Genomic DNA, 144,179 nt, shown 5'->3' on the forward strand with positions numbered 1-144,179 from the left:
TTTTCCTTGGCTCTGGTTTTATTTTGAAACAGGGTCTTGCAGGGAGCCCAGGCTGGCTTTGTGCTCATGACACTCCTGTTTCTCAGCTTGAAGAGTGTTTGGGTAACAGGTGCCACCATTGCCAGCAAGACCTGTAGTGGGTAGCCATTCCAGCTTTGACCTGGAAGTTCCAACCCCCATTGAGGCTTCGGTAATGGTCACACCTACAAGGCGGGGCTGAGAGAGGACACTGAAGACCTGAGATCCAGATGCGCAGGCTCTCTTGGTTCCTGGACTCTAGATGCTGTGGGTCGACCGAGCAGAGTTCTCCAGAGAACACCGCCGGACTGTGCCACACCTTTCCCAGACCCTGTTACCTTTCCCTTCATTTGTGAGTTACCCCACAAAATAAACCTCCCCCTTTAACTATGTGGAGTGGCCTTAAAATTTTCACCAATTAAGACCCACATCTTAAGTTTCCTAGACTCATAAAATCCCCAAGCACAAAGGAAGTATTTTGATGCCTGGGATATGGATTCAGCAACTGTATTATAATATTGCTTCCCTATGCCACCCTCCTAAGATGTTCCATGGAATAGAAAACAGCCTCATAATGAGTTTGCTGGAGAGGCATGGGGGGGCAGCTAGGGATCTGAGAAGAGATTAAAAAGAGCAAAAAGCAAAAGAGAAAGGAGGAAGTTTTGTTAAAGAAAGGCTAGATGGTTATAAAAGAACAGAACTGCATTCTCTTGAGGCTTACAATGGTGGATGAGACAACTTTCAAATGCTTTGCAAATTATTATATCACAACCTATAACATATTGATTAAGGAAGACTTAGCCTATGGTTTTACTGGATGCTGAAGGTATTACCAAGGAGATGAATTCCAGGAATCTTGTCCAGGATCCAGAAACTGTAAAACAAATGGCAGAAAGTTAACGGAGTGAAAGGCAAAAGGAATACCTGGTTCCTCCCTTTTTTTTCATGACATAAAGCACTCAACAAAATAAAAATTGATGCAAATTATGCCCATATCATAAAGAACATAAAGGTCCACAGCCAACATGATACTCAACGAGAAAATACTGAAACATCTTCTTCTATGTGAGGGAAGACAACCCAGTGGTTGACCAGACCCCACACCAAAGCAAATCAAAGAGATGTCTTGTCCAATCCACCATAGATCTTCCATCACTCACCTATTCAGCAGGCTCTTTCTCTGTGCTGGACACTATTGTAGGGACCTCACCTAAGGGACTTGGTACAAATTCAGCCCTGAGAAACTGACATCTCCCAGACACTCAAGTGTGTTTTGTTCCTCACATGCTTTTGGTGAGTGCATACATCCCAGCTTGTGAGCCTCAATACCCTTGTTTTTCTGTTAGGAGTTAGTAAACTGCTTGGTATTTGGCCTTTCTTTCATGGGAATAAAAATATAGTTTGCATATTTGTGAACAAGAAGACCAAACTTAAAATAATTGTGGATGCCATGGAGTTCATCCAGCACTTGGTCAGCCATGTCTAATTCCTCACACACCAAGAAGCAGAAAGAACATAAGGGCAAATGCAAGTGTAGACCGTGGCAAGACAGGAGAAAACTAAGAGCTCAAAATATAGAAGAAAAAGCAATAGAAAACATCATATGCCCTGAGGTTCACAGGAACCCAGAGAAACAATTAGACTAGGAAAGAGCCCTCACCCTTGAGAAAGGACAAAGAGTTTCATGTCCACCTTTAGTCTACTAGTCACCAAAGGACTCATACAAGGAGGATCATGAGAGAACAGGGATCATGTGGTCTTTAGGGGACTGGGACGTGGATGCAACCTCAGCTGGTGTTAAGAGCTCCCAGAGCCTTACACTATCATAAACACACACCTGTAGACACATTAACAAGCACAAATGTATACATGCGTGCACACACACACACACACACACACACACACACACGCATGCGCACGTGCTCTATAGCACTGAGCATGATAACTTCAAGTCTATTCCTATAATTGTAATATTTTCAGTTAGCAAAAAGAAGCAAGCTTCTATTACTATTTAATTACTTAAAATATCATTACATCATTTCCATCATGAATGCTTCTCCCTGTAACCTTCCCCACTGACACCCCCCACCAGCTCTCTCTCAAATTTTTATAATTGTCATTATTACATATATGTGAATAAATGTATAAATGAAATCTGAGTTCATCTAACTCCTATGTATATGTTTTAAGGGCTATTTGGTATTGGATAACCATTTAGGGTTCTCATCCCTGGAGAACAATAGTTCTTCTTTTCTCAGCAGTTGTTAATTGCCATAGTTCTTCATCTAGGGGTGGGGGTGGGGCTCATGAGATTTCCACCATCCTTACTGGCATGTCAAATGGTGCTGTCATTGTTCAGGTCTTGTTTAAGCAGCCACATTGTTGAGGTCTCATAGTGTAGCTTCTAGAAAATACAATCTGAAGCAAGCATTCTTTATGTTTCTTTTTTAATTAATAATATATTCTTTTCTCATACAATATAGTCTGAATACAGTTTCCCCTCCATCTATTCCTCCCAGTTCCTCCCCATCCCTCCAGATCCACTCCCTCTTTCTGTTTCTCATCAGAAACGAACAGGCTTCTAAGAGATAACTACAAAACATGACAAAATAAAATATAATAAGATAAAGCAAAATTGTCATATCGAAGTTGGACACAGCAACCCAACCAAAGGAAAAGAGTCCCAAGAACAGGTACAAGAATCAGAGACCCAGTCATTCTCATAGTTACGAGTCCCATAAAAAATATTAAGCCAGTGGCTATAATATGTGCACAGAGGACCTGGTGCAGACCCATGAAGGCCCAGTGCTTGAAGCAAGCATTCTTAAAGGTGTGCAATGTCCATCATTTTCACCAAGCTGCAAACTAGGTGCATTGATTTGTACCTTAACAGACACAAGATATCTTTAGCATTTTTTTTTCAGAATGTGTAAGTGTATGTGTTATGTATGTGTGTACATATGTCTGTTTGTGTGTGTATGTGTATGTGTGTATGTGTGTGTGTGTGTGTACGCATACATGTAAAGGTCCAGAGTTGAAGTTGATTATGTTCCTAGACTTCTCTTTACCTTATTTTTATGAGTCAGGATCGCTCAATGAAGCCCGTGCTTGCCAATTCTGTCTAATCTAGCAATCTAGTTTCCATGTCGGGGGAGGGGTGCAGGGGGTCCCTGGCTCTGTCTCCCAAAGGCTGGAATTACAGAGAGCCACCACACCTGCCCTGATATTAAGTGGTTTCTGGAGATCCAAATTCCAGTCCTCATACTTCTGTGGCAAGTGTATTACCCACTGAGCCATCCTCCCAGATCAAAAAGTGTCCCTAAATAGAAGAGGAAGACAAGCATAATAGCAAGCCTGGTGAAGAGCAAGGAGGGATTTACAGTAGACATCTGTGTGCACATCTCAACCTCATTTGCAGGGTCTTTCTAGAGATCCACCACCTGGATACCTCACCATTTATCTGATGAGACTTACTGATGAGCATTGAGACAGCGTCCCGATTTCCAAGGCAGCAAAGAATATCTTTAATCTAGATTCTAGAGGTCAAATGTCCAAGATGTAGATGTGGGGTCAAAACACATGTACGTTTCAGAATATGACCTGCAATTAGATTTCTCTTCAAAACCACTGAATTCAACATCTGCAGGAAGTCTTCCCTCTACATATTCACCCCTGAGGACTCTAAGTGTTTATCATTCCTGTGAGTGAAGTGAACAACAAAGCGGATCTGATGTTTAAACTCAGGTGACCTTTACATGGATAATCTGTAATGTTTGCACCCACCAGAATATGTCTGTGGACACTGTCATTGACAATGTAGTCCACAGTTTGTGCATTAACCTGTGATCTCTGTTGAACTGTTTAGATTCATATCTATTTGTAAGAATTAGTTTTACTGTTGAAGACATTAACTTCCCGGGTTTTATTCAATCTTTTTAGCACTGTAGATAGAATTTTTCCACATGGAAGTTTTATATTTGAGACCATTTTATTGAATGTTAGGGTCTTTCAGTGTCTATTGCTGCTACCAAACACCATGAGCAAAAAGCAAGTTGGGGAGGAAAGGGTTTATTTGGCTTATACTTCCACGTTGCTGTTCACCACCAAAGGAAGTCATGACAAGAACTCAAGCAGGGAAACAACTTGAAGGCAGGAGATGATACAGGGGCCATGGAGGACTGCTGCTTACTGGCTTGCTCTCCATGACTTGCTCAACCTGCTTCCCTTCCCCCCGCCCCCCGAAACAGGGTTTCTCTGTGTAGCTTTGTGCCTTTCCTGGAATTGGCTTTGTAGACCAGGCTGGCCTCAAACTCACAGAGATCTACCTGCCTCTGCCTTCCGAGTGCTGGGATTAAAGGCGTGCACCACCACCACCCAGCTAACCTGCTTTCTTATAGACCCCAGGATCACCAGCCCAGGGATGGCACCATCTACAATGGGCTGGGCTCCTACCCCATTGATCACTAATTAAGAAAATGCCTTTTAGCTGGATCTTATGGAGGCATTTTTCTCAAAGCTCCTTCCTCTCTGATGACTCTAACTTGTGTCAAGTTGGCATTAAAAAAAAAAAAAAAAACAGCCACACCAGTCAGCCACCAATTAAATTTTTGCTTTATGTTCTCTGATTCCCATCAAGCTTAAAGAATCTATTGAAAGATTTTTCTACATAATATTTTACACTGGCGTGTTCCCAGCTTCCTTTGCACATCGTTACATGCTTCTGGAATTTACTTTCAATGTGGGGAGCAGATCCAGCTTCATTTCTTCTGTGTGTCTGGTGTCAAGGTTCCACTGAGAATTCCTTTCTTCAAGTCCCTGGCTGCATTTCCGTCCCTTTTCCATCTGTCCGCTCGTCTCTGTGGCCTGTCTGCAGCTACACCAGCACCACTCACTTCTCCCACTGCTCCTCCGTGGCATGCTGTGCCACCCCACCAGACAAGTGGAGTGGCACTCAAGCTTTTCAAAGGTTGTGTAACCTTTCTTTTCTATGTCTTAGCCCAGGCGAACCTGAAAATCAGATCATGACTTTAAAAATCAAGTCTACTGAGACTGGAATTTTTTTTTAATTAAGAAATTTTTTATTCATTTTACATACCAATTGCAGGACCAATTTTTTATTCAATTTACATACCTCCTCCCGCCCCTCCAGCCTTCCTCCTAACCCCCCCCATTCCCTCCTAAAAGAAGATAAGGACTCACGTGGGGAGTCAGCAGAGCCTGGTACATTCAGTAAAGGCAGGTCCAAGCCCTTCCCCCACCTCAAGGCTGTGCAAGGTGTCCCACCATACGTAGTGGGCTGCTTAAGGGGCCCCCTGGCAGTAGGATCAGGAGACTGGAATTTCTATGTGCAGTATCTTCAGTAACATTCCACGTAAGTGGTTTCAATGACAAGAATTAACAAATACTTTCTGCAAGAGACCAGACAATGAATATTTTGACATTTTGCAAGCTCTATATTCTGTCTGTATCACACCCCCGAAAGTCTGCCAGTAACGTGCATTAATCGCCTAATGGAGTGTAAAATAATGAGTATGGTCATATTCAAGAAAACCTTATTTATGAAAACAAGGACAAATGCAATGGGATGTTACTTTGACATAACAAGAAACAAACCACTGAGACACATGTGAAAATATTATATGATGTGGGAAAAGCTAGATACTGAAGGTCACACAAAATATATGAACCACAATGTTTGAAATATCCAGAGGTCAATCCAATAAACATAAATCAGATTAATGGTGGCCAACATATGGAAAGAGGAGGAAGTAACTATTTTAGAAATAAAGTCCTTTTCTGGAATAATTTAAAAACACAGGGTCTAACAAAATGCATACTGCTTTGAGTGTATTAAACACTGATGAATCCCATGCTCTAAATTGTTAATTATATGTTCACTGAAAATCACCTTAGCACTGAAGAGCTGGCTCGGCAGTTAAGAGCACTGGCTGCTCTTCCAGAGGACTCAGGTTTGATTCCCAGGACCCACATGGAAGCCCAAAACTATCTCTAACTCCAGTTCCAAGGGATCCAGCACCATCTTCTGACCTCAGTAGACCCTGATGCACATGGTACACGGACACACATGCAGGCAAATTACCCATACATGCAGTAAAATTAAAATATTTTAATAGAATTAAAATTACCTTAAGTAAAAAAAAAAAAAAAAAAAAAAAATAGCCAAGGGCTAGATTTGGCCTGTAGACCACACTTTGCCAGTCCTGACTTATAGGATAAATGAGATAGAATAAAAATAATTTCTTGCATTTGATGATATGGCCATGTTCTTCTTACTTTTGTCTTATGGGAAAATGTAACCTGCTCAGGATAAAAAAAAAAAAATAAAGATTCAAGAAGCCACTTCACAGAGGAGTGGAGACTGATATGGCTACGTGCAAAAGAGGCTGAGGACTGGCTAAGGGTTGCCACACAAGCCCGCCATTCCTGCCTGGTTCTCCATTGTTGTGACAGAACACGACCAAAAGTATCTTAGGGAGTAAAGGATTTACTTCATCTTAGAGGTCCCAGCCCATCACTGAGGCATGGAACTCTATCAGGAGTCAGGGTAGGGACTCCAGGTGGGAGCTTAAAGCAGAAACCACGGAGGAATTTGCTGCTTAGTGGCTTGCTCCAGCCTGGTTTTCAGCTACCAGCCCGGGGATGGCCCTGCCCACAAGAGGGTGGGCCCTCCTGTATCAGCTAGCAATCAAGAAAAATGCCCCACAGAACAGTTGACTGAGGTAGTTCTTTACTTGAGGCTCCCTCTCCCTAGGTATATAAAATTGACAACATAACTAATCAGAACACCTAACATGTTGTATTACTCGAGGTTCTCTAGAGTCTAGAATGTATGGAATATATATCACATATATATGGGATTTATTGGAATGACTTACAGGCTGCATTCCAACTAATCTAACAATGTCTAGCTGTGAATGGGAAGTCCAAGAATCTAGTAGTTGCTTAGTCCCAAGAGGCTAGGTGTCTCAGCGGGTCTTCTGTATATGCTGGAATTCCAAAAAAAAAAAAAAAAAAGTAGGTTCCAATGCCAGTGCAGGAAAGGATGTGGTAACAAAGGCAAGGGCAAGCAGAAGAATGAAAGCACCCTGCCTTCTTCCATTGTCCTTAGATAAGCTTCCAGCAGAAAGTGTGGCCCAGATTAAATGTGCGCCTTCGCCAGGTGGTGGTGGTGCACCCCTTTAATCCCAGCACTTGGGAGGCAGGGACAGGCGGATCCCTGGGAGTTCCAGGCAAATTCCAGGACAGGCTCCAAAGCTACACAGAGAAACCCTGTCTCAAAAAAAAAAAAAAAAAAGTACACCTTCCCGCTTTAAGGATTAAAGGCCTGGAGAGATGGCTCAGCGATTAAGAGCGTGAGTTGCTCTTCCAGAGGTCCTGAGTTCAATTCCCAGCAACCACATGGTGGCTCACAACCATCTATACTGGGATCTGATGCCCTCTTCTGGAGTGCAGGTGTACGTGCAGATAGAGCACTCATATACATAAAATAAATAAAGGCATGTGTCTTCCAACCTCAAGATCTAGATCACAAGTGTGCCCTCCATTTCTGGATTATAGTTCATTCCTGATATAGTCAAGTTGACAACCAAGAACAGCCCTCACACATGTGGCCTCTGTTTTACAAGCATAACAAAAATTAAACAAATAAGCAAGTAAATACCAGGTTGCATCAGTTAGGGTAGGCTAGGCTGAGTAACAAACCCCCCAGGTTTTGAGGGATCTGCACACAAGGAATTTAGTTCTCATTCATCTAACAGTACTGCACAAGCATTCAACTTGGAGAAGCAGCTCTTCACATAGCTGTTCAGGAACCCAAATCTTCCCACTGGGGAACTAACTCCAACAACATCTTTGGCTAGCCTATTTCAAATTTTAAGATGAGTATTGTTTAAAAAGCAGAGAATTATTCAGAAGGTCTGCACGGGACCTGAGATTGTACGTCTTTGAGAGTACCGATGGCTGTGGTCTGAGGACAATAGTCCTTTGAATGACCAGCTGGCTAGATTGTTGCCAGGTACAGAAGAACGCAAGGAGAAGACACATCTGCTGCTCTTTGAAGCACAGCCTTGTGATACTGGCATTTCCTTCCACATTCCCTCTGCCCATCTTCATGGTCTCACTTCAGAGAAAAATAGCTGAGCAGCTCCACTATGGGAAGGAAGAACCGATTGAGGTACACAGTTAGAAGTCTTTAGTATACATATTTCACATGCAGCTGCCTCTCAGCATTCAAGAAGAGGTTGATGTCAGGACCACTACACCTCCCCCTACAGATACAAAAACCCAAACATGATCGGGCACCTTACATGAAAAGTCATGGTATAGAGCCTCCATACATGCTCCTGAATACTCGAATTATTTCTAGATGACTTACGATGCTCAGTACAAACAAACGTTGTCCAAATGCTGGATGTGATGATATGTTACCTAAGGGAAGGTGATGTGGGAAAGACTACATGTGCTTTGCACTGACACAGCTTTTCTCAAATACTGTTCATGCCTGGCTATTGAAGGGAAGGTTACAGAGTCTGTGAATACAGAAGGCTGGCCACACATTGAAAGATAACAGTGAGACAACCAGGTTATATCCTATCAAAATATGACCTTTTCACAGTTACAAGATCCTAAAGAAGTGCAAATTAGACCTTTTGCTATATAAAAATATAAATAAAAATAGAAATTACATGATGAAAATACATATTATAGTAAATGAAGGGCTTTAGAGTATTTTTTGTTTTGTTTGACTTGTTTATAAAGAGAACTTAGTTTAATTAAGGCAAGGCAAGTTGATACATAGATAAAGGTTTTTTTTAAAGCAGAGTTTCATATAAAGGCCCAAAGATAAGTAATAGCAACTGAGTACCAGGTAAGAAACTGAATAGAAATGGATCCAAGATGTCTGTGGGTTGGATCCAAGGGAATCTAGAGGCTAGTGTTCCATGGGAGGGTAAAAATGTTCCCTCAAGAACAAAGAAAATGAATTTTTTTTAATATATTTGAATTTTATTACTATTGTCTAGAACAATAAAATGAATTTTTGATTCAAACAAGTAGAGAACATGATCAGCAAAGGCGTCAAGACCACACAATGGGAGTAAAGATGGCATCATTCAAAGATGGTGCTGTGGAAAGTGGACATCCACATGCAACCATGCACAAGACTTTTGCCTCATTTCCCACATAAAAACTGATACAAAATGTATGCAAGACCTAAATACAGTACTCAGAACTTTGAAAACACCTAGAATAAAACACAAGAGGAAAAGTCGGGGCATTAAATTGAGCAATGATTTCTTGGTTATGACCCCACCCAAAAGCACAGACAATAAGAGCAAAAATGGGAAAGTAGGACTGTATCATACAAAAATTTCTACACAAAACAGAAAGTGGTCAACAGAACAAAATGACAATATTTAGACTGGTTGAAAACAAAGGAAAAAGAAGAAAAAGAACATCAAGTCATATATTTAATAATGAGTTATTATCAAGGACATAAAAACTACCACTAAATAACAATAATAAGCTAGGAGTGCAGCTCAGATGGTAGAGTGTTTCTCTGGAATTTCTGAAGTCCTGGGTTCAATCCCAAACACTACATACATTCAAGCATGGTGGCACATGCTACTTGGGAGGTAGAGGTGGGAGGATCCTAAGTTCAAGGTCATCCTCAACTACATAATAAATTTGAGGCCAGCCTAGGCTATGTGATACCATATCTAAGAAAATAATATTAACAATCTGATTGAGAAACAAGGAAAGTTCTTGAACTGAGTTCTCTCTATACAGATGACCAATGAACACAGGAAAAGATACCCTTTTAATAGTCAATAATCATCACAGACATGCAAATCAAAATAGCAGATGCATTCCCACAATGACCCTGTAGAGGAAAAAGAAAGCAGGAACTAGCCAGCATTGATAAGAATGTGAAGAAACTGGGGGGGGGGGTCTGTGGACATTTACAGTACAACTGTAAAATAGTGTGACACCTCTGAAAAACAGGACAGTGTCTCCTCAAAAGATTCAAAAATAAACTATCATAAGATCTGACTTCCAGGTACACATACAAGGACTAGAAGAGTGACCTAAAAGAGACAGTTTCACTCTCATGGTCACTGATCACATTATTTTCAAGAGCCCAGAGATGAAGCACCCACTATCAGTTAAAAGATGAATGAGTAAGCAAGAGTGGCAGATATCTGCGATAGAACATGGCATAGGTTTTAAACAGAAGATCTTAGAGCATGGTGCAGTGTGTACTAACCTTGAGGATGTTATGCTATGTGAAATAAACCAGTCAACATACTAACTAGCTCGACTCACACTGAAAATAATAAAAACCCAGAGACAGAAGTCAAAAGGGGGTTTGCCAGTGGCTGGGAGAAGACAAAGTAGAAAGCTGGAGAGAGTGGAATTATTTTATCGCCAGTGAAACTAAGCACCATGGCAGGCCCCCTCATTCACGGGATCCTCCCATCCCGCCATGCTGCCAGTCGCCAGGACGTCCCAGAGGACAGTGTTAGCAGGATGCATCTCTGTACAGGAGTGTTTGGTCAGCTGTCCAGTAAGATCTCAGCAAAAAGAGCCCTGTAATTCCAAGGTGTCAAGTCTCATAAATTTTCTTTCTTATCCCATTCTGTGTGTGCTGTTTGGGATCCTTACAACTGCCGTGTAAGCAACTGTGGCTCACCCTTCAGTCGTTGCTCGCCATGATGAAGAAGCTATTACTCTGTAGATGTCCCTGGGCACTAAGAATAGTTCTCCTAAGCCAGCACTCGGGAGGCAGGGGCAGGCGAATCTCTGAGTTTGAGGCCAACCTGGTCTACAGAGTGAGTCCCAGAGCAGCCAGGGCTACACAGAGAAACCCTGTCTCAAATAAATAAATAAATAAATAAATAAATAAATAAATAAATAAATAAATAAATAATGTGCTTTCCTTCTAGATTCCTGTCAACAGGAGAGGAAGAGAAATGTGGGGTCTATGGAATGGTCTGTGGTGTTAAAGGCACTCATCAGGGTCAGTCCTTGAGAAGACTTCTGTGGAGCCTAGAAAGGAAAAGATCTCTCTCTCTCTCTCTCTCTCTCTCTCTCTCTCTCTCTCACACACACACACACACACACACACACACACACACACACACACACACACACAAAGAAAAAAAGAAAAAGAAAAGAAAACCAAGGGTGAAAAGCAGTATATCTTGAGTGGTAAGAAGGAGAGAGAGAGAAGGAGGAGGAGGAGGAGGAGGAGGAGGAGGAGAAAGAGGAGGAGAAAGAGGAGGAGGAGAAAGAGGAGGAGAAAGAGGAGGAGAAAGAGGAGGAGGAGGAGAAGAGAAAAGAAAGAGAGAGAGTGAAGGAGGGAGGGAGGGAGGGAGGGAGGGAGGGAGGGAGGGAGGGAGGGAGGGAGGGAGGGAGGGAGGACTCTGCTGCTCATCATCAAAACCCCAATAGAAGTCGAGAGCAGACCCCTTGGCCTCTGTCCTAGTCATTCCCCTGGTGCTGTAACAAAATGTTTCATCCAGCCATGGCTATCTAAGTCTTGACAAAGGTGTTGAAATAATACACTGGAAAAGAAAAACAAAAACGCTAGCCTAGCCACCAAATGGTGCTGGCAAAACTGGACATCTACTTGTGCAAGAATGAAAACAGAGCCCCATCTCTCACCCTGCATAAAAACCAGTCTAAGGCGGATCAAAGACCTTAATTTAAAACCTGAACTCCTGGAATTTCTAAAGGAAAGCGTGTAGAATACACTTCAAGAATAGGCATGGCAAGAACTTTCTGGCAAGACCCTGACAGCCCAGGAAAAAGCCTGAAGAATTAACAAATGGGTTGACATGAAATGAAAAGCTTTCTAAACATCAGAGGACGCTCTCAGCAGTGCAAACAGACAGCCCACAAAATGTGAGGAAACCTTTGCCAGCAATACTTCAGACAGACAGCTAATATCCAGAATATATAAAATTCCAACAAAACTAAGCACAAAAAAATACAACGGATTATTGATACATTGAAATAAATAAAGAGTTCTCAAAATGAGAAACATGGGCTGGGCAGCACATGCATTTAATCTCAGGAAGCAAAAGCAGGTGGATATTTGTGAATTTAAGACCAGCCTGATCTACAAAGTGATTTCTGAACTAGCCAGGGCTATGTAATGAGACAATGTTGAGAGAGAGAGAGAGAGAGAGAGAGAGAGAGAGAGAGAGAGAGAGAGAGAGAGAGAGAGAGAGAGAGATTGAAGAGCCAGTATGCATTTTTACAAGTCCAACATGCTTAACCATCAAGGAAACACAAATTAAAAAGACTTTGACATTCTGTGTCTTGCTAGTCAGAAAGGCTGTCATCAAGAGAATTGAGGAGAACAAACACATTCAAGAATGTGGGGAAAGAGGGTCCCACTCTCACTGTTTGTGGGAGCGTAAACTGATACAGCCATTGTGGAAATCAGACTGAAGGTTTCTCATAAAATTAAAAATAGCAATAACTATACGGCATAGCTACACCACCTCTGGGCAAATACCAAAGGACTCTGTACTCTACCACAGAGACACCTGTATACCCATGTTCATTGTTGTTCTGTTCATAATAATTAAGAATTGGAGCCAGAATAGACACCCATCTGCAGATGAATGAATAATATGGTTCATGTATACAATGGAATTTTATTCAACTATAAAGAAAAAAATGAATGGGTAGACTCTGAAAGTATTATATTAAGTGAGGTGACTCAATCTTGGAGAGGAAGGGATTGACATGCTCTCTTTGATAGGCAAAACCTAGCTTACAGTATTTATATTTATGGGCCTGTGCATGTAGGTATAGACTATGAAACTAGGAGGGAAAAAAAGACCATGAGTGTAGAAGTAAGATGTTAATGAAGGGGCTGGAGGGAGCAAAAGGATCTTGTGACATGAAAGTAAATAAGAGACTGGGGAAATATATAAGAGGGGACAGGGGTGGGGAAGGTGAGTAGGGAAAGATGTCAAAGGGACTTTGTTTGAACATTCCAGAATGAAACCTAGTACTTTGTATGCTAATTAAACTATTAAAAAATAAAAATAGGCCGGGCAGTATTGGTGGTGCATGCTTTTGATCCCAGCACTTGGGAGACAGAGGCAGGAAGATCTATATGAGTTTGAGGCCAGCCTGGGCTACACAGTGAGTTCCAGGATAGCCAAGGCTACACAGAGAAACCCTAACTCAAAAAACGAAACAAAACAAAATAAGTAAAATAAAAGTATGTTTCCTGAGCTCACAGTTTGTAAGGACAAGAGACCAAGCAACACTGTGTCAGTCCTAGAGAAGGCCTTTCCTGCTGGTCACCTCATGGGGGACAATGGAGGGTAAAAAGCCTATTCAAGAAGAAAGCACCAAGACAAGCTAGCGGGTGGGGAGGGCCACATGTACTTTAATAACTACCCCTTTATAAGAGACAACAAGGTCCCCACTAAAATTATTCTCCCTGAAGATCTGAAATCTCTGTCTTAGAGTTTCTATGGCTGTGATAAAAACACTATGACCAAAATCAACTTGGGGAGAAAAGGGTTTATTCCATCTGGCAGCTCATAGTCCATCATCTGAGAGAGTATGGGTAGGAACTCAACGTAGGTACTTGGGGCCAGGAAGAGATGCGGAGGCCATAGAGGGGTGCTGCTTACTGAATTGCTTACCTCATGGCTTGCTCAGCTGCTTTCTTCTACAGCACAGGACCACCTGCTCAAGAGTGGTGTTGCCCACAATGGGCCGCACCCTCCTGCATTAACCATCAATCAAAAAAATGCACCACATGCTTTCTCGCAGGCTAAGCTGATGGGAGAGTTTTCTCAATTGAGGTTTCCTCTTCTGAAGCTGACATAAAACTAGCCAACACAAACCTCTATTAGGCCACAACCTTAAGGACTCCACCACCTCCCAACTTTGCCACAGTAAGGACACTAACTCTGAGAAGACCCATGAGAACTGGCCAAAGCCACCGCAATCTGCCTCCCAAGTGCTGCTGCATAGTGGGTTTACTTGAAATGCTTTTTGAGAAGTCCAGTGCCAGCCTCCCTCTTCTAGATATTCTGAATTCAGTGATATGTTTAGTCTGTGCTATGGTACTGTAATAAATTACCAGAAGTGACCCAACTGAATGTAATTGGCCTCCATAATCTCATAGGGAGTGTCACTACTAGGAGGTGTGGCTTTGTTGGAGTGGGTGTGGCCTTACTGGAGGGAGTGTGTCACTATGGAAGTGGGCTTTGAGGTCTTCTATATGCTCAAGCCACGCCAAGTGTCACAGTTCACTTCCTGTTGCCTGCAAGATATAGAACTCTCAGCTACCTCACCAGTACCATGTCTGCCTGCATGTTTCCTTGCTTCCTGCTGTAATGACAATGGACTCAAGCTCCAGACTATAAGCCACCACAATTAAATGTTTTCTTTATAAGAATTGCTGTGGTCATGGTGTCTCCTCACAGCAGTAGAAACCCTAATTAAGACACCAATCTTAAGAAATAAAAATTTGGGGGGGGGGGAGGTCTCATAGTTTAGGAAGCTTCAATCAGTGATTTGAGGCTTGTGGCAAGGCGTCATACCACAGAGACAATGAGAGGAAATCATTCAACTTGTGGTTGAGTGTGAAGAAAGAAAGGGAAGGATTGTGATCCCAAAGTTCACTTTAGGGACATGGCCCCAAAGACCAAGAGACCATTCACAAGGCTCTGCCATCTCTCAGTAGTATTTCACTGGGTACCAGTTGTGACACATGGGTCCCAAGGGGAAACTTTGCCAAACTACAGCAATCAATGTAAAGTTAACGCTACCATGCAGCCAAGGGAGGGAGTCACTAGCTAGAGACATCTTCCTTGAGTAACAGAGTCTACTGGGAAGCATCTAGAATCTAACCCTGTCTGCACACAGGGGTCCTAAAGTATATTCAATAGGCGCTATTGTGGCTGGCCCATGCCTAGCTGCATCCTGAACACGGGGACTTTGGAAAACTTCCTGGGTGACCCTAAGAGCTTCCAAGCCAAGCACCCCAAACTAAGCGCTGTATCCCCAAGCATCCCTGAAATCAGCATTGTCTGGAGCCTTTTATAGGAGAGAAAGTGAAAGAGAGAAAGAGAAGGGGTTGAGGAAATTGGTTCAGGATCTAGCCCTGCTGGCTCAGCTAAAGGGACCCGGGCTCCACACTGTGAAGCTGTGGCTCCAAACATAACAGCTTCGTGTGGGGCACTGGGAGCTGACAGGGGCCTTCGCTATTCTTATGAGTAAGGACTAGGGAGCCCCTACATTAAAAATATTTAGCAGAGAAAACAAGCATTTCTGAGAGGGAGGAGGGGAAGTGGGGCAGAGAGAACAAGAAGGACTCTGTTCATACAGCAAGAGCGGGTATTAGAAAAGATGCCTAAGGCACAGCCTCTGGGCTCCAAAGTACAGCAAGGTCAAGCCTCAAGGTCATACTGCATAGAGCATCTTCCAAAAAAACCACCCCCCTGTGACAGGCTGGGAGGATAGTTCGTTTCCTCTTTTAAAAAAAAAAAATATATTTTTATTAGTTCTCTGAAATTTTGCATTTCCTGATATTCACCCACAAAGCATTTGATTGTATTCACCCACTCCCCTAACTCTTCCCCAATTTCCCTCTCCTTCCCTACCTACCCAACTTTGTGTCTTCTTGTTTGTTTGTTTGTTTTTAACCCTTCAAGATCAATTTGTACTGCCCAAATATTCTTGGATGTGAGGCCTTCCGCTGGAGAGTGGTTGATTTGCCATGGGTATACTGTTAAATTAAAATGCCTCTCCCTCTCCCAGTGGCTAACATTCCTAGCTGCCAAGTTCAGAGCATTTGCCTGGCTGCCATCCACTCCCCGAGACCATGCCAGGTAAGGGCCATGCCCTGAGCTCTTCCACCAAGCTTCCAGGTCTGCAGCCACAGTCACAAGGTAAAGACTCAAACCGGCATTTGTCCGAACAAAATATTTTGTTCGTTGAAATGGCCATCAATGAGAGGCTTGGAGTGGGGGGTAGGTATAGTGGAGATCAGCCTGGACAGCCTGTGCTCCTGGGAGAGAGCAGGAGCTACCACTCGGAACCAGAGGAAGCAGGACAAACTACCCACCCTGTGGCTTCCTGTCTCTGATTTAATATCCCTTCATTACCCAGAGCCCCATGACACAGTACAGGGGCCAGATGCTTCCAGAAGTTCCCCATTTGTGTGTCCACATGAGAGAGGAGAAGAGTAAGAGCTGACCATGGAATACGTGGTGATTTCTGCTCTTTCTTCTCTGAGAGTTGCCTTGACCCCTTCAAACACAGTGGAACTGTACTGTCTGAATCAGGCTAGGCTCCATCCTCAGTGAGCAAGAGACCAACCTGGAATCTCACTTTACTCACAGTTCAATGCTTTCTCATCTTCTTGTAAGCCTGGCTCCATCACCTGAGATCTGGGACCCTGCCCAGAGATAGGGAACCAGAATATGCATGGTGACAGTTTCCAGGGCTGGTCAGACACATGGGATTCAGATGGTCATTTTGTGGGTGAGTATCAGCAAGAACAACACAGATGGAGTGGGGGGGCCACTGCCTGCCTCTCCTTCTCAAGGATAGTTGATGAGAGATAACGTTGGCTATTAGATCTGCCGGGCATCTTGGAAGCACTCTGTTCATCTCTCTCATTCTTCCTGCGATGAACTGGAAGCCAGGAGAGATAGTATGATGTTAAAGATCAGAGCCATTACCATCCAGCTGAATGTGCTTGCTTCATGCAAATATTTCTGCAGACCTCAAAAGGCTCCAGAAGGCTAAGGAAGGCTGGGTAGCAGCATCTGCAAGAGAAAAATGACTAGAAGGGAGTGACTGTACACACCATACCTCTGCAGACTCAAATGATAAGAGCTAGCCATTTCTAAAACCCATTCAAAGTTGAACCAGCGTGTGTGTGTGTGTGTGTGTGTGTGTGTGTGTGTCCCCGTCCTTTAATTTCCCATCTTAAACGTGTGCATTCTTAACCAAATAGGTTTTACACACCTGAATCAGTGCCAGGAATGTCAGGATTCAAAGGTCAGCCTGGGCTATCTCAGACTCAAAATCAGAAGCTGATTTAGGATGTCATTCTGCTTGCCTTCCTCCACACAGGTGCCATAACTGAACCCCTAAAGATAAAAACACCTTATGGTAAGGTTGGCCCCTGGCTAGATCACTAATGTTAAGCAGTGTGCTCCCTGTGGTGTGTGTATGAGTGACATCATGGATAGTGGAGACAGGCCACCCAAAGGATCCCACCCACCAACAAACTGTAAGTCTCAGTCATTGAACAAAGATTGTCAAGGAATCTGACAGTTCCTCTTCCTCCAGTTCTCTCATTTTAAGAAATCTGCTTTGGTCTGCTTTAAAATTCAAACTCAGATCAACTTGAAAGAGTCCTTCCCCAAACAGCACATTTGATCACAAACCAGAGATTCAAACAATTCTTATTCTACGTACCCGCTATACCTCGAGTATCATCAGAATACAGTTTCCTGGGCCCGGCCTGGCAGATCTGGGCCAGGAATGTACAATGGGCCAGTTATTCCCTTTTCTTCCCACCTCAGTAAGAAATAATCAGTTTGAGAGAGGTCGATAGAAAGAATAAAAAACAAGCGTGACACAGGCATGAGGAGTTTTCTGAGGCTTCCTAAAAATTATGCCTTGATTGCTGGTTGTTTTTTTTTTCCCCAAATCATGTTAAAAGTGGCAGAGAATGCCATCACACTCAGGTGTGTGATTAGAAGGGTCACACACTATCAGAACTGCTCCCCCTTCAAAAAAAAAAAAAAAAATCACAGGAGAGAAAAAAAAAAAAACGACCTGACAAGTTAACAAAATTTTTATATTGTTTCCAGTTGAGAGGGAGAGAATAGCCCAAGGCAGAAACATTTTGTTTCTGGTTAAATTCTCATAAAAGGACCCTGTGAAATTTCTGCCATGAAAACAAAGCATCTTTTCCTTTTTTTTTTTTTTTTTTTTTTTTTTTTTTAACCTTTCCTCAAATGTTGAAATTTCGGAATGACACTGCACTCCATGCTTCGCGGCCATGGTGACTTAAGGAGAAGTGTCTCTCGGCTCCGTGAGCTAGTGTTTCAGCTGAAGCGAAGGGGTGAAGGATTTGTTAGCTGCCGTAATGGCAATGACTTTCCAATAGACATGCCCGGAATCATTGATCACTGTGTCCTCTTCTTGTTTGCATTGGAACACTGTTCAATTTACACCAATTAAAGAATGCTTGGCTTGGATATTGAAGAATAATTAAGGCATGCAAATTCCCCAAAGGCTTCTAAAAATGACATCTGACTAGAATGTTGATCATGGCATGAAGGCAGCATTAGTATTTAAATAGTCTGACTGATATACAAAATCATTACAACATCTCTCCAGGAAGAGTGACATTGGGTCAATGTAGGTACTTGCCTGACTGCCCTAAACAAATTTGACAAGTCTAATTTTAAGTAATTGCTCAGAGTTTAGTGGCAGGCTCTGTCCCCATAAGGGCAGCTGTCTAGACCACATCTTGTAATTGAGATGCGTCTTTAAACTATATGAGTCAGCCCGGTGCGCCTGTGCACTCTCAGAAAAGGTCAAGGGCTGGTGACACGATGTGTCCTCTTCAAATTTCAACGGGAGGACTTCACTGTCTCTGCTGGACAGCCTTGTTCCATCTCATCTGCTCTAGGAAGAATTGAGTCATCTAGCCAGCTGGGGCTCTAGAGTTCCCAGAGAAACCAGCTCACAGTATGCTTCTGAACCATCAGCAGTGAGGGAGACTGGTTAGATATGCAGTGTCTTGGACCCTGCAGTGAGGCTGAGCAAATGCTTGCCACCACTCTGAGACCTTTCCATGTTTAGCAGTCACTGTGGTAAGCCTGCTGAGCCTCCTTCTCTGTGATGAAATTGGGGACCCAGCATAGCAGGCCATTTGCCTAATTGGGGACACTGAGCTCAAATGAGAGCCAACAGTAAGGTTGATGGTTCTTTTTTCTTTTTTTTTCTTAAAGAAGATGCAACTTTAATCTGAGGTGTGTGAGTTTGCCTTGTGTGTATGTTGCAAACATGTAAGTGTGCCAGTGTGTGTGCCAATACACACACACACACACACACACACACACACACACACACACACACACACACGGAGAGGCCAAAGCAAGATGTCTGGTATCACCTCTGTGGCTCCCCACCTTATTGCCTTCAGTCAGAGTCTGTCTCTGATCCAGAAGCTTGCCATGCCTGACTTTTTAAGTGGGTGCTAGGCATTCGAACTCAGGTACTCACGCTTGCCAAGCAAGTGCTCTTTTCCCCTGAGCCATCTCCCAGGTCCCTGCAACTTAAAACCTTAAATGTTAATCTTAGATTCACACTTTGGTGCAAATTCAGCCAACTGTGCGAACTGGTAACGTTCTTCAGCTGGAGTTTTGAGACCATGTTGTTCCCCTGTGTGTCATTCTGCCTACTGCTTAGCCGTGATAATCGGATAGGGCACAGGATCTGGGGGGGTGGTGGTGCCTGCTTTTTTGTCCTCTCCAGGACACCAGAGCTGAACATCCTAGACCCTAGGGAAGTGGGAAGCCACTGGACCAGTTGTAAGGACACTAAATGGCTAGTGGGAAAGCCCTCAGAGGCCTCAAGTCCGTCCACTCCATTGTCTGTAGTTCCTGCATGATAGGATGGCAAAAGGTAGATGTCATTAAACCACTGGGGGATGTTTGTGACCGCTCTGTCACCCAGTATATCCCGGGATCTTTCAAGACCCCTGGATAGTCCCTTCCCGCTTGATTAAAAGTGCATGGCTCGAAACACAGGTGGAAGAGAAGCAATTTTTAGGGTAAAAAAATCAGATAGGATGAGGTTTCCAAGGCGATGGGAGGGTGCGTACACAATCTGAGTTACTAACCAAATGACAGGTTTGAGACTTAATTTTTCTTCGTAATCTTTTCCCTTTACAATAATTATTGTATCTTTTACAGTTTGTTCCAGCCTGCCAATCCTTGAGCTTACTCATAGGCTGTACATGCCTATGAGTGGGTGGATCAAGCCAAAACTGAACGATAAAGAAAGGGCACTATCCCAGGAGGGCCAGGCCAGGATGCCCCGCCCCATCAGAGTCCTAAAAAAATAGCTCAAGCCCTCCTCCCTGCCACCACCCAACGCTCTCATTTTCACCCTGACTCTCCTCATAGGCTGCTGGTCCTCTTTGTCCTGCTGAGCACCCTCCCTCCCGACCCCCTCCCTCCCCACTCCCCCACCCCGCACAGCCAGGTGAGCCCCCTACAGCGTGCATCCCCAAGCGGTCCTCAGTCCTCTCCTTCTCTCTTTCTTCCCGGGGTCCCCAGCTCTCCGAAGCAATGCAGGGATGCTAGGCCTCGTTCACCCCTGCTCTGTGTGGGACACGGGGACTGAAATGTGCCTCTGAATAGAGAGGAGTAGACAGGGTGAATTAATGGCAGAAGCAGAAGAGTGATACAGCCCGGGCAGAACAAAACGAGGGTGACCCGCACGAAACAAAGCGCCACAATAGATCATTTCTGAAAAGTCATCCGGCAGCTTTGAAAACCAGGGGCTGTGTGCTCCCGGGCAGTGTCGCATCCACGGCTTTCAGGAGGCATGAATGGACGGGAACAGTAACTCTTTTTCATGCCTCTTTCAGGGGACTTGTCGGCGGAGAAGGATTTACCATTCAATTCCCATACTTTTATGTGGGAAATTAGGAATTTGCCCCTTTAAAAGAAATTGCCTTTTAAACTCTCATAAATTGTGACGATTTTATAGATTCACCAAAACTTCTTCCTTCTACTTATATATCATTTTTAAAAAATACTCATAAATACACACACACACACACACACACACACACACACACACACACGCAGATCCATCTTCTACTCTTTGCTCAAAAGTCTCTATTCAAGACATGTCCAGCAACAGAGACATTTCATCTTTCTATTCCATGCCCTGTTGGATTTTTCCCCCATAAATACGTTATTTTACCATTTTTCATCAAACACTCAAATTCTTTCCTGAATAAAAAAGACCTAGAAAATACCACGGAGAAGCTGCGCAGGTGGCGGGTGCCAGGCAGAGCCCGTGGGATGCAAACTGACCAGGGCGTTCAGTTCATTTTCGGCAACAACATAGAGGTCTGTATGACTCCCTCCACGGGCCCTGGGCACAGCACTTTCTGAATTGCGCAGGAAAAACAATCAAGCTTTCCTAGGAGCTGGCTCCATTCAGTGTTCCCAGCTACCACGGACTGACCCTTGGTCTAACACTGGGCCTCACTACCTGGCTCTTTGCTTCCCAGAAGTCCACAGCGTTTGGCCATATTAATCTCATTAACCTTCCCTATCAGTTTCAACAGCGGTGAAGACTTGAGAACGTGGAGTTCCTGGCAAAGAAGTCAAGCTTTGGCTCCCTGCCAGTACATTTGAACATTTGATCTGGCTCCCAGGCCCCTTCCAGGGGCTTTTTTTTTTTTTTTCCATAGGAAGAAAGTACAAACAAGGGAGCCTTGCCATACGAAATGCAGCCATGTGTGACTCCAGGCTACCTCCCCTCCCTCCTCTTGCCAGAGTGTTTCCCGGTCCCCCAGTCCTTAGAGCAGAGGGAGCAGGCAGCTGAGCTGATGATGCCTGCCTTTCTCTGGGGTCAGTCAACCGTGCCGAACCTTGGGCAGAGTCCCCCCAGAAGGCTTTAGGCAAAGAGAGAGGACTGGGAGAACAGAAGGTCTTGCTCCTCACCAGGTCTATAAGGCCAGACTGGGGGCTTCAGCAGGTCTATAAGGCCAGACTGGGGGCTTCAGCAGGTCTATAAGGCCAGACTGGGGGCTTCTAAACACTTCCTTCTGTGCAGACACTGACATTAGACCTCTTTTCTTATAGATTTCTTAGACGGGTGGGGGGGGTGGCGGGGGGTGAGGGGGAGATATCTAACACCATAGAAGTCTCTAATTCAGTGCTTCTCAACCTGTGGGTCACAACCCTTTTGGGGGTCAAAGGACCCTTTCACAGGGGTTTCCTAAGATCATCAGAAAACATAGATATTTATCTTACCGTTCGTAACAGTAGCAAAAATACAGTTATGAAATACAATTATGAAGTAGCAATGAAAATAATGTTATGGGGGGGGCGGTCACCACAACATGAGGAACTGTATATTAAAAGGTCACAGCATTAGGAAGGTTGAGAACCACTGCTCTAAATAGACTTAACTTGGATGGATTCAGACCCTGACATCACTTCTTTAGTTTTTTTTTTTTTTTAAATCAATTTTCTATTTCTGAAGGCGTTAACAACCTGAGAAAGAAAGCCCTGATACTGACTTCATCAAACTATGAACCTGAAAACTGAGTCCTTTCCTTTCTGGTCCATTATCATGTCAAAAGAGATACACTGTTGCTTTTTTCATTTAATTTGGTTTATATGTGTGATTATATGTGTCTGGGTGAGTGTATGTACACATGTGTGTGAAGGTGCCCACAAACGCCAGAAGAGGACACTGGATCCCTCAGGGCTGTGATTACACACATTTGTAAGCTACTTGACATGGGTGCAGAGAGCCGAATTCTGGTCCTCATGATGGAGCAGCAAATGTTCTTAACTTCTGAGCCATATTTCCAACACCAATGTTGCCCTTTTAAAAGGCAAATTTTGCCTTAAAATTAATACTTGGGGGTTGAAGATACAGCTCAATGGTAAAGTTATTGACTACTATGAGTGAGACCCTGCCTTCCATCCACAGCATTGAAAGAAAACTTCAACTAATATTTGAAGAAAATGGTAGCTCTTAAATGCAGGTATCAGCTGCTTGTAAAAATAGGTAGCTTTAATGATCTGGGAAGGTTTAATTTGTAATTTAAAGTATTTGTTTTGATTATATTTAATTTAAATATATGTTATCATTAAGCACATGTTGCAATATACTTAACTATTTAATTTTAAATTACAGTATTTCCACTCCTTTACTGTCTCTAAGCCAGTAGAACTTCCGAAGTCCAGCCCTTTAGAAGCTTTCTAATCCCCATGGCAACAACTCTCACATCCTTCAGAAACAGCAGCACTCAGCACCTCTGGGGAAATCTTTTCATCAGCCTCACCCACACCACTGAAGTAGGCACACTGACAAGTTGACATCACCACTGAGCTGCCGAGCAGCAACTCCAGCCGTTTGGAATCGGGACAGCATGCTGCTTAAGAAATCCTTCTTCCAATTTAACCCTTAAGAAAACCAACAACTGGGGCTGGAGAGTTGGCTCAGTGGGTAAGAGTGCTGACTTCTCTTCCAGAGGACCCAGGTTCAATTCCCAGCACCCACGTGGCAGCTAACAACTGTCTCTAACTCCAAGATCTGACACCCTTACACAGACATGCATGCAGGCGAAATACCAATGCAAATAAAAAAAATAAATTAATTTTAAAAAAAGAAAAAGAAAACCAACAACTGGTTTCTGCCGATGTTTAATGAAACTCCATACAAGTTTAACTATATGGTTAGGAAGTTCTTCCATGATTTTGCTTACAACCTTTTCAACCTGCAGTGCTATGTTAGTTCCGTGTCTGTTGCTGTGACAACATTCCCTGATGAATGTGACTTAAGAGAGAAAGGGTGTATTGTGGCTTACAGTTCCAGAGGAGACACTAGTCCATCATGGCAGGGAAGGCACAGCCACAGGGAGCTCAAGGCCGTTGCCTCACATTGCATCATCAGTTCAGCAACAGAGAGCAAAGAAGAAATGGGGAGCAGCTTTCAGCTCTCCAAGCCTACCTCTCGTGATATATTCCCTCCAGCAAGGCTCCACTTCCTAGAGGGTCTAACCTTCCCAAACAGCACCACCCGATGAAGACCCAATAGTTCAAACGCAGCGTCTGTGGGATACATTTCATGTTCAAACCACAGGGACCAATGCGCCATAATCAGTGGCAACTGCAGAAACGTACCTTGCCGTGATCCTTTTTCCACAAAGCAGCAAATGTTATCTTAGGACATTTGTTAAGTGACTTACCCTTCTTTCACCCCACGTCTGGCTTAAAACTTTTCAGTAGCTTCATATCTGTTGAAGAACAAATCCTGTGTCCTGTATAGCATCCCTCTGCCTTCTTTCTCTTGTTTTCCATTCCTTATGCCCAAGAATTTTTCCTTGCCCCCGGGATTCTGCATGTATTGCTCTGGACTTGGAATGACATGCCACCCCTTTTGCATACTTGGTTTCTTCTCTTTACTTTGGGCTAAGCTAAAACATGAACTCCTCACAGTAACTTTATCTGACCATGCCATTAGAGGGTAAGGCCATGTTTCTCTTGTTGGCATCACATGCAACCCGTAACACGCAGCATCCAACAGTCACAGAATCTATAATCTGTGTCTGTGGAATGATGGAAAGAAGGAAATAATTGAAGAAAACAAAATATTAACTTGAAGCCAGTAGTAATTGAGTAGCATTCATACTACATATATTCAATACAAGTAATTGAAGACAATATTAACTTGTCAGTCTAGGAGTAGCCTGGATTCTTCCGGGTCAAATCTAAGGCCATATAGTAACCAGGCCTTGAAATTCATCAACTCATAGGATGAAATCAATTCTCCTTTTACACAGCACTCTGGTGTTATTGGACGGTGCAGGCTAGCAAGATGTTCTGTTCCTAGTGGTTAATGAAAAGATCCAAGCTCTAGGGCAGCTCTTGAAGGCACAGGACATTACTTGCTCCAGTGGGGATGCCAGCATAATGAGGTGCCAGCACATCGGAGGGAGAAAGCAATGGTCTAGGAAAGAGTGATGTCCATCCAAGTCATACAGGGCTGTTCATACCCCTTGGGCTCATGCTTTATAGTTGGGAAGTTGGTCTCACATAATTTGTGGGAGGTTAGTAAAGATCATCTCCAGCTGAATGACTGCATGCCCAAGAATAAAGGAAAGACAGATTGGACAGCTAATCTGCCACCTATTCCTTCCACTGGAAGAGAAAGACTTCAAACTCAGCCCCACCACCACCCTATAAATCTTGTGGCTATTGGGGAGGCAACACAATGTAAGAAAGTCCAAATAATCTCTACTGCCCTGTGTAAAGACTCCAGTATAGCCAATCCTTCTCTCCCTCTCTTGGCTCTGAAGCTAAGAATCCAGCCAGATGTAGTATTATTTCAACAGTTACATTCTCCCACTCGGATTTACACTGCCTGTTTAAGAAGAACATGAGAAAGGCAATTGAGTGCAGTGAGGGAGACAGACAGGAATCTTCTCCCATGTTCCCAAGAAAGGCCCAGCTTAGAGACTTCTTTCCATGAGTTCTTGGCCAACGTACTTAACATTCCTAAGACTCAAGCAGAAGCTACCATACCTGTCTTAGTTAGGGTTTCTACTGCTATGAAGAAACACCATGACCATGGCAACACTCATAAAGGAAAACATTTAATTGGGGTGGCTCACTTACAGTCTCAGAGGTTCAGTCCATTATCATCATGGTGGGGAGTATGGCAGCTTGCAAGCAGGCATGGTGTTGGCTGCCTCTTGATCAGAAGGCAACAAGAAGTCAACTCAGACACTGGGTGGTATCTTGAGCATAGGAAACCTCACAGCCCGCCCCCACAGGACACACTTCTACCAAAAAGGCCATACCTACTACAACAAAACCACATCTCCAAATAGCTACTCTCTATGAGCTTATGAAGACCAATAATTCAAACTACCACAATATTTAGCTATATTATATTTATTAAAATTAAATTCACAACTTCACGTGAAGTTCTAAGTTTGGGGGTTTTGTTTGTTTGTTTGCTTGTTTCTTTTTTAATATTTATTATGTATACAGTGTTCTGCCTACATGCCAGAAGAGGGCACCAGGTCTCATTACAAATGGTTGTGAGCCACCATGTGGTTGCTGGGAATTGAATTCAGGACCTCTGGAAGAGCAACCAGTGCTCTTAACCTCTGAGCCATCTCTCCAGCCCTTTTGTTTGTTTTTAAAGAAGAAACACTTAACAAAATTATTTAAATTATTTTTGTTTCAGTCGACACCCTTTTTGTGCCGAGTAAGCCACATATTTCCTCATCCTGAGGAGTTAGAGTTCTCTGGGCTATCTTAAATTCCACTGTTACCTGCAGTTTTTGTCCAACTAAATAATCTCACTCCTATCCTACCTTTGTTAGTCCTTGTTTATGATGCTGTGTGGTTGTCCCCCATTTTGTGAGCATTTTTCTTTCTGATTAGACTATGACCTCCTCCCTTAGCCGATAGTTCTGGCAGTTGCTAACATCTCATACAATGGGACTTCACTATATCCTCTCAACAAACACTCTTGGGTTTATTGAAACAGATTAGAGTCAGCTCTATATGACCTTAGAAACACAAATTAATTCCAAAGACTAGTTCCAAACATTGGTGGATTCCACATTTTTTATTAGTAAAATGTTCTGCTTATATGTTTGTCCTTCATGGCTAACTTACTCCTTTCTGTAGAAAAAAACTGAAATGTGGCTAAAATTATATAACACCTTGGAACTTCTGGTAACTCAGGATATTCCCTTCTGGGTGGTGTTTATTCTATGCCACAAACACCTGAATTACTGAAAATGGAGTCAGTCCAGGTTCCCTAGTTGGGTTCTAGTACCTTGTGGACTGGCAAATATGTCCAACAAAAAAAAAATGTGGGGAATGCTTGGCCTTTCGTTCATCTGAGAATTACGCCTTTTCCAAGAAAAGCTAAATAGCTCATTCATGCTTTCGTCTCTCTTCCTCTAGGCTGGTTTCCTGAGGATATTTCTTCTCCAGGCTGGCATGTTTTCTTTCTCTCTTTCTTTTTAAATAGGCTGCAGTAAGATGAGAATTTTAGACTCAAACTTAAATTGAATGAATCTTGCTTTTGAGTCTGTTATGAAATGAGGACTATTAGCATCAATTCATCTACTACAGAGAAAAATAGCATACATGTGAATGACGTCCACTCTGGCTTCTGCTGACCAGTGGGACTCGGATACACATGGAATCTCTCAGCACCATCTCTGTGCAGAGCTCACTAATAAGCACCGTTAGGTAACTGAGCTGTTATTTTTTTTCTTTCTTTCTGCATCACTTTTATCATCAAGAGAAGTGGAGACTTTCACATCTCAAGGGCTCTTTGCACAGGAAACTCTAGTATGGCCTTGAATTCTCCAGGGGGGAAGTCAGGGAGTGACCTGGAAAACTTGAGCAGAGGAACAAAGCTCCTTGGCCGGATGGCATCCATCTGGGGCTTCCAGAGGGAAACTGGTAAGTATATACACCGCCCGCAAACCTGGGGCGCGCTCCAGACCACCTCAGTCTTTGAAACCTATTTTCAAAATAAAAGATGTCATGAACTGCAAACTTCTCGTCTTAAGACCTCCTCCCCTGAACCATGTAGTAAAGTTAAATGCAGAGAAGGAAAATGCTTTGTTTGGCTCACCTGGAAGACTCAGGCCAGAGAGAACTGGGCAGGCAAAAGAGTTCTGTGAGGTCTCTTAGAAAACAAAGGCACTAGTCAGCAATGGTGACCTTGCCATACAAGTAAATGTACCCTTTCCAAAGCAAAAGGAGAGTTCCCGTTTCTCAGAGTGATGAACCAGGCAAGGTTGAGGATAGAATATTTTGACACAAAGGAGTAAGTTAATGATGGATGAGGGACATTCACATGGAAGCAATGCTGGATATGGAAGGCTTCCGGAGCACCCTAATGCTGAAGTAACAGTCTGTGGGCTAGAAGGAGCTTGTTGACCTGGGCTGTGGACAGGGAGGTCCATTGTTCTCTGGATGCTACGCTGCTGCTGAGGATTAGCCAAGCTGAACAAACCATAGGTGACCCTTTAACAGAGTGTGTGGCAAAGGTTCCATTACCTTAGAGTATACAGTGATGATTTCATCAATGAGTCATTAGTTGGTCCTAGTATGTGGTGCATACCTATAATCCCTGCTAGAGAAGCTGAGACAAGAAGATCATGAGTTCAAGGAAGCCTAAGATACATAATGAGAATCTGTCTCCTAAAACAAACAAAACAAGTCATTGGAGAGCACTGTGGCTTGATGGCACATGAAAGTTAACCCAAAGGTGTACAGGGAACAAGAATGATCGCAATCATCATCCAGTGGGTTGCAGGGTGATTCCTTGCTTAGCATGCATTTCCTTCTAACCAACAGCTGTAGCCAGGCTCCCAGGAGGACACTGAGAGCACCCCCCTCCCCGAAAAGATAACTAGGGAGAAGCCATGGATCTGTCTATGGAAATAAAGTCAGCATTAGGAAAGTCAAAACCGTGTTATCAGCTGTCAATCCACCCCCAAGACTGAGGCAGTGCTAGAGAGTTCTGAACCCTTTGCTGGAAATGGTTGATTTCCTCCAACTGATTCTCATCCCTAATGATGGCTACCTTTTCCCCTTAAAGGGCTAATTCCCACCATTGAAAAGAAATGACTCTCACCACTGAGAGGGCTGACCCCCCACCATTAGAAGAGCTGACTCCTAGAGTTTGGGAATTTAGCTCAGTGGTAGAGCGCTTGCCTAGCAAGTACAAGGCCCTGGGTTGGGTCCTCAGCTCCGACAAAAAAAAAAAACTGACTCCCACCATTGAGACCACTAATATTCACCACCAGAAGACTGACTCCCACCATGGGGAGGACTCCCTCCACTACAGACAATGGACTCCTCCTTTGAGAGAGCCTACCTCTGAACCTACCTCACGAAAGAAAGAGAGAGAGAGAGAGAGAGAGAGAGAGAGAGAGAGAGAGAGAGAAAGAAAGAAAGAAAGAAAGAAAGAAAGAAAGAAAGAAAGAAAGAAAGAAAGAAAGAAAGAAAGAAAGAAAGAAAGAAGAGAGAGAGAAAGAAAGTTAGTTCACAAAAACAATTGTGTAACATTCTGGCCATCAGGAAAGAGGGTACTGGCCAACAGTACCCTGAGCTCACTCTATTGCTCCCTATTCTCCTAACCTAGCTGGAGCTTGAAAACAAAAAAACCATTGATGCCACAGGGTTCTCCATGAAGCAGGAAAGTGGGAAAGGGGTAGGGAAGACAAATGGAAAGGGTCTAGATCACAGACTGCACACTTCCATCCAAGCATCCATTTCATTACCTAAACATAAGTTCCTGGAAGGTCCCAGTTAACCCAGGCTTCGCAGTGTCCCCAAAAAAAAAATCTCAAATCCCAGTACACTGTTTTCAAAAATAGATTTTATTAAAAGACTGAACATGTTCATAGGAACAATGAAGGAATTGCTTGTCCCGTGTTCAACAGTGACTATGGAATAAGAGACAGGCAACATTTTTACAACGTAAAACTATTCCTTAACAGGGTGTTTCCCTATGGTAGACTTATTCTTAATTTGCCCATTCTGCCTAAAGCAATATAGCCAAGATACATACAAAGAAAATAGAGTAGGCTAAAAAAAAGCATGCAGTGAGAATCTATGTATGCTCTGGTTGGAGGGAAGAAAAATTGGGAGGGGGAGGCTACAGAATTTTAAAGTGCCTTGAATGCAAGAATACAGTAATTGTGGCATTCTCTAAACTTCCCAGACACCAGAACTAAGAGTAAGGTAACGGTTGCCAGGATTGTTCACCAAGCTGTGCTCAACCGTGGAAAGATGTCAACAGTGGATAGATGTGGGCCTTTTTTACCACGGGAGCTTTTTTGAGACGAGTGTTGTCTGGATTTGATGACAGGTAATGACATTAACTAATTAGAAAACTAATCACATTTTGGAGCAGTGGAAGCTGAGATCATGATAAGCATAATCAAATCCCTGACTTCAGGGCTTTGGGAATTGGAGGATAAGTTTCCTCCACACACAAAGCTTGACCAGATGCCCTTCGGGGTCCTTCGTCTGGATTTTTGGAAGCGCTAGAGGAGCGTTAGAACCTGCTGTGAACAGCAGCACCCAGTGTCTGGATGTGTGCTCAGCAAGTCAGCTGTGCTACAGGGGCCTTCATAATGAGTCCCAACTGGCTGAAGATGTACCTTGCCTTCCTGCCCTCCGCAGCCCCTTCAAGGTAAGCTTGTGACTTTACAACCCCGATTTCTTCCTCTCAGCCCCCGAAGACCTGTAACCTCCACCTCCACCTCTGGCCCAGCTGCACTGGATCATCTACAACCCACTGGAGCCTTGCTTAATTGCTGTATGATTCTTGCAGAGGTGAACACGTCTATCCCACTTGCCTGGGCACTTTGATGGGAGAATCCACTGAAGTGGTGTTTTATTGGTGTTGTTAACAGTTACCAGTATAAAGCATATTGCTAGTATGAAGCCAAATTAAAAGTCCAAGTGTCTACCATATGAATGTCACAGTCGCTAGAAGGGAATCAGGCACGTTATTAAAACAAGAAGCTGGGTCCTTTCCGGTGGCCAGTGCCCCCTCTGCCCATTCTGCCTTTCTTCTAAACCCTCTGGCCTCCTGGGAGGAAGGGGCCAGACCTACTGCTTTCTCAGTCTTTAAGGAGAAAATAGAGCAGGGAGCTGTGCTGTGGCTGTGGGTCCCCATTGGTCATTCTTCTCATTTGCTGATGTTCCCAAAGCCCCAATGTAGGACTTAAAAGGAAATGCAATCCTAATGTAAACACTGTCCCTGTCCCCTGGAAAATGATCTACCTCCACTTTCTCACCAATCCACACATGCTCCAATTCAAGCTGTTCTGTGAGTTCAGCCTCACTGTTCAGAAATCAAGTCATCACTTAAGAGAAAGAGAAGCATTCAGAGACCCAGGTTTCAATTAACTTTGCCATTGATTTTTGTGTAATTCTGGGGAGGCATTATCCTTTTGGCAAAATGGGGCCAAAGAACTCAACAATTAATGGAGGTTCTGACGATAGCAGCCAGCCAGGACTGAGATGTTTGCAATCCTGTTCCCCTGACTCTGCAAAAAAAAAAAAAAAAAAAAAAAAAAAAAAGACAAAACCGGGAGGCAACATGATTGGAGGTGAGGCCTGTTGAACTGCCTCCAGCATGAAAGTCTGTCTTCAGACAGAATGACTTTGACAAGTAAAGTATGTCCTTGATTTTTGTTTGTTTGTTTGTTTGTTTGTTTCGGTTATTTTATTTTGGTTTAGTCTTTTTGCCTTTTTAGAGAATCTTTTTTAAATTTTATTTAAATAACATTTTTTCATTTATTTTTACATACCAACAGCAGTTTCCCTTCCTTCTCTCCTCCTGTTCCCCCTCCACCCTCCACCCCTTGTCCTATCTACCCTCCTCCCCATCCACTCAGGGGCAGGCCTCCCTTGGGCTTGAACAAAAAAGCATGGCACATCAAGTTGAGGCAGGACCAAGCTCTTCCCCCTGTATCAAGGCCAGGCCAGGTAATTCAACATGGGGAATAGGCTCCCAAAAGTCAGCTAAGTGCCAGGGATAGGTCCTGATCTCACTGCTAGCAGCCTTACAAGGAGACCAAGCTATACAACTGCTTTTGAGACCATCTCACAGCGTAGGCAATGCTAGACTCAAGCTCAAGACCCTCCTGTCTTCATATCCCTAGTGCTTAGATCACTGCTATGCACAGCCTTTCATAGCCACACTTTCATTTCGGGCAGTTTGAACTTTTGGTTTTTTTACGTAACTGTGTAGACAAATTTCTAAATGGTCTTATTAAATAAAAAACATGGAGCCAAATATAGGGGTGACAGCCTTAGAGAGATGAGGGAAATAGGAATAGCCACCAGCCAACCTTACCTCACCAGCTCTGCAGCTTCCAAAATGCAATGACTTCCCATTTACCCAGGCTTTTATTGCCTTGCTGTTCTGCCCTCTCATTGGCTATATTAGCCAGCTACCTCACTTCCTCTTCCTATACAGCTCTGTCACTTTCTGCCTGTCTGTACAGACCTCCAGGTCTCTATGGTTGGTACTGGGATTAAAGGCGTATGTCATCACGCTTGGCTCTGTTCCCTAGTGTGGCCTTGAGCAAACAGAGCCCCCTGCCTGCTATGTGATAGGATTAAGGGCATGTGCTACCACTGCCTGACTTTTGTGTTTACTTAAAATGGCTTTGATATTTCCTCTGCTCTCCAGGTAAACTTTATTTATTAACAAACAAATAAAATATCACCACATTTCAGCAAAAATAAAATATCACCATATTGTAGCTAGAATTTTCCTGCCTTGCCCACAGTCAGGACAAATCTTTGTCACCTGCCAGTCCCACAGCCGCTCAGACCCAACCAAGTAAACACAGAGACTTATATTGCTTACAAACTGTATGGCCATGGCAGGCTTCTTGCTAACTGTTCTTATAGCTTAAATTAATCCATTTCTATACATCTATACCTTGCCATGTGGCTTGTGGCTTACTGGCATCTTCACATGCTGTTTGTCATGGCGGTGGCTGGCAGTGTCTCCCTTTACCTTCCTGTTCCCTTAATTCTCCTCTCTGTTAGTCCCGCCTATACTTCCTGCCTAGCCACTGGCCAATCAGTGTTTTATTTATTGACCAATCAGAGTAACTTGACATACAGACCATCCCACAGCACCATATAACTGGGTCCTTTTAGAAAAGAGACAAATAAGATATATGCCCAACCTTGCTTTTCTAAACACTACAATTGTTTTATAATTGTGGAATGTCTATCAGTCACATGGGGTGGCACACACACACACACACACACATGCACGTGCGCACACACCCCACTCAGAAGCACAGCAGAGGAAGTCTCTGGTATAGATATAATGTTTAATGTATTATGTCATGAGATGTCTACCAGAGGAAGAAGTCTCCATGAAATGATTTAAAATAACAGTTCAATCAGATAAGCACACAGCATTTGTCTCTGCCCTCAGCAATATGATTGTGGGATAATGAATAAAGGGAGGGAGTTCTTTGCAATACGACTCTGACTGAGTGAAGCCAATTGTCATCAGAGGCCTTTCCCTGGGGAGTGTCTTAGGACTTCTGCTGCTGTGATAAAACACTATGACCAAGGTCAAGTTGTGGGGGAAAGGCTTTATTTCATCTTACAGCTTGTAGTCCATCATCCAGGGAAATCAGGGCAGAAAGTCAAGGCAGGAACTGGGAGGAAGGAGCTGATACAGAGGCCAGTAAGGCTGACTCGCTATGCCTTGCTTTGCCTGCTTTCTTCTAGAAGTAGGACCACCCATCCAGAGGTGGTACTACCCGCAGTAGGATGGACCCTCCCACATCAATCATCTATCAAAAAATGTAACACAGGCTTGTTCCCTTGGTGAGGGCATTTTCTTCAAATGAACTTCCTTCTTTTAAAAATGACCCTAGCTTGTGTCTAGTTTACATAAAACTAGGCAGGTTGGGACAGGAGGGTGGAGCAGGACCCACCTCAGGCTCCATCTTCATACACAGATAAACCTTTAGAGACAGGGAAAGAATCAAAGGGGGAAGTTTGGATTTTTGTCTTGAAAGATCTATTCCAAGTTTACTCAACTTTCCAATGAGGAATTCAGCCCTGCTACACACTCACCAAATTTTGGAAGACCTGATGGTACAGCAGGGGTTCCCTTCTCTAGGACAGGTAGAAAGAGGGTGATAAATGATCTTTCAATGAAGTATAAGGAGAGAAAATTAGAACCAAACCCTCCTCAAACACAAATGCAAAAAGTCAATCCACCCAGTTTCAAGTTTGCATAAGCAATACACACAAGACAACCTATTCCTGACTGGATGCCTTGAAATCATTCCTGGTGATGTAGCTCTGTCATAGGGATACTGAGCACCTATTGTCTCACAGGAAACAATGGCATTACTGGGGGGACTTCCTGAAAGTCCCAGTACCCACAACAGTACTTAAGAAGCTGATGTTTATACCTTTGATTACTCATAGGCCAGTCCTGATTCAAGGGCTTTGCCCCTCACACACCGTGTGGCCTGGGTCCTGTTTCTCCAACCCTCTCATAGATGTGTGGGAAGACATGAAGCAGCTTTCCTAAGATCTCATGGTGCCTCGGTTGTGGTGAGTTGAATGTTATGAACTGCCGTTTTTACTGGGTATGCCAAGTTTTCTGTTCTTATGGAAACATAAAGGTTTAAACATGGAAAACAAAGACATCTAGTATTTTCCTACTCTCATTCTTCAGCATGAGTCAAATGGTTAGAGTTTAATTAAAATCACTGAGTGTGCAGGTATAACGACAGAATTTGCAACCATTTCTGAACTGACCCTAAAGGTACTTCTTTCATTTTGTGCCATGTATTTGTATTCTGCAGCGTTCTTGGCATCAACAATCACGAAGTAAAAATATCAATCAATGTCAAGAAACAGAGACTGCTCTACTGTCCTGCAGAAGCAAATATTCAACTGAGATGTGATTCCTTATAAAATTTAATTTTTCTAACTTACTTAGAATGTGAATTTGTTTTCATGCTTAATAAAGGGTAAAATTATGTTTCTTTATGATTTATAATCAGTAAGTGTTTAGTTTCTATATAGTATATAGACACATAGAAAAATAGATAGACAGACAGACAGATAGATAGATGATAGATAGATAGATAGATAGATAGATAGATAGATAGATAGATAGATAGATGGAAGAAAGATGAATAGAATTACCAATAGAGTTACATGTAACTGGGGACATATAAAAATGTATTGGTAAAAAGTAATCACAAGTAGAAAAAGTTCAAGAAGCTGCATGCTTTTCTACATCCCTAGAGAATATGCTTTGACTCCATACTCCATTTCCCTATCTGTAAATGAAGACAGTGCTACATACCTCACAGGCTTGCTAAGAAGCAAGACAGTTGCCAGGCAGTGCCTGCCCACACTGGGCCTCTTTGGTGTCATGATAGTGCTTCTCATGAAAAAATACTGAGGCTTCCTGAGCCAGGAATCAAATCCAAATCCATGCTGCCTGCAAGAGACACAAAGAGAAACCCTTCCACCTGGGCAGACCTCCTCCACATTGGCTTTGAAGATGAAAGGTAAAGAAGCAGGCTCAGGGCACCCCTGGCACAGCTGACTGGTCACAGTCTGCGGGAACTGACCACAGATCTCAATGCTGCATAGCACTGGGTATTCAGGTGTGCTGAAGGCATGGCATCACTTCTCACCTCCAGTGACACCAGCTGCAAACAGACTCTCTCTGGTGGCTCCTTTTGGTGACTTGAGTGAGGACCGTGTGCCATTTACATTTGAGTGTGAGGGAACATTTTGACCAACAGTCAGCATAATGCAAATAAAAAAACTACCTGCTGAGCAAAGAACAAACCAAAGCCAGTTGCATTAGAGAAATGACAGTCATTCCTGCTTAAACAGACCATCCCTGAATTCCTGGTGCATTCTGTGATCCTGGATGAACAACGACAACTACAGCTTTTTCAGAGAAGTGGGGCTGGTATGGCTACTGTCCACAAAATCACCTCCACAAAGCTAAATATAAAAAGTATCAATAAGGGGGCTGGGGAGATGGCTCAGAGGTTAAGAGCGCTGGCTGCCCTTCCAAAGGACCTGAGTTGAATTCCCAGCAACCACATGATGGTTCACAACCATCTGTAATGAGATCTGGTGCCCTCCTCTGGCGTGCAGGCATACATTCAGGCAGAACATTGCATACATAATAAATAAATAAATCTTTTTTAAAGTATTAATAAAATAATAATAATAATAATCTTCAACTATATGTAGCAGCTTCCATGGGTAAGAATGGGCTTTGTTTACTATGCATCAAGAACTGAAATTACTACTCAGAGAGAGGCACACCTAAATCTGGCCAAAAAAATGGCATAGCACATATGCCAGCACCATTGTGATGAAGACCAAAGTCGCTATCGAGAGTTAAGTCTATCATATGCACGGCCTGCCCAGTGCCCCATTCACCACAATGCTTAGAATGATTGATGACTTTCTGCCCTGCAATGGGTTTCACAGAACACACACAACAGAGCCTCTCTTTGGGCCCTATGGCTGGTCCCTCTCCTCCTACTCTGGTTCCTTCCTGCCACCAGAATATGCCACCACCATCACAGTCTATGTCCCGTTCCACCCAATCTGCAGGAAGACGAGGAAATCCTGTTCCACGACATGAGGAAAACTATTAGAACTGACAGATGTGTCCCCCTGACCCCTGACTCCATCAATCCAGCTTGAGTCAATTTATGCTCTGCAAGAGTGGGTCTCCTAAAACTGCTATTCCAACTAGTCAGTGTGATTGATGAATACCTGTGATCCAAACACTGAAGAGGCTGAGTCAGAAGGCTTTTCAGGAGTTTGAGGCTAGCCTGGAGCACGTAGTTACATATCGAGTTCCAGGCCACCCACGTCTATGGACTGAGACCTGTCTAAAATGAAAATGAAAAATAAAACACAAGTGAAATGTGTCCTCTTGCAGTTCTGGGGGTCTGGGGTCTGAAATCCATGTCTCTCCTCTTGAAGCAGGGTATCCACAATGTCCCCCCACAAGCTCCTAGGGAATCCCAGCTGCTGATGACTGCATCAGATACTGGCCCAGGGTCACATCACTCTACCTGTTTCCTTGGCCATCCTGTCTTCCCCTGTGTGTCCCACAAGCCCCCTCCCATGAGGACACTGGGGTTGGTATTTAGCACCCATCGAGGAAACCCAGCACAGTCTCAGACTCCCTCCATTTTCTATTCAGAGTCTGTGCCCTGTGATGTCAGCTCCTCTGGTTCCAGGGGTCAGTGCCAAATGATCCAGCAGCCAGTTATGGCAGAGGCTAAAGCTTAATGGCCACCAAAGTCCTATGTATTATAAGCTTGACTTTTAGGGTAGCACTATGGGAAATTTAGGAGAAGGGGCCTAGTGAAGGATCTGTATGTCACTGTGGATGTGTCCTTGATATGAGTTGTGAGGCTCCAGTACCCCCACTTTCCTCCCCTTTGCATCATGGCTATGAAGCAAGGGCTCTGCTCTGCCGCACACTCCCACCATGTTATACTGCCCCTCCAGACCCAAATGGATCAGGTCTATAGGATCCTGGAATAAAATCATAACCCAAAATTAACATTTTTCCCTTTTTAAGTTGATTGTCACACATGTTTATTACAGTAACAGAAAGCTAAGACAAGTATGCCCCATGCCAGGTCATGGCCACATGGATCACACACCCTTGTGTTCGTTCCTTCTCTTTCAGTCACAGTCCCTATGCCCCAACACTTCCTACACTGGGACCAGCTTCTCCATCTGAACGGCAGCACATAAGGTGTTTTTCAAGCTCTACTTTTCTGGTAAACCCAAAGTAACATTTGTAAACCAGGAAGACCAGTGCACATCCTTAATAATGGGAGTTGTGATAGAAGCCTAGAGTTTTCAAAGAGGTTTTGCTCTCTTCTGGGGTATTGCTCAATTGTGAAAAGAGAAGCAGACACACCAAGAAAACATGTATCTTTTAGAAAACAGGCATCTTTGGCAGTGGGGTTTACAATGTGTCAAAGAGTTTATTTCCACCCTGAAACACATTTCCAGCAGAGTGAGTTTGGATGGAAGGAGAATATCTGCTAAGTGGATACAATTAGGAAATAAACAGAAGGTATGGTAGTTTGAAGGAGAATGGTCCCTAGTTATTGGAACTGTCTAGAAGAATTAGGAGTCGTGGCCTCATTGGAGGTGTGTCATTGGAGATAAGCTTTGAGTTTCAAATGCCCATGCCATTCCCAGTTAGCCCTCACTGCCTCATGTTTGTGGATCAGATGTGAGCTCTCAGCTACTGCTCCAGCACCATGCCTATCTGCCTGCTACCATGCTCCCTACCACAATGGTCATAGACCCCACTACCCTCTGGAACTACGAATCCCAAATTAAATGCTTTCTAAGTTGCCTTGGTCATGATTTCTTACAACAGCAGTAAGAAAGTAACCAAGACTGAAGGAAATTTCACTCTGCTAAGAGAAACTTACACAGGCTGATGAACATGTCCAAGTTCACTGTAGAGGATGAATGTTGTCTGCAACAGCACTAGGTGTGACTTTCAATATGCTTTTGATGTGCAAAGCAACCTGCATTTATTTCTCCAATGGGCAATGACTTGGGTCCTGGACATGTCTGGGAAGCAACATCACCCATCAACAAATCTCAGAATGTGCAGTCTGTGAAGCTGTGCTTACCTATATAGGTAGGAAGAAAGGTAAATGGGGAAAGAGGATAGAGCTTTCTACTATAAACCTCAGAGGCAACATTTGTGCAGTTTTTCCGATCAGGCAATTTTGTTGGTTCCTTTGTCTCAGAGACTTGTATAACTTCTAGGTTCTGGACAGAACAGGCAGCCAATCACACTGAACATAAGGGAAACCAAAGGACAAATACCAAAAACAGAAGCTATCAATCACATGCCTGCCTTCTATCAACACAGGGAAAGAACAAAGTCCATATTTTAGCAGAGACATCTTCTGAGTACCCTACCGCCATCTCCAAGATGGTAAGATCGAAGGAGTGTAACCAAACCTGTTTTGCCTCAGAGCCAGGAGCACCTACCTCTGACACAGCCATGTTTAACAGGTGTTTATTGAGCTGCACAGCTGGGTCGTTTCTCTGGAAGAGTTTCCCTTGGGCAGTGTGTTTTCAACCTCCCAAGCCTATGCTGTTTCCATCCATTTGTAGCTGCAGTGGTCCACTCCCCACATTCCAGTGTTCTTTCTCTTTCCTCCTCCAGCTTGAACATGCATGAAGAGGTGAAGATGGACACACAATATGAACAAAGTGTCAGGGCAACGTTTTGTATAATGGCAACTATTAGACCAGCATTTTGCTACTGCAGCGAAACATCTGAGGTAATCAACTTTAAAAGAGCAAAGGTTTGTGGTTTGGGAGTTTCCAGTCTAGGACTTGGCAGCCCTGCTACGCTGGGCCTTGTTGTGAGGCTGCACATTCTGGTGAGGATCACGGGACAAGCAGAATTCTTTGTCTCACAGCCGGAGTGATAGAAGGAGGGAGCCTGTGGTCCCAAATCCTCCCTTGAGGGTATCCCCACTAAACTTTGGGAGCACAGGTCAAGTTCTAGCAGTTAGAACAGCTCCTTTCACATCTCCGTACTCTCCCCTCCTCCATGGCACAGAAAAGAGCCAACTTCAGCCAGGGAAAATCCACAGGAGAACCTCTGTGCTTCTAGAGGACTCTAGACATGAGCACAAGATCAAATGATTTGTGGAGTCTTCCAACTCTCCTTTACATAGTGTCAGCAAGCCTGAGAACATCCGTGTTTTCCAGCTCGTAATCAGCTCTTAAATAATGATAAACAATGAAGGAATACATGAACAAGCAAACTAAAGAACTGAAAGAATTGTTGTGGTTTTTGTTTCCCCCAGTGCTAGGAATCAAGCCAAGGAGTTCACACTTGCTATAGAAGAGCTCTACCACTGAGCACCCCAGCTCAGGACAGGACACTTCTAAAACACACTTGACGTAAATGAACATACAGTATACTGGAAAGAACAGCAACAGAAAGCCTGAGACTTCTAGCTCTCACACTGGCCTGCCAACTGATTTTGGGACATGGTACCTTAATCCTCACATGCCCAGCAGACATGATAGCATGCTTCTATCTTTATAGATAACATCAACCACCAATACAATAGGTTATAATTTAGAAAATATATAGATCCATTGTTAGGATTCATTTGGTCCTCCATTCAACAAGCTGGGGGCAGAGTGTCCATATTTTAAGATAGCCTCACACCAGGTAGCTTAAGCTAGCCAAAAACTCGATATCCTTACCAAGCATCCAGAGTGCTGGGATTTCAGATGTGAACCACCACACTCAGCAAGGATATCCATTTTTGGTCTGCAAGCATAACTGCACAATATCAACCTGAAAGCACTGATGTCATTAATAAAGATGCCATCCATCCACAAGTTCCTGCTCTCCTGAATGCTTAAGGGAAGTTCCTTGTCTGTGTATCCTGAATAATGGGCATTAACAGCTTAGATGCAAGATTGTAAAACATCAGTAGCAAACTTCTGCCCTCCGGGGTCCTCCCATTGTGCTGTAAGCCTGTATTTAAGACCTCCTACCCCCTTCAAGAAATGACATTCGACATTTAAAATTATATATATATATATATATATATTTGAATGAATACTGTGAGTGTAATCTATGAATACCACAAATGTGATTGATATCATGAGTGTAATTTAAAAATTAAATAAATAAATAAATTTTTAAAAAAAAGAACTAGATAGCTAGAGGCCTGAGCCATTAGGCCAAACAGTTTAAACAAAAAAAAAAAGAAAGGAAGGAAGGAAGGAAGGAAGAGAGAGAGAGAGAGAGAGAGAGAGAGAGAGAGAGAGAGAGAGAGAAAGAAAGAAAGAAAGAAAGAAAGAAAGAAAGAAAGAAAGAAAGAAAGAAAGAAAGAAAGAAAGAAAGAAAGATGTGAATGAAAAGCAGGTAGTGTAGAGATAAAACATTGTTTAGCATGTGCTCAGCCCAGGATACCATCTCCAGAAAACAAACAAACAAAAAAGCAAACAAAAATCCCGACATATCCATCTCTTCGGTTATGTTTAATAGATACCGAACTCGATGACAGACATCCGGAGCTAAAACTTTTCCTGTGAAGAGCCACTGGGCTTCCTAGGCCATACAGTCTCTGCCACAGCCACTTGGTGCTGTGTACACCAGCACCATAAACCATACAGAAAACAATGGGCAGGTCCATATCCGATAGAACTTTATTTGTAGGAATCAGCAACAGGGAAGAGGCATCCCAGGGACCCTGTTTGCCACCCCTGGACAGCTCCAGCTTTGAGGAAAGGCCTATCCAGAGCGTCATTTCTTCTTCCGAGCACTCTCCTTTGGGGTAGGGTCTTCAGAACACTTGATGAAGGCTCACATCTAGGCACTCTGTCCCTCTCCCTCCGTGTCCTTTGATAAGTGCCAATTGGCAAGGGGACCATCCTTCCATGGCAGTTATTCTGAAAGACAAAGCAGGGGGGTAGAGATTAAAGCCAGACCCAGGTCTTTGTGCCGTGCTCAGCCTATCAAGTGGTCCTCTTCAGATCGGACTGTGTTGGCTGTACACCTTCAGAGAGAGACAGGACCATTCTTTCCCTCAATAGTCTTCGGAGTGGGTGTGGGAGGACAGGTTTACGAAAGGCCCTTCTGAAATGCCGGCTGAAAGAAAATCATTCTCCCTGGCACCACGGGCTCTTTCTCGTGTGAAGCTGCGTGCTCACTTTTCCATTTCATTCCTCAAGCACCCCATGGCACCCATCCATGTATTAGGCTAATAACTGCATGAAGCTAGTTAAAAGGAACCGAGCAATTATTTTAATTAGAAGAGAACAAAAATAACACTCCTGGCTTCTGTTTTAAGGGGCAAGAAGGAAGTAGTCAGGGTTCAAAAAGATCCCACAAAATATTTTTGTGAAAGGAAAAAATAATTAAGGCCAAATTTAGAATGTACTTGCAATAAATGGGCCAAATAAATGAATGGCCCCACTGTGCAGCCAGGACCCATTCACAGAGAAGAGTCCCAGAAAGCTCATTTTTATGTGATACCATCTTGAGGACACAGCCAATTTTACACAGTGAAAGTGAATGTCTAGTAGACTCTAATGATCCTTGTGAATCCCTCATGCATCCTCTTAAAGAGTTTCTGTGTAAACTCTTTTATTAATAAGAGAGAGGGGCAGGATCTTGTTCAATTTGCCTTTTAAGCCAGATTTTTTTGTTGTTGTTGTTTGAATTTTTAAATTGCTCTGGAGAAATCTACCTTCACAGAAGATCCCTGTTGCTAATCTATTCAATCAAAGGTGGCATCCATCACAAGAGGACTTTAATAGCTGGCCTGTGCTCCTTTACACAGGGAGAGCATTGAGCTACAGATTTCCCCCAGCCTTGGCCTCAAACCTCCATGGAGACTGTGCCTCTATGACCTCTTCCATCTACCCCAGTCTTCTAAAAAGAAACAAAATGAAACTCAGAGCTGTCAGCTGGTTGCTATTGTTCGTTCTGTGTGGATCTATAAATGTTAGTTGAGCACCTACCCCCGCCACCCCCCCCCACACACACACACATAAAGTTCCAGATTCCCACAGATCGCTGGGGCCTGCGCTCTGCCGAAAAACAGATCCACATCCATCTACTCGCACAGACAAAACCACGGGCAGAAACAAGAGGCAGCCGCTTCAGCTGGGTGAGGTCAAGGTTGTCTAGCCTCAACTTATTATTAAAGAGTGGATTATCCAAGAGAAATACATAGATGGATTGTTTCAGGTAGAAAGATCAGCGGGAACAGAAGCTGAGACACTCGGGACCCTGGTGGGCAGACAGAGCTGGCCACGGTAGAGTGAGAGAGTGATCAACCAAAAATTAGAGTAGCTGGGAAAGCAAGCTGCAAAGACAATCCACAGCCAGGTGCTGTAGTCCAAATATCGGTGTCTTCTCTCAGGTTCCTACTTCATACTAGTACACAGTCAGGGTGCTGTTACGTATAGCCTGGGCTGTGAGTGGGATGTCTGAATGCTAAGCTATCCTTTCTCAGGCATTCAACTGCTCGCTCTGAAAGGGAAATCTGTCCTGTTTATCTCTTGCTGAAAATCATGAGGTGGTTGTTGACGTTTGGTTTCTTTTGTTGTAATACATGCCAAGGCCAAAAGCAACTAAGGAGAGGAAAGGGTTTATTTCACCTTACACATACATGTCATAGTCCATCACTGAGAAGAGCCAGGGCAGGAACTATCGAGGAATGCTGCTTACTGGGTTCACTCTTAGACTCATGTTCCGCTGGCTTTTTTATATACCCAAGGCCCACCTGCCCAGGGATGGGGCAGGCCACAGTGGGCTGGACCCTCCCACAGCAATCAATTGAAATAATCTCTCACAGATATGGCCACGGGCCAATATGATTGCAGCAATGCTTCAATTATCGTTCCCTCTTCCCGGGTTACTCTAGGCTGTGTGAAGTTGGCAAGGGAAATTAATTAGGATAGTGGTTTTGCCAATAGCCAGTGTGATGTTGTTAAGAGGTGTGGACTTTGGGTAGTGATGAAATCATGGGCCCTCCACCTTCATGAATGACAACAGTGCCCTCATTTTTAGAATAAGGCACAACCTGGCTCTCTGCATCTTCCACCATGCAAGAATGCAGCAACAAGACACCATTTCTATGGTCCTAACAGGACACCATAACTGTTGGCACCTTAATCTTGGGCTTCCCCCTCTCCTCAAACTATGAGCAATACATGTCTTTTATTTATAAATTATCCATCCCAAGGGCCAAGAGCATAGCTTAGAGGCAGAGCACTTGCCCGGCGGGCAGCACAGAACACCAAATCATCTAGTCTAAGATCTGTGGGGAAGCAGCCCCCACAGACTGAAATAACAGGTCACAGGTGGACCTGTGCCAAGCCCTCATCCACACTGCAAAGCAATACAAAGCCACCTCCCAGTTTTCAGCAAGGGGATAAGACGGTCAGCTATCCCGTTCAGAGTCCAGGCTGCTTGTGATGACAGGCTGGCCCTGCACTAAAAAGACAGCAAGTCAGAAAGGATAGCTGCGTACCATAGGACTGGAGTCAGTTTTAAAACTAAGAAATATTTCTCAGGAGCAAGGCCTGAAGGGTCAAAAGTCAGAGGTAAAACCGGCTTTGAAGATTCGTGGTGAGGACCATGTGAGTGTCATCACTTGCCCCAAGAGGCTTCTCCTGTCACGGGTTTTTCTTTTAAACCCACATGGCCATCGATCGTGGTTTCCAAAATCAAAATGGAGTAACTAATTCGAGCCTTGGACCCATGAATATCCTGTTAAGGGCTGTTCAGAACCTCAGCAAACAGTCCAGTTCTGTTTACTTTCCTATGCAACCCTTATGCAGAGCCAGCCGTGGTGAGTGCTCAGGCCACTCTGCACACATGTGTAATTGCTCTGTCAAATTATTAGCCTTCCCAGTGTGTTCACATTGAATGAAGTCTGAAGACAATGCATCTCTCGGTTTACAAGCTGAAGTGGATGACACCATGGAAGAGGACATTACGGGCAACTGTAGTCACGCTTAATTCACAAGCATCGTTACAAAAGTACATGTTACAGAAATGAAGAAAACATATGCAACGGTATGTAAAATAAAATGCCACAGCCAAGTTGGGTTTAATCCCAAATACAAGATTGGTTAACATTCAAAAACCTACTGGGGGGTGGGGGAAGAAAGATATGAAAGTAAGCAGAGGCTGTGCTGAATACAAGATAAGTTCTAGCAGGAAAGGGACTGGGGTGGGGCATAAAAAATGACTAAAAGTCATTGTAACGAGTATGAAATTGTCAAGGAACTTAAAAATGTGAGGGAAACCCACTGAATAATCTGTCACACTGGTGGGATGAAGAGAAAAGGGCATGTCGTCACTGCGCACAGAAGAAGTGTTTCACTTAGGGTAAAGATGTCAACACAAAGCATGGAAAGAAGGAGGCCTTTCCAATGAGTGGGGCAGAAGCGGATACTCATAACAGAAGGGCCAACTTGATCAGTGCTGTGGGCAAGGAATACAACCCTGTGGTGCAGAACATTCTGGCAGTCACAAAAATTCCTGGGTTCAATCTTGGTCACAAGACAGAAAGACAGGGAAGAAAAAAAAAGAGAATGAAGAGGTAGGAAAGAATGGAGGTGGGGGGGGCGGGAATGGAGGCCATGTAGACTGTAGATTTAAATATAAAACATAAAAACAGCAAACTTACTAGAAAATATCATTAGGATATTTCCATGGCCTTGGGATAAGAAAAACTCTCTCGAGATAACCAAAGTGTCAACTACAAAGAAATTAGCCATCCACAGAAACCATAAAGAAAGTGATGTGTCAAGTTCCCAACACTTGAACACATAAAAGATTTATACATAAAATGTATACGTGAAAATTCAATATAAAATAAGCAGTCTGGGCTGGAGCAATGGTTCAGTGGCTAAGAGTGCATGTCCCACAAGCATGAAAACCTGAATTTGAATTTGAATCCCCACTGCCTTCTGTGCCTCCGTATAGTAGGAGCAAAGTCAGGTGGATTTCTGGAGACACTGAGCAGACAATCTAGCCAAAACAGTGAGCTTGAGATGACACCCTGTCTCAAGGAACGAGGCAAATGTGGTTGATATATTGTGCACCCCAATAAACTTATCTGGTGGTGAGAGAACAGAACAGCCACTATATTAAACATAGAGGTTAGGCAGTGGTAGCACACACTTTTAATCCTAGCATTCCGGAGGCACAGATCCACTGGGATCTCTGTGAGTTCAAGGCTACACTGGAAACTGCCAGGCATGGTGACACACACCTTTAATCCCAGGAAGTGATGGCAGGAAGCAGAAAGGTATATAAGACATGAAAACCAGGAACTAGAGGCTTTTAAGCTTCTAAGATTTTAGACTTTCAGCAGCAGTTCAGCTGAGATCCATTCAGATGACGACTCAGAGGCTTCCAGTTTGAGGAAACAGGATAGGCTGAGAAGTTAGCAAAGTGAGGTAGCTGTGGCTTGTTCTGCTTCTCTGATCTTTCAGCATTCACCCCCAGTACCCGGCTCCAGGGGTTTGTTTTTATTAATAAGACCTTTTAAGATTCATGTTACAGGCAGATAAGAAGAGAAATGGACTCCCAATGTTCTAGTTACCACATGCATGTGCATGGGTACATGCATGCATGCATGCAAGCATGCATGCAAGCATGCGCGCGCGCGCGCGCACACACACACACACACACACACACACCAAGCAGGCAACTTGAGAATAGTGTTCATAAAAGGGAACACTCAAATGCCCAGTAGACCTGAAAAAGATGCCCAATTTTTTTAAGAATCCAGGAAATTGCTGATCCGGTGGTGGTGCACACCTTTAATCCCAAAACTCAGGAGGCAGACACAAGGAGATCTCTGAGTTAGAAGCCAGCCTGATCTACAGAGCAAGTTCCAGTACAGCCAGGGCTACACAGAGAAACCCTGTCTGAAAAAAAATAGAACCAGGAAATTGAACTAAGCTCACAATGCCAGTCTACTGCGTGCCACCAGAATGACTAGTAAGCATGAGCTGGGCTGGGGAGCAGCAACATTCACTGCTCGAGACTGACACAGTCCCTTTGGAAAGGTACTCATACTCAGCATTATATATTACCATCAAACAGTTCTGCCCTACAATTTAGCAATTTCCCATTCAGCGTAAATACAGACTAAACATAATGCATGTGCACACTCAGCAAGATGAACTCAGGAAAACTTACAGCAGAGCTCTGTGAAATCATTTAGAACTCAAAACAACCAAAACATTCATAAAGGGTAAGATAGATAAACTGTGCAGTATGTGAAATTTTATGAAGAAAATACACTACAATTATAGCCAACGTAATGCTGAGAGAAGAAAGCCAAACACAGATGAATACCTGTCCCACATTAAAAATCTGTACCATGGCAAAATAACTTTAAAAAGTAAGTAAGTATCTCCTGTGTGGTTCCACTTATATGAAGTTCAAGAAAAATAAATAAATAAAGCAAAACAAATCCCTGGGATCAAAAATCAGGATGTGGGTACCTTTGGGAAAGAAGATGGGATTGCATCATAGGAGCAATTGGGAGTATCAGTCATGTGATCTTTCTTGGCCTGCCATGGGTAGGCGTGGTTATGGAATGTGTTAACTCCAGATCAATGCACCGAGTCCCACATTCATGCTCTTCACATCTTCCATATGTGGAGCTCCAATGAAGCTCTAATTTAAACATTCCAAATGTTCTTTTTGCTTCATGATGTCACTCAACATGTGTGTGAAATAGATAGGAAACAGGGAGAATGGATTCATGCCAGACTCAGAGGGAGGGAATGCCTTGCAATGAGCTAAGAAGTAATACATTAAGGGGAAGTGGGGAAGGGAGGAGGGGGAGAGAGAGAGAGATCCAATGTAACAACAACAACAACAATAATAATGACTAAAGAGCAGCCGTGGACACAGAAACTCACAATTGGTCAAAGTCAGTGGAGTGGTCACCCATAAATGGAACATCTGTACCACGCCCCTCCATGAAGATTGAGAGGCCATCTTGCAAAGGGGGAGAGGAAGATTTATTTTTTATTTTTTATTTTTTGGTTTTTTGAGACAGGGTTTCTCTGTGTAGCTTTGCGCCTTTCCTGGAACTCACTCGGCAGCCCAGGCTGGCCTGGAACTCACAGAGATCTGCTTGCCTCTGCCTCCTGAGTGCTAGGATTAAAGGCGTGCACCACCACCGCCCGGTGAGAGGAAGATTTTAAGAGCTAGAGGTCAGAAAGGACAAGAGCAAAACAATGCTTGTGGACATGACGGGACCAGGGTCACTGTGCACACACACTCACAGCACCTGTCGTTGCCGGCACATGTCCCAGCTAGTTCACATTCTCACGGGGAGCTATTGACTGTTGGCAGCTGCTAGGGGAAGGAAGAGTCAATGTCCTTTAAGGGGGTGACCCCAGGGAGGTCTACCATGCTCCGGTGGATGGCACCACACCGGTGAGTAAGCAAATAGCACAAATTGGAATCAGCTGGTTATTTAAAAATAAATAAATACAAAGGGGACTTGGGAGAACAGAGGTGGGCAGAGGTGGGCAGAGTTAGGGGGAAGAGCATGGGACTAATAGCAAAATAAAAAATTGTATGTATTTATGAAATTCTCAAAGAATTAATAAAAAATGTTAGACTTAAAAACTAAGAATATATATATGTATATATATAAAACAAAATGTTAGACTTAAACAAAAATACAGAGTTAGAGGCTCCTTCCTGTGCTTCTAGTGTCAGCATGGAAAGTGGGATTAAAAACTAATACATATATAGACTACATTCGAAACATTGTCCTATTTAGTGTGTATAATGTATACGTCAACAAGTCACAGTGTGGGGAACAATACAGTCACAGTATGATCCAGCTCCTCCCCCGAAAAGCTGGCTCCAGTATCCAGGGCTGCATCTGCAGTTACACAGAGCCAGCATCGCATTGCAAAGCCTCCTGGGCACCCAGGTAAAAGCCCACCCCAGGTGGGGGTCAAGGGGAAATGTTCCCCTTGGTATAGTGTTTCACGGTCCTGCTACCTAATACTGAACAGCTCTCCAGTCTGCATGGTGTTTGCGCCTCCACTCCAGGCACCTGTCTGGATGCAGGATGCTACAGTGCAGCAGGCTATTGCCTTTAACCTTGGGAGGCAGCACCTGTAGGCCTGTATTTAAGCTGCACCATGTGTTTCCAAAAGGTAAATGCAGGGAATATAATCAAAATTGTTTCTAACACTACTGTTTTTACATCAACAATCTATAAATATGTGGAAGAACGCAATATACGTGTGAAATAAACAGAAGGTATGACTCCACCGAGCTAACAAAAAAAAAAAAAAAAAAAAAAAAAAAAAAGCAGCTCTGGAGTTTAGAAAGCGTAGCTTTCAATTGCTGTGTTTTTAGATATGAAACATTATGAAAAACACAGACATTATTCATCAGAGTGATTGTCCTGTGCACCTGTATACCTTATATAAATTTTTTTCCAGGGCTTTTTACTTCAAGGAAATAACTAGCTAATGACATTTCAGACTTTGGAAATTTTTCCCAATAGCACACCGGAGTTCCCTCGGGGAGAGAACTGTGAGTATATGGATTTTTTTTTTTTCAAGATCATTAACAGATATTACAAACCAATTCAAACTGAGCATTTTCTTTGCAAATTACCTTTAACTTTTAAAGCCATTGAAGGAAGGGGGGAAAAAGACAGTGAGTGATTTAATTTACTTAACTTGTCTACAAATTGCAGCTTTGTGCTTCATCGGTGACTGCATTTCCAACAAAAAAAAATATGTATCTCTAACTATCTCTAATAGATATATTTTTCTAAATTACCACGTTGGATGAGTGATATATCCAAAGAGTAACACTGTCTTTTTTTTTTTTTTTTTTTTTTTTTTTTTATCATTTAGCAAGTTGCCCTGGAATTGGGGATGTTTATTCTATTGGTATGTTTAAGGTTAAAAAAAAAAAAAAAAAAAAAAAAAAAAAAAAAAAAAAAAACGGAGCCCCACACTGTCTATCTAAGGCCTAATTAGGTCTCTTCAGTAATTAGCTGGCTTATCCTCTCCTGGGTGCATGCACGGTGATGCTTTGGTTGTTGGTGTACTGTGCCTTTCTGAGGGGAAGGAAGAATTCTTTTATCTCATGATCAAAACCTAGTTTCCGGGCTAAAAAGCTAATATTTGGGTGAGCAGTCCCTCATTCCAAGATTACATCAGGCCTGATTCTGATTTGCATGTTTTCCATTCAAAGAACCCCTGTGGACTTCAAGGGGAGACTCCTACAAGGGCCAGCTACGTGGGAGTCCTGACAGGTTCCAGAGCAAAAACTATACCAGCCACTGCTCATGTTGGAGCCCAAAATCATGACACAAAACGAAAGGGTCTTCCCTGTCTATGCCATCCTGTGGCGCACATGGGAAATGTCCCCCGGCCCGCCAACCGTTTGCTGACTTCTCTGGCTGTTACATGTAAATATTTGATGAATGATGCTTCATTTATAAGAACATACTTTAACAAGAATACTCTTTGCATTTGGTGCCCAACGAAGACTTTTTGAAAGCTCATCGTTTAAGGTGCTGGAAGTTCTTTGTCTCCATTTGATAGTAAGAAGTCCTCATCCCCCTATCGCTGACTGCAGCACTTGGAAGAGCAGGTAGGTCCCACACCTCACCTGGGCAGTACAGAAGAGCTGGCCCTCATGGCATTGGCACAGGAGAGCCAGTGCCAAGGGTGTGAGAATGGGAGATCCGGCCACACCCCTTATGGGCTTTGGCACTCAGGTGAGCCGGAACCATCCCTTGCCAGGGCAGTGCTGGAGAGCTGGCCCTGGTGGTGTGGGTACAGGAGAGCTGGGCCTGCCCCTCACCTGGGCAAATCAAGAGAGCTGGCCCTGGTGGCAGGGGCATAGGTGAGCAGGTAGGCTGACCAACTCAGCTTCCACCCAGGCCCCGGATCCAGTGCTTTGAGTCAACGCCCGCCCCTCCCCCCCGCCCCCAACATCTACCCCATCTAAGAACTGCTGGAGCATGTGAAGGGGCCAGTCCTGCAGAACCAAGGCTGCAGGATCTCCACGACACAGGGCAACAACAAGAAATCTGAGAAGGGCCCCGGTAGGGATCCGGTATTGATAGTGTAGCAGAAGCCAGAGGCCTCGAAGCAGACCAAAGATTCATTACAACAAACATTTTCAAGTAAAACTGTCTGGGCAAAAGGGTGGACAGGGTGACACACCATGACACACTGCAGTTTCCACAGCAAGATGGGTTGTTGTTGTTGTTGCTGCTGCTGCTGCTGCTGCTGCCATTGTTGCTTTTTGTTATTGTTGTTTCATTTTCATTTTTTTTTAATTTTCTTTAACATTTTTATTTTTTGCTGTTGTGGTTTTCTTTTAGGGGGAGATTGCAAGGGCTGAGGGCAGATATAGAGGGACAGGGAGATGAGTGGGATTGGGGTGCGTGATAAGAAATTCACAAAGAATCAATAAAAAGTTTTTAAAAAATAAAGAAAAAAGTCAATTTCGCACAAATCAGACAGGAACGTCATCATAAGCCTCTGCATGTCCTGCTAACAGCAAGTGGGTGGGACACTAGCTGAAGAATGTTCATCCTGTCATCAAGAGTAAAGGAGCCAGGCAGTGGTGGCGCACGCCCTTAATCCCAGCACTTGGGAGGCAGAGGAAGGAGGATCTCTGTGAGTTCAAGGCCAGCCTGGTCTACAAAGCAAATTCTAGGACAGCCAGGGCTGTTACACAGAGAAATTCTGTCTCAACACCACCACCACCACCCCCAAAAAAGAGTAAAGGAGCCTTGTTAATCCTCCACTATATTACAGGGCAGATGATACCACCGCCATGTGAAAGACGGTGATGGGAGCTTTAAAGAACTCTACTCCAAAGTCCTAGGGCAGGAGTGTAGAAAGAGACTGAGGAATCCAGATCTGCCCAGTGCCATACCCAACATTCATCTGCCTCAAACTCACAGGTGATTTCAAATGCCAAGTTCATAGCCTAACATCTGATAGAGAAGCAGACCCTCCGACTGTGGTCCTCCAATTTGAACTCGGACAAAGGGTACTTTACTACATTCTACACTTGGACAATTAAACTGCAAGGAGTTGGTTGCCCCATGGGTTTCCCAGTGTGACCCTGTCAGAAAAGGCAGATAAGGTTGGATATCTAAACTAACTGGTCTGTATGGCACGTGTGTGTCACAAAATGCTGACACACTTCAGAACTTCAGAAAATGAGGCTCGATCCTCTAGGCCACAGCAGTTGCTCATACAAAAGGCACAAAGGGAGGTTGATGGTCCCAAGATGATGCATATCTGTGGACAGATAGCTCAATCCAAAATCATCACAACATCTAACTTGTGTTGGAATCAGGGTGGGTGAAACTCCCCTTGATCCACTTGGCCTGGGCCCCAGCATCGGAACTTTGGAGCCCTAATCAAGTCTACTGGGAATGTTCAGGCCATGGAGGAAGTTTAGAAGGTGATTTCCTGTCTGCCTGGTGAGCATACACCACCCCAAGATGGCTGCCTCCAGGCGATAATGGGAGAGGTCTTAGTTATTTACAAATGCCTTCCTGTTCACTAGACTTTCACAGCCAGGTCCTCTGAAGCCAACAGAAGGATTCCAAACAATTTACAATTTCCAGTGTGGCCACTGGGACCCTTTCCCTGGGGACTCAACTCTGAGAAAGTTTGCCCGAACGGAGACATGTGGTCCAGGAGTGTCTTTCATACTTTAAAGAACATCCTGAAGCAATGTGAATACCTACCTAGTCTAGACTGCTGGGTGGTAAGGAGGGCATGGGTCAGGTCCCATTTGTCAAAATACTTCATTAAGGGCCATGTAGGGAGGCCCTCCACCTTCAGCTACAAGGCTAAACACCACACTGCTCTCACCACTGGACCTGGGTCTTCCCATGAAAATGAATCAAAATGCAATGATCTGTCCATTAACAGATGTCCAACTTGAAGGTTAAAACTAAAGTGAGATGCAAGTGGATTTCTAAGCACACCTTTGCTCCCTGGATAAAAATCAAACTCCTGAGCAGAAACCACGTTGAATGTCACTTGTCCCCTCACCTGAGAACCTTGCCCGCCATGTGGCATCCAGATCCAATGCCCACTCCACCCCTTTCCTGGATACCCATGTGTCCTGCTGGCCCCTTCCTTTCCCATTGTGACTCAGAAAGACCTGCTGTGATTTCTAGGTGTGGATTTTCCCAAGCATGACCCAAGGGATTTCCTCCAGGCCTGCCGTGGCCATGAATGAAGATGCTCTCTCTGTTGGTCCCTTGTGAGCCATCCGTCTCCTTGATTCAGGAGAAGGGCAGTCATCTCGGCATCGCTCCTTATTGGTCTCTGGGCCCCTGCACCATGTGAATGACTCAGGAAATGAGTTGTGCCTTACCTGAGTAATGAACAGTATTGCCCCAGCTGTTGCAGATGCTGAGGAAAAAAGGACTGCCAGTCCCCAGGCCGGCCTGGGTCACACAGCAAGACCCTGTCTCTAATGAAAGAAAATTTAAAAAAAAAAAAAAAAAAAAAAGAGCATTGCCTTTAAAGCTCATATCTGAGACAAAACAACACAAACCCTAGTCACTTGGTTTCATGTGCTACCCTTGGCCACCTTTGAACCCGATCAGAAGATCAGAAGATAGTTCTTGCTCTGGATATTGCTCTGTATAAATAAAACACTGATTGGCCAGTAGCCAGACAGGAAGTATAGGCAGGACTAACAGAGAGGAGAATTGAGGGAACAGGAAGGCAGAGAGGGAGAGACTGCCTGCAGCTGCCGCCAGGACAAGGAAGATGTAACGTACCAGTAAGCCACGAGCCACGTGGCAAAGTACAGATTAATAGAAATGGGCTGAATATAAGAGTAAGAGCTAGACAATGATAGGCCTGAGCTAATGGCCAAGCAGTTTAAATAATATAAGCATCTGTATGTTTATTTTATAAGTGGGATAAGGGATTGCCAGGGCTTGGTGGGACCCAGAGAGAAAACTCTCCAGCAACAAGTTCTCCCCTGTTCCTCTCCTCTAAGTTCAAGTTCCTTCCCTGTGGTTAACCTCCTTCATGCCCACCCATACCTGGTCTAAAGAGCTGTTGCTCTCTTCTCATAGAAATAGCTGACATGTTGGTGCAACCTGCCTGCTAAGGATATACAACTTCCCAGGTCATCTCATGTTCTCATGCCATCTAATGTGTAAAACAGCTGAGTCCAGTATTCTGTGGGGCCAGGTATGACTCTCAGGTTGTTCCATGGGACTCCATCGCCAGCTGGCAGGGGTTTTATGGCAGCTTAGAACTCAGCTGCATTACCTAAAGAGTCTCCACTTGAGAGTAGAGGATGAGAAACAATTTAGATCTTTTTTTATTCTCTAATTTTTTTCCTTTATTTTCAAATTAGAAAAGCACTACATATTGTAATACTTTAAATGGTGAATAAAAGCAAAGGTGAGCATGACTCCCTGTCCTACCACATTACCATGCTCTTGAGACCACCAGTACATGCACAGCACATACTACATTCAAGGATAGCACATCAATATACAGCACATAGATTACCCATGCTGTAACACCTTGTATACCACTTCATGTGAATAACGTTATGACGATGGGAGAATCTGAGTACACAACTGTATCTTTAATTACCCATCTATTTTCCATACCTTTCTAGGGTATGTTGCTTTAAGCACTTTCTGGAAAACACAGATTTGCTTTGGCCAGGGGACCATGCCTGTCTTCGGTGGCCTCCATTTCCTGTTATGACTTTTGCTGCTTCTGCTGCTGCTCTTGCTATTGCTGTTATTGTGGGGTTTGATAAGATGTTTGTATGCTGGGATGAAACCCAGGACCTCATTCCTGCTAAGCTCTTTATTATTGGGCTCTACCCCAACCCTAACTTTTTGCCCATGAACATTCCTATTGCCCTGGACATGCTGGGATTGAGTAGATCTTGAGAGAAGCACTGGGTTGGTTTTTTTTTTTTCCTTCTTACTTGGTTCTGAAAGATGCCCTGCCTTGCACACCTCCCAGCCTGTTGGCTTCTTGTCTTCCTTCCCTTTCTGATGGAGCTACTGGCCAGTTGCCAGCCCCAATGTTGCCTCTAACCTCATCTCTTTCCCTTGATGCTCCAAAAGCCATCAATCTTTCCACTGTGGACCCATTTCCCTTTCCCCACTCGTGTCTTTCTCCATCCATTGTCTGGCAAGGAGTACCCTAGTGCTCAGTTGGTACCCTCTATTTGTCCTTCTGATTCTCACCCTACCAGGTCACACATTTGAGCCACATTCTTGCACTTGACTTTGTAGGTTCCAAGTAGAACTAATCCTTACCATAACCTATAAAACGGAGGCTAAATGTACCTACTGTACACAATACACTCTGCTAGGTGAGAGGGACACCATTGCTAAAAAATTTTTAATTGTTTTTTTAGGCCAGATATTGTGTTGTACATTTAGGGTATGAGCTTAAGGAGGCAGAGGCTGAGATGAGAGAATCTATTGAGTACAACACTAGGAGGAATTCAAGGACGCACTCAGCAGCACAGGGTGTCCTCATCTCAAAACAAAGACAGACTTAGGGAAGACCATTCATTGAAAAGCCACTGGGAATTATTAGTGAGGGAAGGAAGTCTCTTGAAGTCCAGCAAACGGCCTCAGAGGATAGCAATGCATCCAGTCACAACTGAATGAGAGTTATCCATGGAACAGAACCTAAAAGATGATACCTGAAGTGGAGTTGGAAGTGAAACATGGAAAGAATCTGTAAATGAGAGCCTCTTCCTCCTGCAGGCTAGACATAAATGGCAAGGGAAGCCTGGCTGGAAGAGAGACCATCCCATGGGCTGCACGAGTGCCTATATTAAATGGAAGACCTAGTGATCCATCTTTTGCGTAAGTGACCAGTGACAACTCAACCTGTTCTAGAGATCCTTCTGAGTATGCAGCTTAAATAAAGCCCCCAACCTCCAGCCCTTAGATGGCTCTCCCCTCCAACACACATCAATCAATTACCCCAGCACAAAACAGACACCCAGGAAATGAGACACCTGGCACCGTCTGCAAGAAATCTTGGCAGCCACTAGGGTACCATTTTGTTACCCTAAAGGATAGCTGAAATACTCCAAATTAATTTAATGTATCTGCTTTGAGCTATTTTTCCCATGAAAGACAAACACCCGCCCCCCACACACACACATACACACAAACACATTGTGCTGATTCTTCCCTCAAAAACCCACTTGTCCACTCTTGTCCACTTGGAGACCAGGCTGGAGGTTCAGAAGGGGGACCAGAGTGAGGTGAATTTGTCTCCTGGGGACTGAACCTGCGACCTCATTAGCGCAGGGTTCTAATCAACCGAGCCACCAGGCACATTCCTTGCTGAAGGCACCATGGCAGTAATTTGCTACATGTTAATTCTAAGATTAACTACAGATGAGGAGCATTCCTAGGGGGCAAAATGGGAGATTTGCTAATTCTTGGGGAAAGATTTAGGTCATCGGTTTTTGAACCCTTCCGTTTTAAAATACAATTCTGTAATCTTGAAATGGTGCCCACCACCGTCTACCGCTGTCTACATCAGGACAAAGCAAAAAGAGCGGTGTCGCTCTTGCAAACTACTACCCAAGTGCCTGTTCATGGCGTTCTCCACATTTTCTGTTTCAAGCACAGCACAGAGAGAACGGGTTCCATGCTGAGTCGACGATGGTTTTCCAAAATCTAGAGGGCTGCACCCCATCACTGCCACAGCTACCCCCTTCCCAAAATGCTAAGTCCTGAAAAGACAATCCTTCCTCCCCCAAGAAAAAGGGAAGGCAGTGTTAGAGACCTGTCTGAAGACAGAGGAAGTCTAATCCACTCCTCTCTCTTCCTTTTCCTTTAACCAGCCTTGAAAAGCTAATGTTTAAAAACAGTAAATATGTATGGAATACTGTTTTGACACTGCCTTGGTATCCTGTACTCGAATTTCTATGAATATTCTGTCTGCTTCCAAACTCTGAGAACAATTTCCGTTCCGAGGCTACATTAAACATTCAGGCCATTTCAACGTTAGCTGCTCCCACCCTCACTGTGACTTTGAACTTGATATGGCTTAGGAAGAAATCAAAGCAACTATTTAAAAATATTAATAAAGATGGGATCTATCCCAGACTTTGTAATTTTGGGGAGGGACCTCTGTGAGGCATCCTGGGAACAGTGTTGGGAATGTGCCCATACTAGCTTTTCTGTGGGAAGCTGACTGGAACCCCCACTGTTTTCTGGAAGGATTTTCACCATGGAGAAACTCAAGCCTCACACTTGCACATTGAACCTTCTGTCCTAGAAGCTTAAAGCAATGATTTAATATCTTGGACTGGCTGAGGATGTAGTTCAGTGGTAGAGCAAGCGCTGGGTTTGAGCATCTACAAACAAACACCTTGACATGCATACATATATATACATCTAGGCTACTGTCAATTGTAAGAGACAATTCCCACCTTTTTTGTTAACTCCCAGCCTGGCATCATGGGAGCATCCTGGGTCTTGACTTGACCATTAGAGGTTCTTGGGAAAGTTAAGTCTCTTGTGTCAACTGTTGATTTTTTCATCTGTAAAATGATGGCAATTATAATTACTACAAAATAGGTCTGCAGCTGTGCACCAGAAAAGCACATAAAATTATTCAACTCCAGGTTGAAACACAGTACTGAGGGACTCATTCAAATGTAAGAGTTAGGGCCGTGGGTGTAACTAGGGTAGAGCACTCATTTGGTTTGTATGAGACCCTGTGTTTGATCTCTAGCACCACAAAAGCAAATAACTAGACTGCAATAACCTAGCTACTGTGGGCCTCTCTTAAGCAAAGCATCCCCCATCTGGGTGTAATATGTTGCATTTCAAATACCCATCGCTTTATAAAGCCACAGCAAAAGTTAAATATGTACTACAGTTCTACATCCACAAGGAAAACACTAACGATTAAACTGAACACAACATGCTTAAATAGCATGCTCTGATTCACATAGCTCAGAGGCAGAAGCCTCAAATGAAAATAGCTAGCCCTGATTTCCAAATTAATGCCTATAAAAATGTTTTCTTATGAAATTCATTCTAAAACAGTGCAGTGGAACTTTCCAAATTAGCATGACCAAAATAGATGATCTTTCTCTCTACGATATATCCGATTCTTAACCAACCTAAAGGTTTGAAGGAATTTCAAAAAGGGTATAAAAATATTATCTGCCTATTCAAATAATCAGGCTAAGAACATTCTTATCTGAAAATACAATCTGAGACAGCCTCATTTTATAGTCAAGAAACTCTCTTAACATATTCAGGGAGCTACAGTTTTAAACAACTCAAATCGAAGCTGACAGTCAGAAACTAAATAAACAAAAACTAACTAACCTGCTGGGTAGTATCCGTCTTACAGTCCTGGGCACAGTTGTGGAAATCTGCAGGGGGATGGGTGGTTCAGTAAAATAAATAGTTTTCATTTCCTCTCTATATTTCCTCAAACCACACCAATGCACTTGTCTGTGGTTCACTTTAAGGGTTTGGTAAGCACTCTCCGCACCTTGCTTAGAAGACTATGTTTTATTGTTATTTTTGTAATAAAATGGAAGAAAGAATGTGGGTGTCCATTGTTTTAATCCATTGAGTCCTAATTACTTCCCATTCTCATTCATCAGCAAGGTAGTGTTCTTAAGAGACTTAGGGGGCTTTTTAGCCATTAAATATTGCCTTTTCATTTTGTGATGTTTGTTTCTTTCCATAAAATGATGCTGTATAGTCCCTCTCATGGTGATGGATGAAAGATAGAGAGAATTCTGTTAGTGATATTGGACCATGAAGAAGTAAACTTCAGAGATCAAATCCCCAACAGAAATAAAATGTATTATGTGAGGTGGAAACATGGGATTCCTTAAAAATATTCAACACGACTGCTAATTTAGTAACAACGTTGTTTTATTAATATTTGAAGGGGGAAGGATATAGCTCTTAGGCTTTAGCCTTTGGCCAGACTCTCTCTACTTGCCACCATTCCCTAAGTGAGCCAGGATGTTTACAGACCCCAAAGCCTGTGAGCCTTGCAATGGGCTGTTAAAACCACAAGGGTCACAGGCAAGAGTTGAAGATGATGTCATTGCACTTACCTCAGCCAAGGTTACAGCTGGATCTTGGTCTCTGTGACTCAGTAGGAGATGGGAATCATCTGTGACTCAGTAGGAGATGGGAATCACCTGCTTTCAACAGTACAGGATACTTACAGCATCACTGAAATCTGAACAAGAAAGACATACAAAAGTGCTACAGTGAAGCCAGATGTGGTAGTGTAGGCCTATAATCCTAAGTACTTGGGAGTCTGATGCAAGAGAATCACATGAGCCTACGAATTCAAGGCCAGCCTGTGTAGCATAGTGTTGCAAGGATATCCAGCCCCTTTCTAGACATTTGGGTAATCAAGTATCTTTTTGAGCCTTGACTTCTTTCTCCAATGTAAAAGATATGGTGGTGGTGGTGGTGGTGGTGGTGGTGGTGGTGGTGGTGGTGGTGGTGATATGCATTGGCAGAAGTAGTAGCAGTGGTCGTGGTAGTCATGGTGATGCTGTTGATGGTGATAATAACGATACTGAAGGTTATGGTAGTGGTGGTAGTTATGAAGGTGGTGGTAATGATGATGATCATGGCATTGGAATTAATGGACGTGGTGATGGTGGTGCTGGCAGTGAAGGTAATGGTGAGGGTGAAATGGTGGTGGTATTGGAGGTGTTAGTGTTGGAGTTGACGGTGGTGGTGGTAACAGTATTGGAGTCAGTGGCAATGGTGGTGGGTGGCGGCAAAGGTAGTAGTGATGGTGGTGGTGATAATAATAACTTTATTGGTGGTGTTGGTGGTAATGGTGCTGGAGGTAGTGATTATGTGGCAATGATCATGGTGAGCATGGCGATGTTGGTGATCATAGCAACAGTACTTTACCAGTAGAGTGAGCATGGTCATGACCTTCAAATCTCAAAAGATGAACTGAAGACTTCAGCTTCAGAAAGCCACTCTCTCTATCCTTTCTCGGTCTTAATTCCTATTTATCGGGTGCTAAAGTAATCACAGCTGTGCTGTTCTTCATTAAGATTTATTTTACTTTTAGAGGTATGTTCATGTCATGTCTGTCTATGTCATGTCTCTCTGTGTCTGTGTCTGTCTGTCTGTGTCTGTCTGTGTCTGTGTCTGTCTGTGTCTGTCTGTCTGTGTCTGTCTGTGTCTGTGTCTGTCTGTGTCTGTGTCTGTCTGTGTCTGTCTGTGTCTGTCTGTGTCTGTGTCTGTCTGTGTCTGTGTCTGTGTCTGTCTGTGTCTGTGTCTGTCTGTGTCTGTGTCTGTGTCTGTCTGTGTCTGTGTCTGTCTGTGTCTGTGTCTGTGTCTGTGTCTCTGTCTGTCTGTGTCTGTGTCTGTTTCTATGTCTGTGTATGTCTGTCTGTGTCTCTGTCTGTCTGTGTCTATGTCTATGTCTGAGTCTCTGAACTTGAATTGAGATGTCCATGGAGGCTAGAAGAGAGAGTTGGAGTTACAGACAGCTGTGAGCCACATGATGTGGGTGCTGGGAACCAAGCTTGGATTCACTGCAAGAGTGTGTGCTCTCAACCTCTGAGTCAGTTCTCTAATCCCGACAACATTATTATTAATTATGACTTGAAGGACACTTTTTAAATAATGAAAAAATGAAGCAGAAATCAAGCCACCACTTCAGGGACATACCTCTCTTCATGCGTATTTTTTGTGGTTGTTGTTATTCTTAGCTATTACTTTCATCATAACCATTGTCACTGAAAGCATTTCAAAGTACCAGGAGTCCTTGAAGATGCTACATTGTAAAATCCCAAGGACAGAAGAATTCAGTTCATGGAGATTTGAGTAGAGCCATGTGACAACACTCTTCTAGCAATGTCTGGACTGTCTGGGAGTTGAAATTCATACAGCACTCATCATGATAATAAAGAGAACCCCTTACAGACTAGTGATACTTAGTGAATAAGGGGGGCGTCATGGCGCCATTCACTTACATTTCTCTTCTTCTTTCTAGGCTCACTGTAACATAGAATGTCTACAGTCACTTCAAAGTTAGGAGTGGCCATGTTGACTCATGAAATATGAGCAGAAGAGGCAGGTGTCATCAATGGGAAGAAGCAGCAGGAGTCCAGACACCAAGTTCTTTCTCCCTGTGGTAAAAGAGGAAGCAGGTAAAGAAGGAACCTCCATCACTCCAGAATCCTAAATGTCAATGACGAGCAGACCTCCTTCTGATCTACAATAGACTTACAGAAAGAGTGAGAAATAAATTCCTGATATCTTAAATCACTGAAATTTGGATAGTAAACCACAGCCTATTGCATCCTAACAGACACCAATGTCTCAGATAAGAATGTTCAAAGTCAACTGTGGTCACATAGAGAAGAAGAAATCTACATTTCTCCCCACAGTAAACAAAGCCTTCTGAGACCTCACCTCTTTTCCAAACAAGGCCCATTTCAGAGTGAAAGTGCCCACAAAAGGGAAGATGTGGGTATCACAACCCATAAATGATGGAAAGCCATTCTGCCCCACCGTAATTCTATCTGAATTTAGTGAACTTGTCTAGCTGCACTTGACTTTAAATAATAAAGTATCGCCTCATTATGAGGCTAGCAGACAGACCCAGCCCCTCCCACCCCACCCTACCCCTGACACTTTCAGAGCGGCTCATTTAAACATGTACTGCTCAAGGAGTCAGCCACCTTAACAGACTGTTTTTGGGAAAACCAGATCTCCTCAAAGTTAGGACCTTGCTGCATGATAAGTGGGACAGTAGATGAGAGAAACCTATCTGTGCCTGCCCTCCAATACCCCCACCAAGCTCCACCCCAACGGAGCTGTCGTTGGGTTTGAAAACCCTAGTGCCTGCAAAGTACAGAAGCTCCTTGAAGACCTGGCCCAGCGTTGTTTATGAGTTAAAGACTTGCTGAGTCTTGCCAAAAACAACAGGGAGGGAGGAAAGGGAATGGTGGGTTTTTGGGGGATTTTGGGGTTTTTTTTTTTCTTTCTTTTTTCTTTTCTGAACTTGAGAAATAAGCATAAACCTCCTCTTTTCTAAAAGGCCGAATGGCTACAATTTTCCACAATGGAGCTGACCTCTCAGTGGCCATTGCCTCCATAAGATCCAAGTGGTTTCTTAATGGTCATCGCTTTCCTTCCCAAATAAATCACACGGTTGCCATAGCCAAAATAGATGTCCTGGCTTCTTACAAAGAGGCATCAAGTCTTGTACATTGTTCAGGGACATTGTCAAAACAAAAATGTGAATGACATGTGTGCGCTTTAACACATTGAAAGTGGCATTATTTTTTTCATTCCCAGCCTCTAGTGGGTCTAGCTTGTACAGTCTCTACCTAAGCAAGAACAGGAGAAATACACACTTACTAGATGTATGTCCAGTACAAAATCCTGACAAAACCCTTTGAGTTGGGTTCTATTATGTCTGAGAATGCAGTGTGAAGCAGAGAGTTCAGTGGTTTACCCAGGGCATATATACAACAGTGATTGTAGAGCCTGAATTATAGACATAACATACACACCACAGCAACTCCTATCTATATCGTCCTGCTACCAGGCAAGTTTTGTTGTGGAATAATCTTTTTATACACTGTGGAGATATGTCTCTGCCAAGGCACCTTCTGATTAGTTTGATAAAGAGCTGAATGGCCAATAGCTAGGCAGGAGAGAATAGGCAGAACTTCCAGGCAGGAATAGAAACTCTGTGTTAGAATCTGGTGTGGGGGATTTGACAGTGAGACACAGAGGAAGTCAAACTTACTATATGGAGGAGAGGTAAGGAGCCAAGTGACAGATGCAGATTAACAGTTAATTTAAGATTTAAGAGCTAGTTGGCAACAAGCCTAATCTAAGGTCAAGCTTTCATACTTAATAAGACGACTCCATGTCATTATTTGGGAGCTGATCATCCAAAGGAAGTCCGACTACAAGTTTTGGGTTGTTTTTTTTTTTTTTTAATAGCTGTGGATATGTTATTCTGTTAGCTTTCATCATTATGACAGAATATGCAAAATAAATAAGGGAATAAACATTTGTTTGGGTCACAATTTCAGAGGTTTCAGGCTACAGTCAGCGGGCCCCATTGCTTTGGTCTGTGTCAAGCCAGAAACACCACGGTGGAAGAATAGAACAAAACGCAAAGCTGTTTGGCTCAGAGTGGCCAGGATGCAGGGGCCCGGGATGGGGGCTGGGAGAAGAAGAGAAAGAGGAGGACGAAAAAGAAGGGAAGGTGCCAGAGACAAGCTATATCCTTCAAGTATCCCTCTGTGGTGGTTTGAAAGACAATGGCCCTCCAAAGGGAGTGGCACTATTAGGAGGTGTGGCTTTGTTGGAGTAGGTGTGGTCTTGCTGGAGTAGGTGTGTCACTGTGGAGGCGGGCTTTAAGGTCTCATATATGCTCAAGCCACACCCAGTGAGACAGGTCATTTCCTGTTGCCTGCACAAGATGTAGAACTCTCAGCTACCTCCCAGAATTATGTCTGCCTGCATGCTGCCATGTCCCCCCATGATGATAATGGGTTGAACTTCTGAACTGTAAGCCACCTAGTTAAATATTTACTTTTATAAAAGTAGCGATGGACATGGTGTCTCTTCACAGCAATAGAAACCCTAACTAAGACACCCTCCCTATAACCTTCTCCTCCCACCAGGCCTCACCCACTAATAGGACATTCAGCACAATGAGATCAGAACCCTCATGATTCTATGACCTCTCAGGAGTGCCACCAACTTGGGACCAAGTCTTCAACATTTGTTGATGTATACTTTACACACAAACCTCCACAGCCGTCGACACAGTTGCTAAGGAGAAGGTACTAAGCCCTCTATCATTATCAGAAATGCAGGAATCTCAACCTAGAGTCCCATAGTGAGAGCTTAAAATCTACCAAATAAAGGAGGATTTGAAGAGGCAAGGGAAGAAGAAGACTGTCTATGGCCATGGGGAAGAGAGGCCCATCTGGGCAACTACAGGAAAGATGTTTTGAACTGAACCCAGTTGATAAGTTAATAAAAACTGCCTGAAAAGTAGTTAGCTTTCCATCACTATATGTTAGTTTGAATTTATCCGTAGCTTAGAATTTTTAAAATAAACCACTATGAAAGAACAGAATGGATTACATCCATAAAAACAAAGAGAGCAGAGAGACAAGAAAGTCACGGACACATTATAGTCAAAAGAAGATGCTTAAGGGATAATGAGAGGGAAATGGGGTGCTAAGACAGAGAAGGAATTCCAGCAAAATCACTGGGAAGAAAAGAAACAGAGGAGTACAAGGAAGTCAAGTGTAGATTGCTTTTAAGAGGAGAGAAGAGCCTGGCGGTGGTGGCGCACGACTTTAATCCCAGCCCTCGGGAGGCAGAGGCAGGCAGATCTCTGTGAGTTCGAGGCCAGCCTGGACTGCAGAGTGAGTTCCAGGAAAGGTGCAAAGCTACACAGAGAAACCCTGTCTCGAAAAACCAAAACGAGAGAGAGAGAGAGAGAGAGAGAGAGAGAGAGAGAGAGAGAGAGAGAGAGAAGAATTGGATCAGTGTATCAATTATGTTTTTACTGCTGTGCTAAAAAGCATGAGCAGAAGCAACTAATAAAGGAAGGGTTGATTTGGGGCTTGTGGTTCAGGAGGGATGGATAGATCAGCCACCATCACAGCAGGAGCATGGTAGCAGGCACCAGGCAAGGCAGCGGGAACAAGCAAGAGTTTATATCGCCAACCGCAAACAGGAAACAGAGAGAGCCAACTTAAAATGGCACAAGTCCTGTGAACCCCAAAGTGACACATCTCCTCCAGCAAGGATACACATCTTAAGCCTCCCCAAACATCCACCAACTGGAGATCAAATATTCAAAGGCCCAGACTCTGGGGAACTTGCATTCAAACCCCATGAGGGATGGGGGTGGGGAGTAAGAGAGAGGCCCTTGCCAGTCAGAAATAATTCTGCATGAAGTAAATAAGTACTGACTGCTTAGAAAATACACTGAAATGGGCGTCGGAGGCGAGAGAAGAATCGCTAAAGGCTGCCTCATTTGAGCCAGGTAGGGGTGCAGATAAATAGGTTAACTATTTTCAATGCCCAGCAAAATTCAGAGAAAGGAGAGCCTTTTATTATTCAAAACACATGTAGATTTCTAAATAAATAAATAAATAAAAGGGGGGATTTTTTTGTAAACCTCTAGATTTTGATTAAAGTCTTTCCATTTCTTCCCCTACCCATAAAGCTCACGTTCATCTCAACTCCTTACAAAAGATGCTCCCAATCTGTTCTATGACTTTGCGAAAGGCATGGGGGCTGTGCCCATATCCCTTCACGCTAGTCTTTGATTTTGACGTCGCTGCTTGAACTCTGCGATTCGTGTTGCAAAATTTAGCCCTTCTGAATCTGTTTCCCGAGTTGACTAGTTCCCCCGGCTCACTGGAATTTTTAGCTGAATGTATCACTCTCTGCAGCCCAAATGGGCCAGCCATTTAAGCATATGATACACAATGCACCTTTCTCTGTATTAATCAATTTGAGCTACTTCCTGGTAGGAATTATTGACAACGTGGCTGTTCTTCAGACTTGTATCTGCAATACAAACATTTGCTCCTCTACTCACCAACCCATAAATCCTAAAGTTGGAGGGATAATTTCACAGTCCACATCTTTTCTTGTAGCGAATTGCACCTCTGGGGGAAAAAACAAACAAACAAACAACAAAAACTAAAACCACCTTCTTGTCGCCTTTAACAAACCCTCATCACCAACAAACTCTTGCTGGTTCACAGCACACCGAAAAGAGAAAACTCAGCACCTTGAATAATATTGTGAGAACAACTGCTTTTTTAAATAGTTTTAAATATTTTTTTAAAAAAGGAAATGTCAGGCCGGGCGGTGGTGGCGGTGCACGCCTTTAATCCCAGCACTCAGGAGGCAGAGCCAGGTGGATCTCTGTGAGTTCGAGGCCAGCCTGGGCTACCAAGTGAGTTTCAGGAAAGGCGCAAAGCTTTTTTTGAAACGCTGTCTCAAAAAAACCAAAAAAAAAAAAAAAGGAAATGTCTTTATTGTAACAAAGATAATGTCTTCTAGCCCCAGAGTAAAAATACTGATAACTGAAACTATCCTGGGTTATCATTGTCATGATGTGGACATATTTTGTAAATATCGCTTACAGAACCATCTAGAATTCTGGTCTTCAGATTTTCACTGAAGAAGAACGCGGTGGTAAAAGAAAAAAAAAAGAAAAAAAAACAACATCTGTGGATGAACTGTTTCCCATTTACTTTGTAAAACTGCTCAGGAATTCACATAAATAATTAATGAAATACCCATCTTTCCTGAGACATAAGAAAATACTGCTGGATGTTTTCCAGGCTAAATGACCGAACTGAAGGATCTGCTTCCTCCTATGAAAATATATAACCTCCCTGAGCTGGGGCTCCTCACCCAAATTCTGAAAAAGAAGAATAATAGTAATATCCAATCGGAGCGACATGACCATGATGACTGGACGGTATTTCAAAATCAAAAAAACGATAGTAGCACACAGTGGGAAATGCAGCTGAAGGGCCAGGAAGCATTTCCCAAGGCATCACAAGGGTGCATCATCCATCTTTGCCTGTTTCTCTCTACATCACGTTCCATATTGTCAGATGCTCCAGAGCAGTACTAAGTTACTGCAAATGGTGTCTACTTTAGACTTACACAACAATTTTTTTCTAAGGAGCTTCTTCACTTACGTTGCTTCTCCCAAAGTCCTCATGATACTGAAATGATATCATATATATATATATATATATATATATATATATATATATATATATATGTGCATGTATACAAAGAGGCATGCTGGCATCCACAGGGCTCAGCACAAACCTGCAGCAGCTAGCATGAATGCATACTACTCTGCCTTCTTTGATGACTTTACCAACAACAGACAGATGTGGAGGGTTTTCAATATAAATATTCCTAGGTAGAAAACTCAGCAAAAATCCTCAAACCACACAGGGTCTGCAGGCAGGCCAGGAACGGAGCTATGCCCTGGCGGGCTCCAGAGACGCAAAAGGAATCAGAGCTATACACTGTGGGTGATCATTTCAGATCTCCACCAGTGGAGAGAAAACAGCATCAAAGGGGGGCAGTATAATCTTCACTCCTTGGAACAATGACTGACTCCAGGCTGGAAAGATGGCTCAGCAGTTAAAAGCACTTGCTTCTCTTCCAGAGGACCAGCATTCAGCTCCCAGCACCCAGCACCTGTTGCTCACAACTACTTGTAACTATAGTTTCAGGGACCCCAATGCCCTCTTCTGATATCCACCAGCATCTACATGCATGTGACACTCACACATACAGACACACATACACATAGGCATATGTACAAACAGAAAATAATGAAAACCGATTTTTTTGCAGGCTGTGGTGGCTCATGACTTTGATCCTAGCATTCTGGAGGCAAAGGAAGATAGAGATCTCTGTGAGTGTCAAGTCAACTTGTTTTCCATGGTAAGTTCCAGGCTCTAGGTGACAAGACAACAGAACTGTCCAGCTGAAACTGCTGCCTCCTCACCTGGCTGTGGAGAGTCAGTGTATCCCTCTACCAGAGAAAACAATGCAAGGTGCCAGTCAGTAAAGTACTAAAGGAGAAATCCAGGCAAGGGTGTATTTCTGCTTTTGACAATGCTTCAGGGGCAAGAAAATCACAGCCTCTGAGACGAGGGGTGCATATTATCTCTGTTCTGTTTCCATCATCGATGAAATTCAGCTTAAAACTTTAGGGGAATAGAGGTGTTAGGGCTGGAACCCCAATCTCACATACACCAGTTAAGGACAATATCATTGACCTACATGTCTAGCCTATATTTCAATCCTGAAATCTGTGTGTGTGTGTGTGTGTGTGTGTGTGTGTGGTGTGTATGTGTGTGTGGTGTGGTGTGGTGTGTGTGTGTGTTTTAACTGGTCATAAAAGGTTGTCAAATATCAGACATGTAAGTTAGTAATAGATACATCAATTACTAATAAGTCCCAAGGTTCTCTGATCTCTAAGGATTGTTATTATATTATCATGATACCCTTGATATAAGCCAGACTTCAAACAAAGTTTGCCACTACAGGCAGATACACGGCTCTGTGAGGCCCTTTCAACCCTTACCCTTCCTGGAAAACCACCTTCACAAAAGTCTTAACCCAGAAGCCAGCACCCCATCTGGAATATGAAACAGAGGTTTAGGGCAAGAGAAAAGAAAGAGAAGGTTAGGGCTCAGGGCCTCTGAGGTTGGGATTTGGGGTGCAGCATGCATGGAAGGCTAGTCCACACACTCAGCTAAAATGCAGATAGGACGCATCACGAGGGATCTTCCAAATGAATACCCTCTGAAGAACTGCTGCACAACAGGGTCCGTCTAACTCTGAAAGTTGGGTCTGCACGACAGCACAACAACTAAATGTAAGGTGAGAAACTTCCAGAGCCTTCCAGAAATTGGAGCTGCACCACGCCAAGTGTGTGGAAAGGCAGAACAGTCTCTAAACTAAGGCTGCTCATGCCCGCTGGAAGAACTGTCTGCACGAGAGGGGTGGGTGAGTGTAGCTGATCATGTCACCAAAGTCTGCAGATGCGTAAGTTCTCCCCAAAGACCAACAAAACTCCCAGGCCACTTTCGTCACTCCCCGAGTGCCCCTCTGAGGAATTCTGTCTGACCTCTCAAGTTGGAATTCCATGTGGAATCTTTGGGAATCTATCAGAAGCCTGGCATATGTGCGCAGCCTCAGAGCCTCTGAATTCAAAACAGGACCATTTCCTGGCTCAGAACTCCATCTCCAAATTCCTTAGGCTCAGAACTGATGGGAAAACAGATCCTCTGAGTTCTTCTGATTTAGAAATCATTCAAACTGACAACAAATAGGAAATTGACAAGGAGATTTGAAATCTTCCATTTACATACACAGTTTTTTTTTTCTTCTACGTGGTAGAGATCACAGCATCCTTAACCTTGATTTTTTTCTCACTTCTCTCAGTTAAAAGCAAAACCCATGACATGAATTAAAGTGTGTGTGTGTGTGTGTGTGTGTGAGAGAGAGAGAGAGAGAGAGAGAGAGAGAGAGAGAGAGAAAGAGAGAGAGAGCGCTGGAGGGGAGCACTCAGTCTCATATGCTGTACCACATGGCATTCTAGAAGAGCTGTACAGTTTTAGGGGTCATTTCTCCCACTCACATCTCTACACTATTCGTATACAATACTATTTGGCCAAACAATATCACCTATTTTTCACACAGAACCTTCCCAGGAACAGCCTGAGAAGGAGTGCAGACACACAGAACAAAAGTAGATGATGTTGACTGATCGAGGGTACAGGAAGACAGGAGTACACTTCCTTCCAACACTGAACTCCAAAATGCTCAAGCCTGACAAGACATCTGAGGTCTCCAAGCTACCTCTTTATTATACAAAGCAGGCCCACAGAAAGCAGGTTGGGCTTGCCTAATCCTTATAAAAGGCAACTCCTAGGGTTTCCTAGAGGTAAATGAACCCCTTTCTAGCTACTAATAGGAGTTAGGCATTCTCTGCAAAAGAATAAATCACACACACACACACACACACACACACACACACACACACACACAACTCAGGGCTTTCTCAGAGGCCCTAAACTTCATCTCTTAATGCTTAACAGATCCATAACCCCTAAATTAAGAAGTCCTGCCCCAGAGAAAGCAGTTTTTCTTTTTCAAAACTTACCAACTCTAGAATATACACTCATCCTAATGGTGTGATCTATAAAATTCAAAGGGAAAGTGATTCCAACAACTCAAAAAGATGATTTAATCCCTAATCAATATTCCCATATTTTTAACATGTGTCAAGGAAAGAAAATGTGCAGGAGAAATTGAAACCTATACATATTTCACTAGCGATTTCACATATGGACCTGGAATATCTTTTCTCCTAATATGGAGATGGCTCAGCAGTATTTAAATGACTCCTTATTCCAAGTCATATAAATATGCACCAGATGTATCTTTTGTAAATGTTATGTTTTTCAAGTTCTCAGCATTTGCAAGTAGTGGAAAGCTATGTCAAGCACGCTTTAATGGGGCATAAAAGTGTATTGTATTCAAAGAGATGGCACCGCTTTGTAATAGGGGGAAATACAAATGTTGTCAATGGCTACATTTCCACTTATTGATTTATGCTGCACAGCAGAAGGGTCTGTATTCTTTATACACAAGTTCCCTATCAGTTAAAAATCTAACCACATACAAGAAGTCATGCCTACATTAATGGATTCTCTAGATTACAGGAAATTCCAAACACTTCTAGAATCTTGCTCGACAGAGATCAGCTCAATCCCACACCCAGATTGAACAGATGAGAAAGGCTGAACCCCAAAAGTGTTACACTGAAGTAACCTCCGCACTGAGGCACTGCGGGAGAGAGTGCAGGAACTCATAGGAGGCCCTGGATATAAGGAATGTCCCTGCGATCTGCACAGCACCTGTCTCTGGCCTGCACAATAACACAAATAAAACCGGAAGTAAAGCATGTATCATGTATTGATTTCCTGGACTGACTGACATCTATGTTTTTTCAAACTCTTGAAGTAGCTTATGGGAAGTAAGCGCAGGGAGTAAAATGTCAATGGTCAGCATTAGTGATTTTCAAAGAATATTGTAATGCCTTTCTCTGATATAAAATTTATCTGACTCATGATGAGATTTTTCACTGAAACTACGAAAGGCGCCCAGTAAATTCCCCTCTGAACATTTTTTAATATATATATATATATATATATATATATTATATATATATCAGAGATGCTTAAGAAATGTTTTGAAGTCCCACAGCAACCACCTTGAAAACTTTTGGGTATTTGGGGGGGGGGGGGGTTGGTTTTATTTTTGTTTTGTTTCTGTTTTTTTCCTTGTTGTTTGATTGGGTTTTTTTTTTTTTCTTTCTGTTTATAAATGTCAGTTACCAAGAATGATACCTCATTGTAAAACTTTTTTTTTCTTTCTATTAAGGAAAGAAAAGATCCTTTTCTCCAGGAAGTCCATGTGGCTCGAGCCTCTCTAAGGAGAATGAGGCGCTCACGGCCACACCTTAGTCACTACTGACTCTCAACCTACCTCATCTCATCACCATACACTGCCTCAAATTGTTCCTTGGAATGAGATAGAATATTTAAAAATGAACCAACTAGGTAAGAGTTATTCTCTGAAAGCCAAGCAACTTTTCATTTTGACCTTTACAAATAACATCTTGCCCCCCATGGGCCTGGTGGCAACAGTGAAAAAACCTCATGTAAAGTGAAGTCATAATTGAAGTTTTCACAGACTCCTGTCCCTGTCTCCATGAGTGAAGTACCCCTGCTTCACAGAGTTCCACGGCTGAACATATGTCCTTTCTGGCTCCAGATGAAAGCACATATTTTCTTTCTCTAACCCGGCACCGGTTTATGCACACCAGGTCAGTGCCTGAACCAGCAGCTCGCAGCCTTCATTCCCTCCAGAGACGGAATGAAGGCACGGCCAACCCAGAATCCACCCTCCATGGGCGATTCCAGGTGGTTCTGAAACACTGTCACTGTTTCCCAAGCGATATCATGGCTCCTAGTATGCTTGGGCAGTGGTCCTATCTATGTGTAGTAGGCACTCACTAGTCAAACTGGTATTAGAGGCATGTCCATCATCACTGGCCTGGTGTCCCTCACAAGAAGGTCAAAGCTCCCGTGCCAATAGTCAGTGTCATGGTTAGGGGTGTTGCTCTCCATCAGTAAGTGATTTTCTTTCCCAGGTTGCTGGGAGACACAGAAGCCAATACTTTTCTGTCCAGACGGGGAGCACAAGAGAGAGTGTAGATACACCCATGTACTTGCCAAGATGCTTAGTTTAACTCGTCATGCTTCTGTGTAAATGCAGCATCCACAGCAGGGTTGTGCCAAGTTAAGATGGGAGCCTTCTTCTGTTCTTGTTATCACAAAGGGCAGGGATACAGGGAGAATGTAGTTACCAAGGGTCATGTGACCTTAGGAATGTTTGCCCCCTTTGTTTTGCTACAAAATGGGGTGAGGGGGCTGAACCCACCAAATATCACAGAACCACTTTGTAAACACCAAGGTGTCCTGAAGAGGACAATGTCTAGAGAACTCCAACATGGACAGAAAGCAGAGGCATACATGCCCCCTAACATACAAACGAATTTGGAAAATAGTAAACCATTGCTATTGAAAGACATTGCCTTTAGCAGACAAGATACAACTTCAAAACCTAGTGTCCCCATAACATGACCTTGACAGGTGGCATATCTGTGTGTCACTCAGCTGGTGCATTTTTTCAATACAAAGTCCACCTTGAAGAGAATTTGAGTGGGTGACTACAGATACCTGGCTCGCTGTAAATTTTTAGAAAACTAATAATATTATTATTAGTGTCGCTGTCAATGTTGGCTCTATGATGGTGGAAATTCTTAGAGTCGCCCTGCTCAGAAATGAAGAGTTTTCTCAGAAGAGTTCTCCTTTTCTCATCACCCCTGAAAGAATTTAAGCACATAATACTGAACTCTGGTGGATACTGTGCTCTCCATCCCATGCAGAAGAATTCGACACACAAGAGAAGGGACAGGAAAAGGAAGAGGACCCAGGTGAAGACCCCCACAACTGCCTCCTGTCACATGGCTTTAGCATGTGTTCATGGGCACAGTGACCTGACCCCCTTGACAAAGTCACCTGCCCGCCTTGGCAAAGTTCAGACTGAGGGTAACAAAGACAGCTCTAGATAGAGTCAAATGAATATCCCCTATGTTGACAGATCCTAGGCTTCCCTCTCTGTTCATTGTGAAAACAATGACCTTAGCTTGTTTTTTATTCCCAGAGGGCACAAAGGGAAAATCTTACCCAATTTAAAGTGATGCTAACGAGATGTCTATTGGGAAAAGGAGTCAAAGTGGAGCAATCTCACATCCAGCAGGTTGATATTCCTTCTACCAAGGACTCTCCCTAAGAACACACTTGTGCTAAATTGATAGCCAACAACGATAGTCAGTAGAGTGGTTGTTCTTTACAACACCACCTTCCCAGTTCCACCACTGTCAGTCCTTGCCTTCTCTGAGTTACCCTGAAGGCAATGCCCTGAAAGACCAATCCAATGCTCTCCCAAGGCCTGCTGCTCAGAACTGTAAACCCTTTTAAAGCATAAAGCTCAGATGAGCCTTTAGAAATAGAAAACAAACCTTACCCAATGGTTAATGCACTGATCCTTTATGGGGAAATACATTCTTTTAATGTCCACAAGATCAATTTGGCTGTTACCCAAAGCCATTGAACTGCAAGCAAAAATCAGATCATGTACACACTTGGTCCTGGGTTGATGTCTAAGACCTGGAGTGCAGAGCAGATACACAGCCCAGGCCCTGGGAAGAGGTTTCTATGTGGCTTAAGTTAAACTACAGTTACTCCCAACCCACTTAAAAGTTAGAGAAGCCTCGTGGGCAGGCAGTGTTTAGTAGATGGGGGTGAGGTGGGAGGGGGACCTTTATGTGGCCTGGGCAAGGAGAAAAGACGCAGCTCTGGTCCCGGCCATGCTTCTCTGAGGGATTTCTTAGTTGGTACAACTTAGTTCCTGTTCACAATTAATTTTACTCCAAGAACACTCATCACCTAAGGCCTGAGAGTTTCACAAATGAGACTTTTGCTACCACATAACACAATGGCTGCTGCCGTCTTCAGCTCCCCAACGTCAGGAGTAGGCGGCAGTATTATTTCAATGCGTCTTTTCTGTTTATAATAAAGGGAGGTTTTGAAAAATCACAACACAACCGTTTTTTTAATGTCTGAGTTTGGGGTTTTGTTTTTTTTTTTCCCCCTTCTTTCTTTAAGGCTGAAGCTAAAGGCAGCTGATAGTGGCCAGTCCTGATTGGCCAACATCTGCTTCTTTACAGGGACCTTACTTGCCAAGTAGCTGGACAGCAACACCCATTTGGTATTCATGGGAAGTGCTTGCCGAACAATAATGACAATAATTGCCTCTGATTCTTGTGTTTACAACACTGCCAAAGTATCATTAGGGCCTTATTTATAGATAATAATGCTTATTAATCACAAGTATTTGAATTTTGGAATGTATTAGATTAATATTCTTTTGTACCTCGGTTCTGTACTAATGCTGTGAAAGACATGTACTGAATGCAACTCATTGGGAATGCTTATTTTGAGCTGCAAAAAAATAATGTGTGTAATTTGCAGGTGAAAGATAAAGAAATTACATGGCTACCTCTCCACAGCCTCCACAGAGACCAATGGCCACCCTACCTCTTAAACAAGAAGGAAAAGAAAGCAAAGTAAATATCCCTATAGGTTTTTGTTTGTTTGTTTGTTTGTTTGTTTTGGGTTTTTTTTTTTTAAGAAAATCTTGTAAATACTTAGACTGAGAGACGTTCCTGACAGTACGTGTGTCATTCTGTTTTGTCTTAAAAAGGGCCTGGGATGAGGAACAGTCATTGATTCCATAATAACTTTATAGTGAATACAATTTTTTAAAACTCAATGGAAGAAAAAAAAAAAACATAGGGTGGCTAATAGAGCCAGTAAACAGACTGCCTTGACGTCTAAACACCTACTTGTTACAGGATTCACTGTATGCTTAATTACTGGTCTCTTTCTACACATTTAATTTCTGGGCAGGCATACATGGAGTCTAGTAAGTGTTTCTCTGTGTTTATGTATAACTGAAAATAGGAATCACTAAAAATTTCAAAAGAGTATCACTGTTTTTTTTTTCCCCCAGGTTAATGCACTGTCCGTTAGTATAATGAAAACAACTTTATAAATAAACAGCATTACCAGTTCATAGTCCACTCAGCCTCCTCTCTCCAGAGATTGTAACAAAAATAAAATGTGCTAGGCTTTCTTCTCCTCTAGCACACATTTTTATTTACCTTGCAGTGTTCCCGCCGAGTGTGGCGGGACAGTGTTCAGCTTGTTTAATTGGAGGACTGCAGGGCGAAGGGACACGATTCTTCAGGAGATTTTCAGAAGGAAAGCAAAGTTTATCAACAAAAAGTCCAGGTGCCCTTTTTTTCAACAATATTTGCAGTTAGATGAGATTTTTTTTTAACCACCTGTAATTAATGTCTACTAATGTTCTTTAGCTAAACCCATGTCGGTTCAATGCCATGCTATTCTACTAACCACCTTAAACTGTCCCCAGCCCCATTACCACCCACAATAATTAACCTTGTCTTTTCTCCACTCTCAACTTTGTCCCCTACATAAAGTAAGGGGGCTGAACCTTCAAATCACCAAATTACACTAAGAAAACTGTCTCCCACCACCACCACCAGAAAAGCCCGGATGGCTAGTTCAACAAATGTTTCCAAGTCAGATCATCCAACAAGACGAAGACCCAAATGCATTACAAGTAAAATGGTAAAAAATAATTCACAGCTTAACATAAACAATTTTAGGGTTCCCATTTGGGTCCTTTACGACCAAAGCGTGATATGATGTGTGTGTGTGTACTCTTGTGAGTCAAAGTAGAAAGGTGAACAGTTACCTAACAATTCAACCAGTGTCCACAGTTAAAGTCTGGTAAGTTGGGCCCCTCGATCCTCCTTATTTAAGTCTGGGGTAAATGTTTTGGCAGACACAATAATCTCAGCTCTGTGCAGGGGTGTATGCCCATCTCTGTGGACATTGCTAGTAGGAGGCATCATCACTCGATAGCTACAAACTTAGCCCAAATCTTTCAAATTCACTATGACAACAAATTTAAATTGTACAGTTTTCACTATTTTTTTTTCTTAATAGCAAGCGCGGGGAAAGGGAAGGCAGACATACCTGAATTATACAAATAATTAACTCAATTCTCCAGTTTATTTTGCCTTTTTTCAGACATTGCCTGAACATGGCATTGTCTCTTTAAAAAATGCTGTTACTTGGATGAGGAAGAAAAGAAACTCTCTGAGAGGTCCCAGACCCATCTTAGGATAACTGACGTGTACCACTGATATGGAGGATGAAGGCTGAAGACCTCATCCCCCCCTAGGTTTTGCTGAACCATACTACACACCTTGCCCAACTGCTTAGAGACTTGATGTGGAAGATGGAGGAGAGAGCTCTGGAAGAGGAAAATAGGGAGGGAGGGGAGGGGGAGGGGAGAGAGAGATTAGTCTATGAATTTGAGTTGAAATTTGAGGGCACTGAGAAAAATAATTCTTTATGAAAAATGGTTTGACAGAATAACTTCTATTCCACCAACACCCCGCAGTTTTCTATGAGCCTAGTTGGATATGAAACTTGAGATCTGTCAACATTTTATAGTTACCCTGATTTAATAAGCATTTTTCCTTCTTTTCTTTAACTGCCAAATTCTTTAATGAAATGGAATCTTGGATGCCTACATTCTGGGGTTTTTTTATTTGCTATATTATAGTTGTCTGCTTTTAGGCCCTGAATGCCAAAGCCTTTATTCTTACAAATCTCTCTACATGTGTAATTTGAGCTTGCTAACTAGTTCTTTACCCACTTCATTAATTAAATTGACAGAAAAGGTTATTTTCCCATGTTTGTGGTGAATGACTCTTCAGATGAATTTTTGAATGAACATTTCACAGTCTTAAGTTAGTGCATAGCCCCATGTCCTCAGATCACACCACAGCAGCAGATAGAAAACTTTACCAAATTAAAAAAAAAAAAAAGGACTTTTGTGCAACTCATCTTAAACTTCTAACTAGAGAAAAATGTTTTTTTTTTATTTTTAATGTGTTATTGCCACCATTTTAATTTTGAACTGCTGAGGATATTAAGAATAAAAGTTAAAAAAAATATTGGGGTAAAATAATTTTTATTTCACATATTTGTCACAATATTTGGAGATCACTGATGAGGCATACGCCTTTTAAGTGCTCTTCCAAATAAATAGCAATAAATTGCACTAGGGAAACAATGTCGTCATGAACATATATATTTTGCAAGGCAAATGTACTTTTATATAAACATGAAAACTCAAGATTATTTTATAATATCAGTGTAAATAAGTCATTCATGAAAAAGTCCCTGATCACTTCAAAACTTTATCATTTTGATTTCTTCAACCAGGACTTTGATAGAGAAAATTCAGGTCCGACATTTCTTTACATTTGTTTAACACAAATGAGCATTTGGAGTCCTGCCAACGAATGTCAATATATCCATTTTGACGGTAATCTTTAACAACAACAAAAAAAAAGCTTCCAAAAAATCTGAAGATTCAAAATACCACTTAAAAGAAGCAAGTATGTAATATGTCACTCCGTATCCTCGCAAATCATTTCAAGGGCAAATACATTCTTCAAATGTACTTCTTGAACAGTGTTCTCCTACGGGTTCCCTTCTAATACAGAGAGAGGCCTAGAATAATAACTTCCTTAAAAATGGTTTCCTTACAGTGGAGAGAATAAAATAAGACTCTTGCTCTTTTTTCATCATATCAGGTTTTAATTTTTGATCTAAGACAATAGCATTTAATATATGAAAAAAGACAAAAGGGAAAAAAAGTATCTGCCTTTAGAGGGGATGTTTATATTTTAAATGTGCCTTTTTTTAAAAAAAAAAAATGCTGCCATTTTTATTTTACACAAAACACGTTATTTAAGTACGTAGTACTTTTAAATGGGCTGTGCTTAAAATAGTACCAGGAATCTATTCTTTTCTGGGGTTTCAGCTACCGGAAGCCCCATTCACGTTTGAAAAGAAATTTTGACTTGTTTCAGTATCAGAGACGCTCAGTTCCTCTTGTTTTGAGTCACTGCTGGCCATAGAACTTCGGTGTGGTGCACGTGGGCATGTTCTATGCAAATATATTCAGTTGGGGTATGTATATATTTTGTTATGTTCTGTACATAAACATCTACCCTTGTGCATCTGTATATTTACATCGTGTGTAAATATGTGGAGTATATTACCAAACTGTACTATACTTAAGAGGAGGAGGAGTTTCAAAGGAGTGCCAGGCAATATTTTAGTTAACTGTTAACTGAGTTTTTTTTTTTTTTTTTTTTTTTTTTTTTTTTTTTTTAACGAAAGCCTTTAACTTGTATTTTGGGTTTTGTTTTTCACAGTCCCAAAGGTGGGTGTTGACAGACATGATTATTTCCTGTTTTCCAAAAGGCCAGTTTTAAAATATTATGTTAACATCTGCTTTAAATAATTAAAAGTGGAACCATCCCCTTTGTATCTACCTTCTCCTAGGAAAGCCTGTGGGCAAAGATCCTGATAAATAATTCAAAGAAAAACTTAACTTTGATTTCACAAACAAAAGCTCATCCACTGAAACACTAACACCCCACCATCAACATGCTTTGTTAAAATGTGGTCCTCTCTAAATTGTCTCATGAAAAGGATTGACTGACACTGTATCAAGATGCTGTCTGTGATGGCCTCTTGGGGTAGGCTGGTGTGTGTCACAGTTACTCAGAGGTTTTCTGCTGGACAGGAGGTCTCCAAGAACTACCCCCTAGTAAGATCATCTAATACTAAGTAGATCCAAAAAATTGATGTATACCATATTTACACGTGATGTAAACATACATATGCACAAGCCTACATGTTTATGTACATCACAAGATCTATACACATCCCAACTGAATACATTTGCATAGGGCATGCCCGTGTACGATAGACCAAACTTCTATGGCTAGCAGCAGCTGCTCAAAACAGAAGAAAGGGAATCTTATTCCTATTGAAAAGATGCCAAAGGTATTTCTTAGTTATTAGAAAACCTTGGGTGCAAATATCATGCAACAGGGGCCAGGGGCAAGCAAGGTCCATGAAGTTTTTCCTATGATCTTCAGAAATCTCGAGTTACAAAAATACATTTATGTTCACGGCCCAGAAGAGAAGAAACTCTTTAATGTGTTTATAAATGTCCCTGTCCTGTCTCCCCTTGAGAAGTGAACAAACTGGATGGGACACAGGAAGGAGAGGAAAGGAGTTCCTGGTTAATGATTTAAGAGAGAGGAATTTATTTTGTCCCAACTTCCCCTCAACTGGTCCACTCTTTTCTCCTGGAGAGATAATTGACAGCCCCTGCTTTGTATGAAATTATAGAAATTACAGACTAGAAGAATGGGGAGTCATTATTTCAGAACGGAAAAGAGGTAGGTGTCCTTACTTCCTCCTAAAATTTCCCATTACTGGAAAGAAGCCAGGAAGTCGAAAAAGTGCACAAGACACCATGGTTATGGGTTGAAGACCACCAGGTCCTTCCTCCTCCCTAGTCCTCCAAAAACAAAAGCAAACAACAAACAAACAAATAAAAACCACTTCTATCCAAAAATCTTTAGGACTAACAAAGAAAACAGCTACCCCAAGGACTTCCTGAAACGTGGCTTCTGGATGCATGAACCCCAGTGTAAAGCAAGAGCAAGCTGTTTGATACTGTCTGTTACATCTCCAGCTAGTATTGTCCCTGTCAGCTTTACCTTGGCTCACATGGGGCCGACTGTCCATAACAGCCCCGGAACCACGAGGAATCACAAGGGAGATCTCTGGGGATCTGCAGCGATGACCTAATCGAAAGAGAGGACGCACAGTAGATAGAGGACTAGCCTAAGGCAGACGGAGGACTCTAGACTCTCATAGGTACCCACACTGGCGGAAACCGACTAGCTAGCACAGAGCATCCTGCTGCGCCGCCTGTCCTGCCTTTCCACGCTCTGCCCTGCCCTGCCCTGCCCTGCCCTGCCCCGAGCTGCCCGGCGCGCGCGCCTCACTCACACGCACACGCCTTAGCACACGCACACACGCGCGCACGCACCCTGCTCCCAGCAGCGCCTCTCGCCAGACCGTGGGGCGACGTCCCCCTCGGAGGGGCGGCGGCCCTGCCCCACCCGGCGGAGCCCCGCAAAGGGACAGAGAGGCACTGGGGGATCTGGAGTGCGTAGGCCGCGATCGAAGACGCACGGCGGCAGGTGGCAGCAGGGGCTTCTCAGTGGAGGGCGTGTAGCGGCGGGAGGGGACCGCGTGGGTCTGGAAAGTGGTGCAGACCTTGGTAGCTCTTTCCCGCGGCCACGGGGGAACTCGCCTTGGAGAGGGCACTGAGTGCCTGGTCGCATTGCCAGGTTGGGGCTGTGCAAGCGTGAGCATGGGGACCCGACTGGCACGAGGGCAGTTGAGGGACCCTACGCGGCGGGGCATGAGCGCGGGCCCTCTCCGAGCACGCCTGCAGAGGGCGCCCTCACAGTGGCGCCCCGCAGGGCCAGGCGGCCATCCCGAGAGCAACAAGGTTAGGTTCTTCCAGAAGGGTCAGCATGGTTCGGTCACTCTAGTCACCGTCTTGGGCCTCGAGACCTAGCAGTCAGCAATCCTATCCCCCCCCCTCCACCCCCCGTTTTCCTGCTGGAAGACGCCAGGGTGCAGGATGCAAAGAGAGATAGCCTGATGGCCAAATGGTTCTGCGGGACCATATCATCATTGTGGGTTGTTTTTTTGGTTTTTTGTTTTTTCTGGGGTGAGGTGGGGGTGAGGGGGCGCTGTTTCTTTCCACTCCTCGAAGAACCACACAAGGCGCCGAAAAGTTTTCTACCACTTGGGGGACACAAGAGGATGAAGTATGAACCCTGCTTCGTAGCCAGTATGGCCCGAAAGTACTAGAAATCTCGTCGGGAGAGCTGTACCCAGGCATGGCTTCGCTGCCTTTCGCCGAATAGCACACACACTCTTTCACTAGTTGTGAAAAGTGACCTGCCGCCTCATAAACAAGCTGGGCTTTAGGCGGAGGAGAGGGAGCCCTGTAAATATAGTGCCCCCAAAACACTGGGTATTGCCCACCCTGCCACCTCGATCACATGGAAAAGTGGGGGCCACATTCCCAAAGGAACACGTTCAGGACCTTACAAGGACATAGACTGAGGCTTGATCGAACCCTGGGCTTCGGCAAGTCCGAGCTAGCAGACCTGGCGGCCTGAAAAGTGACTTCTAAGTAAAACTGACCAGATTTTGGGATACTCTAAACCTGAGCGGCCCTGTCCGCTCCTCACTGCAGAAGTTCAACTGAGCTTGAAGTAGTGAATACAATACGCACCCCCAACCCCCTTCGCCCTGTCCGGGTGGGTGCCTTTCCCACACCTAGCAGTCAAGCCATGGCCAGGGGTGTGTAGAAACATTTTTTAGAGAGCCCCCCCCCATCTTATAAATTTGAGAATTTGATCAGGCAGCACAGATTACGCAAAGCGTTCCGTTTTTCTGCGATCCAATTTTATTAGGATTTATTCTCATTTGTGCTCGGCTTCTCTGGGGAAATAATGCTTTGATTAATGTAATCCTGGCCCAGGATCCGCCTCACGCCCCTCGACCTTCTCCCCTGAGAAGGGGCCTGTTTGACAAACAATAACAGAGGCGCAACTCTTGCAATCTGCCCACACCTTTGGGGATGGCTGGGAAGGGGCGACACTGCTAGCTAAATGCAGTGTCGAGGGGGGCGGGGGGCTCCGTGGTGGCGGCGAACTTTCCAGACTCAGAGTCCTAGGTACCGAAGCGCCAGGGAGGTGGCGGGGGGGGGGGGGGGGGGAGGATCATGGGGAAGGGCCCGAGCCTCGCTGTGCGAATCGGCGTGGATGCCAGTGCGCGCGTATCCTCTGCTCGCTCCCAGTGTCTACTTCTTTGTCCCTCGCCACAGGCCTCCACAACAGAGATCGGCGCACTATGGTTGTGCAGCTCCTTGACCCCAAGGTATATCCACAGCGCCCACCCGCGGCCCCAAAGCACCTGGAGAGCACGTCTTAGGGGTTAACCAGCCACACCAACCTGAGACGCCCTGCAGCTGCCAAAACCCGGACCAGAAGCCCAGAATGTGGGACCCAATTCAGTGGTTTTCCTCATCCATCCAACCATGCATCCATCCATCATTGCATGCTTGCATGCATGCATGCATGCATACCATACAAATCGGTGGACAGAAGCGCGGAGAGTTCTTTGCCCAGCTATGGGCTGAGAACGGGCGCCCCCTTTGCAGCTCTTTCGCCTCCTGCTCAACCAAGACCCCCTCCGCAAGGGGAGAACAGCTCAATTACGAAAGGAGCAAAGAAACGAAATCCCGGGCTCAAACGCCCTGCCCACCGGAGCTTCTCCGGTCCCCCCCTTTCTGCTGCACGTCCCCCACCCCCACTGTCCCCAGCTCAGGGGCGGGCGGGGAGGCGGCGGTGCGAGGGGTCCTGCCCAGCTCCGCGTGAACAAAGCCCGCCGCGGGAGCTCGTGGCCGCGCTCAGAGCGGGTGACAAAGGCAGGCAGGCGGTGCCAAGCTCCAAGGCAGCGCTCGGATGGCCAGGCGGGAAGGAGGCCCCGAAGATGGGTGGTGCGATTTGCACCCAGATTTTTCTGGACTTCTGTGTTTCTCTCCTGTGTGCCCAAAGACCTGTTGGGTTGACTCAGCGTTTCTCTCTCTGGTCCTGCAACCTCACCAGCTTCTCTTGTGCCCGCCCCAGTCTCTCCCATCTCGCCCAGCTTTTTTCTCTACCTCACTCCTTTTACCTCGGCCTCTTCTTGCTTTGAGGGTTAGGTTTTTCCCCCTTTCCTTTTCCGTGGTAAAAGCAATGATAACTGGACTTCTGCAGACTTCTCTGTGTTCCAATAACATTCTGAAAGACCTTTCTGGGTATTTGCTGGCAAAAAGGGGGAAGTAATGGGAGCCTTTTAATTTTATTATGCAAACTGCACTCTAAATAAAATAAAATGCCTTTAGAATGCGATCTAAGAAAGACAGACTTAGCCCTGAGGCCGAACAGATTCCTGCTGAATTCGGCAAGTGTCCCTGTCGGCTCCCACAAATCACATAAATGGAGGGGGGGGTGGAGAATGGGAGCTCAGTCTCTGGGGCAAACCTTTCTGGAAAAAAAAAGTTCTAATCTTGCTTTCTAACCCTGAATGGTAATTGCTGCCAAGACTCTACCAATAAAATCGTACAATTTTTTAATTTAGGGTATTTTATGGCGTTTATTCCAAACAAAGTTTTACTTGATCAGGCTTGGGGGTGGGTAAAAATAAGGGGAACACAGTCCTCCCATTTGACAGCACATGCCGTGGGATTTTTTTTTTTTTTTTGCCCTGGTTTGATATTAAGTTAACGTTTAATGTTCATCAAATGCCACTCTGAGCTGGGAATTCTCCCCTCGGGCTTTATTAGCTAGGATTCCTGCAGAAATTTTAGGCAGAGGAGTGAGTATTAAAACAATACTGGACACACAACTTTTAGCTTGGAATTAAGCCTGAGCTGCAGGAAGCCATTGTGAGCAAGGTCACTTCATTCTATCACCTAAACTTTTATCAAGTAGTTTATTAGCTGAAACTATATTCTTGCACACTGTGGGATATTAGAAGCATCAGCTCTCAGTGAATACATTTGCTACTGTATTTTTTTTAAGTAAATAGCAACAACCACACTTTCTTGAAGAAGAAAAAAAATACCTGTAAGGTAGAGCTGTCCCAGACAAGCACTGAGTTGGGTAGGACCCCAGAGAAGGAGCAAAGGTGTGAAATGAAAGCTAACAGCATCCCAGGACTGAAGAAGCAACAGAAGCATTGTTTGGCAGAGATGTGAAAAGAGCAACCTAGCCTTCAGCCTGAAATGCCGCGATCTACACCCAGCTCCTCAGACAGTAGCTAAGGTCAAATGTCATGAGAGAGAGAGAGAGAGAGAGAGAGAGAGAGAGAGAGAGAGAGAGAGAGAGAGAGAGAAGGCGCAAGCAAAGTACAGGTTCTCTGGGATGTCACACCACGTCTCCTTTTACCCCAGCACTACTGGTTCAGTGCCAGAAAAGATGCTTTAAAACTAGATGCATTACATGCAACGCCTGGTGGAGGAGGACCTCAGGCACAGAGCAGCTCAGATCTTTTAGGGTCGATGCAAGAACACAAACTCCTGACCTTCCTCTAGAATAGCTGAGTTCATATTTCTGGGCTTTGTTTTTGTATAAGACATCACACACACACACACACACACACACACACACACACACACACACACAATTTACCTTGGCATATTTTTTCTACCTAGGACATATCCACATTTGCCGCTAATGAACCATGTTTTCTCCATCTTCTCTAGTCAATCAGTTGGGCTCTGTGTTACCTAATCCTAGGAGTCCAAATCTGAAAAAGCCTGTGATGTTGGGGAGCCCAGGAAGGGTGGTGAAGGGCAGGCAAGAATAATCCATTAGTTGCAGCTTCCCCAGCAATTGGAAGAGAGCATTACCAGACTTGACAGGTGCATGCACACGGCTGGAGTGAGCAAACAGTTGGAAATGGGTTGCTTCAAAAGCACATACAGGATTACCAACTAGGTTACTGTGCCTTCTCAATTTCCCACAATCAGAAATGCCCTGTAGTTTTTTTTTTTTTGGGGGGGGGATGCTGCTACTTATGTTAGAGTAAATCACCATAGTTTCTTTAAATTCATAGTTACTCCTTCAAAACAAACTGAAGAAACCTAAGTATTTGCTCCCTCCCTCCAGGTCAGATGAGCCAGTTGTTTATCAAAGAGACTGGGGGGGGGGGGTGCACGCTCCAAAACCTTAGCAATACCAAGAAACTTCTCATCCACTGTCTACCAGATAAAGGTTTTTTTCTAACCAAAAGCCACTGTTGGAGAGACCTCCCCATTTGTGTAGATCACACAACACAGACCGTGGGTAAGCTGAATATTATAACGCTAAGAGAAACTGTCTTCATGTTGCTGCCTTACTGGACCTCCTTATCATTGTCAAATGGAAGCAAATGAAATATCCACTTCATGTTGTGCACATTTGACCCAGGTAATGTTCTATGTTCTCTCATTTGGCACACACACACACACACACACACACACACACACACACACACACACAAAATCCACCATCACCAATAATTAAGTCTGTAGATTTTGCCCACAACTTTGGATCTTAATTCATACCCACCTTGACTATCCCCATCCCCAAGTCATTACAGACCCCTAACATGGTCCCTGTAAAGTAGCGGCTCATCTCAAATTAACTTGTTGCTTTTCCCAGAATTCTTATTTTCTTTCACTGCAAGTTATCTAAATCTCTAGAGACCATGAGGGATCCCTCCATTTCCCTGTTCTTTCAAGTACATTTTTCAAGAAAGGAAGAAAAGCAGCTGCTTAGACAATCACAGCTCCAAGGATGCGCCCTAAAGAGAATCATAAGGGCTTCACTAGTATTTTACAATACGAGTGAATTTTAAAAGTTCCTTTGCCTGCTAATACATCCTAACTGCCTTGAGCAACCCTGGGCATGCAAAGCGAGCTAAGCTTTAGGACTTGTCCCACTCAGCGAATCTCCCTAGATGTCTTTTGTCCGCAATGCAGAGCTCAGGAAGAAAGCAGCGCTTGTGCTCAAATTACAATTTCCTCAATTCTCCACTTGGCTTTATTAGCACAAACCTGACAGTGCATTTCCTGACTCCAAATGTGAAAGGTCCAGGGTGAAAAATCATATCATTCGAGTGTGTTTAAGTGTGCCTCTCTTGCTTATATGATTCCTATAGTCTTTCCAAACTAGACGAAGTCGCGCTTCAATCCAGCCCTGACCTACTAAAATTAGTTTCAGAGAAAAACTTATGGCTGAAGCCTGGTTGGCTTGGAGCTGAGTTGAAAAAAAGGCAGTGGCAACAACCGCCCCCTGCACACACACCCCTGCACCCCCCCCCCCCAGGAGTAGCAGAGCTGTCCGAGAGGTCAGGCTTTGTGATGCGTTCATTCACAGGTGCCTTCAGCTGCGCTGTGGAAGCCAGCTCCATACCCCTCGTCACTCAGGCCTTGTCTGTCTTAGTAACTCTCTAAATCTCCTTGGGAAAATTGTTTGAGACAAACTGAATAAATCCTCGAAAACCAGCTAGGATTTGCCCTTCACTGGTTTAGGAAGTTTCCTACTTTGCTACAGAACTTTTTCATCCTTTGTCACAGTTTTCACTGGCAGCATTAGGAAGAAAGAAAGAAAGAAAGAAAGAAAGAAAGAAAGAAAGAAAGAAAGAAAGAAAGAAAGAAAGAAAGAAAGAAAGAAAGAAAGAAAGAAAGAAAGAAAGGAAGAAAGAAAGAAAGAAAGAAACCCTTGGAGCACAAAAAAAAAAAAAACTTTTGTGTTTCACTAAAACTCCTCTTTAACTGCCCTAAAAAGGTTCAAGTCCACAGTTACCTCTCCCTCTGTCTAGCTTGTATTTTCTTTTCTCTACAAAACCTTTCAAGGCTGCTAAATCCTTCTAAAACCAGTAGGAGGAAAATAGCTAGTATCGCTACTAGGTATCAAATGGAGTGAAAGATCCTAGGCACCTGCTATATCCCCAAGACCCTGAGTTATACCCAAATATGAGACTGTGTCCTGCTGAAATGATCATTATTTTGCATATAACACCTCAGGATCATTTTGTTTTCTAGTCCATTCCAAAAAGACAATCATCATTACCAGCCTGAAAGATAGTTTCTTAAGTAGCCTATAATGTAACCATAACAGTAATTCTTTAACTGTTCTGTGTTTTTGTTTTTATTATTTTTATTTTTGATTTTCTGCCCATTTTATACAGAGTCCTAGCCACACTTTCCTGGAAAGAAATGGGGAATCGTTTCTGCCACACTCTGTCTTCCTGGGCCATTTACAGACATGGCTGGTGTGGGGAGGGATTGGATCGTAGTCCTAGTATTTTAAAATCCCGTGTTTTTCAACCATTCCCCTTCTCCCCTTGAACATACACAGAAAGGTAAAGGGGAGCGTTCTTCTGGCAAGTTCGGAAGGGCAGATTTGCTTTTGAACTGGCTACATTTTCCTGAGTGCCAGCTACAACGAGTCAGTGCGCCCCCTGCTGACTACTCAATAGTGTATTGCTAGGCAAAGTTTATTTTGTTCAGTAAACCGTGTCATATAAAATTAACAACAACCAATAAAATTAGCTTATATGTTTCAACTGTAGAAGTCCGAAACAAAATAAAGCTGGTTTTAGTGGTCCTAGACATCTCTAGTTTGGCTTCTTCTCCTCTCTAGCTGAATCAAGGTCTTTTATCTAGAGCCCAGTGCACAAACATATAGCTTAATGTGACTAGTGTTCTTCCTTTTATTTCTTTCTCTATGGCAACCAATATGCTCTGCTCAGAAATGTTCCCCATCAAGGAAACAAATGATCTTCAGGGAGCAGCTCTATATGGCATCTGGTCCAATGGAGCACACGGAGTTAACCCCAGTCAGATGCCAGGCTGTAAACAAGGGGAGGAAACCCTAGTGATTCTCAGCCCCTCCCCAACTGACACCTCTGCCTCCTTCATTACAAACCACTGCACTGATTTAGCATCAACTGTTTCCAAATAAATTACCAATTCTAAATTGCAAGGTGTTCTGTATCCAAAAGTGCAGCATAATTCCAGACGTTTGACCCCCACCCCCACCCCACCCCCACCCACCCAAATGTGGCTTCCTTCAAAAGAACAAACCAAGACTATTTCACTAAAGTAAGACAATCACACTGGCCTGGACTGGGCATAGCTGTTTCTTTCTGCCATATTTATTCAAGTAAGTACACCTTTGAATTTTCCAAAAACTGAGGATAGTGATAAGGAGGGTTAGGTCTGACTGTCACAAATAGAAAACATGGGAAATCTGGTGCTTTGGATGCTGAAGCTCCAGAGTCCTTGGGGAGTGGAGAGCAGGATGTCCTGGTTAGTTTTGATTGATCACCCTCTTTCTGATGGGCTTTTACTACTGAGCCAGGAGCTGCAGCTCACCGCCTGCTCCCCAGTTGCAGCGTTAACCAGGGGTCCATTGACTTACTGCCTCTTCTCCCTCATTACTTCCTCCTCTCTAGCCCTCTACCCTCCGGTTACCAGGCCCCCTCCTCCACTGGACTCTACTGCTCCCCGGTCCTAATCCAGGCAGACTCACAATTCAGTAACCCCCACTAGCTACAGACCTCGGGCTTCTCCCTCTTCATCCTTGATTCTCTGGGGGAAAATTCCAAACAAGAAATATTTATACACTCCATGCGTACTAGGCACCTCTTTTCTGGGGTCTACCCCTCCCATAATCAACAATTAAAATCAATAGCACTTTCTCTCTCCCTCTCACCCAGAAGAGTAAAGCTCTTGCTGTGAGGGCCTTTGGAACCGGTCCACCTTTTTATGTATTATTTTAGCAACGTCAGATTCCTCTTGCTCACTCCCTCCGACACACTTTCCCTTCCCCTCTCCTCCCAAGCAATGAAAATAAAGCTTAGAAACCTACAAGAACATAAATAAATACACCAGAAAGGATGCAGAGGAAAAGGAGAAAGCAAAGAAAATGGGGGGAAAAAAACCACTTACCCAGCCAACTCCCAAGGTTAGACTTTTAAATACAAGGTTGTTGGTTTTTTGTTTTTGTTTTTGTTTTTTTTTAAAATAAGGTGCCTGGAGGGGTAGAGGAGAAGGAAGGCGTATTCTCTACTCTCCAGAACCGGCGCATCCTTAGCCTTCCCTTCACACTGACTCCTCTAAGCCCGGTCCTCACTAGTCTATTATTTTCAACAAAATATATGAAAATGTATGCAAATGAAAATCAGCACTAACTGTTCTCCCCTTGTTATATACTTTGGATTTTTTTTTTCCAGACAAAACAATCACACTCCGCAGAGGGAGGGGGCGGATGGGGTGGGGCGGGAGTGGGGGGGGGGAAGCTGGGGAGCGATTTGAGAACTAAGTATATGGAAAGGGGGGAAGGGGACAGACCTGGGAACAGAAGTGCGTTTCTGTTATTGAGGAGCAGAGCGTTTTGGGGGCTTCCCGAACGCGCACACCCTCCTTGCAAAGAGAGAAAGTGGATCTGTTTGCAAAGGCGCTATCCCGTTTCATCAGGCCACCTGAGACGGCTTTTGAAAGCGTGTACTGTGAGACTCATAGCAGTAATTTAGACAAAATCCTCACTGTATATTAATGAAAGGCGGCCCCATGGCTCTGTTCCTATCCTCCCCATTCAGTGTAAACAAAACCACGAGACTCTTTCGGTTTTTGAGCCGGATCCAAGCAAAATCGGCAGGAAAGGAAAACACGGGGTGCTGGCACCGACCATTCAAACGTCTGCACCTGGAGATCTCAGATTTATTCAATGAAATCTGTGTTCCATCTTTTATATATACATATACGCATACATAAATATAAAAAGGAACCTTTTGGAAAGGAGGGGAGAATCCGTTCTGTTTGGGGCTTTGGTTACTGCTGCCTTTTAGATCTGTTCCTACGATGGTATCTTTTCACCCCGGCAAGCAGGAGCTGGACCCAGTCCTACATAAATGCTTCGCGTCTACAGTTAATCTCGAGATCACGCCGAGGCTGCTGCTAAGCTGGAGAGCTCCTACAGTAGTAACTGAGTTCACCTAGAGCGAGCTCGGTAGAGAAATTATGCATGGGGGAGAAGGCAGGCCAGTTCTTTATATTCAAAGCACACTGGCCGCGGGGTTACGTTCTCGGCTGCAGCTCGGGCTGGGGACGGCAGGCTGCATGCAGGCCGGTACCCTGCAGCTGGGGGTGCGGGGTGCAAACACACGCACCCCCATTAAGAGTCGTGTTTTTATTGAATGTCCGAATTGGGTTAGTTCCTTGGAAATCCCCAAGGAAAATTTAATTTGCCCTTGTTTTGGTTGCCACTTTCTCTTTTTTCTTGGTTCGCTGAGGTTCCTCTGTGCGGCGTTTCCGCTTGGCCGCGTCCCCCACCCCCCCCACCCCACCCCCGTTCATCCTCTCACCCCCCTTCTCCCGCCTACCGGGCGCACTCCTCCTCCCGGCCCCCTTAACTCTTTCAGCTGGGTTGTGGCTGAGAAAGCACTTGTCGGTCACTGCCACCACGCAAACCTGAGACCTGAAGAAAGAGGAAAATAAAGCGCCCCCATGCCCAAGAATAGCAAGCGAGTAAAAACCCCACCACACACACACACACACACACACACACACACACACACACACACACACACCCGAGTCAGCAGTGGAGCGGGGGGAGGGCGCGGCTAGCGGACCGGAGCCCTTTGAGCAGGCTGCGGCAGTCACAGCATTCTGGGGTCGAATACACTTACGATGAATCTAGGGGGACCGTCGGGCTGATTGCCTTTCAAATACCTCGAGTGGCTTCGTTGACCGGCACCCTCCAAACTCACAAGGGCACGCACGCTACTTGCAAGAATCCCAGAGGAGGGTGGGAGGGAGGGAGGAAAAGGAGGGAGAAGGAGAGGGAGAGGGGTGGGGGAGAGCGAGCAGCCGCAGCAAGCGGTCCGTCTCGCACGCGCGGGCCCCGCGCTGGTACAGGGCTGCAGGTTTCCCAGATGATGGCATCCGAGAACTTAAACAAAGAGGGTCGCCGCCGGCGCGCGGCGGCTGCACAAAGTTGCAGTGGCGGATTTCCAAGAAGCTTGGCCACCGGAGCTCTGGGCGAAGCAAGCCTCCCTTTCCCACCTCCGGCAAGACGGAGATGGGGGCTCGCGCGCGAAGGGAAGAGGAAACTTTGAAACCATTGGGGACACATCTGTCTATAGGTATTAGCTTGAACCGTACATCCGTGGCGCGCGCTTTACAAATCTCTGGCGTGGGGTGGGGGTGCAACACAACGCAGTCTAGGTAGAATGGGTAGACTGCTATTTTTCGCGATTTTTTCCCCCTCTTCGTTTTCCTTCTAACCCCCCTTCTCCCCTCCACCCCCACCCCCGCCCTCTCCTTTTCTCTTCCCTTTCTCCCCAACCTCCCAGACCAATCGCGGAGGCAGGGAGCCGCGGAGGAAACGCAGACGTTTGGGCCGGACACTAAGAGTTAAGATGTGGCAGAGGGGCGGAGGGGGGGGCGGGGGCGGAGGGGAGGGGCGGGGAGGGGAAAGTGGCGCGGGGGAGGGAGGCTGGGGAACGACAGATTTCCAGCTTCTACGACGCTCTGCCTAAATTAAAAAGCAACCAATCGGAACGGCCGGAAGGGGGGCCGCGCGTCCTAAGCCAGTCATTCCAGGCCTGCCAATCACCCAGCAGGTAGCCAATCAGCGGGGGCCCTGGTGCTCGACTTCCTTGTATTTGGGAAAGTGTGGTGGTGGGTGCGCGCTTGCGGCGGAGGGTAAACATTCGACAGTCCCTGCTCTGAGAGGGAGGGACAGAGAGCGAACTGTCAGATCCTAGCGAGAGCGGGCGCTCGAGAGAGGGAGAGAGAGGGAGAGGGAAAGTGAGACAGGCAGAAAGAGAGAACCCGGGCGCAGAGCTAGCTCCGGCAGCAACTCTGCCCCGGCACGCCCGCGCCCGCCCGCCGTCGGGCACTCTAGGAGCGGTACAACGTGCCCACAGGAGTTGGTTGTGTATCAAGGATCCCCTGTATGCACACACACATCTCCATCTCCACCAATGCACTCTTCTTCTTCCTCCTTCTCCAGACAACTGCCGGGGAAAAAATAAAACACCAACCCCAACCTTCAGCAACAAGGTAACAGAGCAATTCGACCTTTTTTTTTTTTTTTTTCCTGTTCAATTTTTGCCTTGTTATATTTGTTTCCTAATTTCTGCCCAAAAGGAAAGATGTCGCACCAGACCGTGACTGTTGCGAGGAAAATGAAAAGGGACTCTTGTTTCAGAGACACCCAAGAGCTCCGGCAATAGCAACTTCAGAGAAATGCATCATCGCAAGAAGTTTTCCTAGGACAGGACAAAACTTGAAAGGAGAGGACCAGAGGGGGAGAAGAGGAGCCAGCCTCCCTACTCCGCAGACGCGAGCCGCCAGTACCACCACGCCTGTAAGGACCGGAAAAGTTTTACTATGCTAAGGGGAAACAGTGAAATGTGTTGCTGAAGAGGGGAGAGAAGCCAGCGGACCAGCAAGGAGCGGCCCGGTTGCTGGCCACCCACAATTTGGCCGAGGAAGAAAGGAACCGCTTCGTCCTTTGTTGTCTCTCGTGAAACCTTTGCTTAGCAGGTGGACAGAGCCCCGCGCCGCCGGGGCAGAGTCCACACCCGCCCCGAGGAGGACGAGGACAAGAGGAACAACCGGAGCCCCTGCGCCCGGAGAGAGCGCCCGAAGTACGGATCCCCGCCCCACTGGGCGAGCCTTGCTGGAGCCAGCCGATTGCTCCCGGCCAGGGGGGAGACCACGACCCCCCCTGAAGGGGCTGGCCACGGAGCTCACCCCGAGAAGCTATCCCCCCTCCCCAGGGCGCTGCTCCTGCTGCGGCTGCGGCGGCGGCGGCTGCTGCTGACCGAGGCCCGCCCGCGACCCCCGCGCCCTGCCGAGCGGCCTTGCAGCTGCAGCCCGGGCCGCGGCGGCGGCGGCGGCGGCGGGGGCGGAGGCGGAGGAGGAGGAGGAGGCGGCGGCGAAGGCGGCGGGCCGGCGGGGACCCGGGGCGGGGAGGAGGAGCGGGGGAGGAGGCGGGAGGCGGGGGGGCGCGGCGGCGGCGGCGGCGGCGGCGGCCGCGGCTGCTGCTGCGGCGGCGGCGGTGGTGGCGGCGGTGGGGTGGCGGGAGCGGAGCGGCATGGCCACGGCGGCTTCTAACCCCTACCTGCCGGGGAACAGCCTGCTCACGGCCGGCTCCATTGTGCACTCGGACGCGGCCGGGGCGGGCGGTGGCGGAGGGGGCGGCGGCGGCGGCGGGGCGGGGGCGGCGGCGGTGGCATGCAGCCCGGGAGCGCCGCTGTGACCTCGGGCGCCTACCGGGGGGACCCGTCCTCGGTCAAGATGGTCCAGAGCGACTTCATGCAGGGGCCATGGCCGCCAGCAACGGCGGCCATATGCTGAGCCACGCGCACCAGTGGGTCACCGCCCTGCCCCACGCTGCCGCCGCCGCCGCCGCTGCCGCCGCCGCCGCCGTGGAAGCCAGCTCGCCGTGGTCGGGCAGCGCGGTGGGCATGGCCGGCAGCCCACAGCAGCCGCCGCAGCCGCCGCCGCCGCCGCCGCAGGGCCCCGACGTGAAGGGTGGCGCTGGGCGCGAAGACCTGCACGCCGGCACCGCGCTGCACCACCGCGGGCCTCCGCATCTCGGGCCCCCGCCGCCGCCCCCGCACCAGGGCCACCCTGGGGGCTGGGGGGCCGCCGCCGCCGCCGCCGCTGCCGCCGCCGCCGCCGCAGCCGCCGCTCACCTCCCGTCCATGGCGGGGGGCCAGCAGCCGCCGCCGCAGAGTCTGCTCTACTCCCAGCCTGGAGGTTTCACGGTGAACGGCATGCTCAGCGCGCCCCCGGGACCCGGAGGCGGCGGCGGCGGCGCGGGCGGTGGAGCCCAGAGCCTCGTGCACCCGGGGCTAGTGCGCGGGGACACGCCCGAGCTGGCCGAGCATCACCACCACCATCACCACCACGCTCACCCGCACCCGCCGCACCCGCACCACGCGCAGGGACCCCCGCATCACGGCGGCGGCGGCGCGGGGCCGGGACTCAACAGCCACGACCCGCACTCGGACGAGGACACGCCGACGTCTGACGACCTGGAGCAGTTCGCCAAGCAGTTCAAGCAGCGGCGCATCAAGCTGGGCTTCACCCAGGCCGACGTGGGGCTGGCTCTGGGCACGCTCTACGGCAACGTGTTCTCGCAGACCACCATCTGTCGCTTCGAGGCCCTGCAGCTCAGTTTCAAGAACATGTGCAAGCTCAAGCCGCTGCTGAACAAGTGGCTGGAGGAGGCGGACTCGAGCACCGGCAGCCCCACGAGCATCGACAAGATCGCGGCCCAGGGCCGCAAGCGCAAGAAGCGGACCTCCATCGAGGTGAGCGTCAAAGGCGCGCTCGAGAGCCACTTCCTCAAGTGCCCTAAACCCTCGGCGCAGGAAATCACCAACCTGGCCGACAGCCTGCAGCTGGAAAAGGAGGTCGTGCGGGTCTGGTTCTGCAACCGGCGCCAAAAAGAGAAACGCATGACGCCCCCGGGCATCCAGCAGCAGACGCCGGACGATGTCTACTCGCAGGTGGGTACCGTGAGCGCTGACACACCGCCGCCGCACCACGGGCTGCAGACCAGCGTGCAGTGAAGGCCCCGGGGGGCGCGCAGCGCGAAGAGGGCCGCCGCCGCCACCTCCGCAGCCGCTGTCAGCACCGCCACGGTCGCCGCCGCCGCCGCCGCCGCCGCCGCCGCCAAGAACCGCCACTGCCGCTGCCGCTGCCGCCGCCGCCGCCGCCGCCGCCGCCGCCGCCGCTGCCGCCGCGCAGACCCAGCACCTGGCCCGGGCCAGTGCGTCTCGGCCGCCTCCCCTCCGCCCAAAGACAGGCGTGCCACGGCCCATAGGAGGGAGGAGAACGACTGGGGAGACACCGACCAAGGAGACTCTTTTTGAAGTCCAAGGATGGAGGGACCAAAAAAAAAAAAAAAATTAAAGCATAATAAATACCAAGACTGTTTTATATGCATATATAACAAACAAAACCGGAAGAAGAAGGAAAGGGGGCACCCGGGACATCTCGTTTATACTCTGGTGGTGTTTTGTTTCTGTTTTGAAAGAAGGTTGAAGATGCCTAACGCACCGAAACTGCACTCTTGAGGTACTGTCCACCCTGAGATGTCCTTCACGGCGTCGGTGGAGAACACCTGCTTCTTCCTCTCCTCTGAGACAAGAGAGACACCCCCCTCCCTTCCTTCCACTTCTTCCAAAAGGGCTGCCTAAAAGATCCATGGAAACTTTATTGGGAGCGACCTGAAAAGAAAGACGCACCGGGTTTCGTCCAGGTCTGACTCTACTCCAGGACAGTGTTTTTCTTGGCCATATTAAAGTCTTTGGGGAACAAATAAGTCAACTATGAAATGGGAAGGAAGGAGAAACAGAGTCTGGGGAGGGGCGGGGGAGAGTCACAATTTCTGAAGTTCACAGACTGAATAGGAAAGCCAAAAGAAAGCATCCTCGCAGTAACCTTGGAAATAAAAGCAGCAGCGCGAAAGAGCCCGGGCTGAACGAGGCTAAAGGCCAGGCGCATCCAGCTGCCAGTGAGGAGGGCACAGCAGCCAGGGCCAGGGCCCAGCCTATGAGACGGCCCAGAGAGGCCAGGCCACCGCCACCGAACCCGGGCTTTGCCGACTGCCACTCGGGGTGGACCCTGCCTAAAGATTCCACCGCTAATATTTTTTTTATTAACATTTTTTTATTTTTTATTTCTGGACTGACTCCGAATAAAAGGGTGTGGAAAGACAGCACCAGCCGCCGCACTTCCCTTGACTTCTGCCCTCAATCCGTTGCCAACTTTGATTGAATGGGTGCTGCGGATGTGATTATGTAATACTGCCATTTCCAAGCAGTGTTTTTGGTAGGTTTTAATAAACAGACTTTTCAAATGACGGCAATATAGAATCGTTAGATCCGTTGTTGATCTAAAAATATTTGCTTTATATTTTCATTAAATGACTTCTTTTAATATTTTATTCAGAATACTTATGAACTGCTGCAAAACGGTAATTTATTTTTCCCCAGATCTTGTATTACGTGTTTTTTTCAGACGAGCACAAATCAAAATGAAATGAAAATATGGACAGTTGTTAGGTAATAAGGGTATCTTTTGATGTGATCCTTTGATTGTAATTTAATTTGAGTAGTGATTCCGTAAGAGCTGATTGAGAAAATAAATTTGTTAGAATGAAATAGTCTGTGTCTGATGCATCAACACTGTGTGGGAAGAAAAGAGTTCTCTAGAAAATATTTTTTTACTAATGCAGATCCTTAAGTCATAGCATTGAGGGAGCAGAGCTTCCCCCACGCAAAGGTGTGTTTGGAAACCTCCACAGCAGGCTAGGGTTGCTGAAAACATCTGTGCTTTAGCAAGAGTGGTTGTTTGCTCCTTGCTGATCCATAAATCTCACAATATTTTCCTTGCTCTAAGTTCCGGTGTCTCTGGTGTTTTTACTGAGTGATCTATAACTACTAGCCATTTTCTTGAAGGTACCTGTTTTGAATTGCATAATTGAGCTAGCTGCATCACCACTGAAAATATAGCCACCTGGTCAATCATGGTAAATACAGCCCCTCATAGTTCAGCCTCTCTCTCTCTCTCACCCTCCAATACATCCCTGTTTCTTTTTTTCCCCGGAAGATCAATAGTTGCGAAGGATAGCTTATAAATCATTGAAGTATTTTGATATCAATTACTTCCCATTGATACCTATATGTGATTAAATTTCAGTTATTAAGCTTATGGTTGCTTTTCTTTTGTATTCTTTTCATGAAAGAAGTCAGTACAGAGCCCTGCTGGATTCTGTACTTCGATTGTGACCAGCTCAGACTCGGGGGCTCCCCATTTCTGTGGTTTGGTCCTCCGGAAGCATGATTCTTCATCTTCTATACCAGTGTTGAGGGCTTTAGCTTTTTAAGTCACTTTTTAGATAAGACCCTGCAGACTGGTCACATTTATCAAGTTAATATATCAGTATTTACAACATGGAAAAATGAAAATGTAGTGCCTCGGGGTGTGAGTGCTAAAGATGAGAAAGCCTCTGGCTGGTTGAGTCCCTGTGTATTGTATTTTTTTTTTTTTAAGTACTGAGGGAGTGAGAAAGCAGTGATTTTACGTGAGTTTCCCCCAATCTCACTCAGCTACCACTTACTTTTTGCCTAATTTTGTCACCTAATATAGACACACACACACACACACACACACACACACACACACACACACACACCTCCAATATAGATTCAGGGATTTAAAAATCCTGGGAAACTATGAGACTAAGGAACAGTTATTTTTCCCAGACAGACCCTGTAGCACAAACCAAGCCCAGCCAGATACCCATGTATTGGGTTGCATTATTTTAGGGATTAAATTGTACTAAAAAAAAAATCACAATCATTCTGATTTGTGAAATCTGAAAAAGGCCATATTTATTAAACGGTGGAGGGGGGCTGTCGATCAGAAGCTACATTTCACTTTCTTCTGTGTTCTTGTTTTCTGTTTCTCCTGCTACCATTATTGCCCTTCCCTAGGAACAACTTGGAGTGGGTGAGGGTCCTCATCATTTTTCTCTGGGTGTTGTTGTTGTTGTTGTTGTTGTTGTTGTTGTTTGAAGGACCATAAGGGTAAGCCAAGAAGGCCTGGCTGGAAACTGGGGATAGGGCAGGTTGTTTGTAGGTGGTGCACACCACTGGCTTGTGAGAGGAAGCTTGAAGGTTTGTTGTTTTTTTTCTGGAGGGGGGGTTGTTTTGTTTTCCTCCTGTAATAATGGTGCTTGATTAGATGGGGGAATGGGTCTATTTAAATTTTTAGGAGGTATCTACTTACTTGATTTAGCTGAGGACAAGGGAGCTAACATTAGATTTTTTTTTTACACCATTTTTTTTTTTATTAAGAAGTAACCTTTGCTGATTATTTTGGAAGAAGCCCTGATTGAGGGGTGAAGAAGCCGTACCAGCAAGGTAGCTTGTCTGTCATTTTGGCGTTTTGTAACATATGCTGGTGCTTACGCTTTCTTGTTTTCTTTCTTTCTTTTTTAAAAGTCAACCCTTTGAATGTATTTACAAAATGAACTTCACGGTTGAAACACAACAGAGAAGATATAAAGTGAGAGATTTTTGTGCTAAGGCTCATATTGTTACACATGTAAATAATGAAAATATTGTTACGTACCACCAGATCTTTTTAATGAATTTGGTCATTGTGTTCTTTTGCAGCACAAGCGTCTTGTGCTTCGTAAACTGCCCATTTGTCGCCTGCCTCCATTTCAGCCCATCCCTCCCCTCCCCTTCCAATCCAAAGGAAAGGGACAAAGTTCTGTCCCATCAGCCTGGCTAGTTTCAAACTAGGCCCATTTGTACTTTACAGTAGACTGCGGCTCTTGAGCCATTATCCAAGCCTTGATCACCTCATCCACCCAGTCATCCTCCCCTGACAATTCTGTCCAATAAATAATTCAAGTTGTATTTAAAAATATAAGTCACATTGCTGTTATTGCTCTGCATTTTTTCCTCCTTAGTATTATTAGCCAAGGATTATTTCTCTTTTTTCTAAAAAAAAAAAAAAAAAAAAATAGAAGTGTCCATTATTGATCTTAGAGATTCCCTTTGCTTCCCCGTGGCCTCCAGTGTTTGCTCATTACCATGCTCATGATCTGTTTTGTATGAATGGTTTTCAACATTCAGAGAATAATTGATTCTTATATCAAATGCAGTATATACTCTTCATAGTTTTATCAATGAGTGTAATATTTTAAATAATTTTAACAATTAAATTTGCTTTTTAAATTATATATTTGTAAAGTATTTATCCTGTTGGAAACAACAATATATTGTTGTATTTATTCGTTTATTTTTGTAATAAATGATCAACGTCTTCAAGCTAAATCAAAAATGACACTTTTATATATCTATACAAAATGCATTTAAAGAGATGGGCATATTTGCACCAATTTGTATGTAAATAGAATAAGAGCCATCAATAACTTGTAGCTTTCAGAACTAAATTGAAGGAAGAAACGTTCTCTCCACATGGAGTTTAGTTTGCCCAAGTTCCAGGGTAATTAATCAACTCTAAAATAAAAGCAACAGGTATTGGCACTAGATACAAGTCTTGAAATTAGTTATTTAGGATGTGGGCCTGCTCCCCCCGCCCCCTTAAAATGGAAAGCTGTTAAAGAACATTGTTCTTTCCCCCGAAGTGCACAAGGCTGGCTGTACGGATCAGACGCTGATAAAACCCCAACATCTGGCTGTGCTTGTATTTCTGCGTTGGGGAAGGGAAGAGAAAGGCAGGCGAGAGTCTTCCAGTGACCCCGAGCAGGTGATAAGAGTGAAAAAAAGTAGTGCTAGGCTTAACCACAACAACCCAAATGTTTAGACCCTTTTAAACCCACCGAGGGTGGAGCCCCCCTTCTCCGGTCCCGCTACAGAGGACAGAAGTAATGAGTGCAGGTGTTGTTAGCAGTGGTGCGTGAGAGAGTTGGGGGGCCCTGGCTTCACTGGACCAGCCAGAGAGCTCTTGGCTTTCGGTTGCTTTGCTTGGATGGCCATTTCAATTCCTCGGGGTTCTTAGTCCCAGGGCCTGAAGGTCACCCATGTGACCTCTTGGCTGCGGGAGCCCCAGGATAGGCTTGATCTTGATTTCAATAAGGAAATCAGAGGGCTCTGTGTTTACCTCCTGAACTTTCCAGCCTAGGGAAGGAAATAGCGAGGAGTCTGGAAGAGCAGGGGGTGGGGGGAGGCGGAGATAGCAAGAGGGGTACTTGTGTAATCAGATTCTTTGATTTTGTTAGCCTGGCTCATGGCCTATTAATTAGATTACTCTCTCTTTCATTCTTGATTTCACATCCGTGTTTGTTCCTGTATCCTAAAATGTGGGCGCGAACTTGGCGAGCAGGAGTCTATGATGTCACTGCCGGCCAGCGGCGGCGGCCTGGCCTTCTGGTGGGCTGTGGGCTGTGGGCTGCGCTCTTGATGAGCCCGCTTTTCCTCGAGGAAGAGTGGGCTCTGGAAGTGACCTCAGAGGGGTCTGGGAAGAGGGCAACAGGCAGTCTCCTGGCCGCTCCTCTCTCTCTCTCTCTCTCTCTCTCTCTCTCTCTCTCTGTGTGTGTGTGTGTCCGCGCGCGCGTGTACACGCGAGCAAAGGGAAGGGATGGGAAAATTCATAGTCAGGTCTGGACTGGGAAGCCCTAGGGAAACTGACGACTCAGCCAGGTGAAGGCTTGCCTCAGGTGAAAACCAGCGAGCACCGCAGGCGAGCGGGAGGGGCCGAGGCAGCTGGCAGCCAAAAGCCCGCTTCTCTCCCAGAGGGAGGGCCGCGCTGGACGCCGAGGTGGGGTGGTGGCAGTGCCCGCCGGGCGGCCCAGACCAGGCTCGGCCCAGCTAGGCCCCGGTAGTCAAACCGTGGCAGCTGCTGCGGGTCCCACAAGTTGCTCTCCTCCTGGAGACCATTCAGCAAAAAACGCAGGATCCTTTCTCAAAGATTTAAATTTCGCGGATGAATTACCATACACCGGTTGCTTAGCAACTAAATTCAAGCCGGGCTAAGAATATGCAAGCTTTTTGTATTCTCATTAATAAAAATGCCACTCTGACACAGCAACCCGACTTTGGATCACTGCAACTTCTGTAAAAGCCGTAGGAGAATACAAACCGATCCTGCCATTTAATTACAGATCAAAATGGCTTGAGACGTGATGTTTTGTTCATCTATCTTCCTAAAAGCGATGTAAAAAATAACGGCTTTCAAGAACAGTAGTAAATTTTCTTCTTCTTCTTTTTTTTTAAATGGAGTTGTCTGTCGAGGTTACTGATAAGTGTCAACTGAAACCTTTTGAAATGTCCCCTTTCATCCACATTTCTACTCTTTTCTCTAGTTCTTCCCCAACTCAGTACTATTATTGCTATTGTGGAGATCCTCAGGCCTTGGGCACCTTCGAGACCCGTGGCAGTTGAGGAAGTAATCCACAAGCCCCCTGGCTAGAGGAAGCCTGAGAAAAAGAGAGGGCAGGCAGGAAAAGTTCTTGAAGTTTCCCTGAAAGGCTGGAGAAGTTGTTGAAGGCTCTGACGGCCTAAGTTTGGAGGTCTGGCTATCACTTTTTGTCAGGCGTGTGGGGATTAAAGCAGAAACGCCTGTTGTTCTTGGATTTTCTGTTCTGGGGTCGTGAGTCCGCCTCCTGCTCTCTCGATAGAGGGGTCGAATTCAGGGCCTCGCTGACCCGAACTTTCCCAGAAATCCTCCTCCCTGGTGCTCGGGAGCCCTGGATCCTGGGGCCCCTGACAAAGTAAAGACTCTTGACCCCCTGGGTCTTCAAAGACTGTGGCCCAGGCCTCGGACTAGAGCCTGAGATTTATTGTATTCAAGGGGCAAACTTTGTGCCTCTCCCAAAGGATGCTTTGCTTCAGGACAGGGGTTCAAACGACTTCTTTTGCAACATTCCAAAAGTGGAGGGCGAAGCTGTCAGAGCAGAATGACCTTGTGCAGGCAGGTCGTGTTGTTTGGGAGTGTATGAGAGACTTGGCTGTTGGGACTGTGGAGCAGCGGGGGGTCAGGGCTGGATGCTTTGTGGAAGTTTTGGGCCGTTGGGGCCCTTGCAGGCCTTTCTCAGCATGGAGTTCTTGAGTAGCCCTGGACACTTGGACCAGGCCTTGGCTTGCTTCTCTTGGGCCACAAGGACGCCAAAGTGGCCAGCCTGTTGCTAGATCCTGTGTGTGATTGATCACCTGAAGGGGCTCTCAGCTCGGACACTAGGGAGCCCCAGGCCTACCATACCCGATATCTTCTGCGGGCTTGCGCACTGACAGAATACCAATCGCTAGTGTGCACCCAATGTCTCACCAGGGAAGGCGCCTGCTGACTTTGCTTCGAAGCTCACAAAATGTGAGGGGCCTTAGCTTTAGATAAAACAGTGGCGAATGTGACCCACCCTCACTCCCACTCCCCCACCCCCCACCCCCCCACCCCCCCACCCCCGCACGCTACACACACACACACACACACACACACACACACACACACACACAAAGGCTCTGGTAATATTCCCAGAGAACCAGCCCCCTGCAGCCCTTAAAATTTTGCAAACTGGAAACTAGAGAAGTGGCATGTCCCCAGGTCATCCCAGCAAGCAGAAATAGGGAACCTGGCAACTGACTAGATGCAGCCCGGGACTTAGGGGAAGCAAAAGGGGAAATGAGTTATACCCTCTCTTCTTGGATGTGTTAACAGCTCCCTTTTTTCCCCCCTTTGAATTAAAAAAACACACACACACACACACACACACATAATAAACAGTGAGCTGTTTATTTAGAAATATAGTTTCCCCTAGACCAGCCAGAGTCTGTATGTAAGCCACTAATGGACCTCGGTAATTTCCCTTCTGCTTTGGAAACATTGTTAGCTTTTTTAAAAGAAGGGGAAAGTGTACCTGTTTCTTGAAAACAAGTAGCGAGTTGCTGTCTGTGGACCCATTAAGGACGACTATGAAATAACCTTCTAATACATGAGAAGAGTCTTGCTTTCTCTTTGACTCTCTGGTTGTGTGTTAGGCCTCAGCGGTGTGGCCCAGTGGGGGATAGGAGGTGACAGTGACCCTCTGCACGTGCGTTTTGCATGGGAACACAACGGGAAATTTACAGAACTGGAATTGGCTATGAGTACAGGGGTGGGGGAAAGATCTCTGTAAAACTCAGTTTCCAGAGCTTGGGGGCCGGTCTATGGGACGCCTCCTTCTTACAGGGGGGATCAGGAAGCAGTTGTGGCTGTGTCACTTACTTGGGGCACAAGACTGATCTTCTTAATTCCGTCTTTCCTCCAAGTGCACCCATCCCCCTACCCTATGGTGAGAACAGTCCAGGCGAAGGCAAATCAAGTGTAAATCGTCCACACAACTCAGTGACTAGGAAGTAAAGCACAGAACACATCTGAACTGTGGCTGTGGGTCTGTAAGTTCCTAACATTAGACAACTCACAAGGTGCAAGTGACGGGACAGACAGACACTGCATGAGGGAAGCGTAGACATCTTTTAATTATTAATATTATTTTTTAATGAACAAGAATAACTTTTGCTGAAGCACTTCCATGAGCTCAGGCAGGAGTTGTGCCTTCCAGGACTGGCTCTCAGCAGAAGGTGGACCCCGCATCATTGGCTTGAACTTGGCACACTGAAACAAGATAGATACTGGTTTCCAAAGGCTCTCGTGTCAGCACTGAAATAAAAAAGGGTCAGATCGCCTCATTCCACCCAGGCCAGACACAGTGCTCATCTCTATGAGTAAGAAGCCAAGCTGGCATGCTCTAAGGACTCCTATAATGGGCTGGCACAGAAGGGGTTAGCTTTCCATGTATGTTTTTAAGTCTGAACACCCCCCCCCACACACACACACACAGCTAAAGAAAAACTCAATAGATCTCATCAGAAAGTGGACCAGCACCTCAAAACTAGCACAAGCAAAACAAACGTGTGAGTGGCTTGGCCTCGAGACTCTCCTGACTCACAATGGCAAAAAGGCCAGTCGGCAAACAAAATAGAATCATTTTTAATGGACACTTTTAGGGAGAGGGGTCTTTCAAATTTTAAAATTGCACCAGCAAGTCTAATTTCTATGTTGTATCCCCTGAAGATTTCTACCCAAAAGAGCTTTTAAAAATTCTCAACCCCGAGAGAAAGACCTTTAACCTCTTCCAAGAGCTATTTAATAGCTGTCCCATGTGTTTTTTGTTTTCTGCGGTGATGAGAATACAGGACCTTGCAAATGCTAGGTGAGCACTGTAAGGTGGAGTCAGCTTTGAGGTGTGTGTGTGTGTGTGTGTGTGTGTGTGTGGTGTGTGTATGTGTGTGTGTGTTGGGGCTGGGTGGGGGTGGTTCCTTTAAGCGCTTTACCTCTGAGGTGAATCACCAGCCCTTGTCCTTGCCGCTTTTAACAAGAGAGGTGTGTGTAGCTAGCTGTCAGCCTCGACTCTTCAGTCTTGGGGGAGCAGAGGTAGTAGGCACCCAAAGGCACTGACTGAGCAGCTAACATCTGAAACCGGCTTTCTGCTTCTCAAAGAGGAGGAGCTGGCAAGGTCAGCAGTAGTTACCGTGGATCTGCCCCTCCCCACCCCCACCCCCCACCCCCACCCCGCCCCGGCTCTCCTGGGGAGTCTCAAAGAGGATGCCTGCAGAGGAGCCCTGCAAAAGAGAAATCACTTACCTCAACCCTTTGTTCTGGAGTGTGAGCCAGGGCATCAGAGAGAAACAAAAGCCCCCAGAGAATGAGGCCTCCACTTCGTTCGTATCTCCCCAACCAACCCTTGCCAGGAAACCCAAGCTGGTTGACTGGGGGCAGAAATAAATAAATAAACGGTAACTTGAGGGGTCCCAATGTGAATGCCTTACCTTACAGATCCACCATCTGCAGGGAGAGGTACACACACTTGATTTTCTCCAAGTGACTGTGTGTATGTGTGCAGATAGAAGGGCCTGGAAAAGAAACAGGAAGACAACTGGAATAGGAAGGCTTGGGGTGGGGTGGGGTAGCTATATAGAACACTGTGCATGCAAGCTGGTGTGTATGTAAACAGTCTGTGTGCCAGAGCACCCTTCAGGGATCCTGCTTAAAGCTGTACCTTGGCTAAAGAGGATGTGTATACTTATGGCGACTGAGTGCAAAGCAACTGTACCCACAAATCCTGCAACCTGGCTGCTGTTGGGCAAGCGCAAGCCAGGTAGTGCAGAGCTTGGCATCCTCAATCAGCTCTTTCTGTCACGATCCTTACCCGAGGAGGTCAGGTGTCTTCCTCCCTTTTGAACCCTGTGTCAATCTCACGTGTCTCTGACGTGCTAGGATGGCGTACGTACGTCTTGGCCAGGTTACTGGGCCATAATGTGCAGCAACATCGGGAGGTCATTTTCGGAATGCCTGCTTTGTGGGGATGGGGGTGGAGGGCCCTGTCCCAAAGGCCATACGAACCATGTTCATCTGCCCAGACCCGGGGGAGAGATTTTTAAGGAAGGAGCCAGCATTTGGTAGGAAGCTATCTGTAGCAGGCAGTGGATCCCAGGGAAATTCTTCTCTGCAGGGGTAGGGAAAGATGGTGAGGGGCCTGTAAGAGCTGCTGAAGGCTTGCTCTAACAAAGCTGTAACAAAGGCTCCCTGCAAACCCACTATCAAGGCTCTTTCAAAAGCCACACACCTAGCAGGCCTGTCCCCAGCTCCCAGGATACAGAGCAGATTGATTATTCTGAGAGGGGGAAGATGTCAATGATGTGTGGCTAGCTACCCAGGGGCCCAGCCTAAGAACCCCGTTATTCCACAAGCCTCTAGGGGCTTGGGTGCATGATTGTGCTTGGGCCTTTGGGGACTTATTTCTAGTTGATCTCCCAGACAGCTCAGCAAGGCTGTGAGGCCCAAGCCCCACGGAGAAACGTGACTTACTCTTGGTTGTCTGAGAGTTGCAGTGTGACTTGGAGAAGCAAGCCTCCCTGCTGAGTAAGAGGAGGAAGGCTCACAAATGGAGAAGGCTCTTTGGATTAGGTGGGTGTCTGAGTCAGTGTGGCCTGTGAAAGGAAAGAGCGGGCTGCTGTAGAAGAGAGGTCATCCCCACCCCCACCCCCCCACCCCCGTAACCATGAGGTGGGACCCACAGAGACTAGGTAGGCATCTCTAAGCCGTCAAGCCCATGACTTGGTCGTTGCTTTAGCACCGAGAGTCTTTCAGGATTGGAATCTACACAGTGCAGGTGAGGGAAAAAGAGAAAGAAACAATCACAACAAACTACCTTAAAGACCATAGCTTTACGTCCCCACACTGAAGCTCCAGGGGCAGCTCCCACACTCCCCTCCAAGTCAGTGGTAGCAGCATCACTTCAGGAATTACAGGTTGGAACTCAGTGCACAACAAACGAAACAATGGTAAGTCCAGAGCCGGGAGTTCAGGGCCAGGAGCAGGTACAAAAACTCCTGAGATGTTACTCCTGCCACGACAGGGCAGGGGGTGAGGACACAACTTTAGGAAGAGGTTTGACAAGTGCGTGTGAGGTATGGCCAGTGACTGTGACTCCCCCTTTTAGAAAAGGTGTCTCCTTTCCTAACTCAACCCAAACAGAAGCTCAGAGAGATTGACATAGATAGACCTCCTGTCCAGCCGAGCCTCCCAGCTCCCCTGAGGTACAGAGAGGAGCCCCATCCCCCAAACTAACCCTCATGACTCCTCACCCCCTTTCCCTTCTCCTCACAGGCCGGGGCTGCTCTGGGCCACCCCAGGAATGGCCTCAGGAGGATTTTCTAGAAATTTCTGCCAGTGAGAAAGTCTTGGTGAGGTTTCAGGAGGCAGTGAGTGATACAGCACTCCACCCTTGGCTATATCCAAATACAAGTGAGATGCCTTTTGGTAGATCAGCCCAGTGTGGTTCATGAAACTTAATGTGTCTATGCCTTGTCAAATTTTCTAGCCAAAATGAATAGAAAAAAAATGTAAAGATCTTACATGCGGAGTTTTCATATAAAGACCCAGGTGAGGACAGGGACAGAGGCACTAGCTGCAAACAGGATCAAATGAGCCCTCCTAAAATGCAACCTCTTGCCACAAAAAAAGAGATGAAGCTGGCTCTGGTTGCCTGTATGAGACCCTGATAAAAGTAGATGGGTTCTAGCTAGGGAAAATCTTTAAAGCTGCAGAGTTTTGTTTTTGTTTTGTTTTTTTTCTTAGGAAACATATACTTGGGTTGCTGGGAACAGGCCAGCCTCCTCCTAGCTTACCTCGCATCCTGAACAACTTATAAGGGCCACCTATGAGGATGCTAAGGATGCTAAGGATGCCATAGTAATGGATAAGTTTTCTGATCCTAAAGAGACTTAATCTGAATGATGGGGGCTCTCCCTTCCTTTCCTGTCTATTTTGAAAGCTTACAAGTTGGAGAAACCCCAGGTTCTTCCACCAGGTGTCTTGAGAGGCAGGTCCGTTCAGAGCCCAGTGCTGTGGATCTCTTTGGATAGGGGCTAGGGGCGCGGGGGGGGGGGGAGCAAGTGTAAGGACCTGTTTAGTGAGAGCCCTGGTCTTTCTTCTACCACGGAATCCTACAACTCTCAGAACAAGTGGATTAGACCACAGAGCCATCCTACCTGGGGAACGTTATTCCCTCTCTCTATCAGCAGGATTTCCTGGTCTCCAATTTATCCGCAGCTACCCTATTTCCAGAAAAGGCAACTGACTGCTTTTTTTTTTTTTTTTTTTTTTTTTTTTTTAAATTTCCCTGTTCCCAAGCCCTGCCCCACTCCACCACGGACTTGGTAGGAAAGCTCTAGAGCCACGAGGAGTCCTGCCTCTTGTTCACTCTTGGCAGGGAATTTGTTCCCAGGACACTTAGGAACAGAGGACATTTGCTTCTGACCTGGATGCTCTCTTGTTAAGTTGTGCCCCTGGGATGAGCAGACCACTGAAAGCAACACTAGTTATACTTTCAGGACCCCACTCAGAGTGCCTACAGCCTAAGGTAGGCAAAAAAGGGGGGGTTGTCCATGGGGAACCACTGAAGAGAAAATGCCAAGGACTATCCCATTCAAAAGACGGTTCGGTTTCAGGACCCTCTGGCTAGCTAAAGAGGAAGAGAATCCCATGCCATGCTCTTACCTGTTGAGGACACTGTCCTTCCCTGCAGCATTTCTTGGCCATCCCACCATGAGTGACACCCCACTGCCGGGCAATTAACTCTGACATAACAGAAGTATGGAGGGGGTCCATGGGCTTCACAGACGGGGAAGAGGCCACCCAGTGCTCCGAAATAATCAAAAGCTTTAGTGCTGCTGAGCAGAGGACCTGCTAATCCCAAGCAGGTCAAGTGTGGGCCACACAGCCTATGTCCATACCACCCTGGCAGGTACATCAGAACCAGATGCATGCTGGTGCTATGGGCTTCCACCCAGGGGCTGAGGAGCTGGGCAGATGTGTTGAGCAAGACAGGCTTCAATCTCATTGCCCCCAACACTCCCAATGCTCTAGAAAGCCAGGGTGCGAGCAGAGGTACATCCCAAGATAAACTGCCCCCTCCAACCGCTCAACTGCTCAGCTCACCTGCTTCCTAGAGGTAGAAGGACCTTTAGAAGTCGCCCCCCATCTTTTTTCTTACTGTGGACTCAATTTAATTTCCTCCTTTGCTCCATGCCTCCCTTACACACAACGGAGCATGGATTTCCACTTGGGGGTAACAAGAAGCTGGCAAAGAGAAGTGCCAGATGGCCTCCTGGAAGAAGCAGGCCCAGCCACACAGTAGCCTCACAACTGATAAACTCCTGACACTTTCCCATCTTCAGACAGCCACAACGATCCTTACCTATGACTCACCAAAAGCCATTTCCACCCACGAGCAAAGAGGAACACTAAAAACATAGCACCAATTCTTTATTTTCTTCTTTGCTGTTTAGTTTCAGCATCTTTCACTCTCTCTCCTTCTCCCCACCCCCACCCCGGCAGGAATAACCCCAGCTGAAGTAGAAATAAAAACAACTTGTTCTTTTAAATGGCCTCCGGTTTTCACCATAACCAGACTGCTGGAAGAGAGTGTACCCTCACCTTGCCCCAATTCCACTTCCCAACCAAGTCGGTTGTAACCACCACCATCAATTACACTCTGCATAACTTGACAGAACTCGAGAAGACTCCAACCGCGTCACATTATTTTAGCAGATGTTCAGCAAACGAAGTTTGACGTGTCGAAAGACAAACGAGTGGCAGGGACATTACCGACGCGGAATATACCAACCAACTCCTTAGAAACGCTCATCTTCTAGACCTTCTTACTAACCTTTCCATGAGGCGCCGCGGGTCTACGATGTCGCGCACACAGATGATGTAAAAATCTTAGGCAGCCGATTTTAGAGTATTGCGGGCCATTAGGTAGCTCTGACCGAGTTTTGGAAAGTTCCAATGCCTATAACCATAAGTAACTATTAAGGGTCGTTAATAAGGCAGTCAATTGGCTATTGCACTCTTTGTTGCTGGTTGGCTTAGGCCCGGCGGGCGGGCCGCCGCGGGGTGGGCCACCGGCCTTTAAAAATCAACTATATCTTTCTCCCCCAACGCGGGGCCAATACTTTCTCCCAATCAGGGGCGGGTGAGGGGCCAAGCGAAGGCCAGGCCGATTCTTTGGGAGGGGGGTTCGAGGGGGAGGCGGGCCCCAGAAAACTGGGGCCCTGGGTTCTCACCCAAAAAAAAATGGGTTTGGGCGGGTCCCAGGGGGCGTGCGTGACTATCGCTCAAAGAGGGCGCGGCCCCAAAACGCTTAACCCAACAACAGAAGGAAAAACGAGAAAACCCCTTGTCTTTCCAAAAAACAAAAAAAACAAACCAAAAAAAAAAAAAAAAAACAAACAAAAAATAAAACAAAAAAATAAAAAAAAAAAAAAACAAACAGGGGAAAACAGGGCGAAGAAAAACAAGGGAAAAAAAGGGGAAAGAAAAGCAAACAACAAGAACAAAACGGAAACAAAACATAGATAAGTAACATCCCTAATTCCCAGGGAAAAAATACAACAGCGCCCGGCCCAAACATAAACCCAAAATGCAAGCTTTTCATATCATCAGTACTAATTCAGAGAACTCTCAATCCTCGGCGGGGCAACTGCATACCACACAAAAATTTAACAAAAAAGGTATATTTCTTCATGGACACACAATTAAACTTTGTTGCCTTTTAAAATGGCAATTTTAAAAAGAAAAAGGATCTACATCAGCTCTTCTTCTTAATAAGCGTCGGTCGCGTACGAAATTTTTTGTTCCCCAAAAAAAGAACATATTTATTATTCTGTTGCCAACCCTTAACATTAACTAAATAGAGCACATACTCTAAACCTTTTTCAACCCATCTGCGTGGGTCCTTTCAGAAAACAGCAATCTATCATGGAAACACCCATGCTCACACTAAGAATACAAGCGCCAACCTAAGAATACCCAGAAAGGGCCGGCCCGCCCTAAGGGGGAGGGAACTAAGCGGGGTGGCGCTTCGTGGCCCACTCACCCGCAAAATACATAAGAGAAAAAAAAACTAACAAAAGCCCTTTTTACACACATTCGATCCGCTCTCCCTATATTAACTTGGTGAGGGGACGCCAGATTACAGACTATCCTATTGAACAACTGATTTAAGAAATTCTTTTTACCTTTGTGAGTTTTGGAGATAAACGAGCCCCACCACAACTTAGGTTCAAAAAACTTCAACCGGATGGCGCCGGCGCGGGGGGCCAGGAGCGGCCACTATGGGGTCGGACATTATCCCCCGAACCCCCCTCACACCCAAAAACGCATTTATGATATATTAAAGATCCCCCAAGGGCGGGGGAATATTTTCAGGTGAGGCTTGTAAATCTCCCAGCGCCGGATATTATCTCATCGCGCACGAATTTTTGGGGGCAGTGGGGTGGGAGAACAACTCCAATGTAACTGATTGATTGGGAGTATTAGTGTGGACCCAAACTTAGTTTTGTTAGGCAAAATACAGGTGGATTTCAGAATTCTGTGGGTAATAAGAGAAGCTAGTCATTTCAGGGCATCTTTCCCCAGTAAGAATAGTCAAAAGTGCAGACAAGACATCTGTCTCAACACAATTCGTTCCTCTGCTTTTTTAGGCAATGGACAGCAGACGAGATAGAAACTACCAGATCCTCGTAGTGTTTTTGATGTCTTCCAGATATTGAGGTCATATAAAAGTTATCCGTGTGGTGTGTTGCCTGTGTGTGTGTGTGTGTGTTGTTGTGTGTGTGTTGAGGGGAGCAGACGAGCAAGAGAGCGAGAGATGGAGAGCACCCCTGCCACAGAGAGAGAGAGAAGAAAGAGAGAGAGAGAGAGGCAGAGATTGGGGACTGAAGAATTCGTGAGCTATCGTGCAGCTAAAAGCTAACTTTCCAGATGGCTGGTAAGCTTTTAGCCTCATCGTTAAGACAACTTTATTATAAACAGAAAGAGAGAGCGGCCGCGCGTCACCTCTAAGAGCGCATGCTGTATCTGACCAAGTTCACTTATCCACCCCTGTCCGCAGGAGAAAGCGGGCTCACACCTCGCCGCAAAAAGCTCCGTAAGCTCTTGTTGTTGATTTTTGAAATAGCACCTCGGCAGGTCCATTCTGGTGATTCGGGTGCTGTGGGCTTTTCTCCCAGCACTCGGGGACCACACCCACACCCCGCATATCAAGAGTCCTGTCGCAGGACCTCCGCTGACCAGAGGGTGCCCATGCAGGAGCTAGCTTCCTGGCGCTCTCCTTCGTCTCCTCGTGCTGGCTCCTTCATGCGCTCCCTTGAGAAGTCTCGACCCTATGCTACACGGTCGGTCCACTTTCCCTCGAGTACTGGAAACGTGGGCCATGCGGGCAACTTCTGGCGACAGGTCCACGTGTTCTCTTGCAATTTCACCCCAAACACAGCAACACACAGACGGCGTCTTGCCTATAGTTCGGTGTCCAGTAGGAGTCCTGTGAGTCTGCGGTCTCAGTTCGCCTCGCTTTTAAGCGTTGTGGTCCTAATGTCGAGGGCAATCCAGGAGAGCCCAGCAGCCTGCGCAGGCCGGTCCAGCTTGCGGTGGCACGCTTTTAACTAATATGGAAAATAACCTGCGCCAGACCTGCTGGACCAGAGCGCGCGGTCCCCCTGGTCTCCAGTCCCTGCTCTGCTAAGCAATTTTCACTCAGGCGCCCGCAAAACCCTCGTCTATTCTTCACTGCATCTGTTACCCTTTGGTCGGGACGAGGGGGGGGGACAAGATGTGGTGACTGGGTGGTGAGGCCTGTGGCCGCCCCCGAGCAAACGCAGAGACGCGGGCCGTGTGTCTCCACCACTCGGGCCCGACGGGGGTTCGAGTCTCCGAGCAATGTAAAGTAGTTCGATAGCAATCGCTACTTTGCTTAGAGAGCGCGGAATCTCGGGATAATCGTTCTCCACGTCAACGGCGATATACTCTACAACTAGGTAATTGGTTGTCCTGCCTCCTCTTCTAGTCTTAGGTGGTTGGCCCCGGGGCACCACAGGCCTCCTTAGTGTCTTCTCTGTCCTCGTTCTGGTGCCAGAAGAGATGAAGGACCAGCCCACTTACCCGAACTCGATCTCCTTACTGTCATAACATTTACTACTGTACCGCTGTAAAGGAGAAGAAACCTGTGGGACAGCGCTTGGACACGCCCCTGAAGTCGTCTCTTACTTATAATTTATGAAATTATGAGAGTTTAATTAAGAAAAAACTTTTTTAAAAAGATTTCCTGCTTTCAAAAAAACCCCGCAAAAAAAAAAGTAGCGCTCCTATTTTTTTTATACGCTCTTGTTTCCAGAAAGGTTTATCCAGCGCCTTTTCGTTTTTGTTTCTTGTCATCTTCCATGATTTTGAGAAGAGGGAACGGGATGGCATTGACTTCACTTGGGAGGCGTCGATGCTTGTTCCCTCTGTGGACAAGAAGTTGTCTCCCCTCATCTTGTTCGGGGAAACCACGCCAGCATATCTCAAGCGAACCTTTACATAAAACCTCATACTATTGATGCAAACTCAATTTCCACTTCGTGGAGAAGAGCCTCAGGCGATGCCCCAAGTTCTGGAAGAAAGCCTAGAGCTGGTGCTGCAGAAAACTTGGGGCTTGAGGTGATCAATAAACCCCGTGAATTGTGGAGCGCCCTCCTGATCGTGGTGTAGTATCCGATCTGAACCACACAGCTCAACTACCTTCAATAATACCGGCACTCTTTCTTCCAAGCTCAGAGGGCACTGGGCGCCACTGTGTTGTGTGCCAGGGTCCCGTGGCTTGCCTGTAGGCTGTTAAACCCATCTGCTTGTCTGTACTCCAGAGTCCGGGCCGCAGCTAGACGGGAGAGAGATCCCGATCTGGTGGGTGTGGACAGATGGAGAGGCGACAGGCACGCCGAAAATGTTTGCTGGCCCGCTGCTGAGGGGAGGCCCTGGCCTGGGGAGGTTGGCGGAGCCCCCGCCACAAGGGGCCAGCTGAAACCTCGTGACTTTGCTCTCCTACGTGGCTGCGCTCATTTCGGACGAAAGAGCCACCGCGAACTTGTGACCGGCACCCGTCCCCGAGCCCCAGCCGCCCATCATCCCGACAGCAACCCAACCACCACTTCCACACACTACTTCACTCACACGAGCACGGGTCTTTTTGTTCCCAAGGGTCCTAGGAGTGCATACTTTCTCACAATTGGTTAGAAAAGTTCTTTGATGCGCCATCACCTAACGCAGAAGCAGCAAAAAGTTGAAAAGTGGGGCCGTCGGCGCGACAGTGTTAAGACCTCCAGGCTGCGCGTTCGGGATCAGTCTGTCCTTCTCCAACTCCACCCGAAACTCTGGAGTCCTCTGACACCCCACCACCCCTCCTCCTTTAACTACCTAACTTAATTGATGAGTAGACTGATGGCGGGACTCTAGGGAATCTTCCAGACTGTTCCCGGCTCAGCCCCAGCTCTCCGCGCGAAGCCTTTGCACCTTTCCTAGGCATAGCGTGGGCAGGCTGTTGGGGCTGCTTTGGCTGTGTGGCCTGCAGGCTCCAGGTTGAAACTGCGCGTGGCCCTGGCTCCCTCTTGGAACACTGACCTAGAGACCGTACTAATAGTGGGGCTCCTCGTGGTGTCATCCCATGAGGTTCTCCGAGAGCTCTCTTCGTCTTTCGGCCATGGATAGAAAGTCCATGAATTCGGCTGTGAGTTTAGCCAATCCTCTGGTCCTTATCTGAACGAAAAACCCTGACTTGTAAGCTTCTGGTAGACAGAAAGGATGGAATTAATAGCGAGCGCAATGGGAAAGCACGTGTGAAATGAGAGATTTTATCGGGCTGAGCAGTGACGCCCGTTCAGTAGAGCTGAAGCCGGTCCCAGAGGGAGAAAAGGTGAGATAACTTGAAGAAGCATACCTGGGATTTTAGAGTGAGAGACCAGTCTGGTGCGGCTAGGTGCCCACAAGATGATTTGTCTCAAGAGGCAGAGACACAACCCAACCAAACTAGCGGTGCGGTGCACTCCTGCTGGCATAAGACACTTGCTTCCCAGGCCCAGTTCGCAAGGGCAAAAAGGTTCTTTTATGCTCTGCGCACAGCGGCCCAAACATTAAAGAATAAGCGTGTAAGATAATAGGCTCTTTTCCTGTGGAGATTGCAACAGGTAGGTAATTCTACTTCCACCCTCAGGAAGAGACTGAGACCCACTACAGACCAAAAGTAAGGGTGCCAAACTGATGCAATTTGCGTGAATCAGTGAGTTTCTCTATTTAGCGGTTAGAGGCTGTGGTGTGACTAATATGGTGCAGAGGGTTAGTTTACAAGGACTCCGTGGGCTTTAGGTATACCTAGAAAAGCGGCCCCACAGTAGCATTCTCAAGAAGCAACCACCCGGACGGGCGGCCTGCACAAAGACTAGTGGGGCGCCAACAATTATCGGTTTTTTCTAGGAACGGGGAAGAAGTTGCAACGAGATATCATACGAAAATTAGGAATATACAAAAAAGACGAAGAGTATGAAAAGCAGTAAAAATCATAGAAGATACAATACTATATGAGAAGAATGAAATGAACAGATTACGAGGGGAGGTTGGACGCGCAGCCGGCGGCAAGGCCAGGGCTCAGAAGTTGGGTGGGGGGAGCTAGCAAGGCGGCCCAACGAATGAGCTGACACTTCGTATCTCTTGCTCTGGCAGCTTGACACGCATATCGTACATTGGTTTTAAACAATCTCCTTCATCCAGAAGATTTGGATTGGTCAGCCAGCCACACCCGATGAAGCCCAGACACAACTCTTTACCTCCTTTTTTTATTTTTTTAAATCTCCCCTGCAATGTAAACTGATGCTTGTGAGCCTTGCCTTCTCTTCTGAAGGAAAAGGTTTCGATTTGGAGGGAATAAAAAAGGGCATTCACACATCTACCGCCCCCCCCCGCCCCCAACTCCCAGAGGATTCCTAGCCAATATGAGAGTCGAGAGTCATGGGAGGTTCAAAATGGAGTCCTCCTAGTCAGGGCAGAATATACTGGAAGGTATCCTGGAGAATATGTAGGTGGGTGGCAGAAAGGCTTGGCCAGCTGAGAAACCAGGAAGAGAAGAAGAGGTAACTACCAGGCCCAAATCATTTGCCAGTCACAATAGCTGCTGTGACCCCTGAGGCTTAAACAACAAAGGAACCTTCTCCACACTTCAAGCCCCAAACAAAACAAAGCAAAAACAAAAACAAGAACAAAAAGGAAAAAACAAAAAGCTTTAGAGATGGGCAGTACAAAATTTCTCTGGCCACCTTCTGGAGTCTACAAAGGTCATTAGAAAACTTGTTTCTCCTCCTTGGTGGGTGTTATAAACGTGCCAAAAGTTATGATGGTAAAATATATACAGCATAAACATTTGGCATCTTGATTTTTTTTTGTTTGTTTTTGTTTTTGTTTTTTTGAGACAGGGTTTCTCTGTGTAGCTTTGTGCCTTTCCTGGAACTCACTCCGTAGCCCAGGCTGGCCTCGAACTCACAGAGATCCGCCTGCCTCTGCCTCTGCCTCTGCCTCCCGAGTGCTGGGATTAAAGGCGTGCACCACCACCACCCCGCAACATCTTGGTTCTTTTAAGTGTATGCACGGCAGTCCAGTTGGAGGACACAAGTTCACATTGCTGGGCAACATCACCAATCCCCATTTCCCCGTGGTTCTCAACCTTGCCAATATGAAAGTCTATATCCATTACATTATAATTCCTGTATACCCTTCACCCAGCCCCTGGTGAGGTCTACAGATTTGGCTTCATATTAATAGAACATGCAACATTCATCTTGTTCTCTGATTTATTTGACTTGGTGTGATGTCAAGCTTTCATCAGTGTTATATCATGTCCCAGCATTTTCTCCCCTTTCAAAGCCCATTTTGCTTATTTATCCATCTATTGATGGATTCTTGGTTTTCCTCTCTCTTTTTTGTGAATAGTGATGCTATATGCATAGGTATGCAGAAACCTCAAGTTCCTGTTTTCAACTCTTGGGTCTATACCCAGAGACAGAATTGCTAGGGACTATGATAATCCTCCTCAGGACTCTCTGAGGAGTCTCCATAGCGTTCCCACAGCTGTTGTATCATCATCATCCACAGTCCACAGAGATTTCCAGTTTCTTCACAGCCTCCCCCACACTTGCCAGTTTCTGTCCTTTTGCAAACAGTAGCCATTGTAACTGCTATAAAGTAACCACTCAAGCAGTTCTAAAACATTGCTTTTTCTCCTTTTCTTTTGAGATAAACCGACTTCAAGCTTTCATCTCGCCTATCTTTATCTCCAAAGTACTGGGGTGCCCATCTTGAAACATTTTTAGATGTAAATCTAAAAGCATTATGGACACTGAGCACGGTGACAAAGGCCTGTAATCCTTGCACTCTGGAAGCAGAGACAGGACAAATTCACTGTAACTTCAAGCCAGCTAGCGCTACATAGAGACCCGGCATCAAAGAAACAAAATCAAACCCAAACCAAATCCACAAAGAAACCTGAAACAAAATGAGATGATACTACCAAGGCAGTTGATATAATATCTATCTATCGATCAATCAATCGATAGATTATAGATAACACACACATATATCTAATATATTTATTAGTACTGGAGAGTGAACTCAAGACCTCATGCATGCTAGGCAAACACTACCATTGAGCTTTATCCCCCAAACAGGCTCTTACTATATTGCCTGGGCTGGCCTTGGGCTCTCACTTTGAAGCCCAGGCTGGCCTGAAATGTATAGCCTCCCAAGTGTCTGGGAAAACAGGTTTGTACCAAAAGCCCGTCGAACAATGCAAAGTATCCATAGGTTATACCAGTGAAAATATCTCAAGAATGATAAGGATTTCCAGTCTCTGACCTTTAGAATTCAGGTCTAGAAACAGGAAGAAGAGAAACGATTAAGATAGAGGAGCAAACAGAATGAATATTTTTTGATGATCACATTTTGATCCATCCTTCCAATCAGAAGCCAGAGAATTGTGGGGGCGTATTATTAGTAAGACCTGTTCATTTCTTTGTTCCTAGAAGGAGACCTTTCTGAGGTAGAGAGGATTGGGGGGGGGGTTACTCATCTTCCTATATTCTTTGATGTATTCAAATTGAAAATGAGAGAGACTGCTAGTGGCCCAGACTTTGGCTGTGTGGGTGCCTGGTGGAAATCTTTGAAGTCCCTTTTTCCTAGAAAAGAGCCGAGAAATGGCAAGATGGCAACTATATATTCAGGAGACTCGACATTCTGTGGCAGGGTTCCCAGTACAGAGTCCCTCACCACGGTCCTCAGGACTGTGCTTGCGGTAACCCCGTGGCAGCCTTGTTTAGTGTTTGTGTGAGGTATACCAACAAAGCGCCCTATTATTCTTTTATTTTCCCTTTTTTATATTAGTCATTTCTTTTTACAGCCTGGGGAGGCAGGTTAGTGTTTTTATTTCCCACATGTAAGGGAAGGCATCGAGAGTGAGCTTCCCCGAAATAAGAAATGGAAACAGCTGTGGTGACGGGGTCGCGGCTGGGGCTTCCAGCCTGGGCTGCAGCTTGGCCTACTGAACTACACTACTGTTCTTTTACCTCACGGGGTGGTTGGCGCGGGGCAGAGATGAAAGAATGCAGAGCAGCCAGCGTTGGCAGTGGCCGTTACCTCCTCTCTGCCACCAGGCTGACTGCACCACTGGCTGGGGTGGTGAGGGCTCCGTGGCAGGGTGAAGGAAGCTGGAAGTGGGTTGGGAGCCCCCTTGGGGCAGGAGGTAGTGGAAGCTGTTCCTAGTACCTCAGTTCTGAGCATTTGTCTGCCCCCCCCCTTAATTGCTGTGTCTGCTCTCCAGAGAGAAGGCTGATGCTTCGCCTCAGGAGCTCTGTAACTTAAAACAAAAGAGGAAGCCTTGGCGGTGGCAGCTCACAGGAGTCATTTCCTCTCCCTCATTAAAGCTACTTCCAGGAGAAAGAGAAGCTTCTGGTGGCCCTGGGACCCAGAGACCTCTTGGCATACTAAAAGCCCGTTGCAGTTCTTGGATCCAAGCCATTTGTTTCTAGAGAGAATCATGTCGGGTGGGAGCTCACTTCTTCCATTTGCAATGGCTTATTAAGTACCAGCATCTCTCTTCTCTCTGTTTACTGAGTGATTAGGTCTCCCTCCAACTGACCCTGCCAGAGGAGATAGCCAAAGTGGATCCTTAACACACAGTTACCCTGCAAAATGTCCTTCTCATAAACTCGGGGACCTCAGCCAGGACTGTACGCTTCCTTTTGGTATCTTGTTTGCATGGCCAGCAATGTAAATGTCCATTGACAGGAAATGGGACAAATGCCACCCATGTTTACAGGCTCCATTCTAGCTACAGTGCAGAGACTGGAACCTGCTGAGACAGAGGCAAGAGAGCCTCTAATGAGCCTGGCTGGAAGGCCTCAGCCTCTGGGCCCCATTGCTGTCCCTGAACCTTTTCTAAGTCGTACAGTTGCCCTGCCCACAGGAGATTAACCTTTCTGTCCTGGTGAGACGGTGAGACAGAACAGAGGTGGGAAATGACAGTGCTCTGTCCCCACCTGGCAGGCAGTGAAAAACATCCAGGAACAGGGAAACAGGAAAGATTCACCAAGTACTGGCTGGTTCGTCATCGGTCACCTGGCTGGGCTGCCTGGTGAGTAGAACAGCTTGGTATCAAGATAGCCAGCTCCCAGCCTCCATCAGCCAGACTCAAAGGTCACAGTGGAAACAAAATCATGCAATTTACCCAAATTTCAGAGGTTGAATTCAATTGTAGGGCTTGGTCTGGAAATGAGGATGAATTATTCCCGACTAAGTGGATTCTTCCTCCTAGTTGCCAGTGTCTTTACTGTGACACATGGTACACCTAAGATATGCCACAGACATTGCTAGATACTGTGCCTGCCTGTACAGATCATAGGCTGAATGACAGGACTCCATCAATCCCCACCTTGTGCATATTCTCAATGGGAGCTCAGTGCTCTGACTCTGCATTGTGTTTTCACGATAAGCCTGAACTGTGACTATCAGACACTTAGAAGTCCTGTTTATTGTATGAGTCTAATATTATCTTAGCCTTGGTAGAATATAGGGCTGGGAAAGAAAGACCCTGTTTTTAGGAGTTATGAGCTTGCCAAAGAGTAACCAAACTAACAGATTCCCTGAACCACCTCAAGATTCATTATACTATATCCTGAGATTTGTATGAGTGCACACACATACCACACCATCTATAGCACACTTGACACAATATACCTCCAGTCCATATGACAGACATGATACACCATAACATGGTACTCACACAACACACAAATACCAAACACTCTATGCATATAACAACGTATGCTATATACTCACACAACACATATGTAACATACAATACACAGAGACTAGAAACACACAGCATAAAATATACTCAGATGACATAGCACACACATACACACACACACACACACACACACACACGACTTACATACAACATATAACACATGCATATTACATATACAACACACCCCAACAATGGAGGCACACGCATAACATATAAAACACATGATATATAGCCAACATATAAGTGATACATAAAGCACACAGTCCAGTCAGTGCGGATCACAATACACAGAAAACACACACACACACACACACACACACACACACACACACACACGGATGTAGAGGAGAGAGAGGGATGGGGAAAAGGGCCTGTGCCTTGGGTACCCTGGGCTCTGACCAGAGTTTCCTCCCTCTGAGGTGTCCAAGAAACCAGAGCTGACAAGGGGCATGGCGGCCAAACACCACCAGTCTTCAGGTCAGGTATGGTGACCTCTGCTGAGAGCTTGTGGAAGAGGCCAGAAAATTTGCCTTTCATATTTCTCGTACTTAGTATTCTATTTGTTCTGTATTTTTCTTTGGTTGTTGTTGTTGTTGTTGTTCTTTGGTTGGCTTGTTGTTTTGCTTGGTTTGGTTTTGGTTCTGAGTTTTGCTTTTTCAAGACATGATTTCTCTGTGTAGCCCTGCCTGTCCTGGAACTCACTTTGCAGATCAGGCTAGCCTGGAACTCACAGAGATTCACTTGCCTCTGCTTCTGATTCTTGAGTGCTGAGATTAAAGGCGTGTGCCAGCCCACCACACCCGGCTCTTTATTTTCCTTTTCTAATAGTTTTGGGCCAAATATATCTATACCTGTTTCAACTAGGCTAAGAGACATCACCAGAAGCCAGATTACCCCATGTTTAAAGCAGAAAAGTTAAAAGCAGTGAGTGGCTGCTTTGTCCTCGGCAAGTGGAGTTGTGAGCAGTCATCGTGAGAACCCTTGAGGCACACAGGATGCAAAGCAGCCACCATTCTCCTTCCCCACCAAGAGGATAAGGTGCAAGGTTGTGTCCAGTTCCCGTCTGCAGGACCCACTGAGAGGAAGTCAGGCAGGAAAAGGAAGAAGAGACTGTATCAAAGGCAAGTCAGTGCATCTTCCCAGAGCATCATCCCCTTCAGGATTTCCTGGGGAGAAGGTAAGGAACTCAGTTGAGAATGTCAGGCTTTGCATTTACATGGAAACAATTACAGGTCTATTATACAATAGAATACAAAATCATCATACAATTGGAAGAAGAAAAAAAACAACAAGGTTCTGAATGTGCTTCGTGACTGTTCGAGATGGCTCTGGGCCAATACCTGTCCCTTCTCATCCAAGCACATGCGGTTTCTTCTCACATTAGTGATATTTCCGTGGAGAATTTTGGGAATGCTACCTTATAGCTTATTCCTCCTCCTTTCTGTGGTTCAGATTTACGTTTCAGGACATTATATTTTCAGATTCATCCTCCTTCTTGCCTCCATCCCCTCCCCACACAGACAGATTTAGGGCCACCTGTTCTCTTCGGAGCCAGGAGAATTGAAAAGATACCTCATGCCAGACTCCCTCCATCCTGCCGTCACCAAGGCACCCTCTTTAGTGTTACGGGAGAAGGTTCCCTTGGGCCCCGTGTCCGGGCTCTGGGCCCCAGCAGAAGGCTACTAGACAAATATTCCCTTGGCCAGGCAGGGTGGAGTGGGGACCATGGGAGACCCAGTATTTCAGGGGAGTCCCTGAGGCCCCAGGTATCCAAATTTCCCACCCAGTATTCCACCTGCCTGCTTCCACCGGGCTGATAGGTTGTGACATTTGTACTTCTGGCTGGAAACTATGTCCCTGGAAGTGTTCCATGAGTGTGGCCTTCTCTTGTCAGGCCGTGCCATCAAAACCGTTGTGATCTGTTTGCCTCTCCATACCAAGAAATGAGGGTCAGAGCACAAAAGAGGGAACTCTCTCTGTTCTGTTCTCTGGGTTGCCCTTAAAGAAATGCTGTGTGTCCTGCTGGCCTAGTTCTGAGTCAATGTCTCGGCGGCATTCCCCTAGCAGTGCCTCTCAGTAACTGTCACCTCTTCTGGGGTTAACAGCTAGGGTCAGAATGTGTCTCATATGGGCAGGGTTTGGGTAAAATCCTACTAGATAAACTCACACACAGCTACCCTTTCCCCGAGGCAGGGGTCTCTGACTTAGACTCAGTTATTTTATCACTGAATTTCTCTAAAGAGTCAATGAGGCAAAGATGTGTATCAAAAACAACTTATTTCATTAATAGGGTGGAAATAGAGTTTCTCATAGATTTTTTAGATTGTTTCCAAATGAGGGAAACCTAGTTTATTTCACGCATAACCTTCTTTTAACCATGCTGTATCTTCTCATGTAAAATAGTTTTACACACACACACACAGGTAGTTTTTTTTTTTTTTTTTCAAACTGGCATTTCAGCTTGGTTTCCCTGCCTGCCTTCAGGTGTAACCTTACATGTGTCCATTAAAAAAAAAAAAAAAGAACAAACAAAAAATAGATTTCCTTGAACTTAATACAATAATCTGGAACATTTTAAACCTGGTGATTTGTTGGGACAGTTAAAGGTGGCTCCCAGGAGTCTCTGTTCTTTCCTGGCACACTTGGTTTGGTCTGATGTCACTTAGGAGGACAGCTCCCACACCCAGGGGAATCTGTCACAGCAACCCATCTCCCACTGCTCCTCCTTCCTTCCGCCTTTGGAAATTGGAGAGGAAGAAAAGTCCATACATGGTAGGAAAACAGTGGAGAAGCTGAGATCCTGTTTATGGGCTAATTGACAGTTACAAACTGAAAGATTATCAGAATATATAAAGTCTACTGTGGGAAAAAGAATGTTTCCAAGAAATCTGCTGTTTCCCAATGAAAGGTTGTACATCTACATGCTTTCCAAGTCTGATTTAAGTTTAACATTTCAAATATTGACCTGACTCAATCAATCCATACATTGTCGTTACTGACTAGAAGTCCTCAGTATGTTTTCTTGTTCTTTCCTTCAGCCTTACATGGTTTTTCCATCAAGCATGCATTGGAACAAAATGCAGTTAATCCTTTTAATACCCCCAGACATTGGTGATTGGAGCAACATCACCAATTCAGTCATTTTCGTCTGATACTGTGTGACCAAAGGGCTTGAAATCCCAGTTCAGAAGCATGTTTGTTCCAAGTGCTTCTAGAGTTGTGTGCACGTTCCTATGGAACGCTCTTCCTCTTCTTTGATTTCAGTGTAACTTTCTCAAGGGAAAAAAAATGTCACAGAATAAACTGGACACTTTGCTGATCATATAAGACTACAAAGTGAATGCCGGAGGAGCAGGGGAAAATGACAGGGAGGTTACAGATGATATCGGAGGGTAATAGCCCAGCTGAGAGTAATTCTGTACCTAGGTCCTAGGAGAAGGCGGTTCTCACATCAGGTGCAAGGCAAGCTCTTGGCAGGAAAGAAGGCTGAGAGCTTAAGCTTCCTTAGGGGAAAACAGGTCTTTCCTGGGGAGAATTGCAGGCTTTACCCTTGAAATAAATTAAGGAGATATGCTAGAGAAAAGGACTCTGCATTTTCTGATCTGCGCTCGGTAAGCGGCCCTCGCCAAGTGCTCAGGACTAATAGAAGAACAGAATTGCTTCACCAGAAACACAGCATCAGCATCGTGGGAGCGCCCCCACCCCCAGTCTGGCAGCTCCCCTCCCCAGGCCTGTGACTGCCTTGGAGGCTTTTGAAACAGTTTAAGATTTTTGGATTAGTTTTGGGTAACAGAAGCTGCACACTGATGGTCGTTTTTTTTCTCCTTCTTCAAATTGGGCAAGATTACACACTGGTCTATCATTAGGCCTGTCGAAGCCGGCAGACCTTCCCTCTACGGGAGCCATGTGTAAGACATGCTATTTCGTGCAGAGGTTCGGCCAAAGGAGGGTCAGAGAGATTATCCACCAGAGTTGGGCTCTGTCCAGCTCACCATCCTCAGTCCATTTCTCTGCTTTTGGCATCTGGAGACTCTAACAAATGTAATTCCCTCCTCCCCATCTGGGGATGGTGTGCTTCCAGGACCTTCCCGGCAAGTCAGCAGGCTGTGTCTCCAAGTTGCAAGCATACAGGAGTGAATCTCACCCCTGTTCCAACTATTGGGAGTCCAGGGGGCCGGGAGAGGAGGGGGTGTTTTCAGGAAGCACCTCTGGTAGAAGTCAGCGTATAGAGTTGCCCCCCCCCCCCAGCCCCATGTCTCTGATTTCTCCATTTGCAGGTTTAACCAACTGTTGAATACGTCTGAAAGCATGATGCTTGTACTGGGTGTACAGAGTTTTTTTGTCTTGTCATAATTCCCAAAATAATTGATAACACATTCCCATTGTGTTATCTACTACAAGTAGTTTAGAAAAAAATTGAAAACATGGAGGTGTACATGCCCAGGTTCCATTCAAATACTACATTTTATACTAGGGACTTGAGTACTCATGGATGCTAGAATAGCGGTCTTGGAGGCTACGCCCTGTGGATAACGAGGGGTGACGGTCCTCAGTGAATTGGGTAGCCTGGTACTAGGAGCCCTTCTCAGAATGCCTGGACTTACAGAAAGAACTAGGAAAGGGTCAGAAACAGGAGGAGGTAGAAAGAACATTCTCTGCATCCTCCCCTCATCGCAGGTAACGTTGAAATTGCTACAGATGACAAGGAATTGCTTTTATCTGTAGGGACTAATTGGAGCAGAGGTCACGCTCATTACGGAACAGATGATGACAATCTAGCAAGACTGTGGAGGGGGAACAGAAGGGGTAAGAGTGAGTCTGCTGGACAGAATACTGGAAGCAGAAATACAGTAGAAGGATGAAAACCAAAGCCTGGTTTTATAGAGAGAAACCCACTGGCGCCCAACACAGGATGATGGAGAAGGGACCCGCTCAACAGCCAGAAGTGTCCAGTGAAGAGGGCATGAAAACTTTTAAAGTATGAACCTGCCTGAAGAGGAGACCCTTTGGGTTCTGCTCTTGAAGGTGGTAGGGTGGACATGTCTGTCACCTCAGGGTATCATTTGCAGCTCCTCACATATGCAGCTAAGGACAGTGCATCAACTGAAAAAAAGCCACGCTCAGCCTCCAACCCACGCAGGAGGTGTGTGTTGGGAGCTGCACAAACCACTCAGTTTCCATGTATCCATCACCCAGGTCTTTAGCTGAATTCGGTCAAGTTCCCTCTCGTATAGAAATCCACAGAGGGTGTGATGTCTGTCATAAACTTAAGAGGACTCCTCTTTGCCAGGCATGGTAGCACATGCATCCTAGCACATAGAAGAGGTGTATCTCTCTGGTTTTGAGGCCAGCCTTGTCTACAAATAGGGTTCCAAGACAGCTATGACTGTGCAGAAAGACCATATCTTGAAGAGGGGGAAAAAAAAAAAGGTCTGGTCTGCATTTCAGCATGGCTGAAAGAGGGCCATTCAGCTGGGCTGGGTCTGGGGAGGTCACAAGAATTGCAAACGGGAAGTACTGATGACTTCTTCCCATGGAGAAGGTGTTCTAATTTTAGCAAAGGAGAAAAGCAGAGTGATTGAAACAAGGAAGGTAGACAGGTAGGAACCATTGAAAATGGAGCTGTCCGGTGGAAGCTGTGGTATAGGCTGGCAAATATAGAAGTCACATCCCAGGCTGGTGCAAGAAAAAGCAGACTTCCCTTAATTAGAACAGGGAAGGGACTCACCTTAAACTCTGTTACTGAAAAGCATCTGTCCAATGACCTGCATGGTAAAATATTCTCAACTGTACAATAGAGCCAGATATTTAAATGTATTTTATTGTGTGAGCACTGCTGTAGATTCGATTTAAAAAGTCCTTAGTGTTTCCTTCCTGAGGTTTGGGCCAGAAAAATCTCATTCGTTCATAACCCAAACAGAGCTTCAGAGCTTGCCAGCATGTACTGGGGTCCCTGCTAAGTATGCAGAAGTTGAACAGTATGATCCTGGATGTCTCAGAGTGCAGCCTTGCAGGCTGTGAGAAACACCGGGGGCCCCCACAGGGAAGGACGCCCCACAAGTTTACAGCAAGCCATTCACATGCAAACGTGTTTTATTTTCAGGCTTTAAATGGAGATACTAAAAACAGGGTTCAAAGGAGGTTTCGAGGAACACCTAAGAAGTTCAGCCTCGATTCTGAATAGCAATTAGGTGCAGCTAGGTATTTAAAAACATCTACGAATTTTTCTTTTGTAGGCTTGCTGCAAATGGAGTTTAGCAGGCACTTTCAGAAGGGTGGAGAGGAGGTTAGGCCATCTCCAAAACGCTATCACTCTTTGTCTTCCCAAAGTGCACCCATTCCAGATATAACCCGCCCTTGGTAACAACGCTTAACAAAGACACTATCTGAAAAAGCACAAGCCTAGCTCTTCCTGCAGGCAGCCTTGGTACTTGAAGAAATGGGCACACTTATATATATGGAGAGATAGAGTTCTAGGAGGCAAATCGTAAATACATGGGCATGGGCATTGCAGAGGATGCGTCCAAAGGCTCCGTCAATGTGAGGGAAACTTTCTACCTTCGAGCCACACCTGCAAACCTGAACTACTTTGGAAAGGGTTAAGATTATTTAGGAAGGTCCAGTAGATTGGTATCTGGTAGGAGAAATCCAGATGCTAGTGCAGGCTTGATCAGTAAAGTTGGCTGTGAGGTGAGACTGATAAGCCCCATGACTGGGGCAGCTGGGATGCCTAACTGGTGACCAGCTCCACTGTCTCCTTACTCTTTCTTCTGCTGTGACGTCCTCAGAGCCAGAACATGTTGTGCGATTCATCAAGGATGTCTGCATCCTGGAAGGTACTGGCCTGGATTACGGAGAAGGAAAAATGGAAAGGTTTTCCAGGCTTGGTTTTGATATTTGGCCTAAAGAAAATACACATGGATCCCACCCTCAGGAGAAGGAAGGAATTTTGAGGGAGGAACTGCTAAGACGCGTCATCTGAAGTCTCGGGTTTCCGGCTTGATTCTACCAGCTCCTAACCCACCACCCACCCACCCATCCCTTTCCTTCCCGATCTCAGGAGAGGCAGTCGCCAATTTGGGGTTTATATTTAACTCCTGCACATCTTGGCTAAGAGATCTCCGTTTCATTCTCCTCCACCATACCACCCTCCCTCTCCCCATCTAAACACATCGTCAGTGTTTCTAAATCATACACGGAAGAGAGGGGGACTCTCGCGGCTGCCGCAAAGGCCTCGCATTTTCACTCTCAGTCTCTCCCATCAGTCATCTCCAATCAAATGGGATCAGGCTTCATAAAGTAAGTTGAACCCAGCTTCTCGCAAACTGGCACTCGTTTGACGAGTGTGGAACATAAGACAGTCTCACCTCAGGGACTGGAGGGATGGCTCAGAGGCTAAGGGCAGTGCTCTTCTTCCAGGCAACTGAGATTCCATTCCAGCACTCACATGATGGCTCACAACAATCTGTAACTCAGTTCCTGGGAATCTAACACCCTTTTCGAGCCTCCAAGGGCATCAGGTAGGTACGTGGTACACAGACACACATGTAGACAAAACACCCATAGTCATAAAATAAGAGAGAGAGACAGAGACAGAGACAGAGACAGAGAGACAGAGAGAGACAGAGACAGAGAGACAGAGAGAGACAGAGAGAGAGAGAGAGAGAAGGAGAGGGAGTGGGAGAGGGAAAGAGAGGGAGAGGTGGGGTGGGGCAGAGGAGAGATTCTTTCTCTCAGTTAGAATCTCAATTAGATTTTCTCTCTCTCAATTAAAAATAAAAAAGGGTCTTACCTTCACTGTAGTAGCCACAGGGGCGAAAATTTTTCATAGTCCATGTAGCTCAGTAGGGTAACTGTGGCTGACAATAAGTAAAGAGAATTTTAACGATAAATATGCCATACATGTGTTGAAATACAACATATACAAATAAATATGTACAATATTTTTTAAGGTGTAAATAGTAAGGACACCCATTGGGAAGCAGAGACTCTGCTACTGAATATTTTCCATGATCTGATTTGATCCTCACATGTGTACATGCAAAGAGTTAATATCATATGCATTATGGACAAGAATATTTCAGGCTGGAAAAATCACAGCCCTTGGCCAATGTCCTATAGCCAGCCTGGGGGGTGGTGAGGACTCTTCCCCTATGTAAACTCTTCCCTTTGATAAGGGCCGTGATTTTAGGACAGCACAGAATTCTCAACCTGGAAACTATACTAGAAAGGGCACCATTGTTGTTCAGTTGTCCATTAGGTAAGGAGTCTTCAGCATTGTGTATCTGCTTGGCTCTGTGCAGAAAGGCTCCTGGCAAGCACCAGGTAAATGCCTGTGGAACAGAACAATTTCTATGACTGTTGCAGACATTGCTGAATTGGGTAGAAGGAAAAAGTTTGACACATGTTGAATACACACACACACACACACACACACACACACACACACACACATTATTAATAGTCTTTCCTTGTGTGTTTTTTATTTCTGTTCACTGGTTTGTCTGAACCCAAGGGGCAAGTCACTGGAGCTTGGTGGTCTTTCCAGGTATGAGAAGGGCAGCTGATCTAGGTGCCTTTTCTCCTCCTACCAGCTTGAGTATCTGCCCTGTGGTATGAAGGTTCCTTTTGAATGCATTATACTGATGACTGACCCTAGAGGGCTCTCTCAAGTTATAACATTAACCCTCTTCTCTTTCCCATCAATGGCCTCAATAAAATACCCAAGACTGAAGACGCTATTAGTCCAGCTCCTTGGCTGAGGAACAACTGAAATCTGATGAAAGAGAAAAGTAACCCCAAGCATTCTTATGAACCTGAACTTTGCTGCCCCCTGGATGTTGCTGAATGCATATGTGTGTGTTGGGCACCAGCAGAAGCTTGCTAACTCTTCCTTCTCTCTTGCTGTCCTGTGTCTCCTGAGCCCTAATTCAATGCTTTTTTCAGTTCTGTTGAGAGAGGAGGACCCCATCATGCCAAACCTGAGCCTTGCCAAACTTGCAGGATGTTTACCTACTCAGCAGGCATTTTAGGGACAATGACTGTGCTTGCAGGAGGAAGAGCTACTACCCTCCAAATGAATGTTAATGGAACCTTCTAGATTCCGTTGTTCTTGATGTGTTTATGGTTGTTTGTTGGTTTGTTTGTTTCAAATGAAGCTGTACCACCTCCCCACCCCAGAGAAACTTACAAGGAATCCAGCACAAATCACTGACTCGCTCTCTTGGGATGACCTAGAATAAACTACACTTATTTTAATATTAAATTCTCTACCTAATGATGGTGCTCCAGTGCTGTTTTTGTTTTTGTTTTTGTTTTTGTTTTTTTGACCATGTAACAGAGGACCTCAAATTGAGCATGCGCAGTCTTGCCCGAGTAAGTGAAAGCTTCCCGCTCGCTGTGTGGGGAGGCACTGCTTTGAGAATCATCTCCAGTGTACAGCAAGCCTTCCTTCATTCTTTCCTCTCTTGCTTGGGCTTGGGCTTTGCACTTAACAAGGGATAAGCCCTTGCATTTTATTGGAAGACAGACAATCCATTCCTATATCCCTATCCCTCCGCAGCACAGATTCACCCACCCATCTATTTGTCTGTGCCTCACACGGGCACGTCTTCATCATGAAGAGTGTTTCATATTGTTGTTTTCCAACCAGTCTAGCAGTAGAATTTTCCAAACACGTAGAAATGCTTTGGGGAGCCTCTAGAGAGAGAGAACTCAAGGGAGCAGGTGGTAGCAGACTGGCCTTTAAAACAAAGCTAGCCCAGGTTAACTTTCAGGCTCTCTGGCTACTAGTTATGTACTCTGAGGGGAGTTCCTTTCCCTCTCAGAGCCTTAATTGTTCCTATCTACAAGTGGATGAATCTGTGAGACCATGCATATGGCTTCTAGACCCGTTCTTAACATCTTGGACAAAGTCAGTAAATATTGGCTCCTTTCTAATCAGGGTTTCATAAAGCATTTGAGTCATTTCTCTTACCCATATGTGTTACCACGGGAGATAACATTCAGTTCAGTTTAATATACTTTATATTAGCAATTTTATATTAATTTATATCAATATTTTACCACTACATAACAGTAATGATGTGTTAATATTTCAGTATATTAAACATTAATGACTACTTAATATTGATTGAATATCTATCTATCTGATGAATATGTAGTGGGTGTCTACTATGTGCAAAACTCAAAGGTCATTGGCCCGTTGTTTTTTGTTTTTTGGTTTTTTGGTTTTCATCTCAGAGGCTTAAACAGATGACCAAATATTTAGCTTTGTTTATTCAAAATGTATATAACAACACATCACAAACCGGAAGGCCAGTTCTGAAATGTGACAGAGGGGCGTAGAAAAAACAACAAGCTGAGCTCTCCCGTTCATGTGGGCAGGTTCATGAGTGGGGACAGTGGTCAGGACTTTGGATACTATTGTGGAGGAAATAAGAATCCTTTCTTCAGTCACCATGTTTCTGTTCACAGCCATTTCATGAAATATAAAATAGCTATGGGAAAAAAAAACTTTTATATAAATCTTTTCTTTCCTCAGAGGACTCTGACAGTGCAGTCTCCCTAACATCAAACATTCCCATGAAAAATTAAAACTCCAGTCAATCAACCAGCTGTTTCTAAATATACAAAAATATGGTACAAACCATCTGAGTTTTCACTCTCTGGTTGAAGAAATACATCATTTAGACAGAGCCTAAAGCACATCTTGTTCATCACTCACTAAAAAAAAAAATAGCATTTCTTTGGTACTCAGAAAAAAAAATATTAACAGCAAAATTCTTCTATTAGACAACTCAAGGGCACACCTGTGCTCAAACCAAACCCTCTGGTGCTCTGAGCCTGATCCAGAATCCGGGATAGAGAGCTAGCTGGGTGTGAAGCTCCACCATGTGGGGGGGGGGCTTCACTGTACTCTGGGCTTTAGACCCCTCCCTTGTCACGTGATGGAGGGATGCATTTTGTCATGTTCTCTAGAACGGGAAGGGTGCACACCGGAGGAAAGGGGAGACGCAGGAAAACCTGACTTCCCAACACAAAATGAGAAAATCCAACTGGGTCATGACTCAAGGTGACTTCCTTGGCTTACTCATTTACTTAGTGGCAGAGTTAGCAAGGAGCTGTGGCTCCTGAGCAATTCAAGCTATTTTAATGATCTCAGTTGTAAAAGCTTTCCACTTCAGAGAGTTATGCTTCAGGTTATGTGTTCATCAGCTTTCTGTCACTGTGACAAAATATTTGAGACAGGCAACTTAACAGAGGAAAGATTTATATTGCTCATGGCTGCTTACATTCAGCCCGTGGTTGCCTTGGGCCTGTCCTGAGACAGAATACTGCGGCAGGGAGCACATGGCGGAGCCAAGCTGCTTAGCCCACAGAGGCCGAAAGGAAGGAGCGAAGGAGAATGTTTTAAGTCCAGTGAGAGCTAGTTTCTGTCAACTTGACACAGACCTAGATATATCTCAAAAGAGGTTATCTCAACTGGAGAATTCCCTTTATCAGACTGGCCTGTGGGCATGTCTGTGGGGGTGTTTTCCTTGATTAATAATTGATGCTAGAGGACCCAGCCCATTGTGAGCTCTGCCATCCCTGAGCAGATTGGCCTGGACCATATAACAAAAGTAACTGAGCAAGCCAGGGGAAGCAAGCCAGTAAGTAGCATTCCTCTGTGGTCTCTCCCAAGTTGTTTTTCATTGTGGCTGCTTCCTTCCTTCCTTCCTTCCTTCCTTCCTTCCTTTCTTTCTTTCTTTCTTTCTTTCTTTCTTTCTTTCTTTCTTTCTTTCTTTCTTTTCTTCCTTCCTTCCTTCCTTTCTTCTTTGCTTCCTTCCTTCCTTTCTTTTTCCTTTTTTTTTTAATCACAGCAACAGAAAACAAACTAGAATTAGTCCCAATATTCCCTTTAAGAGCACACTCCCAATGATCTAACTTTCCTCCTACAGGGGTCTACCCCTCAAAGGTTCCACTGTCTCCCAGCACCACCAGAGGCTGGCAAGCAAACCTTCAGCATATGAGGCTTTGGGGGGCATTTGAGATCCAAACTGTAACAAGTTGAGTAGATGGAACAGTAAGTGATAGAGATTGGAGAAGACAGCTTTCTTTGAGAGGGCTATTTGTCCTGAAAACTATACAATTGAAATCTGGATATTGGCCATCACCATTAATGATAGTTCTTAAATTCAAGTGGCACGGATTATCAAATCAGCTAAGATATCCATCATCAGATGAATGAATAATGACAGTGTGGAGCACATACCTGAGTTCAGTTATTTAAAAAAAAAAAGAAGGAAATAAGGCTGGGCATGGTAGCATGTCTTTAATCCCAGTACTCAGGAGGCAGAGGCTGGCAGATCTCTGTGAGTTTGAGGTCAGCCTGGTCTACATAGTGAGTTCCAAGACAGCTAGGTAACATAGAGAGACCCTGACACACACACACACACACACACACACACACACACACACACACACACACACACAAAGAACTTCATAGCTTTGTAGGCCTGGAGGAGGAAGTGACTGTTCCAGCTGCTCTGGGAACCCCAGGGGAACTGATGTCTCAAAGACCTATATAGCTTTTTTTAAAACCTTGCTAATGTCCACACTCAAGCCCCAGATCTATGGAGCCCACCAGAAACGGTCCACTGTTCAGAGATACCTTCTCCGCCATCCTTTCCTCTAGGGCCATTGATGTCAGTGACCTCTGACCAGTCCAGGACAACCAAGAAGTTTGTGCCATACCATGACTGACCAGAGTCTGATCGTGGAAGTTCTGGAGCTGCAGGCCACATGTAGACAAAATAACTGCACATTACCATTTTGAGGATGTTGGCTGGATACAAGGGGCCTAGGTCTGTGTCTGTGGTATCTGTGCAGTCTCTCTGTTTGGGGACCGTATCCCTGAGGTGCTGGCTGTCAAGATGTCTGGTTCCTTTCAGGCAAGCGGTAGGTAGCTAAAGAAAACCAGCAGGCAGCAAAGGATGTCACATTGCATCCAGCCTGGCTTTGGCTGCCCTGCTAACAGGCTGATCTCTTGCTCCTCTTTAATCTACCCACCTCTGACAGCAGGTCTCTTTGCCCTGAAAATCTTTCATGTCCACCTTGGAGCCTGGGTAACTTTGAACAGCTGGTGGCTAGTTTGACCCTCCATCATTCCCACTTCTTTGGTCCCCAGTAGAGATGGTGAAACAACATACTGCTGCCCAGGATTCAGGGACCCAGTTCTGAGAAGTAGAGTTTCTTTCTATTCCCCCCACCCCCCGACAAAAAAATAAGACACCTCCTCTGCAGAAATAAACTTGCTTCATAAACAACATTAAAAAAAAAAGAATGAAATTATGTTATCTGTAGAAAAATGTATGGAGCCGGGCGGTGGCGCACGCCTTTAATCCCAGCACTCGGGAGGCAGAGCCAGGTGGATCTCTGTGAGTTCAAGGCCAGCCTGGGCTACCAAGTGAGTCCCAGGAAAGGCGCAAAACTACACAGAGAAACCCTGTCTCGAAAAATCAAAAAAAAAAAAAAAAAGAAAAAGAAAAGAAAAATGTATGGAACTGGAGAAATTATAAATATTTCATTTCTTCCCGCATGAAGAATCTAGAATATATACATATATATACATATATACATGTATATATATATATATATATATATATATATATATATATATATATCTTTATACCTATGGTATAAAATAGAAGTATAAAGCTCAAGTTTCCGGTTCTTTGGTCAGTCAATGGAGGTACTTGGGGCCTTGCATGCCGTTTAAGAAAGGAAGATAATCACAGTTGACAGTGATGAGATGGAGGCATGCCTGCAGTTATGAAGAGCTCCAGCCGTGCCTCCATCCTTAGCAAATATCTTCTGCTGATCACCTCGGAGCTAGATTTTATTTTGAAGACCTCTATCCCACTGCACCAAGGAGGGAGCTGTTCCTATTAGCCCTTTGAAGGGTCGAGAGTAGATCCAGGCTTTACGTGACACAGCCACACAGAAGAAAGGGGGGGGCGGTTTCTGAGTCCTCTGCAGAGGGCAAGGGTTGCTCTTCTACCTAAGGAAAAGAAATATCTATGATTAGAACCATCTACATGGATCTGGAGTGCTTTTCAATGAAGACGGTTATGGCATTGACGTAATTGAGATGGGTAAGGGTTAAGACACAGTACGTGCCAAAGGATTTATGCCTGGCAGGTGCTTAAGGAATAATAACTGCTGAGGCACAGCTATGTATGTATTAAATTACATGAAATTCTATAGATAAAGGTATTATCACATTAATGATGTTAAATGTTTGCTGTAGACAATGGCAGGCTAGCTGCCAGCATTTGGTTGTGCCAATAGAGACCTTAGATTTGTCTACTAACTGCATGGCCTTCTGCCTTTCTGTGCCTCAGTGTCCTTGGATACTCAGTGGATTTTGTGAAAATCTTTGTAAGTATTAAGGAAGTCCAAGCACATACAGTACAAGAACTATACCTGGCACAAAGAAAGTCTGCCACTAAAAGTTAGGCATGATTAGCCTTGATTAGATGACTCTATGCAGATCTGCGCTTCTCTGCATCAGCCACAATGATACCACGCTTTAGTCTAAAGATCTAATGTGTTTTTTTTTTAATTAGCCTTTATTGTCAACTTGATACAAGCTGGAGACACCTGGGAAGAGGAAACTTCAAATGAAGAATTGTCTTAGTCAGGTTGGGCTGTGGCCATGTCTGTGAAGGACTTTCTTATTTTAAAAGAGAAGAACCAAGGCAGAAAAACAATAAGATCAAACCAAAATCTCAAATTGAGCAGTGTTAATCAAATCCTGTAGCTCAGTGGTCAGGGTCCAGGACCCATTCATTAACTTCTGGGTTCCAAAAGGCTCCAACTCTCCCATGACCAGCACACATACATAGTTAGTTTTATAGACTCAGGCAGGTTCCAGTTCACATCTTCTGCTGTCCTAGGTGGGTGTCCCATGTTCCTGGCATCTGCAATATCCTAGGGTATCCAAAGGGAACTTGGGGAATAAAGGGGTTCACACTTACAGGTAATAGTCCATCACCGAGGGAAATCAGGATAGGAACCTAAAGGTAGGAACTGAGGCAGAGGCCATGGACAAATTATGATTCGCTAGCCTTTTTATACAGGCAGGCAAGGCCCATCGATCAAGGGATGATGTCATCCACAGTGGGTTGAGCTCTCCAACATCAGCCATCACAGACATGGCCACAGACCAGCCTTATGGAGGCAATTCTTCAATTGAGGTTCCCTCTTCCTGTGTCAAGTTAACAATAAAAACTAACAAGGACAGTGTATGTGTGTGAGAGAGAGACAGACAGAGAGAGACTGAGGCAGGGAGACAGAGACATGACAGTTAGCAGTTAGCATGGGGAATCTACTCAGCATGAGGTAGAACTTGACACAGGACCAGAGCCTAGCATCTAAGAGGTAGGCAGAAACAAGTAATGGGATGCTGTGCAAGGACTTCCTCCTCATCCCAAAGCAGCCACGATGACTCAGAATTTTCCAGCTCATGTTTCTCATCCTCCTGACTCTTACAAATTCTTGCTAATTAGATCCAGCCTGGCAGCAAAGGTCTCTGCATTTGTTCTGCCACCTTCAACCCCGTGTCTGGTGGGGATGGTAGCTTTAGCTATCTGCGTACATCCAGAGCCCAGCACAGTGCAAAGAATGTAGAAGCAACAACCCCAGGAACCCAGAAACTTTAGATAGAGATTGTATGAAATAATGCCTTGTCTGTCAGAAGTCAGTCTGTAATGAACATCCCATGCTTTAATGTTCACTCTGTTTTTCTTAATTTGTTTAATCATCTCCTTCATCCACAGTACACCGAACACCCCTTAGAAAATTTGAGACTTCATCATCAAATCACCTGTCTCAGAGTCAGAGTTACAGGTCCAGGCTACCCCTCTTTTTAATTACTCATGGTGCCCTATCCCCTGCTGTTCCCTGTATCATTCCTTGAACCTGGATGATGCCTCATGTTAGACTCTGTGCCCACCATCTCTGGAGTGGCTTCTGTGGAATATAACACTCTCATGCTTGACTGAAGGCATTGTGTTTGCCTATGGGATCTGGGTGCTTAGGTCAGGCCCTGGATGTAGACACAGTCACAGACTGACTCTCTGAGCATGCTTGGGTTCCGACTCTTGTGTACCCCTCTGCAGAACCACCCTCACACATTACATGGCAGTTGTGAGCCTCTGCTTTGATGGTTAATATTGATGGTAGTCTTGGTGGGATCCAGAATCACATTTAAGACAAGTGTCTAGGCATGAGTGTTTGGGAATATATAGATGAGATTAACCGAGGTGGGGAGACCCACAGCGTTCATCTGGCTCTGCTCCCTGATTGGGCAGATATGATGTGACCAGCTGCCTCAAGCTTCTACCACAATGACTTCCCTTCCATGAAGAATTGCACCCTGGTACCATGAGCCAATATAAATTCATTTTTATTTAAAGTTAATTTTGTAAAAAAAAAAAATAGCTAGTACACTACCCTAAATGTAAATCTAGATGCAGTGGCCTGCATGTCTGTAATCCACAGAAAGATGGGAGATAGCAACAGAAGGATCTTCAGATGCTCAGAGGGCCAGCTACCATGGTGTGTGTCCATTCAGCAGTGAACAAGAGACCCTGACTCCAGAAAGGAATGATACCCGACGTTGTCCTCTGATCTCCACAGGTACATCATGGCATCCTTTCTCCCTCTCCTCTCTCTCACATACCCAAGAGTACACCTGTGTGTTGATAACACCCAATGATCCTGCAATGGAAGTAAACCAAGGTGGGGGACATAGTGGGAGCATGTGCATGTGTATGTGTGTGTGTGTGTGCATGCATATGTGTGTGTATGTGTGTGTGCGTGTGCACACATGTAGATGCCAATATAGGAACACTGCCGTAGGTGGTACTGTATTTTGAACGTGAAACGTCTTCATTGTGTACTGGAAGGAATGGAGCCAACAATGGAAAGTGAGCTTCCTGAGGTTATATGCTAGTCAGGGTTGCAAACAAAAAACGGCAAACAATCCCCTAGCACATGCTAAGTCTGTATTCCTAGAGAAGCTCCTAGTGGTTCTTCCACCCAGAATTGGGGGCCTCTGTACCCCAAATATGGCAGGTACATAGGATGTGTGCATCTTAGTAAAGCCACACTTGGGAGAGCAGCAGCAAGGGGCTTCCTTTTGCTCCTCCTTTTCCCTTCCCCGCAGATCAGGGAGAAGAAGTAGAAGCAGGGGACGCTACCACACAGCCGCACTGTCCCCAGAAACACTGCCTCCCGCCTCACCAAGACTCTTAAGCACATTCCCCAGAAGGGCACAGGACCAACCCAGAGCCAGGCAGGGCTGACCTTGACCGCAAAGTAATGCAGGTGAGGTAGGTGTCCTCCAGGTTCATGCGAAGGAATCCCCGGGCTGAAAAGAAAGGAAGCATCACCCAATGATGACCCCCCCCCCAAAGTCAGTTGTTCAGTCTAACTGCTGCTGGAACATTTAGATAAAAAGTGGGACATAGGGCTGGGGAGATGGCTCAGTGGTTAAGAGCACTGGCTGCTCTTCCAGAGGTCCTGAGTTCAATTCCCAGCAACCACATGGTGGCTCACGACCATCTGTAATGAGATCTGGTGCCCTTTTCTGGCCTGCAGGCATCTATGCAGGCAGAACACTGTATATAATAATAATAATAATAATAATAATAATAATAATAATAATAATAAGTGAGACATAACTCCAAATGAGACATTTTCTGTTTACTCCCACCAAGTTGAGAGATTTGGAAGCCTGCACTGACGTCTTAGCATCTTTTCAAAAGACCCCAACATGGAAGCCAATAAAGGCTTCCTTTCTGAGGCCTTATGAAGATAGAGGAGATAAACTTGGCTAAGTTTAAAACTACAGCATATGTGGCTACTAAAACAGCTGAGAAAAAACATATTGTCCTAAAATGTTATAGACTGTTCATGCCCCCCTCCCATATTCATAGGTTGGAATCTAAAGCCCTGTATGATGAGTTTTAGAGTTTGGGAGAGGTGGCTAGTATCTAGGTGGAGCCTTCAGAAACGGGATTAATGTGGTCCTAAGAGGTCAGAGAACTAGGAGGAATCTCATCTGATCAAAGGAGAAGGCAGGGAGTCAACCACATGGACACTCTGAGCTCCGATTTCTAACCTCTAGAACTACGAGTGATAAATTCTCTTTACACACAGGCTACCTAGTCCTGTGGTCCTTTGCAGTAGTCGTCCAAGAAGACTAACACTGCTATTATTCAAATGCAAATGTCTGCACCTGGCTCATGTTTCCAACACCTGCCGGCCAGCTGGGGGAGCTATTTCTGGAAGCTCTGGAGCCTCTAGAAGGAGCAGCTGGTCTGGAAGAAGTGTGTCACTGGGGACAGGTATTTAAAGGTTTTACCCTGCCTGGTCCTCTCTCTGTTCTCTGCTTCCTAGCTCACCATGATATGCTCTAGCTACCATCCCTGCCTCCATAGACTGGAGACCTCTGTAACCGTGAGCCAAACAGAAGTATCTCCTTCCTCAGTTACTTCTGTCAGGGTATTTAGGTCACAATGATGAAAAGTAATGAATACAGACGTGAATGAAGTTATCTTTTCCTGTTCAGATTAGAGACATACAAAGATGACTATAGAAGAAAACAAGATAAATCTTCAAGTCAATGATGGTTCATGCCATCAAAAATGCTTTCATTGTTCTTGAGACAGAGTCTAACAATGTAGCCCAGGCTGGCTTCGAATTTCATTTCGATCGTCCCTCCTCAGCCTTCTGAGTGCTGAGATCATGTTAACCTAATTTTTATGCCATCAATTTAAAAGACAATGACTGTCAAGTAAAATTACAACATACAACAAATATTAGTATAAAAAATGTAAAATATTTGGTGTTAGGATTTCTGGTATATGCAGTGTACTACATGTCTTCTGCATACATTATGATTGAAGAGTAAAATATACCATGGTATCCCTTCTGGATCTTATGAACCACATCTATGGAGAAAAATATGTTGATGGGGCTGGAGAGACAGAGAGAGGGTTTAGTGGTCAAGTGTTCTCACAGAAGACCCAGGTTCTCTTCCCAGCACCCTCAGGGTGGCTCACAACCTTCTGTAACTCCAGTTCCAGAAAATCTGATGCCCTCTTCACAGGCATCAAGCATGCACATGATGCACACAGGTAAAATACACATTCACATAAAATAAAAATTTTAAATACATATTGTAAAACTTATTTTTTTCAGAATGCATTTTTTAAATATACATTGTAAAAAATATTTCTATTTAACTTAGTGGTTAGGAGTACTTCCTGCTCTTTCAGATGGCCTAAGTTCAGTTCCCGGCATCCATGTCAGGTGGCTCACAACTACCTGTAACTCCAGCTTCAGGGGATCTGATGCCCTCTTCTGGCCTCTTCATGTACCTGCACATTCATGTGCATAGCTACATACACACGCACACAAATAATACAAAAAAATATTTTCACTAGTTTGGTTTGAGGTTTTTTTGTTTTTGTTTTTGTTTTTGTTTTTGTTTTTGTTTTTGTTTTGAGATAGGGTTTTCCTGTGTAGCCCTAGCTGTCCTGGAACTCACTCTGTAGCTCAGGCTGGCCTCGAACTCACAGAGATCTGCCTGCCTCTGCCTCCCAAGTGCTGGGATTAATTAAATGCATGGACCACCACTGCCCAGCCACAAAAAAAATCTTTATGAATTAGATTTAGTCTTTTTATTTTACATATGTGTGTTTTACCTGCATGTATGCATGTGTACCATGTCATGAGTGCTTCGTGCCCCTGAAGGTCAGAAGAGGGCACCAAATTCCCTGGGAGTGGAGTTATAAGTAGTTATGAATCACCACGTGGGTGCTGGGAATCGAACCTGAGTCCTCCACAGGAGAAGCAAGTGCTCTTAACTGCTTGAGCTATCTTTCCAGCTCCTACAAATACATCTTTTTTTTAAAAAAAAAAAAAAAAAAAGGAACTCTGAATTTTGTTTGGTTTTGCTTTTGAATGTTTTTTGTAGATGCTAAATTTGGAGTAAGACATCTCCTAGCTCTGTACCTTTCTTTGCCTGAATTAAAATGTTTACGAAAGATAAGCATTTTGAAGATTAATGGCACAGAGTAGGAGATAATATATTCCATCTGTCCACTTGGGGGAATCCTTACATTTTTCCCCCCACTGCTGAATTTATTATGGAATTTCTGATAGTGATATGACTCGTAGCTGACAGCAGAACCAAAGGCAATAGATACAGAAAGCTGTTCGATGGGTGACCAGAAAGAGGAGGCAAGAGTGTGTTCTGTTGAGTCTTGGAACTCTCCCTGGGCAATGAGTGCTGGGCACAGAGACAGATGCATTGTGACCAGGTGAAGAGATCTGTATTCCAACACGAGGGGGAGGATGAATGTGGGATGCTCACGAGACACTCCAAAGGAGAGGAAAACTCTCAGCAGCAGCAGCAGCAGCACCCAGCAGATCTGCAATTTGCTTGTGCGGCCTCTCTCTGCGTGTTTGGATCACATGCCTGCTACTTAACTGAACAAGGGCCGAGCACAGCCTTGGGTCAGCTTGAGTCTGCAGAAGGCTGCCTTGAGGACCAGTATTATTAATATACACAAAGACGATTTTCCAACAATGATGAACACTTCCGCTTCCTCTCCCTATGCACTCCTCACACTTCTGGCATCATTGGGAGTCATGCCAAATTGTATCCAGAACCTTCTTCCTTCCTTCTCTGCTGTTCGGGACCCTCATGCACTCCATTCACTCACGGTGTGGGTGGTGGCACACTTCCTCCAGGTAGTCCCACCTCCTAAAGCACTGCTGACAGAAAGTCCAGCAGGAGTCTCAGGAAGAACTCCCAGTTCATTCAGCCTGTGGGGAACCAGGACCTCCTGTGGTGTGATAAGAAAGGGGAGGGACAGATGTAGTAGAGGCTGCAGGGGTGGAGGCTACAAAGGATGGCCATTTCCACAAGTAAAGGGGACAATTGGAAAGCAACCCTTGCCTTCCCTCTGCAGCATGGGCCTATAGGATGCTGGCACAGTGGGGAGAGGCAGATCCTTCCCCATGAGGCACAGCTCTCTAGAGACTATGGACATGGGACCATGCCACAGCCTATCGACAGCTTGTGTGAGGCTGGATCAGATGAACTGTTCCACAGCAAGGTTTCATTCAGCATAAGGAAATAATGTCAGCCTGTTGAAGACTTCTCAGCAAAGAATGTCCCCTAAGGGAGAAGACCTGAGGCCAATCACGTAGACACTGAACAGGGGAATCATGGTGCCATTCACAGCCAAGGACTACTACTGATGGTAGGCATGGCTCATAACCCGGGCTAGACAGTGAGGCCTGACCACAAGGTGCACGTATTCAAAGACAGATGTGTGTGTGTGTGTGTGTGTGTGTGTGTGTGTGTGCACATGCAAGAGTGTGCATTGAAGCATAGAAACACAGATAGCCAGGAACCCAGTTAATTCATTCTTACGATTGGACCGAAGAATCACAGGGGGAGAAAAAAGCCATCATTCCAAATTTAAGTAGAAGCAATGTTAGATTGAAAGCCCAGGATGTGAGTGAGGCAGGGAGACAGCCTGGACTCAGCTTAGAAGTGATCCAAGCCACAAGATGTTTAGGGGTGTTTCTGGAGTACAGGGCTGGGTGATTTTCCAATCCTTTTCAACGTTGTAAGCAGAGAAAAGTGCTGTGGATTGAGCAGACCTCAGACGAGGGCCACACAGTACGTACACTACAAATGGTTAGATTATGCATCACCTGACAACCTCACATCAGATGAAGGTGGCCTCACTCTCTCTGCACAGCAAGGCAGGAAAATATTCAGCAGGAAAGGAAGAAGCGTGCACAGAACCATTTCATCTCATTCCTTATATGTACAAACATGAATAATTTGACATGATGTTTAGACAGTTTCCCCCTAACTTAAGTCTTTTAATTAAAATGAAAGGCAGAAAATATGCTTTAAATATGAATGCAAGAGGTGTGAGTTGGCACCCCCCAGCCTTCCTCCTCCTCCTCTGTCTCTCTCACTCTCTGTTGTTAGCGAGCACAATAAAACCTCATTTCTCCTGCCGTCTTTTCATAATGTTTATGGTTGTTTTAGGTAACACATAAAACCATGCTGAATGTGATATTCCCCTTATTACATGTCAGGGGCACATATTAAACTGGAGCCTGTCCCCTTTCCTGCTATTTACTTTTGTGGCAAATCAGTCAATGTATTTTCCTCAACTCGCCAGGCAATATTGCAGGGTTGCCTGCAGCCCTGAAGGTAAATGCTAACTTTACAGCTTGTGCCAGGCGGCACGCCCTGGGCTCGCCACAGAGTGAATGAGAGCAGTATATTCTGGGCCGCAAAAAAAAAAAAAACGGGCTCGGATGCTGCCCCTAATAAATTACGTGATTATTAAATTGCCGTGCCGTTCCAACCCACGTTATTTTATTTTACCTCTTGCCGGCTCCCCCGTCGCCTTCTCGACGTCGCCTCCATTTTCTGTGTGCTTAACTTGTAAAATGCTAAAACAAGTTTTGATATTTACCTGTTTATGATTAAATTGCAAAATGATCTTGCTGAGTTCTGTTCTAAATTAAGGTCTGCATTAAATGTCATAGCATTTATCTTTCATAAAATGAGACAGCAAGGACACTAATTTCCTAGGTATTCAATCACTGCCCTGTGCCACTGGAGAGACAGTCAAAGGAACAAGCCTGCCCACAGTTCACAGCTCACTGACAGCCCTGAGATGGAATCATAAAAGTCAATTAATCATTAAAAGCTGTTACAAGCACATATCGAACCAGTCTGGCACAAAATGTTAATCAGTCCAATATCAATATAATAAATTCCTGCAAATTGGAGCAATCGATACGTTTAGGGCCTAATGAATCAATTTGAGGGCACTGGGCTGTTCCTTGGGGTCCCCATGACATGGCAGCCGGGTGAGTGCTACATCTCTAGGCTCACTGCCAACAGAGGTCACCTATCCTAACAGGCTGTTCACTTCAGCCAGCAGTTACCACGGTGACAGCATGTCACCATTGCCCCAGTGTCCTTCCAGGTAAGGTGGAAGCCAATGCATCACTGCCCTTGATGGATTTGTCAATAATACTTAGCAGGGGAGGGGGGCCGCTCACATAACACATGGAGGCCTCCTGTCCCCTAGCAGTTTGGTGTGATTTAATTGTCTGAAGAGGTGTGTGCGTCTGCATATATGCAGGAACTAAGCAGCAGTTGCGGACAGAGGGAGTTGGCAGTGGAGCTGATTGCCTTTGGAAGGCTAGGGAAAATAACACAGAAAGGAACAGGCGGTCAGAGCAATGATCAGGGTGTTACATTAACTAAGTCTCTGTGTGAGTAAGAAATCACCTAGCGCCTCTAAGATTAACAATTTATTACCTACAACATTTTAATACATCACTCATGAGTGGAAATGGAGTTGGGTATTAATACCTGAAGGCCCAGGCTCACAGTGGCATTTCTAGATACCTGCTCACAGCTCTGCATGTCCACCAAGGCAAGTCCGTCAGGGTAAACCTGGGTGGGCAGAAATGATTGATGGGTCTGTTGGCCTCCCTCTCCCGCCACCCCTATCGCCTGCAGTCTACCCTTGCCCAAAGAGCCATGGCTCTGGAAGCTTGAAGCAGAGTGGGCATGCAGAAAAAGGATTTCAAACAATCTCCTTCGTCATCTGTTTTCAAAAAGCAGGATTTTCATGTTTCAACACATTTTATCTTTCGTTACGCCTATTAAAACTGACCAGTGAAGGGAAGCAGGAGCAGTTTCGGCATTGCAGAATGGAATAAAACCTCTTTAGAGATAAAAGAAATCTCAGTTACTGAGGCTCTGGGGAATCGCCGTGTTCCAGAACCTTCACTGCCATTTAACATAAAACATAAAGGTTAATACTGAATAAAATAATACCCTGGGTGATTATTTTAATAGTCTCAAAGTACAACTTCCCCCCCCCCCGATTGCTCTCCCATCGGCACGGACTCCACAGACACCTAGCTGTTCTGTCCGCCTCTGCTTCACCAACAGGATCATCCGATTCTGTGGAACACCCAGAAGTTCCAGTGTGCATTCCCTTGCAGCCATTTATTCCCTTCTAGGAAAAAAAAAAAGTGGAATCTATGCCAATTGAAAGAAATGTTAATTTCTACTGCCTAGTTATTTTAAATGATTTTTTTTTCTTACCTGAAAAAAAAATCGTTTTTATAATAGTGGTCTGAATTATAGGAAACATCAAAATAAATTACAAATTCTCTGCTAAAGAAATAACTATTCAACACATTGAGACAGGGTGATGTTGCCGGTGTTCAGACAAAGGTAATGCAGTGCCTCGGCTTAATTGCCCTGACATAGTGCTCAACCACTCCAGCTACACTCTTTGAGGGGGAAAAAAAAAAGAAACTCTCATTGTTATTAATTGTATTCCTTTTAGAATGTAATGTCATATCGCTGCAGGCTGAGCTAATGAAACATACCCATATAACCAAAATAGGCATATTTCTTTTTGTTCAACACATTCTATCAAAATTCTACTAAAGACATTGTGTTAAGATCTTTTCATAGAGCAATATAAAGAACATCTCAACTACTTCAACATGTCTATTATCCGATTACTAAAATGCCCAGGAGGACTAAACAATGTAGTGTGAATTCAGTTATCCTCTAAGACTTTAGAAATATTGCTAATTCCTGCCTTGGATTTATGTTAATATTAATGTTAGATTACACGCTATAGTTCCAGAATACCTTCTGCATACCAATTCTCACAAAGGCAGGATGCTCCCATGCACTGGAGCTATATGACTCTATGATAATGAGAATCTGAATTATTTATCTCTATTTATCCTACAGGAGTTCACTCGACCCCGGTCCCATTTTCTTTCTCTGCTGCACATCAATGCATGTAAACACAACTTCAGAGCTGCTGCCCACATCCTATGTTCGTCTTCTCTCTCTCTTTTTTTTTTCAGCATAGCAATAGGCAGTAGATGAGAATGTTGCACCACTAGGAGAATCCGTTTAAGCATGTATTTGAGGTAAACCCTCCTAATTAAGTCAACTTTAACACAGACACGCAAATGGCACCATGCATATGTGTCTGGCGCCTAATACCGTCTGCTGAGCCCAAAGGAAGTCAGGCAGCAGCGGGGCCAAGGAGACAGTTAATACATTCAGCCTCTCCTTCCTTTAACCTTTCTACTAGAAAACTGTGGGGTGGGGGCGGGGGCGGGGGTGGGCAGCTTCCCCCTCTGGCTGGTGCCTAAATCAGCGACGTTAAGATGCAGACATTCTGACTTTGCTCTGGTGCTCGCAGTCTTTCTGGGTCCATCTTGCCCAAGGAAAGAATGTGATGAGTTTGAATGACTGAAAGTCGAAGGAAGGAGTCCACTTTCAAGCTGGGGACAGCCTCAGCTTTCTGCACCGAGGACCCTCCCAGAGAGCTTCAGGAACATTCCAGAAGGTTCTACTATATATGGAATAGGACTTTGCTGGGGGTAATGTGGGGAGAGTAACATTTACAATGCTTTACCAAGCTGGTACTTTCATGAGATTGAGTTGTTAGCAATTGGAACTGTCAATGTTTTGGGTGGCCCAGTGACACATTTTATAAAAAGGGACACCCATCTCCCACTGCTGTTGAACAACTGCTAGAAGATCAGTTACTTAGGCTAATTATCTAAGGATGAACTGGGAACGTCCAATTAGGTGATCTAGTTAGATATCCGTTGTCCATCCAGACCTGTAGAACATAGCCGTCAGTTATCTTGACAGGACCGCTAGCAACCCATGTGTCAAGTGAGACTGAAAAAAGGTAAAATGAAAATTTTCCAGAGGCCACGGTCTCTTTCGACATACAATGGTTGCTCCTTACCCGTAGGACACACTTTCCAAGACCCTAGTGGATACCTGAACCCACAGATAACACCGAACCCTAATTATGCTCTATTTTTCTGTATAAACATACCTGTGAGGAAACTAACTACAAACTTAGGCACAGAAAGAGATTAATAATGACTAACAACAGAAAGGAACATGTATGTCAATATGTTGTAATAAAATTTATGAGAACCTTTCCCTTCCCCACTCAGTGCATATTTTGACACTGTTTTGCATAGTTTCCCAAAGTGACTGTTTCTATTCATCTCAGACAGAAAGGACAATGAAAGACCAAAGAAAATAATTCCATTGAAAGCCAGCTTACTGAGATAGTGAGTTTATTGGGGTGACTTATGGGAACACAGGCAACCAAGAAGCTCCATTATCCAAAAGCCACCCCAGGCTGGGTGATACCCATAAAGCTGCATCCCTGGACTCGGCTGTACAAATTGCAGGCAGCTACACCACTGAATAGTCTTATCTCCTTCAGTAGTTGTCTACTGCTTATATAACCTCAGGGAGAGATCTTAGGAGCCTGGTAAGTTTCGTGAGCTTCCTAAGTCTGACAGGTATCTTACGAGATTCAAGATCCTCAGAAGTTTTTCTGTCCCTCAATATGGACTGTTTCCATCCAAAGGAAA

General features: G+C 45.2%; 1 protein-coding gene, 2 long non-coding RNA genes and 1 pseudogene across 13 annotated transcripts; 2 read left to right on the forward strand and 2 right to left on the reverse strand.

The window, feature by feature from the left end:
• Positions 1–40,616: 40,616 nt before the first annotated feature.
• On the reverse strand, positions 40,617–89,012 carry LOC114690822. Of its 5 annotated transcripts, XR_003734128.2 has the most exons (7): positions 87,311–87,542; positions 64,623–64,692; positions 60,004–60,159; positions 58,105–58,232; positions 57,356–57,402; positions 56,446–56,556; positions 40,617–40,877 (listed from the first exon to the last, which is right to left on the reverse strand). It is a non-coding gene; the product is annotated as an uncharacterized LOC114690822 (long non-coding RNA). The 5 variants fall into 5 exon arrangements; XR_005090069.1 differs by lacking the exons at positions 64,623–64,692; positions 87,311–87,542 and adding an exon at positions 88,744–89,012; XR_003734127.2 differs by lacking the exon at positions 64,623–64,692 and having other exon boundaries at positions 87,311–87,526.
• Positions 89,013–91,418: 2,406 nt separating this feature from the next.
• Positions 91,419–93,041, forward strand: Pou3f3 (POU class 3 homeobox 3). Its single transcript, XM_028865804.2, is given in 3 exon segments — positions 91,419–91,584; positions 91,587–91,694; positions 91,697–93,041. Coding segments are annotated over 3 exon segments (1,482 nt in total). The 5' UTR covers positions 91,419–91,466; the 3' UTR covers positions 92,953–93,041.
• Positions 93,042–101,352: 8,311 nt separating this feature from the next.
• Positions 101,353–106,975, reverse strand: LOC114690823. Of its 7 annotated transcripts, none has more exons than XR_005090097.1 (7): positions 104,109–106,975; positions 103,766–103,887; positions 103,107–103,403; positions 102,727–102,810; positions 102,542–102,555; positions 102,232–102,405; positions 101,353–101,512 (listed from the first exon to the last, which is right to left on the reverse strand). It is a non-coding gene; the product is annotated as an uncharacterized LOC114690823 (long non-coding RNA). The 7 variants fall into 7 exon arrangements; XR_005090101.1 differs by lacking the exon at positions 104,109–106,975 and adding an exon at positions 103,975–104,102 and having other exon boundaries at positions 103,301–103,403; XR_005090099.1 differs by lacking the exon at positions 104,109–106,975 and adding an exon at positions 103,975–104,102 and having other exon boundaries at positions 102,232–102,387.
• A 23,221-nt stretch (positions 106,976–130,196) lies between these two features.
• Positions 130,197–130,855, forward strand: LOC114690821 (annotated as a pseudogene).
• The last annotated feature ends 13,324 nt before the right edge of the window (positions 130,856–144,179 follow it).

This window comes from Peromyscus leucopus, chromosome 16_21 (assembly GCF_004664715.2).
Source record: "Peromyscus leucopus breed LL Stock chromosome 16_21, UCI_PerLeu_2.1, whole genome shotgun sequence".
Taxonomy (NCBI): Eukaryota; Metazoa; Chordata; class Mammalia; order Rodentia; family Cricetidae; genus Peromyscus; species Peromyscus leucopus.